We start from the raw sequence: 144,179 nt of genomic DNA, 5'->3' as shown, positions 1-144,179 counted from the left end.
TAATGGGCCTCTGTACGCCTATATAGATATTCCATAAAAAATCTGCCGTTTCCAGCTACAATAGCCATTTACAACATTAACAATGTCTGCACTGTATTTCTGATCAATTTAATGTAATTTTAATGAACAAAAAATGGCTTTTCTTTCAAAAACAAGGACATTTCTAAATGACCCCAAACTTTTGAACGGTAGTGTAAGTATTCCCACCCCTTTGCTGTGAAACTCGAAATTCTAGAATGCACAGTGGTCTCCATCATTGGGAAATGGAAAAATATGGAATTACCCAGCCTGGAGTTGGCCATCCGACCAAACTGAAGGCCAACTCTAGGCTGGGCAAGAAGAACCTTGGTCAGGGAGGTGACCAAGAACCCAACAACCACTCTGACATAACTACAGAGTTCCTTGGCTAAGATGGGAGAACCTGCCAGAAAAACAACAGTCTCTACAGCAGAGTTTTCCAACCTTTTGTTTTTGCACATTTTGGTTTTTGCCCTAGCACTACACTGCTGATTCAAATAACCAACTCAAGCTTTGATTATTTGAATCAGCTGTGTGAAGGGGAGGGTCGCTGCACAAGACTTGTAAACTGCTGTTTCGCCATGCTCCCCAACACCTTGACAGAGCTTAAAGAATGTTTAAATAAATAATTGGCAAATATTGCAAAGCTCTTACGATACTTACCCAAGAAGACTCACAGCTGTAATCGCTGCCAAATGTGTTTCTAACATGTATTGAATCCTTATCTAGTCAAGGTATATTAGTATTTGGATTTTTCATTCATCTTTATTTTTTTGTTCATCAAAGGTGTCTTCCAGTTTGAGATTACAGAGTATTTTGTGTAGATCGTTGACAAAAAAAGACAATTAAAACTTCTTCAGGAGTTGGTTCCTGTAATGAGCGGAAATTCCAGAGCGCCAACTAATTGTACTCATTAAAACTCAAACTTTCATTAAAATTCACATGCAGGATACTCAATTCAAGCCACACTCGTTGTGAATATAGCCAACATGTCAGATTTGTAAAATGCTTTTCGGCGAAAGCATGACAAGCTATTATCTGCCCCCAGATACACACAAAGGGGACGTAAACAAAAAAATTAGCGTAGCCGGCGCTACCCAAAACGCAGAAATAAAATATAAAACATTCATTACCTTTGACGAGATTCTTTGTTGGCACTCCTATATCAAATCAAATCAAATCGAATTTTATTTGTCACATACACATGGTTAGCAGATGTTAATGCGAGTGTAGCGAAATGTCCCATAAACATCACAATTGGGTCTTTTTTTCAATTAAATCGGTCCATATATACCCAAAATGTCCATTTATGAACACCGTGAAATCCATGGAAAATGCACGTTTCCCAACGCAACGTAATTTTTTAAAATTCATAAAGTTGCCTATAAACTTTAACAAAACACTTCAACCTACTTCTGTAATCCAAGTTGAGGTATTAGTAAACGTTAATAAACGATCAAATTGATCATGGATCATTCTGTATTCAATAACTAGAAGTTTAGAAAACAAAGTGCAATTTCTAGCCAAGATATTTTTTGGGTGCACATCTGAAGACCGGATGTGGTATTCAATGATTAGACCAAGAATAACTGGGCCTGGAAATCACAACACTGGCTACATCGTGTGGAATCTGTAGGAATTGCAAACACAGTTCCATCATTTATGGAAAGCCATAGACAATACAAACACTTGGCGGAATGATTTTTTCTTCTTTGATTTAGTGACCAGGTTTTCTTGCGATTTTGACAACGGAACTCGTTCTGTTATAGTCACAGACACCATTGAACCAGTTCTAGAAACTTCAGAGTGTTTTCTATGCACACATACTAATCATATGCATATACTATATTCCTGGCATGAGTAGCAGGACTTTGAAATGTTGCGCGATTTTTAACAGAATGTTGAAAAAAGTAGCTCGATCTCAAATTAAATCAGTTTTAATCCCACATTGTAATAATAAAATGAGGAAACATTGTCGAACTGATGACCAAAGTCAGCTTGCAGGCCCCTGCCCGCCACAAGGAGTCGCTAGAGCACGGTGAGACAAGGACATTCCGGCTGGCCAAACCCTCCCCTAACCCAGACAACACTGGGCCAATTGTGTGCCGCCTCATGAGTCTCCCGGGCGCAGCCCTGGGATCAAACCCAGGGCTGCGCGCCTTTGCACTCGCTGTTGAATTTGCGATCTCCAACTTGTTGTGTATTGTTTATGTCCAATGGCCGATGAGCACTGATACGTTTTATCTACAGTTTCTCTTCATATGACAAGGATTGAAAAGGATTTGTCAGTAGATTGCGGACTTGATGCATGATGATGACTGCTTGTCTAGCTTGCTAGCTAAGATTTTGAAAGTATGATGTTGATATGATCTGTCGAATCACAGCTACTGTAGATATAATGTGATTTGATGTAATTTCATCTGTGGCCAATGATCTTTAGCCTTCTTGGATGGGCACTTCTAATGTAAGTCTGTGGCAGCAACCAAGGGGCTTGAATTTTCGAGCTCTCCATGTTGATTTTGTGGTGAAGTACTCCTACGCTCTGTATTTTTTGCTGGCTGCCCAACCACCACAGAAAGCACTGAGCTAGGCTGAAACACCTGTATTTTGGAGGTGCCTTACTCAAGAAAACAAAAAAGAGACCATGTTTGTATGCTGCTTTATTAACACAATGATTTTTCTACATTGTTTGCAAACTGATATGTGATACGTATTAATGCCAAAAAAACATGCAAAACAGAAGATAAATAAATTAAAAAATTTAAATATATATATATATATATATATATATACAGTACCAGTCAAAAGTTTGGACACACCTACTCATTCAAGGGTTTTTCTTTATTTTTACTATTTTCATTGTAAAATAATAGTGAAGACATCAAGATTATGAAATCACACATATGGAATTATGTAGTAACCAAAAAAGTGTAATATATAACAAAATATATGTGTGAGTGTGCAAAGCTGTCATCAAGGCAAAGGGTGGCTACTTTGATTCCATATGTGTTTTTTTTGTTTTGTATATAGCTAAACAGGTGGGGCCCAAACCAGGTGGGGTATGCATGGTTGATAAATAAACCTTGCACATGTACAAAATAGACCCAAAATAGACCCAATGACAAATGTTCATACACCATTTTACACGCAAAAGTTGGAATTTATCAAAACTGAACTTAATTTGAGTCTCACAGTTTCTAGTGGTTGAAGTTTTGCATTGCAAGAAGGTAAAATCAGCCTAGTAGCCTTGTGCAAAAGGGGAATATATGATGACACTAATATTTCATTTATAAACATTATACATATAAGCCTTTAACCATTGCCGAATAAATTCCTCACCTTTTCTGGGCATGATGAGTTCATATTCCCAAAGTAGCCATACAACAAACTACCATGCATCTCTTATTTAATTGAGCCTATTAGATGGACTATTATAATTTCTAGTTTTTACTCTATGCATCCGAAAGGGAGCGCGGTTTATAAAATACAGTAGAATTGAACAGATGAACAGACATTTGATATTTTGCATTGAAGTGTGTAGCTGACCACTGTAAGTAGGCCTACTGTAGTTTCATTTCTTTCTGAGTAGACAATGTATCAGTACTCGCGGGCAGTCTAACATAATTGAATTCTGTTTACAGGTCCACAACGATTCAGAAACAATCAGATACAGCTAACGTCACTGCAAAATGAAACATTCTGCCAACACCTCCAATGACATTTGACCAAGTTCGACATTGCTATTTCCTTTAGATACGGTCTAGGCCTAATTCCAATAATTCCAAACTACAAAGCAAATAAGGGCGTTATTGTCACCATAAAAGGTGAAGGATGGGAATTTTATAATGCTCATTCACGTGAGCACCATTTTTCGATAGGTCTGATTTATAACAGTGTTTTATTTAAAAAAATATATTTAACCTTATTTCACCTTTATTTAACCAGGTTAAACCAGGTATGGCGTGCGGCAAATTGATGAATCTCTATAATTTTGTACATGGCCAGGTTTTTCAGGAAATGGCTCAAGCAGATATTAGTGTTAAATTTACCCAATGGTTATGAATGAGGCCCCTGAACTGCCACAATCGTCCTATGGTGATCAAGGGGAGACACACTCCTTTGACGATCCAGGACGGCCACAGTCATGACAATCCAAGACCGCCACGGTCTTATGACGGTTCAGGACCGCCACATTTATATGATGATCCAGCATCAACAGTCATTTAATGATCCAGGACTTCCACAGTCGACCATCCACATTAGGAGAAAATCCGATTCAGGGAAGATTTGCCTCAATGCGTTGATTTCGCACATACTGTAACTTTGTCAACCATGAAACATCTATAAATACAGCACAAGGATGAAGTGGGTTCGTTGCATATAGTACAATCCAGTGAAATACCCTAAAAACACACTTGGCTGGCCATTGCTTTGGAGTTACTTGTCACGGCCGTCAAAAGAAGTGGACCAAAGTACAGCGTTGTGAGCGTACATTTTATTTTATTTTAAAATGTCGCCAACAAAACAATAAACAAAACAAACAACCGTGAAGCTTACAAGGCTATGATGCCTCGAACAAAGTTAACTACCCACACTGAAGGAGGGAAAAAGGGCTACCTAAGTATGATTCCCAATCAGAGACAACGATAGACAGCTGTCCCTGATTGAGAACCATACCCCGCTAAAACATAGAAATAAAGAAACATAGAAAACAAAACATAGAATGCCCATCCCACATCACACCCTGACCTAACCAAATAGAGAAATAAAACGTCTCTTTAAGGTCAGGGCGTGACATTACTAGTTTCGGAATGGCATGCTCAACTCAATCATTCTAAAGTCTTTGGGTGCAGGGTTAAATGAAGATGTAGCCTATAAAGAGGAACATTCCACACTCCCCTTTGTCAGTGTTGTCAACATTACTAAATTGGAAACTATACTGCTATCAAATGTATATTACTGTAAAACGACTTGAAACAACCACTACAGTAGGAACTAAATAGTGGAAAAATAATTCAAATGACTGCAGGTTGTTTGCTTCTTACAAAGTTTTGGAATGAACATAACATTACGAATTAGAAAATTATGTTATTAAATGGTGGGATAGGAAACAATGGACGTAGTTTGTGCAGTGCTAGTTCAAGAGTCTCTTGTTTTTCATTACTTGTTATAATGTATACCTCAGGAATTTAATGTCCATAATAACTTCTTACTGCCAATGTAAAAAGTAGAAGGAGTACTGGTTGACAGAGTGGGTGGCATTGCCACGTTGATATAAATGATTCGGGAGACAGACATAGGAATGCATAATATTGTTTATATTGTACCCAATTTATGGCATGCCGCGAGGAATACCTCGAATAAATAACACAAGTGCATAATGATTAACACACGGGACGAGACTCGTAAACATTTGCGCAATCCACAATGGCACGAAAGCCAAAACACAGCACAGCTACTCACACAAACCAACGGACATTGTAACAATAATCGACAGCCCAATAGAAACCAAAGGGCACACTTATACAAATATTAATCAGTGGGAATAGGGGGCAGGTGTGCGTAATGAAAGTTCCGGAGGGATCTGTGACAGTACAAGCCCCCCCACCCGACGTGCTACATTAGCAGCAAAGGCAGGCCTTTCTAATCGACCTGACCGGGGTATCCAGGAAGGATATTGATCTCATCCCGTCAGTAGAGGATGCCTGGATATTTTTTTAAATGCCTTCCTAACCATCTTAAATAAACATGCACCATTCAAGAAATTTAAAACCAGGAACAGATATAGCCCTTGGTTCTCCCCAGACCTGACTGCCCGTAACCAACACAAAAACATCCTATGGCGTTCTGCATTAGCATCGAACAGCCCCCGTGATATGCAGCTGTTCAGGGAAGCTAGAAACCATTATACACAGGCATTAGAAAAGCCAAGGCTAGCTTTTTCAAGCAGAAATTTGCTTCCTGCAACACTAACTCAAAAAAGTTCTGGGACACTGTAAAGTCCATGGAGAATAAGAACACCTCCTCCCAGCTGCCCACTGCGCTGAAGATAGGAAACACTGTCACCACTGATAAATCCACCATAATTGAGAATTTCAATAAGCATTTTTCTACGGCTGGCCATGCTTTCCACCTGGCTACTCCTACCCCGGTCAACAGCACTGCACCCCCCACAGCAACTCGCACAAGCCTTCCCCATTTCTCCTTCTCCCAAATCCATTCAGCTGATGTTCTGAAAGAGCTGCAAAATCTGGACCCCTACAAATCAGCCAGGCTAGACAATCTGGACCCTTTCTTTCTAAAATTATCTGCCGAAATTGTTGCCACCCCTATTACTAGCCTGTTCAACCTCTCTTTCGTGTCGTCTGAGATTCCCAAAGATTGGAAAGCAGCTGCGGTCATCCCCCTCTTCAAAGGGGGGGACACTCTTGACCCAAACTGCTACAGACCTATATCTATCCTACCATGCCTTTCTAAGGTCTTCGAAGCCAAGTCAACAAACAGATTACCAACCATTTTGAATCTCACCATACCTTCTCTGCTATGCAATCTGGTTTCAAAGCTGGTCATGGGTGCACCTCAGCCACGCTCAAGGTCCTAAACGATATCTTAACCGTCATCGATAAGAAACATTACTGTGCAGCCGTATTCATTGATCTGGCCAAGGCTTTCGACTCTGTCAATCACCACATCCTCATCGGCAGACTCGACAGCCTTGGTTTCTCAAATGATTGCCTCGCCTGGTTCACCAACTACTTCTCTGATAGAGTTCAGTGTGTCAAATCGGAGGGTCTGCTGTCCGGACCTCTGGCAGTCTCTATGGGGGTGCCACAGGGTTCAATTCTTGGACCGACTCTCTTCTCTGTATACATCAATGAGGTCGCTCTTGCTGCTGGTGAGTCTCTGATCCACCTCTACGCAGACGACACCATTCTGTATACTTCTGGCCCTTCTTTGGACACTGTGTTAACAACCCTCCAGGCAAGCTTCAATGCCATACAACTCTCCTTCCGTGGCCCCCAATTGCTCTTAAATACAAGTAAAACTAAATGCATGCTCTTCAACCGATCGCTACCTGCACCTACCCGCCTGTCCAACATCACTACTCTGGACGGCTCTGACTTAGAATATGTGGACAACTACAAATACTTAGGTGTCTGGTTAGACTGTAAACTCTCCTTCCAGACCCATATCAAACATCTCCAATCCAAAGTTAAATCTATAATTGGCTTCCTATTTCGCAACAAAGCATCCTTCACTCATGCTGCCAAACATATCCTCGTAAAACTGACAATCCTACCAATCCTTGACTTTGGCGATGTCATTTACAAAATAGCCTCCAATACCCTACTCAACAAATTGGATGCAGTCTATTACAGTGCAATCTGTTTTGTCACCAAAGCACCATATACTACCCACCATTGCAACCTGTACGCTCTCGTTGGCTGGCCCTCGCTTCATACTCGTCGCCAAACCCACTGGCTCCATGTCATCTACAAGACCCTGCTAGGTAAAGTCCCCCCTTATCTCAGCTCGCTGGTCACCATAGCATCTCCCACCTGTAGCACACGCTCCAGCAGGTATATCTCTCTAGTCACCCCCAAAACCAATTCTTTCTTTGGCCGCCTCTCCTTCCAGTTCTCTGCTGCCAATGGCTGGAACGAACTACAAAAATCTCTGAAACTGGAAACACTTATCTCCCTCACTAGCTTTAAGCACCAACTGTCAGAGCAGCTCACAGATTACTGCACCTGTACATAGCCCACCTATAATTTAGCCCAAACAACTACCTCTTTCCCTACTGTATTTAATTTATTTATTTATTTTGCTCCTTTGCACCCCATTATTTTTATTTCAACTTTGCACATTCTTCCATTGCAAATATACCATTCCAGTGTTTTACTTGCTATATTGTATTTACTTTGCCACCATGGCCTTTTTTTGCCTTTACCTCCCTTATCTCACCTCATTTGCTCACATCGTATATAGACTTGTTTATACTGTATTATTGACTGTATGTTTGTTTTACTCCATGTGTAACTCTGTGTCGTTGTATGTGTCGAACTGCTTTGCTTTATCTTGGCCACGTCGCAATTGTAAATGAGAACTTGTTCTCAACTTGCCTACCTGGTTAAATAAAGGTGAAAAAAAGCTTAGCTGGGCAGCGACACTGGCCTCGAGAACAATCACAGGAACTCAGTGCGGGTCGATCAGGACCCAATGCAGCTGCCAAAGTTGCGTCTTCATCGCACGGGCCAGTTGCCGCTGCCAAAGTTGCGGGGGCGTTGGACAGACCAGTAGCAGTGGCAGGCTGACGGACCGGTTGTGGCGGCGTCGGACGGGCCAGTTGTGGATGCTGAAGTTGCGTCGTCAGACAGACCCATTGTGGCGACTTCGGACGACCCAGTTGCAACTGCCGAAGTTGCGGAGGCGCCAGACGGACAAGTCACAGCATCGTTGGATGGGCCATTCCCTCTGTCAACCTTAATGGTTGATTATTCTGTCACGTTGGTAACAATTTATATTTTTATTGTACCCAAATTACGGCACGCAATCGTTGATCATCCAGGACTGCCACAGTCATGTGATGATCCAGAACCGCCACAGTTTTATGAAGATCCAGGACATACATAGTGATATGACCATCCAGAACAGCCACACTCATAATCCAGGCTAATAAGAAGCATGGGATGGCACTTTAGTAATAGTTAGCTAAATGCTAGCAAGTTCACTTTTTGAAATTCATTACTCTTAGCAGGATAGCTCGATGCTAAGCAGTGGTCTATAACACGGCTGTGGTCTTACAAGAAGGCTAAAAAAAGAAAAATGTTTAGTAACATCGTACTTGTAATGTTTTGACTTGAGGTTCATGGTAAAGGAAAATGTACCTCTTATGTTGAATAGCAGTGCAGATTTTGGAGCAGCGCACAGCTGGTCAGTCAGATCCACTATAATTATTTTATTTTGGCAGAGACAAGGGGGGCGTTACATATCTTGCGCATGTTGATGAAGTCATAAGTCTGATTGGTTGTTGGACTTGTTGGTCCAGGGACAACTTAATAAAGACGATACAGGAACGTGTCCTGCTTGGTGAAATCATGACGTGCGGCATGCACCAAAACTCACAATTTGCTCAAGCCTGCCATTAATGCATTGATGTCAAACGTTACTATAGCAATTCATGATGGCGCTACCCATACCTCTAATGAACATTGTTCAATACCAAATCCTAAAAATAGAGATGTTTCTATGTTAAATGCACATTTTAGTATTAGTGGTTGGAATACATCTCTTTGCTTAGCTTTGCATCATAAAGTGTTTCCATTCCCCTTTAAGATATCTTTACTTTTATTCAAGTATGACAATTGAGTACTTTTTTAACCACTGGAGATATGATGATTTTTTTATTTTTTATTTCACCTTTATTTAACCTGGTAGGCCATTTGAGAACAAGTTCCCATTTACAACTGCAACCTGGCCAAGATAAAGCAAAGCAGTACGACACAAACAACAACACAGAGTTACACATGGGATAAACAAACGTACTGTCAATAACACAATAGAAACATCTGTATACAGTGTGTGCAAATGCAGTAAGGAGGTAAGGCAATAAATAGGCCAATAGTGGTGAAGTAATTACAATTTAGCAATTTAGACTGGAGTGATATATATGCAGATGAGGATGTGTAAGTACAAATACTGGTGTGCAAAAGAGGAGAAAAGCCAAAACAAATATGGGGATGGGGTAGGTAGTTGGTTGGATGGACTATGTAGAGATGGGCTGTGTATCTGCAGCGTTCAGTAAGCTGTTCTGACAACTGACGCTTATTAAAGTTAGTGAGGGAGATATAAGTCTTGGCGTTGAAGCTCGTTTGGAGGTTTGTTAACACAGTGTCCAAAGAAGGGCCAGATGTATACAGAATTGTGTCATCTGCGTAGAGGTGGATCAATGAATCACCCTGCATGAGCCTTTAGATGTTACTTAATCTGATTATTTGGTGTTACTTAAACTGATTATTATCTGAGTAAATCTGTTGAGTATCTAAATGAGGGAATCAAGCAGCTCATCTTGAAGACTTGTATGGTTGTTCTGTGGGTACAGGTTCCCAGGTTCCCCTGACTCCATTTAATGGCCCAGAATGATTGTCGGAGTATACAATTCTCTTTTTTTCTGCCTGCTGATGGCTGTGGGAAGGGGGTTGGACAGTGTGACAAAGGCCTGATCTCCCCCATACAGACCCCATGCTGGGACTATGCTTCCCACACATGCGTACACACACGTACGCCTGCGAACAAACAAACACACACATCACACACACACACACTCATTGAGTATAGTCAGCTTTAAAGTGCCCGCTTACCCCCAGTAGTAGCTTGAAAGAGGAGCCAGTGATCTACAGAGGAAGGGAATCACAGCGGCTTTCAGTGGGCTATTAGAGCTAACACCGTGTGGATCAATAAGGATCCGTACTACCACTGAGGTCTGACTAATAGGCTTCTGCAGGCTTGCATATAATGACAGCATTAGCACAGATGCCAAGATGTATAGCACGTTGGGAGAGAATGATGAACCAGAGACAGATGGAGACAGAGAGAGGGAGATACTGAGAGGGGAAATAGGTTACTCATATTAGTTGACGTAAGTGTTCTGAAAATAATGTTTTTACAGGAAAAATACCCTTTAGCGTTAAATGATCATATTGGTATAATCATTTACATCATGTTCCTTTAGCTGACATTTTTAGGGAACGGTTCTGGCTCAAGCTACAGAGGAAGTAAGTAGTCCCTTTAAATAAAAAAAGCAGACATCATGTGGTTATAAGAACATAGCAAATTCACCACAGTGTGTTTTTGCATGAGGAGAAAAATCTGGACTCATATTGTGATGTATCTATCCACCAGGCTGATCCTCCTGCTTCAATAATAAATCATGTTGAGTTTGCCTTGTGACCACCTGACACCCATTAGTAATACGCCCAGCTGAGGGGCTGGAGTTGGGGGAGCAGCAGCATCTATCTTCTTTCTCTACATATGCACCATTTTTAATACAGGCTCATGTTGTTGGGAATCTGCAGCCTCAAGTACCAGGATGTTGGCTTGGGTTTCATTTAATTACTGTCTCAATGTATCTTCCTCATTCTCTCCAAGTCACTGCTCGCTTGTCTGACTGTGTCCAACAATATTAATGTAAAAAACATATTTTTATTCTGTAGAGGTACATGCTATTGTATGCTCTGAAATGTAGAGGGGATCTGGCTGTTTTACTTGCTACTCATGATCATATGGCCCTTGAATTAAGTACATGTTTTCCTTCCTGTTTTCTTTTAAAGGCACCACTGAGAAATAGCTTTTAAAAAACGAGGTCATTTCCACATATGAAAAAAGGACCAGGAAAGCACTTTCAGTTCTGTGCCAAAGCGTTAGTAAAGAACACATAGTGTTAGAGTAACCAAGCAATGCAGCTGGGGATGCACAACTATGCAACTTATAGGCAGTCTTTAAATCAAGATGCAAGCAGGGCCTCTACCCCATACGAAAGGTTACACACACAGAGAGAGAGAGAGAGAGAGAGAGAGAGAGAGAGAGATAACTACTACAACTGGGTTCCTCATGTTAAAATGTCCACACTATGGTCCCATCTCCTCAGAACGGCCTGAAACCATGAAAACTTGGCAAACACATGCCGTTGTTTACAAAAAAAATGTCTCCTTTAAATGAGAGAAAAATATGTTCATATTTGATGCAGTGTTTTTTTCTCCAGTTACATAACTATTGGGTTTGGAAGATTTATTTCGCCTCCTTTGAGCAAATATTCAAAAAAGGTTAGCTAGGGGAGCAGGGGAAGTTTTAAACCTCTTGGTCACAATGGAGTTTTTAGAGGTGATATTGACAATAGAGTTGGTCTGTTTTTGTGGAGAAAAACACAACTTTGAATAATGCAAAACCAACCAAACCCTGTTGCTTGTCAAGCTTACTTTAATCTCACTGATGATCTTTTGATTGAAGTGTAAGGGGGATTTAGATCATAATAATTTACAGGATGTTTTCTGAGATAAATATTTTATCCTATTTTCATATACACTGTAACCCATTGGCACAGAACACTTCAGAGGGGAGAGAGAAAACAACCCAGCGTGTCCATCCGCCCAACCCCCCAGCTCTCAAGAACATTCCTTTCATAAATCTTAGTATTCTTGAAGAAACCGGAGCAAGAACTCAGGGTTGATATGTAGAGGAGTTCATTATGGTGCCGATGGAAGATGCTTGGGAACCTTTCATATCTCCATCGAATCTTCTCTCCGATTTTGACCCACGTCTATAAATACTGTGTGAGATTCCATATATAGTACATATGCAATAGACACTCATGAACACACACACAAAAATGTGCATCCACAAACACATACCATTTAACTCTCTTGTGCTAATGCATGTGCTTTGGCACCTACATGATAGATACCCTCTCGCCTCTTTTAAGATGTAGGTGCAAGCACCATGCTCAGGAGCATTCCGCAAGGGCCGATGAAGTAGGTGTCAAAACCTGTATTTCCTCACTGCTAGTGAAATTCTACTGCCGTTTCATCCTTCTCTTCCAACCTCTCCATTCACCTGCCCAATTTCATCCCCTGAAACAATATAAAATGTCTCAAGCCAAAAGAGAGATTAGCTCATTTGTAATGGTTCTGTTCTCCTCTGTATTGCGTCAGAGCTCTTCCTTTCATCCCAGACCCTCATCCCCCACTCACCCCTGCCCACCCCCTTGAAAGTCCCTTCCTCCTCCAAGAATGCACACCCCTCCCCCAACCCCCCTCACAATTTCAATCTCTGAAATGTGGGGAGTGTGTGCTGCCCACAGAAATAGAATGAATATAGCAGGAATCCCCATTCAAGTCATTGATGGCATAATGGGTGGACTGGCAGCCATTTTGAGTGTACCCATGCCAGGAAGTAAAAGCAGGAAGTGTACCCTTGAAACTGTGCTGTGATTTGTTGAGTCAACTCACTGACATTACAAAAAATACAGTATATTGTATTAGCTACATCAGTTAGCATAATTTGAATGAACATTCTACATCACCATGGCAATCCAGCATCAGTTGACAGAACATTCCAAATTACCATGGAAATGATTGTATCACAATACCAGACAGCCATTGAGAGTGTACTCACGAGTTTACCAGTCAAATGAATGCAATAAAGAGGTCAATGGAACACATACAGTAGGGGTTAGAATAAGGATGCAGGATTGCCGCACACTCAACAAATCTGATATAACAAAGTAGATATTCATCAAATCCATCATGATTGATGTATTGTAACAGGCCCACAATATGGTTACTAAAGTCCAATTTGGATATATTTGGCTGTTTTTGCTGCATAACATTTAGAAGCTGTTCCTTTTCCAGTTTAGAAGAAGTGACTCCTAAATGCTAACTCCCATTCGCATAAGCTGGTAGCATAGCTAGCATACAGAAATCGGTGGTGTTAGTCAACGTCATTTTTTAACTGCAATGCTGTTGATTGGTGACATTGTCCCCAAAAATATTTGGGGTTGACATCTATACAAACATTATATTCAGATTTTTACCTCAACCTTGTGTGAAATACACATATAAACAATAGCCTAAATGCAGGAAAATTTTCCTCTGGGGCAATGAGTAGATTTGGGATTGTTCCCCGACAGCATATTTCCCCCATGTGTTTCCATGGCATTTCCATTGACCTCTTTACTGCATCATTTGCCAAGGTTAGAGCTTCCAAGCCCTCTCTATTTATTATATTTCTATGGTGCTGCCTGCCTATCACAGCTTGAAGTTCCAGTGAGATGGGTTTTTATGATGTAAGAGGTAGAGGAAGAGATGACCTATGAAATTATCCCTTTCTGCATGCATTAACATTGTCATATTTTTCAAAGAAACGCACATGCAAGCCAAGCTCCACCAAAGAAAATATTTGCAAGGCCGAAGACCTTAGGGACGTTGTTCTAAAGGTAATACAATCAGGTGACCCCTAACCCAAAAGAAACCTGGTCTGTACGTAACTGTAGAAGTTTGAAATGAATGATGTTCTGTAGATACTGTCTCCTACTGCTGATACTGGTGCACTCAATTGATCAGCCAACAACAATAAAGAAATGGACTGATTTCAGTTTTAAAAGATGTCCATTTTTTGCACCTAGGGTTTACTAAGGGTTACTTATTATGGTCAATCATAAAGGTGTCTTAAAATACGGTTGAAATAATTGTAACATGTTAAAATTGACTAAAATGACCCGTCATTATACAATAAGGCCCTATGTCAAATGACTTTTGCCTAATTGATATAGAAGAACAAAAGAACAACCAGGTATAACAGTCTTTTTTTATTCTCCAAGCCATCAATGAACATTCCTCAATGTTTGCACCACTATAAAAGGCCAAAACTTTTCATCCATTATTTTTTCATATAGTTAAGGAAAGGATATGTGAAAGTCTAAATTAGATCACTATTGAATGCTATTCCAAAAAAAACATTTTTAATATTCATCAGCCTCACACACAAAGACAAGACTATTCATTCCATTCAACATTTCCAATGTCACGTTTCTTTGCTCTGTTGTCCAGTTTTCCAATACTCATCCCTCAAATTTCGCTGGCTTTCATCTCACCACAAATGCTGCAAACACAGGCTGCCCCTCTACAATGACATGTGGGGCACAAAGACTCAGTGGGGCACACTGCATCCATGTCTCACATCTCTTCCTACATGTATCTCACTCCCCCTCTCTACACTTGAGTGGTTGTATTTCCTTTTAGTTAATCGGAAACTCGTTTGCCACAACAGACATTTTTATATTTATCTTCAGAAGCTTGTGTTGGAGGTTTTTTCGGATCATTAGGTACATCACATTTATATTAGCTTCAGACCAAGTCTACAGCCTGACTTATTGCCTCACCAATTGCCTCAGGAATCTGGATGTCGCCAGGCAGGTTCAAGTTCTTTTTTAATTCGCAGTAACTTTGCACCTCAACGGCATCCTCTGGCTTGTCAATGCCGTTGACACATTCCTTTTGCTGTGGCTCCGGGGCAGACACGGCAGCCGGCTCGACCGCCTGCTCCTGACACTCCCCATTGACCTCAGGGGCAGAAGGCTCAGCAGTAGCCTCCACTGAGGAAACAACTTCCTTGTTGTCCAGCACAGCCTCCTCTTGCTCAGCGCTGGCCTCCTCTGCAGCAGCAGGTGCAGCAGATTCTGAAATGATGATCTCCGGGATGGGTTCTGCGATGTCGGCAGTGTCTGGCTCTGCTACTTCAGTTACTGCATCAGCAGCTTCAGATTCAAGCTCTGCTACAGATTCTTCTACAGGTAGGGGGAGCTCTTCAGCGGCTGGTTGTGGGATGGAATCTGCCTCTGGCTCTGCGGCTGCCTCTGTGGCTGACTCTGACACGGCTTCTGCAACTGATGCAGGCTCCTCCTCCGGGGCGGGTGAAGCTGCTTCTGCCACTACTGGTGCCTCGACCACAGCCTCAGTTTCTGGGGCCTTCCCTGTAACAGACTCTGTTTCAGGCTCTGGAGCGGCAGGCTCTGGTTCTGTAGTGTCTGTAATCTCAGCTGTCACCTCTGTGGCTTGTTCTGTAGCCTCAGAAGCCTTTTCTGGTGCTGCAGCTAGCTCCACAGAGGCTGCCACAGGCTCTTCTGGTGCAGGCTCTTTTGGTGCTGCCTCAGGCTCCTCTGGTGCAGTCTCTTTTGGTGCTGCCGCAGGCTCTTCTGATGGAGGCTCTTCCACTGCAGGCTCTTTTGGTGCTGCTGCAGGCTCTTCTGGTGCAGGTTGTTTTTGGGCTGCTGCAGGCTCTTCTGGTGCAGGTTCTTTTGGTGCTGTTGCAGGCTCTTCTGGTACAGGCGTTTCTGGTACAGGCTCTTCCACTGCAGGCTCTTTTGGTGCAGCCGCTGGTTCCTTTAGTGCCGCTGGTTCTTCCGGTGCCTCTGTTTTATCTGTTGCTGCTGCAGGTTCCTCTGGTGCTGCCGCAAGTTCCTCTGGTGCTGCCGCAAGTTCCTCTGGTGCTGCCGCTGGTTCCTCTGGTGCTGCCGCTGGTTCCTCTGGTGATGCCGCTGGTTCTTCTGGTGATGCTGCCGGTTCCTCTGGTGATGCAGGTTCTTCCGGTGCTGCCACGGGCTCTTCTGGAGCTGCAAGCTCTTCTGTAGCTGCGGCTGGTTCCTCTGCTACTGCTGCAGGTTCTTCCGGTGCTGCCACTGGCTCTTCTGTGGCTGCAGGTTCTTCTGGTGCTGCAGCTGGTTCTCTTGAAGCCACCGGTTCTTCTGCTGCTGGCGCAGGTTCTTCCTGTGCCGCCACTGGCTTTTCTGGGGCTGCAGGTTCTTCTGGTGCTGCAGCTGGTGCTGGGTCCTCTGGTGCTGTGGCTGGTTCTTCTGAAGCCACTGGTTCTTCTACTGCTGGCGCTGGTTCTGCCGGTGCTGCCACGGATTCATCTGGTACAGCCGCTGGCTCTGCGGTGGCCCCCTTGGCCACGGCCTCTATAGCTGACAGTGCCTCTTCTGTCGCTTCTGTGATGGCTACCACTGTCGACTCCACTGCTTCCTCCACCGCAGCAGACACCTTAGGAGCAGTCTTCGCTGCCAACTCAGCGACCGGAGCTGGTGCTTTGCTCTCCACAACATGGGTCACGGCCTCAACGGCACTCACAGCAGCCACAGTAATCTCCTCCTTCTTGTCCTTTGGGTCGCTGACATCGTACCCCTTCTTCCGCTTGCTTAGCTTGCCTCCCATGGTGTCTCCTAAAAGTGAATAATAAAATCAGAATGACTTAACAAGTGGGATAGGTTGTTGCGTTTGAAAATATATGTATAGCATATATTCATTTCATTTAATTACCCACCACAAACCTCAATACCAAGTTAAAGCTAAAGAAAATGCAGGGCATTGCAATCCTGCCTATATCTCCGAGAAATCACAGTCAGGCTTTAAAGGGGGAAGGCATTTCAATCTGGAAACCATACTTTGCCAAATACTATTGGCTAAAAGACAAATGACCATTGCATGGGAACTACTCCAAGTTCTAAACTATCCAGTGCTCTTGTATAAACCACAGGACAAGAGACCCTCTCTGGGGTCTTAGGTTATGTTATTATGTGCCAAGTGAGCCTCCCATTCTACTGTTGCCCTATAATCGTCTGTTTTAGTTATACACTTATTCCCACTGGTATACTTTTAGAATAGCAGGTTAGAGGCACAGTTAGAGGAGGAAGGGGGACTTGAGTTCACAGAAGAAAGAAAAAAACACAAATGCTTTTAGCTATAGGTTTTGGGAGCCTATTGAGCACTTGTTGTCAGGACATCTAAAATGACTGCAAGCAAACCAAAAGAAACAGAGGGAGGGAGAGTAGGAGAGGGGGGTGTATAACTATCTAGTGCACTGTAAATAAGTAAGGGATAATCAACGAGGGGTTATTCATTCTGTGGAAAGTAATGAACGACGTGGAATGCCCTTCAAGCCAATCAGGAACGACTATTGAACAATGCCATGGTATTTTGAAAACTGCAGGTTGGTGATACATTTTTTGGGGCTATGGTCTGGATTTGGTCTATCATTTAGTGCAAGGGTTAGATAAGATTCAGGCCAGGGTACATGGATAAGATAACATATTATTTTACAGACCACAAACTCGTGTTCTGCACACTCCTGTTACTTGCAACCACTAAAGCGTGGGAATTAAGTAAGGGATAATCAACGAGTGGCTATGCGTTCTATGTAAAATAATGAATGATGTGGAAGGTGTGTTCCACAACGTGCCAACGGAGTGGAACTGACCTTCCACAGAGATGCATTCTTTTCCAGAGTATGCATAGAACCCCGAGTTGATTATCCCTTTTATACCATGCCTTTTATATCATGGCTATACCATGCTACTAGAAAAGTGTTAATTTGCAAGTACAAATGTGTTCAACATCACTGAAGTAGCTAGCTAGCAAGTTTACTAGATAGCTACAGTATGTTGCCATGATTAAACCATCAGCTAAACCATCAGATCTAGCTTGCTATTATGAAAATCAAATTCAACAATACCAATACTATTTTAAATGTGACTTTTGCATTCAAAGGCAGCCCAAACTAAACATGTCAAAAATGCATGATAGCCATTGAAGTCTACCATGCAAAAATACCTGTGTGTTATTTAAGCGATAATGACTGAGGGGGTGTGGTATATGTCCAATATACCATGATAAGATCTGTTCCTTTACACAACACAACGCATTGTGCCTGGATACAGCCCTTAGCCATGGTATATTGGCCATGTATCACAAACCCAGAGGTGCCTTACTGCTATTATAAACTGGTCACCAACATTATTGGAACAGTAAAAATACATGTTTTGTCATACCAGTGGTATACAGTCTGATATACCACGGATGTCAGCCAATCAGCATTCAGGGCTCAAACCACCCAGTTTCTAAAGGGAAAAAATGCATGCTCTCGAATGCCCTTCAAGCAAATCACAAAGGACTATTCACCAATGCCATGGTATAATACTGAGTAGTAGTATTCCGAGTTAGTACCATGCATCATCCACTAATGACAAAAACATATAGCTAAACTATTTGCTTAAGTATGTGTGTAGGGTTAATGTTATCACATTGGTCTCACTCACAAAATAGTGTTTATCTTATTCTATTGCCATGCTTGTAAGTGGAAGAGCTGATTTCAACATACCTCAACTTCCCTTCCCTCTATCAGAAAACCAAGAACTGGGAATTAAATGTTATCTGAGAGATATGTTTGGTGATAATAGTACTAAATTAATCCTTAAAATAATAGTAGGCAGGCTGTCTGTCACAGAAATTAATATTTACCATTGGAATGGATATACTAAACAGGCATTATAGGTTACAGGTTCTTCTGCCTGACATACAGTATCAAGTGAAGCCAAAAGGTGGAAAATGCTCAACATGCAGTCGGTTCTCAAAAAAGACTATTATTTGAGGCAAAACTAAGTACGAACGTAGCAATAGACTATGACATTTTCCGCAAGTACTTCTTTTGACAATATCCAAAATGTCACAAACATAGTTGAATCTAATTAGGCTTTTTCGTCAGATGGGTGAGAGAGCGACTGCCATATAGCATATTTATTTTAACTGCAGCACACACGGGCGTGATCATAATAGGAGCTGTCCATAGTACTGCATTGGGACAATCAAGAAGGGATGCAGACAGAGGGAGCCATGCGCCAGGCCAGCGCCGGTAGGCTAAACAGCTAAATCCATGCTGATATCAGAGCAGCGATTTGTTCCCCCCCCACTAAACTATCGGATAAACAGGCTTTCATATTCCCCCCAATCACTGTCCATATTTGAGGGTCGCTATAGCATGCGAATTAAATTAATTTCGGGGTTATTTCATGTGTTTGACTCAATTAATTAAATCGGTTTAAATTACATTTGCCTATACACACACATTGAAAGAAAAACCTTCAGACATTTCAATATACATCTGCCAAAAGCACATGACAATTGTCACATATTGGGGAAGTACATGGGGCTTATCGGCGAGGGGATGAAACAGTACCAGTTTAGGGGTGTGAGGGATAAACCAATTACAGCAATATGATCACACACAGATTACTGCCATGCGTTATTTTGTCTTAAAACTCAAATCTGACTAAAGACACTTTAATTACGACGAAGGAAAATGCGCAGAGAATTGTACAACTCCTGTTGCCATAGCAAGGCACTGAGAGACGTGCATCCTAGCCTGCTACAGAATGAAGTTAACTGTGAAACCCACCTGATTGTAAAAAGTATAACTTTTATCGTTTGGATGGATGGCAGTCTTTGATGTGTCATTATAGAACAAATATAAGTCATTATTTTAAACGATATATTATCCACAGTGAAGGCACAAGCGCAGTGACTCCATCCCCCCAACCACATTACACACCGCTACTCCACTCCATCTACCCTGTTCGTTAATGTAGCCATACCGTCTAGTGGGGCTCCACAGGCGTGTAGAGGCACGATGGAAAATATGTTTGTATTTTTTATATTAAGCTTGAATCTTGATTTGTCATCTTATTCTGCACCTTAAAAAAAAGTATTACATAAATTGATTTGGGCACACAGCCCTGTCACCCTGATGCTTCTGGATATTTTTTTTCTACGCCTCATAGCGCAGACAAATTGTTAAAATCCCAGCCAGGAGTCCTTGGAACATCCACATAATAAAACGCAAAACATGGCTCGAAGATGTTGAATCTGAAAATCTAGCACGCACCGGTAGGAATGCAAATACATGAACAAAAGAGAACAAAGGATAGCTTATCCAACTCTTTCTCCATTCCCTATTCTGCATTCTCCAATTTACCACAACAGCATGCTCTATATGTTCTCTTATTTTCTCCAGAATAAAAACAATAACATACAAAAGCTGAAAAACATAGATACAAAGTTCACCAACCTGTATTTCTGCCTTAAACCCAAACGGCAAGGAGAGTCGAGGAGCTGATGTATTCCCTTGCAAGACGGAGCACGGACTGATAATACAAAGAATCTTGCGACTGAAAGCTGCGCCAAAGTCCTCCTCGTTCCCTGAGGTGCAATCGAGGACTGTGCTTTTTTGAAGAGTGCCCCTATAGGTTTGCCAGACATCATTCGCTATCACAATCTATCCCACCCATTGCGTGCAATCTAGGGGAAAGTGGGGTAAATTTAGCCATTTTTTTTTACATTTAGCATCACTCTGTCAAGGGAAATATAATAATCTTTCTAACAAAGATATCTAGGCTACATATATTTCATGATGTATCCCTGGAAATTCAGAATTCATGTAAACGTTACAGTTTGGAAAACATAGCTTGTTTTCTCTTAGCACAATTTACCGCTGGTATTGGGTAAATTGAGCCGCAGGACAGGGTAAATTAAGCCACCTACAAATTTAAAGCCATGTCTATCTCAGAGGAGTCCGGAGGGAGGAGCTATAGGAGGATGGACTAATTGTAATGGCTGTAATGGAACCAATGTCAAACATGCAGTTTCCATATGTTTAATACTGTTCCATTTATACCATTCCAGCTTTCACAATGACCCTTCCTCCTATAGCTCCTCCCACCAGCCTCCACTGGTCTATCATTATTTCCCAAACACAATTCAACACAATCACAATCACTTTTTTGTCTTTTAATAATTTTAAGCATCTTTTAACACACGCTTAACACCTAACAAACAATGTACTTTAAAAAAACACTTTTAACATAGGCCAGGCACTGTTGTTACCTTATATCCCAGCGACAATGAAACACTACTAGCGCACACCGCTAACTAGCTGGCCATTTCCCACTGGTTCTACTCACCTCCCTTTGACCTCCTCCTTCTCTGCAGCAACCAGTGATCCGGGTCAACAGCATCAATATAACAGTGTTGCTTCCGTCCCTCTCCTTGCCCCAACCTGTGCTCGAACCAAGACCCTCTGAACACATCGATAACAGTCTCCCTTAAAGCATTGTTACCTATCCCTCCACAAAAGCCTAGCATAGCAAGGAAATCATCTACTTCAAGGTCTCAGAGTAAGTGACTTCACCGATTGAAATGCTGCTAGCCTGCCATTTCACACCAGCTACACAAATATGCACTTTCACACTAGGTTTAGGACCTCAAATAGAAGCTAATAGAGACCCCAACTGATGTATAGAATAATCTTAAAATGATCTACTTTGGTGTAGATACAAGCATCATGAAACCTCTTAACACAAAAAAATAATTTCACTTGATGAAAATACATTTTTTGGACCTAACTTGCTTACCACTTTTTCCATGTGGTTTCATCCTTCACAGACTCCATAAAACGATGACCTCAATATTTGGTCAAACTATAAATGTTGTGCATGGTTTCCTAGAAACAAGGGTGGCTCAACTTACTCCTTTGCTCAACTTAGCCCCTCTCTTCTATACTCTAGTGCATACTTCTGTAGATTAGATGGGGTTTACACATTTGAATGCACACTCTTATTTCAAGTCATAAGTGATCGCTATCACAATGGTCTTTCTTGGACTTAAGTTTGTATTATACTTATGTAGTCTTATTTAGTCTTTATCTGTGTGAGTGAGTGGTGACAAAGAGGGCAATAACACTCCCCTTCCTCCCCCAATCAATGTCAGAAACGGACTATATTAAGGACCTTATTCTAAGGTGGTTCCTGGTGGAATGTTGAAATTACAATATTATGTTTTTTTTATTTCACCTTAATTTAACCAGGTAGGCTAGTTGAGAACAAATCTCATGCATCGGTTCAACTAGAATATATCTATTGCACCACAGTTTCCCTACAAAGAATTGTTGGTAAATTGAATTCTACAGAATGGAAATGCATTCTTTCCGCTATTGTGTTGGATGATGAAATATTTTGCAGTATTATGTAACTCAGTACCTTTACTCCAGGACCTGTGTAAGTCAATTTAACCACGTGACATCAGGGCCGTAGCTACAGTACATATGAGCAGGGTAGGTGAGTAAAGGATTACATGTCATCTGTTACATGTGTAAGGTTCTGTATTTATTTTCTTAGTCAACCCTGTGTTCTGTTTCGTTGTGTTCTTGAACAAAACCCTGTTTCCTTGTGTTCTTGAACGTAGCCCTGTCTTTCATTTTTGTTCATTGATATCACCTGTGTTAGTTACTCACCTGGTTTCATCAGCTCCTTATTTAGATCAGTTCATTCTGTTTGTGCCTTTGTGAGGTATTGTTTGTTTTGACTAAGCCTGTTCTTAGCTTGTTTGTGAGAACCAGTTATAGCCTTCAGTCCTAGTTTTGATTCACCTGCCTGTTTGCCTACATATGACCATGATTCCTGCTTTCTGCGAAGGCAAAATAATCCTGCTGCGCTCTGTGCATGAATCTACACCTTGTTCTCCCAGAGTATTCATTACAGAATACCTCACCTAATAACGGAATGGCTTCAGTGGAGCTACAGCAGTGCCTAACGAAGCAAGAGGAGCATATGGAGGAAATCTGCCATCTCCTCCGCCAACCTATCCCTACTCCTCTGATGCCAGGTATCGTAACCCATAGTCCTTCATTCATATCCATGCCTGGACAATATGACGGTTCACCTGGGAAATGTCAGGGATTTCTGACGCAATGCAGCAAATACATTGAGCACAACCCCACTAACTTTGCCACCAACAAGAGCAGGGTGGATTTTGTTGCCTCTACTCACAGGCAAAGCCCTGGATTGGGCCACTGCCATATGGACTTGATCCGAGACCCTTTTCAAAAAGGCATTCGATCCCTCTCCTTCCGGTCGTCCTATAGGAGACCTCCTCATAGAACTTCAACAAGGACACAATTCAGCTACCCAGTATGCCCGACGCGGGCCCAACAGAACTTCAGGCGGAGCTGGCCTGTGGAGGTGACCTTCAGGATTTAAATCAATACATTCGTATTTCACTCTCCATCGACCTCGTCGCCGCCCGCTGAAGAACTCTGCCACCCAGGAATCCGAAACCTTCTCTTTCCATGACTCCGTCATCCCGTCCGAGTCTTCCAGAGCCCATGCAGTTGGGCCATGCTCCACTCCTGTGTATCGACCGTCAAAGAAGAATCCAAGAAGGGCTCTGCCTATACTGTAGATCATCTACTCAGCCCTGTTCGCCCCCCATGGCGAGATGGGGGGGCGAACATGCAGGTAAGCGTGTTATTTCTAAATGTCTCCCAGAAGCAATTCTCCATCCCAGTATTGATAACCGTGAAGGGGGTTAGTAAGTACGTAGAGGGCTTGATAGATTCGGGAGGAGCAGGTCATTTTATCGGTCATCAGCTAGTACAAGAGCTTGACATTGGTCTAACACCTGTCACCCCTTCCTCAAGGATTAACACCCTGGATGGGCAGCCATTGGTCACAGGCTTCATTATACACCTGACAGAGTGTCACCCTCCAGATTGGAGTCTCCCACACCGAAACCATTCAACTCATGGAACTCTCATCCCCCGAACAGCCACTCATCCTCGGACACCCCTGGCTTTGTCGTCACGACCCTGCCACCTCGTGGCAACAAGATTAACTACTCTCCTTGTCTTCTACCTGCTTCACCAGTTGTCTCAGCCTACCCTGCAGAGCCACCACCATTGAGGCCATTGCAGTGCAGAGGTGCTATAACAAGCGATTGAAAATGCAAACTTTGAAAGGTTAGCCCACGCACCCTGTGGGACTCGGAATCATGAAATTGTGTCCATAGGTTCCTCTCCTCACAAGGAAAAAAACTTTCCTTGAGAAACCATAAAGTCCGCAATTATAGATTTTCCACCATTTACAAATTTGTGAAAATCCCTTAACGTTTTTCCTCTAGCACGGATTGACCGATCTGCACAAAACCTGACATGTGGCATGTACAGTGGGGCAAAAAAGTATTTAGTCAGCCACCAATTGTGCAAGTTCTCCCACTTAAAAAGATGAGAGGCCTGTAATTTTCATCATAGGTACACTTCAACTATGACAGACAAAATGAGAAGAAAAATGTATTTGCAAATTATGGTGGAAAATAAGTATTTGGTCAATAACAAAAGTTTCTCTCAATACTTTGTTAGATACCCTTTGTTGGCAATGACAGAGGTCAAACGTTTTCTGTAAGTTTTCAAGGTTTTCACACACTGTTGCTGGTATTTTGGCCCATTCCTCCATGCAGATCTCCTCTAGAACAGTGATGTTTCGGGGCTGGTGCTGGGCAACACGGACTTTCAACTCCCTCCAAAGATTTTCTATGGGGTTGAGATCTGGAGATTGGCTAGGCCACTCCCGGATCTTGAAATGCTTCTTACGAAGCCACTCCTTCGTTGCCCGAGCGGTGTGTTTGGGATCATTGTCATGCTGAAAGACCCAGCCACGTTTCATCTTCAATGCCCTTGCTGATGGAAGGAGGTTTTCACTCAAAATCTCACGATACATGGCCCCATTCTTTCCTTTACACGGATCAGTCGTCCTGGTCCCTTTGCAGAAAAATAGCCCCAAAGCATGATGTTTTCACCCCCATGCTTCACAGTAGGTATGGTGTTCTTTGGATGCAACTCAGCATTCTTTGTCCTCCAAATACGACGAGTTGAGTTTTTACCAAAAAGTTATATTTTGGTTTCATCTGACCATATGACATTCTCCCAATCTTCTTCTGGATCATCCAAATGCTCTCTAGCAAACTTGCTTAAGCAGGGGGACACGTCTGGCACTGCAGGATTTGAGTCCCTGGCGGCGTAGTGTGTTACTGATGGTATGCTTTGTTACTTTGGTCCCAGCTCTCTGCAGGTCATTCACTAGGTCCCCCCGTGTGGTTCTGGGATTTTTGCTCACCGTTCTTGTGATCATTTTGACCCCACGGGGTGAGATCTTGCGTGTAGCCCCAGACCGAGGGAAATTATCAGTGGTCTTGTATGTCTGCCATTTCCTAATAATTGCTCCCACAGTTGATTTCTTCAAACCAAGCTGCTTACCTATTGCAGATTCAGTCTTCCCAGTCTGGTGCAGGTCTACAATTTTGTTTCTGGTGTCCTTTGACAGCTCTTTGGTCTTGGCCATAGTGGAGTTTGGAGTGTGACTGTTTGAGATTGTGGACAGGTGTCTTTTATACTGATAACAAGTTCAAACAGATGCCATTAATACAGGTAACGAGTGGATGACAGAGGAGCCTCTTAAAAAATAAGTTACGGTCTGTGAGAGCCAGAAATCTTGCTTGTTTGTAGGTGACCAAATACTTATTTTCCACCATAATTTGCAAATAAATTCATTCAAAATCCTACCATGTGATTTTTCTGGATTTTTTTTCCTTCTCATTTTGTCTGTCATAGTTGAAGTGTACCTCTGATGAAAATTACAGGCCTTTTTAAGTGGGAGAACTTGCTCAATTGGTGGCTAACTAAATACTTTTTTGCCCCACTGTATGGACCAAGGTCTCTCTTTTTATTTTTGTTGAATTTTACCCCTTTTTCTCCCCAATTTTGTGGTATCCAATTGTTAGTAGCTACTATCTTGTCTCATCGCTACAACTCCCGTACAGGCTCGGGAGAGACGAAGGTTGAAAGTCATGTGTCCTCCGATACACAACCCAACCAAGCCGCACTGCTTCTTAACACAGCGCGCATCCAACCCGGAAGCCAGCCGCACCAATGTGTCGGAGGAAGCACCTGGCAACCTTGGTTAGCGTGCACTGAGCCCGGCCCGCCACAGGAGTCGCTGGTGCTCGATGAGACAAGGATATCCCTACCGGCCAAGCCCTCCCTAACCCGGACGACGCTAGGCCAATTGTGCGTCGCTGCCGGTTACGACAGAGCCTGGGCGCAAACCCGGAGTCTATGGTGGTACAGCTGGCGCTGCAGTACAGCGCCCTTAACCACTGGGCCACCCGGGAGGCCCCAGACCAAGGTCTCTCAACACAACCATTTCCAGACGAGTATCAAAAACACACTGCTTTTGACCAATAAACAGTCACGTGGGTGTGGTCTCGCACATGAATGCATACAAATCAGACAAGGATCTTCTTATTGTGACGACAAATTGGTACACATGTTCCAAACACTGTCAAGACTCAACATATCTACGCACATTTAGATAAACCACACAGTGGCACTATAATGGGCACATGTCTATATGAAATTTGGCATACACGCTTAAGAAGGTGAGTCAAGCCAACCTGTGGATTATGGTTGAGTTTGGCCGCATGGTGGCGCTGCTGGACAGGGAAAAAACATTAATGCAAGCTCATTGGTTCGTATCAGCCATGTTGTTTTAGATAGACTCTTGGGAAATGTGTTTAAAGACGTGCATCCATAGATGCTACATACAAAATTTGGTTCAGGAGAAGAAGACATTTAAAGTAATCAATATCATTAGAAATAGTCAACAATACAGTACCAGTCAAGTTTGGACACAACTTCTCATTCAAGAGTTTTACTGTACTCTTTTCTACATTGTAGAATAATGGCGAAGACATCAAAAATGTAAAATAACACATGGAATCATGTAGTAACCAAAAAGGTGTTAAACAAATCAAAATATATTATATATTTGGGTCACCACCCTTTGCCTTGATGACAGCTTTGCACACTCTTGGCATTCTCTCAAGCAGCTTCATGAGGTAGTCACCTGCAATGCATTTAAATTAACAGGTGTGCCTTGTTAAAAGTTAATTTGTGGAATTTCTTTCCTTAATGTGTTTGAACCAATAAGTTGTGTTGTGACAAGGTAGGGGTGGTATACAGAAGATAGCCCTATTTGGTAAAAGACCAAGTCCATATGTCAAGAACTGCTCAAATAAGCAAAGAGAAACAGCAGTCCATCTTTACTTTAAGGCATGAAGGTCATTCAAACTGGAAAATTTCAAGAACTTTGAAAGTTTCTTCAAGTGCAGTCGCAAAAACCATCAAGTGCTATGATGAAACTGGCTCTCATGAGGACCACCACAGGAAAGGAAGACCCAGCGTTACCTCTGCTGCAGAGGACAAGTTCATTAGAGTTAGCTGCACCACAGATTGCAGCCCAAATAAATGCTTCACAGAGTTCAAGTAACAGACACATCTCAACATCAACTGTTCAGAGGAGACTGCCTGAATCAGGCCTTCGTGGTTGAATTGCTGCAAAGAAACCACTGCTAAAGGACACCAATAAGAAGTGACTTGCTTGGGGCAACACACACGAGCAATGGACATTAGACCGGTGGAAATCTGTCCATTGGTCTGATGAGTACAAATTTGAGATGTTTGGTTCTAACTGCTGCGTCTTTGTGAGATGCAGAGTAGTTGAACGGATGATCTGCGAATGTGTGGTTCCCACCGTGAAGCACGGATGAGGAGGTGTGATTGTGCTTTGCTGGTGACACTGTCTGTGATCTATTTAGAATTCAAGGCACACTAAACCAGCAGGTCTACCACAGCATTCTGCAGTGATACGCCATCCCATCTGGCTTGCGCTTAATGGGACTATAATATGTTTTTCAACAGGACAATGACCCAAATCACACCTCCAGACTGTGTAAGCACTATCTGACCAAGAAATAGAGTGTTGGTGCTGCATCAGATGACCTGGCCTCCACAACCACCCAACCTCAACCAAATTGAGATGGTTTGGGATGAGTTGGACCGCAGAGTGAAGGAAAAGCAGCCAACAAGTGCTCAGCATATGTGGGAGGTCTTTCAAGACTGTTGGAAAAGCATTCCTCATGAAGCTGGTTGAGAGAATGCCAAGAGTGTGCAAAGCTGTCATCAAGGCAAAGGGTGGCTACTTTGAAGAATCTAAAATCTAAAATATATTTTGATTTGTTTAACACTTTTTTTGGTTACTACATGATTCTATGTATTATTTTATAGTTTTAATGTCTTCACTTTTATTCTACAATGTAGAAAACAGTACAAATAAAGAAAACCCCTTGAATCGGTAGGTGTGTCCAAACTTTTGACCGGTACTGTATATCAAAAGTATTTAGAATGATCTGGTTGATTTTTAGTTCTGATATTTGCCATGCGTGGTAAGGAGTACAGACATAGCTCATCCCTTGGCGATGTGTCCAATTTGTCCTGATGGTGGCACAGTGGGCCCACAGCATGAACCCCGCTAATGTTGCTTGCAGCTTAAATTTTTGCTTATTTTTGCTGTTCTCCAAATAGCATTTTAGAGTTTTGAAATTTTATAGAAATGCAGTAAATGAGCTTCAACTTTCCGGTCCTCATTAAAACTCAGACCCCGCACACTGGGCACAGATGTCAGTTCAATGTCTAGGTTTGATTTACATTTGGTTGAGTTGTCAACTAACGTGAATTCAACAACAAATTTCACCATGTCATTGGATTTAGGTTAGAAGTGCGCAAAAAAAATTAAACTCCCAGTGCCTTAGACAGAGTGGCTCAGTTTTCCACTTGGGTGGCTACGGCCCTTTGTGCCATAAACCCTCAGGAACATGGTGTCTGATTCCCGTAGGTTCAACATAATGTTCTTCATGTTAGTTATTGTTCGTATCGGTGACAGCGGGCCAGGTCACTCACTCTCAATATTACTTTTCCATTTTAAGTTTCCTGACATATGGCACCTTTGTGCTATTTGCCTTCTATGTGTTAATGGGCCCAATATTACGAGTGAGGTTTAATGAAATTCTACAACTTGCTCTTTTTTTGTGCGTACAGTTCACCTGAGCGATGACACAGTTCTTCATGTACAGTAGGTCTTGTCTTGTTATCATCTGCATCGTTGAAAGACAGGGAACAGGCAAATAGTAATCAGGACATGTTGAAACAGTAAACGGCAGAGTATTCCATTTTGTTCTCAAGACAGGAAACATGTGGAGTTTGTGTTCTTGCCCAGGAGTGGATTTTGTTTTGATGGACAGACGGAAAGGGTCTTTGCAAGTGTAAATCAAAGAAAGAGAGGAATAGGAAAGGAGGAATAGCATGCGTTTGTATTCTTTCAGCTGTAATTGTATATGGAAATTGTTTAGAAACCACAATGGAAAGATACTACATAATGTGCCTTTAACTTCAAGCATTTGTAATAGCCTACTAGGCTAGACTACAGTCTTTGACCAACCACTACTGAACCAGATATTACATGTTTAATAATGTATTAACACATTAAGGACGTTCTGGATTCCACCTTACAAAACAAGCGAGTGAGACCTGTTATTCTGTCTCTCCTAAGAGTGGACTGAACCAGCTTTAACTTGATCACTCTCATTGGGCAGGAGCCATCAGAGATTAGATCACACAACTCATCAATGAGGAGGAGGCCTCTCATCTTTATGGTGTGGAATGCAATCAAACAAGTATCGAAAAAAGTGCATTCATGAAATTAATATGCTAATGAATAGGGAGAGGTGTGGTAGCAGGGTTACATATTTTCTTACTGCATACAGATGCAGTACCTACATTTGGGCCAGTCTCCTACAGCATGGAAAAAATTCTGCAGCAACAGGAAATCTGAAGTATAATGTGGACTATAGTTAATGCACAGCGGTTGATACATATTTCGTAAGGGAAAATCAAGTCTGAAATTTCTAAATGGAAATGACAAACTTTAGGAGCCTTGTCACGCCCTGACCATAGAGAGCCCTTGGTTCTCTATGGTGTAGTAGGTCAGGGCGTGACTAGGGGTTGTTCTAGTATGTCTATTTCTATGTTGGTACTAATATGGTTCCCAATTAGAGGCAGCTGTTTATCATTGCCTGATTGGGGATCATATTTAGGTAGCCATTTCACCACCTGTGTTTTGTGGGATATTGTTTGTGTGCACTTCATGACTTCACGTTTTGTTTCTTTATTATTTTGTTTGTTTCACTGAGATTAAAAATATGTGGAACTATACTCACGCTGTGCCTTGGTCTGCTCATTACGACGATTGTGACAAGCCTTTTAAACCTCAAATACTCTAGGAGTTTTAAATGTCCGAGGGTAAATTTACAGGGTGATCAAATTCAGATCTTACATCTGTATGATTGCCAAGCTTCCTGCCATCCTGGACCTCTATACCAGGCGGTGTCAGAGGAAGGCCCCAAAAATTCCCAAGGACTCCAGCCACCCTAGTCATAAAATGTTCTCTCTGCTACCGCATGGCAAGCAGTACCAGAGCGGAACGTCTAGGTCAAAAAGGCCTATTAACAACTTCTACCATAAGACTCTTGAACAGTTAATCAAATGGACTATTTGCATTGTCCACACCCCATCTCCCATTTTTACGCTGCTGCTACTCTCTGTTTATTATCCATGCATAGCCACTTTACCTGTACCAACATGTACATATTACCTTAATTACCTCGACTAACCAGTGCCCCCACACATTGACTCTGTACCAGAACCCCTGTATATAGCCTCCCTACTGTTATTTTATTGCTGCTCCTTAATTATTTGTTATATATATATTTTTAAATTTTGTATTTAAAAAAAATACATTGTTGGTTATGGGCTTGTAAGTGATCATTTCACTGTAAGGTCTACAACTGTTGAATTCGGCGCATGTGACAAATTCAATTGGATTTGATTGGCACTTAAAAGGGAATTAACTTTTCCAAGACATGAGAACATTAATTTCCATTCAATTATGTAGTCAGTAAACTCACTTGTCACAAGCTCATCCGCGATGTTCATGTGCCTTAGGGAATAAGCAACCTATTTGTCAGCCTTACTATACCAAAGTTCTTTCCCATGCAGGCAGTGTTAAGCGGCATGAAACATGAGAAAATGCTTCCCTTATCACCACTACCAGTCGATTGTTCATTTGTTAGATTTACTTTGGCTGAGGGTAAGTTTATAGACTTCCTATACACCTCAAGTATAACGTTGTATGGTTTGTGTGCTCAGTTCCATTTACTAGGCTCTACAAAGCACATCATATGCATTCAATCGCAAGGGTTTTGAAGAACCAAGTTCTGGAAGGCAATATTACTATGAGAACAGTGTCACCTTCTGTCTCTACTATGAAATTACATCGACTGTTTGCTATGAGAGTATCTTTCATGGTAATGTGAACTCATAGCTTACTGTTTGGTAGTAAGCGTTTATTAGTTTAAAGGACACACTATCCAATCTATACTTTTTGTTTGGAATGCTAGGTCTTGTATCAGAACTCATGCCAGATGTATGAGGGGTGCATAAAACCTCTTAGGAATTGCTGAGAAGGTAGCCTAATTGTGTGTGAAAAAAATATATAAGGACACTGAGCATGCTGGAATGACAAGTTCAATAAATGTAATATATTGTATTGCAGTGTAGCAAAATTAGTGTAATTGAGCAGAAAAGCAGAACAAGGGCTTGTTTCCCTCAAGCCAAGATTCTGACAAAAACCTGTTCCTAATACAATTGGTAAAAGTATATGATTTCCTCAATCGTTAACACTTTAAAGCTTTTACTTTGAAATCCGCTAGCATACCGCTAGCAAAATTTATTCACTCACTACTTTAAATCGCCCTGGATAAGAGTGTCTGTTAAATGGCTATAATTTCAAACGTAAAGGTATCCATCTTCTTGCAGCCCCGCTACGCACACACCGTCTCTGTTCATTAATTCAATCTTGTGGAAGACCTAAGAAAATTGAATTCAAGCAAGTCGAAATGATTATATGATTAGTTGTTTAAATTCAGACATTGATTGAGCAAACCGTACACGGATCGGATAGTCTAGAAACATACCTGTTTGGTATGTTAGCTAACTTTAGTCTTTAGTACAATGCTTGGTGGCTTTTAGCATAAACTCCCTGTCTTGTCTGTCAGTAAAGCCAGTGACGCCAAGCATTGAAGGAAGGCAGCTAGCAAGTTAGCTAGCTAACTAACTAAAGTTACATTTCGCTACACCCTCAATAACATCTGCTAAATATGTGTATGTGACCAATACAATTTGATTGATTAAGTATGCAAGTGAATACTGTACCAGCGTGTATTTTATCATAAGTATAAATATAGATAAATGAAAGGCTAAAATACAATATTTTCTCTTCCATCACTCAGTCGCGGGCAGTACCAGAGCATCATGGCAAAAATGGAAAGACTCGCCAATATAACTTCTACCCCCAGACCGTCAGGTTGTGAATAGCCACCCAATTAGCTACCCCCTCTTGAAGCTCAGAGTTTAAGATTTTCACTGTACCTTGCATTTACAACTGCAACCATGTGCATGTGACTAATACACTCGCTACATCTAAATCTACATCTAACTTCTACAGATGCACAATAGAGAGCATCCTGGCGGGCTGTATCACCGCCTGGTACGGCAACTGCTCCGCCCACAACCGTAAGGCTCTCCAGAGGGTAGTGAGGTCTGCACAACGCATCACCGGGGGCAAACTACCTGCCCTCCAGGACACCTACACCACCCGATGTTACAGGAAGACCATAAAGATCATCAAGGACAACAACCACCCAAGCCACTGCCTGTTCACCCCGCTAGCATCCAGAAGGCGAGGTCAGTACAGGTGCATCAAAGCTGGGACCGAGAGACTGAAAAACAGCTTCTATCTCAAGGCCATCAGACTGTTAAACAGCCACCACTAACATTGAGTGGCTGCTGCCAACACACTGACTCAACTCCAGCCACTTTAATAATGGGAATTGATGGGAAATGATGTAAAATATATCACTAGCCACTTTAAACAATGCTACCTAATATAATGTTTACATACCCTACATTATTCATCTCATATGTATACGTATATACTGTACTCTATATCATCTACTGCATCTTTATGTAATACATGTATCACTAGCCACTGTAACTATGCCACTTTGTTTACATACTCATCTCATATTTATCTTGCCTATGCTGCTCTGTACCATCACTCATTCATATATCTTTATGTACATATTCTTTATTCCCTTTCACTTGTGTGTATAAGACAGTAGTTTTGGAATTGTTAGTTAGATTACTTGTTGGTTATTACTGCATTGTCGGAACTAGAAGCACAAGCATTTCGCTACACTCGCATTAACATCTGCTAACCATGTGTATGTGACAAATAAAATTTGATTTGATGTTGGCTTCTTATGATTCCACGAGGTGGCATCACTTTACTTGTCTGGTATACGGTCGACTGTCTACTGCTCTATGGTATGTTCTGTTGCTCCAGTTAATTTTCTTTGGTCTTGCAACTGATGCGCAGTCAGCTCTTTCCACCCCAAACTTACCCAAATGCATTATGGCCTAGCTGCACAACTGATCCTGGACCGGTTATTAAGTGTACAATGCCAATATTCAAAAAAAGAAGCCTTGCAGGATGACATCATGCAAGCCAACGCGTACTGAGCTCTCTGTTATTATGCCTGATCACAATTAGCCTACACAACACTTTCATGGCAACTTGTTATTTTACTTTGTCTTTTTTTTCCCCTTTCATGAATACAGTAAATAATTGATTAAATCATCATGATGATATAATCAGATGTAGTTTTTGGGAGGAGGCTGTCTGAAACCTACAGTTAAGTAGATGCACTCGGTTTAGTATGCGCACAATATTGTACACTTAGCCCACTAGATTTTTTGATTGGTCCACAGAAAAAGGAGTGAGCTATTATCACCATAAATTATCATCAGCTTTGACCCATTGTCTGTATAGGGTGCTTGATTGATAGCAAAATGTGGTAGGTATCCTACTTCTCCGTGTTGTTAAACTTTTGATTTTGCACCATCAAAGATGAGCCGCGTTCCGGGATTTGTTGCGGTGTAAATCGCGTGCACACATTTTTAACAAGGTTCTAGGGCGCCCAAGTCGCGCCTCTCTCTTTGTGGCTGCAGAAAGAAGATGGCTCCCGTTCTGGAGAAGAAGCTCCTGGGCGCAGCCGGGGCAGGCGACAATATGGAAAATAGCAACGAAGACGAGGAAGGACAAAACCTATGGCAAGTTCAAGTACTCGTGATTTACAATGTGCTATTTTCTGTAACGGAGAAGCTTTTTACTAACTTGTTTAATGTGCTTTGTCACTGCCGGGTGCCCTCATCAACGGTCCCGGATGCCTTCAAAACAGTTAACTTGCTAACTCGTAGTTACAATAGCAAACGTAAGCTAGGCTACAACAACTTCGCTTTAGCTAGTTAGTGTAGCTACATAACTAACCAGTTACAATAACAAACGAGCAAAACGTATAGATAACTAGGCAGGCTAACCAATATTCACACCATATCAATCCTACTAACAGGCGCGTTATAGTAACTAGCTAATTAGCCAAGTTATTGTCGTCTGATTGTGCAGGACCAAATAATGTACAGTAGCTAGCTAACGTTAACTCGCGTACTTTCCAGCTGGACCCGAAGCCACATAATAGTTGTTGGTCCTTGATAGTTACGGCTACACCTGCATAACTAGCTATGTTTTAATATTGCCAAGCCAGTCTAACTTATTTTATAAAATATACAAAATTAAGAAACGATCTAGCTAGCTATGCTCAGTGACAGCTGACTCACATTACCTGGGTGACTTGACATCTTGCAAGTTGATGCTGACACTCAAAAGCTCATTTGACAAGGTAGGCTAATTATCATAACCAGTGTTAGCTAGCTAACGGTCTTGGTGGGCAGACAGACACCTACCAGTAGGCTATGTGTTAGGCCTAGGCTACTTAATTTCATCATGTGATAACTAGCAAGCAAACTCATTTCATTGTTATTCCCTTCAGGACTTCAATTCTCAGTGAGGTTTCAACACGTTCAAGTTCTAAGTTGCCATCTGGGAAGAACATATTGGTGTTTGGTAAGTGTACATCCATGGTGTTTAACTTTTAAATCACCGAAAGGGAGAAGTAACATATTTTCAGGAGAGGTTGCATATAATGTTATACAAATAATAATACATGTTTTCAGTCGAATAAACCAAATCATAAAAATAACATGATAATAACATTTCCATTTCTGCGGAAATGTTTCAGGTGAGGATGGGTCAGGAAAGACAACGATTATGGCAAAACTCCAAGGAGCAGAGCACAATAAGAAAGGAAGAGGCCTGGAGTATCTGTATCTGAATGTCCACGATGAGGACATAGATGGTATGTTCCCTGTTTCAGTGGCAAAAAATACAAGTGTACATGGGTTAGGCTACATGTTCCCAGTTGTAAATGAGAACTTCTCAACTGGAGTACCTGGTTAAATAAAGGTGAAAAAAAAAAAGAATTTATTTTTTGCATGACTGTACATCTCTGCATTTTTTCAGACCTTACACGCTGTAACGTGTGGATCCTGGATGGGGATTTATATCACAAAGGCCTGCTAAAGTTTGCAGTGACAGCAGAGTCGCTGAACGACAGCTTGGCAGTGTTTGTGGCAGACATGTCAAGACCCTGGACCATCATGGAGTCGCTCCAGAAGTGGGCCAGCGTGCTGCGTGATCATGTGGATAAGCTCAAGATCCCGCCGGAGGAGATGAGAGAGATGGAGCAGAGGAGTAAGTAGTGCTGAATCATCTACTTCACCTTGGCTGCTGCAACAAAGTGTCTGTGGGGTTGATTGTCCAAGGCCAGTCCTAATATTGAACTGTGTTTGTTTGGCAGTCAGACAGTATAGGTGATGATAATTGCTGTCTTTTATGTTGTGAGATGCTTGTGGAGCTGATGACATGGTTTTGTTTGGCAAGTGTCTGCAGCATAGTGAACATCCCAGACAGAGCCAATGAGATGGATGCTTACACAACAGATTTAGGCTACAGTTGGATGCTGGCTGGTTTTTTCATTTAAACTAAAGGGAACAGCAATAGAAATCTCAGACACTGAAGTATAAAATTACAAATGGTCATGGTAGTTTCTAGGTCATCAGAAAGGCCCATGATTATCAGCTGTGTTCAGTCATGATGACCAAAGCCTACTCTCTTGATCACTGTCTTATACTGAGTGCTCCCTCCTGATAATTTTAGATATGATCATGAAGTGCTCTTTTGTGCTCTGAAGTTACAGGCTCTTACAAGAGCCTGGGGATATCTAAGGTTCTCTTGAGAAGGCTGGGAAAAAAAGTTACTGTACTTGGAGATGCTTTCGAGACTGGTTTGATTTTGCAATCAAAACTAAACCAATGCCATGCTTAATGTGCACATATAGACCTAGTAGATAGGTTCACCATTGTTTTTGTCATCAATCCACCGTAGGCCTATGACCTTTCTGGATTTAAGTGTCAGTTTTGTGACTGGAGAACCACTAGGCCTAACTGTTGACAAACTGAAATGTGTGGAAGGGGAAGTGGCAAAAGGATGATGTTTCTGAAGGCAAAAAAAACTTTCAGGTAAGGTAGCACATTACTGCATTCTATGGCAAATATTGTAAACATTTTGCATAACCTGAATGCTTCTACTGGACCAATCTGTGATTAGCTGAATCTATACTGGAGGCTAAATTATATTATTTTCGTAGATGAAGACTTGGTTTGCCTTTCTCAATATAGGGAGGAAAGCATTTGCATAGTCGTCGAGCCTTTTTTTCTCCATTGTGGATTGTGTTGTACTAGTAAATAAATGTAACTTTGTTCAATAGTGTAGGCCTAATTTTGGCGAATGGTGTTTGCTGATATCCAACACAGGTAGCCAGGCTGGCATATGCTCCCTGTCAAACTCTTTTGTTGAATACATGCCCACCCACAAGCAGTTCCAGCTTTCTAACCTAGCAGAGTAGCATATCATCCAGACAGTGCTCATCTTTCAGGATGTCAGTAATGATGTCATCACTGCACATGCCAGACTAGTCCGACATATCCAAAGGGAGGAGGGATGGCCGGTGTCCAGGCGCTCTTACAGCAGTGTTGCATCATGGTTTCTTCTGACACCAGAGGGAGTCTAAGCATGGAAGGGATATCGAGTGGGCAGGACGTTCTGGCTCATTTGAAACTGGAGCAGCTTGATGGTGTTCTGTAGCAGAACCATTCCTTGCTGTATCATGCACTGAAATAACACAGATCAACAGTTGTTCTATTCACAACTGTCATTATCAGAATTCAGTAATATCTCTCTTATGTTTCTGCATTACAGGCAATTAAGCTGAAGGGCCGTGCAGGAAAAAGGGAGTTATGCTTCACATTGTTCATAAAGTTTTATCAAGGCTAATGCTTACTGTAAAGCAATTTGGCCCCACCTATGTTTGTACTAGAATGGTTAAGTGGGCAAAGTCGAACGATGGATGAGTCATGCTCTTGTCTCTATCTGTCCTTCTGATTTAAAGTGGTGTCTGATTTATAACTGTGCAGATGAAGGCTAGAAGTGTGACCACTGCACCTTTCTGACAGGCACTTTACTGTTTTTTACCTCAGTAAAGACGTTTTGCCGCTCAGCCGGGTTATGTAAGAAATGTAGGCCATAACTATGTATGTCACTCCCACCAAGACGGTCTACCAAAATATCCAAGGACAAAAAACATGGCTCAATGGCTGAGAAGTGCCTGCCTAAGAATGTTATTCAAGGAAAACCATGTGAGGGGGGCATTTTTGATGTTGTACAACCAGTTATTTGAGTTCTTTGGAGACAATTGTTTGTCCAATAGTCTAAATGCCATAGTGTTACACTAGAGAAATTGCACATTTGTATCTTTTGGTTTGTCTTTGTTAGTTGAGACTGTTGTGTCCAGGCTCTGCTGGCCCCCTGCAGCTTTAGCTGGCACAGATCAGCGCCTGAACAGGCAGTCTGATCCCATCCCTGCTCCCAATCAGCTGGAGTTTACATCACAGGGCCGAGGCCAGGCAGCCCAGCACCCTAAGGGTTGTTCTGTTTTGTTCCTGGTGTAGGACAGTCCTGTAGCAACACTGGCTCTCAGGGTCAGCCGTAACCACATTCCTCAGGTTCCTGAGGAAGGGGAACAGCCTTCCCAGACCACTACTCAGTGCTGCTGTGCTGGGATTCATACAGGGGACAGACTGCCAACACAGCTGCCTGCAGCAGTGCCCCATTGGGAATTATTCTTCTGCTTTATACAAAAATAGACCTTGTGAAAATAGTCCTAGCCTGTAGCAATATATGCATCCATCATTATCTTACTAATCATGTTACAAAAGCTCTTTGGAGTGTAAATATATTAGCAAGTTATACTAAAAGCTTTTGCACTTGTTTACATATCTACAGACTACAGTCTCTAGGGTTGCGTCCTGTAGCAAGTCTAGGAGAAGCTAATGATAATTTTGATATTGAGGTGGAGTCGACAGCACATAGGGGCATGAATATATATAAATGATGGATGGGTTGTTGTCTGCTTGACTACAGCAAGCAGACGGTTAGTTATTTGTGTGTAAAACACAGTGGGAGTTATTTTCCAGTCTGGTAGTGGAGCAGGCAGGAGAGGAATTGCTGTCCAATAAGCTCACATCTCTACAGACCTGGTGCAGCGAGTTCTGTAGTTCAGTGAGAATGGTTGGGTCTGGAGAACAGGGAGTGTGAGGGGCTGAGTGCCTTGATAGTCAAGGGTAAGACCCCAGTCCTTCACTACATAGCCTACAGGACAGGAAAGAAGAAACTCAACATCATCTGTTAAGAATGGGGACTACATTTTTTTTTTTTCTCAATTTCTTGTAACTTGGTCTTTAAAAACTCAGGGCCCTAGTTATGGGGTACCCATTTGTGATGCTGTCCTGCATGCTTTATTTCAATCAGAAGAAAATATATGCTCTCTATACCACCTGTGTTTAAATCTTGTAAATATTATTGATCCTCCAAATGAAGAAGGTTCATTGCGACTGGCCTAACCAATGCGGCCGTCCCCTGTCTGCCCCACAGTGGTGAAGGCCTTCCAGGAGTACACAGAGCCGGAGGGAGCCGACCCAGCCTCTCCCCAGAGACGGGCTCCCCCTGCAGGGGGGGAAGACGAGGGCGTGGTGCTACCACTCGGGGAAAACGTACTCACACACAACTTGGGCATTCCAGTGCTAATAGTTTGCACAAAGGTAAGTTGAGGCTGGTTGAATACAGGTACCTGAAAGAAGTAGCCTTCCATTTTTAGGCACCAGTATTGAAATTAATAGCCAATGTTTGTACTAAAAGATTTTAAATTACACTGAGCCTCAGATATCCCCACGCGCCCACTACTAACTAGTACACCGTTGACTCTCCACTCTGGCAGTCCATTTCATGGTTGGTGCCTGATCATCCCCTGTCTTGAGTTTCTGGTTTTTAGTGTTGCCAGTGAGGCAGCATCTTCAGCCCATGAAAGCACCACATTATTCCATGTCCTTCTGGCCAATGGCTGCTTTAAAAGAACACACTGTTGTCAGTCATCAGTACTTCACATGCTAGTTATGACGAGGACTAGTGAATGTTATTTTCACTGCTCACTGTTTTTCTGTTTCTCTTCTACCTTTAGGGAGAAAATGGTTATTTCACTCCTGGGGAATTAATCTTGGTCTTTAGTACAGTTTGTTGAATATACTCAGAGCATTAGTGATGTGTCCTCTCTCAGGTGCTATACATAGGGAATTTGTGGATTTGAAGTGTGCTATGTCTTCGAAGAAACTGCTGTCATTTGGTGTTCCCTATTTTCAGACTATTTGCTGTATTTTCTTTTGATTACATTTTTAGTATTTGTTATTTTACACCCTTTTTATCCCCAATTTTATAATATTACGATCTTGTCTCATCCCTGTAACTCCTTAACGGGCTCAGGAGAGATGAAGGTCGAGACATGCGTGCTCCTAAACATGACCCGTCAAACCGCGCTTCTTAACACCCGCTTGTTTAACCCAGAAGCTAGCCTCACCAACGTGTCGGAGGAAACGATGTTCAACTGATGACCGAAGTCAGCCTGCTGGTGCCTGGCCTGCCACAAGGAGTCGCTGTAGTGCGATGAGCCAAGTAAATCCCCTCCTGGCCAAACCTTTTTTGTTGTTGAATTTTACCCCTTTTTCTCCCCAATTTTGTGGTATCCAATTGTTTAGTAGCTACTATCTTGTCTCAAACGGGCTCGGGAGAGACGAAGGTTGAAAGTCATGCGTCCTCCGATATACAACCCAACCAAGCCGCACTGCTTCTTAACACAGCGCGCATCCAACCCGGAAGCTAGCCGCGTGTCGGAGGAAACACCGTGCACCTGACAACCTTGGTTAGCGCGCACTGCACCCGGCCCGCCACAGGAGTCGCTGGTACGCGATGAGACAAGGATATCCCTACCGGCGTAACCCGGACGACGCTAGGCCAATTGTGCGTCGCCCCACGGACCTCCTCGACAGACCCTGGGCGTGAACCCAGAGTCTCTGTTGGCACAGCTGGCGCTGCAGTACAGTGCCCTTAACCACTGCGCCACCCGGGAGGCCCCAAACCTTCTTCTAACCCGGACGACACTGGGCCAATTATGCACCGCCCTATGGGGCTCCCGGTCATGGCTGGTTTTGACACAGATTGGGATCAAACCTCAGGCATTAGTGACGCTGCAATACTGCGATGCAGTGCCTTAGACCGCTGTGCCATTTGGGAGGCCATTTGCTGCTTTTTCTAAATCCATTATGTCATTGATTTTGATTGACAGATTGAGTGCAATGTATAGTTCTCACTAACTGCTGCAGTTTACAGAGCTATAAGGAATGTGAATGCCAGTTTACTCGGTGACACAGATATACAGGTTACGTTAAGCATGCTTGCAGATACCATAGACTTTCAGTCATTGTGCTAATGCTAGTTAGCATTGGCTTGCAAAACTAACTCAAACTTCCTTCATACTGGACACAGAGACATAAAAATGGTATCCACAAGTTCATCTGACTCTGGGGAAGTAGATAAAGAACATCATTGCTAAAATTGCAAAATATCCCTATAAGTCCCAATGATTGTTGCAGTTGGGTATGCATATTTAACCAGGCCTGCTGTCTTTACTACTGCCATTTTCTTTTTCTTTTTTTTTCAGGAAGTAGCTAGCCTGGCATTCCCTGAGTCATGCTCAGCCTGTTAGCCCTGTTGTTGTCAAGGTTACCATCTTGTGGTCACTGTGGGGAGGTTTATCTGTGTGTGAGAGACAGGGTGGTGCCTGCCTGCAGGATTTTACTGCTCCTTCCTAGAGGGAGGGAGGAGGGGAACTTGCAAGCGAGTGGAGGGGAGGAGAGTGGAAGTGAGGGAGGGTCGTGGCTGAGACTGAAAGGGAGGCATGGCAAAGTGAGCAAAGTCATTTTTATGTTCTGCAGGAGGGTATGGTTTTCTTGCTCCAGTTGTTCCTGTGTACTTCGCTCTTTCTCGCTATCTCTCTTTCAGTTTAATTCAAAGGGATTTATTGGCATGGGAAACATATGTTTACATTTGCTGACGCAAGTGAAATAGACAAAGTGGAATAAAAAATAAACAGTAAACATTTCACTCAAAAGTTTCAAAGGAATAGAGACATTTCAAATATAATTATGGCAATGTACAGTGTTATAACAATGTCTCTCTCCACAGTGTGATGCAGTCAGTGTTTTAGAGAAGGAGCACGACTTCAGAGAGGAGCACTTCGACTTCATCCAGTCCCACATCCGAAGATTCTGCTTACAGTGTATCCTTTCTACTCAAACACAACACTCACCCTTTGAATGACCGGCCCCACCATGGATATACAATTTTATGTGTTCCATTTAATTTTGTGCCCTATCATGTCTCTGCATGTTCCTTAACCCCACCTGACAGATGGAGCTGCCTTGATTTACACATCCGTCAAAGAGGAGAAGAACCTGGACCACCTCTATAAATACATAGTGCACAAAATATACGACTTCCATTTCACCACGCCTGCCTTAGTGGTGGAGAAGGATGCTATTTTAATGTAAGTGAATGCTTTGTTAGGTGCCCACATATCGAGGTGACAAGACTATATGAAATCATAAATTTCCGTCTTGTGATTTGCCCTTTCATTTCCTCAAAAATAACATTTTTTAAAATTTGTCATGTAGCATAGGGGTTTCCAGCATTGGGGAACACCTTGCGCACCCAATGTCTATATGGTCACAAGCACTGTTTATGACACAAACATTCCACACCCCTCTTGCTGGTGGAGAAAAGAAAATGTTGTAGGTTCAAAGCTTATTTCCTGCAGTTCTACACATTTTTTTTTTATGTGGTGCAAAGAACATTTTGCTGTTTTTAAAGCAATTTTTTTTGCAATTCTATACATTTTGCCAATGTAATGTGTATTTGTGATATTTGAGTGACAAAAAAATTACAACCATCTTTGGGATAAAAACAAAAACAAATTAAAAGAATGTTGGCTGACATGGGCTAGTTGATCTGGACATTTCTGACAATTATAAATTATAAATATCTCTAAGATATGCAATAACTAACATGACAAGAGGAACTGATAATGTACTACCCAATTGAAATTCACCTTGTGCATTCTACTATTACAACTTTCAAGACTAAGCTTAAAGCTGGACTGAGTTCAAACATTTATAAATGTTTTTTTTAAATGGGGTGGGGGGGGGGCATTCCGTCCCCCCCTCCTGCCAACCCCTAGCACCCCTCCACAGTTTGGGAACCACTGATTTAGCAGACACGCTTATCTAGAGTGAGTTACAGTAGCAATTAGGGTTAAGTGCTTTGCTCAAGGGCACATCGACCGATTTTTCACCTAGTTGGCTCAGAGATTCGAACCAGCTAACTTTCAGTTACTGGCCCAATGCCATTAAAAGCTAGGCTTTTAACTGGTGGACAGTTCTGAAGTTATATGAATGTGTACTGTATTGCCTTTGAAAGTTATTGTAACAAACTATTGGTCATTGCTCGAGTACCAAACAAAACTGTTTTCTTTTCCTAGTCCATCTGGATGGGACAATGAGAAGAAGATTGCAATTTTGCATGAAAATTTCACAACGGTGAGACCTGAAGACCCCTTTGAAGACTTCATCATGAAGCCTCCAGTACGGAAGGTATGATCATGAGACTTCTACAGATTACATGTCTTGGACTTTTGGAATTTTACTAATGTTCCTTATGCATCTCCCTTGGTTTGACATTCATGTCTTCTCTTTCCAGCTGGTTCATGATAAGGAGGTAAACGCAGAGGACGAGCAGGTTTTCCTTATGAAGCAACAGGTATGTGTGTTTGTTTACATTCTAGATCACACAGTTCTGGAATTCCTTTCATGTTTGCAATTCCATGTTATCTCCTCTTCTAAGGATGCACACTAGATGGTAGTGAGTTGAGAGAGAAATAATTGGTTTTGTTCAAAGCTGGGATTGTGGATAGTGGAGCCAGTTTAATTTTATTAGTCTTTCCCAGGCTTCCTATTCTGCACTTCCTCACGGGCCAATCAGATGCCTGAACTCCCAGTGCTTTAGCATAATTGGTTGAAAGGGTGTTGTTTCTGAGAGATCATGTGGTTGCCTCAGGGCGAAGTGCGCTTCCTCTTTGTAGTGGGCTTCAGTCAGTCCCTGTAAGGTCCAGCTACCTGTATCCATCCATACAATGTTTGTTTCTACTATGCCCATAATCTGTGATGTAAAAAAGTGTTTCTGGGAATGTTATGGGGGTTGGAAAATATAAGATACAAATGCAGAATTTTATGGGCCAAATTATTTCAGGAAAAATGTGAAAATAAAATATTGTCTCACCATTTTTATTTTTGTCTGTTCTTAAGTCTTTGCTGGCCAAGCAGCCGGCCACACCAACAAGAGGAGCAACAGTAAGTGTGATAACATCAACCACTTTTTTTCTTTTCATTGCCACATTTTCTTAACATGCGTGTTGGATGACAATTATTTCATCACTAGGAGCCGTGATTAATTTTAATTGCCTCACTACTCCGCTCTTTGTCTTCTGTCTGTGTTTCAGGAATCTCCTGGACGGACTGCTTCTGGCTCTCCTCGACCCACTGGCCGTACAGGCTGTACCAATGTGGCCAGCGTCTCGCCAATGACCGCGGTCAAGAAACCTGACCCCAACATGAAGGGTAAGTTGGACCACTGGAACTTACTGCACACCCTTTATTTGTGTTTTTACAGATTGTCATTGAAACTGTTGTATGAGAACTGGCAGTCATTTGGGCAACACTTCTTTTGGGTGTTGGAAGTGTGTGACTGCTGTCTAACCACTGCCCCCCTGAGGTAGCTATTGAAATAATTCCATTAACAATAGATTCCTGCACACCTCCTTCCGCTGGCCTTGCTTGGGGAGAAATATTGACATTTTCTCCATTAAGCTCAGTGGTGGAACTGTGCATGCCAGTGTGAATAGATCTGCTTAAATTAAACCAAATTTATTTGAGACCTGCAACCCCCACCCTGTTGTTGGTTGCTGTTGGTAAGGCCATGTGGAGAGGAAAGGATTTGGATACACTATACAAACGGACAGTTAATCCTCTAAGAATGCATGTGCATTGAATTATGTAAATGGTGTTCCAGTTAAAGTATGATGCTGTATGTGCACTAATGTTTTTTTATGACGAAATTATGAATATCATGATCATACAGTAATAACTGTTACGTGTCTGAATTGTATGGAAGAGAGATCTCATTTAAATATCATGGTTCTGCTTGTCTCATGTGTTTGTGTCTCAGGAGCAGCAGCAAATGAGGGAGTGCTGGCCAACTTCTTTAACAGCCTTTTGAGTAAAAAGACTGGGTCCCCTGGGAGTCCAGGCACCGGAGCTGCAGGAGCAGGATCTCCAGGATCTGTCAAGAAAACAGGTATGGCCTCCTCTGGCCTGGCCCTCCAGGCTGTCACTGGCTTCTCTCTGGTTTAACTGCCTCTTTTTGCCTTTGGGCCATGCTGTTGTCTGGAGGTTTACCCCTAGAGCCTGAAAGAGAGGGACTTCTTGGCAGGTCCTAGAGGAGAGAAAGAGTTCCACTAAACTCCTCTGCCACTGGAGGAACTAGTGAAAGGCCTGTATGCATGGGACACCACAGCTGTTACCAATGTGTCATTCTCTGGCTGCAAAATGTCTCACAACCACCCCAAATGACACCAAGCACATACCACGGCTCACTGCTTATTTCTCTCGTTTTTGTTTGTTCATTCAGTATGAAGTTGTATTAACCCATTATCTCAGCATATTTGCATGGCCTTGTGTCCTAATGGCCTTGTGCAGCTAATGACAACTGAAAGAATATGCATGGAATGTGTTTTAATGTCTCAGGATTGGTTTTGCATGTGTGCGTGCACCTGTTACGTGATGCAACTGAAGTCATTTAGCATGGGACCACATCTCGTCAGTTTTCATCCGCTTGCTGGCCTGGCCATAACAGTCAATTTCTAGTACAGGCACAGAAGCTACAGGAGATTACTTTCTGTTCTCTCTTTTATTTTCCAAGGGCAGAAGCCGGTTTTGACTGACGTCCAGGCAGAGTTGGATAGAATGACTCGCAAACCGGACTCCATGGTTACAGCTAACAACACACCAACAGAGAATGAAGTGTGAACGCAACAACAGCATTGTCCACTGCAAATACTGGAAAACCAACACACAAGCATAAAAAAACTAAGACCAAATTCCCAATGTGTATATCAGTCAGCAGACAGTAGTTTTGCCAAATGAGTTTGAGATGCTATCAGATATATTGGTTGTTTTGGTAAAATGGAGAAAGAACGAAAGGTGGAGGTTTGGAGAAGGAAGTTGAAGACTTGGCTGTATCTATCCTTATTACTTCAATTGTAATGTTTTTTTTGCAAGGGATGTCGGGTTAAGTAATGCGTGCACACTCCTTGGGAGGCAGCAAATCCCCTGGTCTGCGAGCCCTCAGTTAGCTAGGGGATACACCATCTCTCACAAGCTTAGAGTGGAAAAGTGCTGTGGCCTCTTGTTCAGCTAATATTATGGAAGGAAAGCAGTTGTGATAAGAACAATTAAACCCTAAATATATTCATTAAAAAAATGAAATACTTGCAAGTGTATGTAGTATGTAAAAAAAGGTTAGATATGATACTGATGTATTTATATATAAAAAATCATTATTTTATTTTTTTCTGCACTGTTTGTGATTAGAAAGGGTTTAGATAGCTATATCTCATAACATGTTAAACTCCACTGACGTCATGACACTAATGTGACATACAGATAGCTGAAAGCAAACAGTGGCATCTGCCCACAAAATGACAGGTCCAACTCGTCATCTTTAAGGATTCTGTAAATATCAGCGAAATTGCAATTCAAGCTTTGGTTTTATTTTGTACAAAATGCAATTATTTTACAAAATTATGAAGAAATGTCTGGGATAAATTGAGCACTGTTGGGATTGGCAAGTGTAGAGTTTTCAAGGAATGCTCTTTTGCCTAGAGGTGTTTTGGGGGCAGCATCTTTCCTACTATAACTCCCAAGTGCCTGGCTCAGTAACTGTTTGTGTCATAGAGCTGCTTGTCTACTTAAAGAGGAAATGCACTGTAGCACCAACGGTAAAATGTTGTCCAGTTCGGTCATTCAAGTAATTCATTTTTTTTGTATAACAAGTCTGGTCTTTGCATAAGGTTTCAAAAGAAATGTAGCTTACTTCTGTGGCCTAGATGGCATTGTTCACTTGAGCAATAATGAGAATGCCTTTCATTTTATAAACTGTAAAGGTATCTAGATGCACATTTTTAGAAGTAACCACAAGTTTAGAGTTTGTGTCCCCCAGATGAACACTTGTGTGGTTTAAACCACTCACTTGTGCGGCCAAAGCATTTGGAAATCAATTACTACGGATTTAATAAAATGGGTTATCCTTAAAAAGGAAATTTAGCTCTGTTACTTTTCAGTTTCAAATGTTTTATACAAGCTATATGGCAGGTCAGGTTAAACATTCCCGATTTCTACATGATGTAGAAATCGTGGCCCAGTAGGAAATTGCATTGTCCACAGATCTTTTGTGTGATCTTCAGTGCCCATTTACAATGTTGGCTTTTTGCCTTCAGTGTGTATACACAGTTCACAATTTGTCCATCTGTGCACCCTGCCTTCACTCAGTGTAGATCTTAGTCAATATTATTAGCCTTTGCTTGTGTCCTTGTAGGTTTTTAAATTGTCCTAGTTCTGCCAATGTTTTTTGTAAACTTTTGAACAATTACATCCAATCTAATACTGTACCATATCAAATTATTTGTAAAAATCGTACGATTATTTGATCGCAATGAAATAACTAAATGATCACCTTCAAATCTACATACAGTCTAGCTATGGTTAATTTGCAGATCAGCAATTGTAACATGGATTTAATAAACTGTAAGAGCAGCTACTTGGCTTTTAAAACAACAGAAACTACATAGAATTGGAACCTGGAACCAAAGATGCCGTAATTGGTGTGTGTAAATAGTCTCATTTGATTTCCAGGTGACCATCCTCGCCTGGCCCTGCATAGAACACCCATCATTCCAAAGTACATTCTAAGGTGGTCCGTGTACATAATCCCTACTTGAGTTGCCAGGCGAACACGTTTTTCTTTTGCTCTGGGGGGGGGGGGGGGAAATCACAAGACTAAGAGGTGTGCAGTCTACTTTATTTTGCATGAACCAATCTGTAGTAAGAATAAGATGAGAATGGGCTGGATTTTGATTGTATCAAAATTAAGTGCTTATATTCATTGGGCAGAAATTTGCATCTTAAGTTCAGTTTCTGAAATTCAAGCACAATATTGGGACACCCAGGAGTATTTCCTTATGTTGAAATAAGCACTTTCATTTAGAGAGCTGAAATGAACCCCCAGATGTTATTGTTTAAACTAGAGAATGCATACTCTTCTTCCTGCCGGCTTAGAACGTGTATTGATGAATTACAAGTATGACGCACTTAATATTGCATTAATATGTTGGGGATTAGCAGTATAACGAACATGGCCCTGGCAGTCAAATCTGCTCCAGACTTTTAAACCTCAACCTTTATGGAGGTTTTTAAGAAATCCACATCTAAAATGCATGTCAATGCTCTTTAGTTTTTCAGGTGTATTTCTGTCACACCTGCTCATTGCAGAGCGTCTCAGTATTATTCTGTTCTATTTTTTTTTCTGCACAACAATGGTTTCTGTTTGCAAGCCTTACTTTGCTTAAATTATGTAGGATATATGTCTTTTAGGGTGGTAACAGCCTAGAAATTCATGAACTCGTTCACTTCTCTGATGTTTGTCTCCACATAGTTACTAAACATCAGCATTAGCCAAACAGAAATCTATGTTTGGCTAGTACATCAAGGAAAAGTACTCACTCTGCTTGATTTCCAAATTGAAAGTTTTTGATGATTGGATATCCCCAAGATTGAATGAAAAACAGATCTTGTAACATTTTTCAAGCTTAAGTTAAAAGCGATTGCTCTATACATCATCTTTAGTGCTATGCCTTCAGCCCTTGAAAATATACACCTATAGGAGATTTTTAAGCTTTTGCTTACAGTCCATTTTATTCAGGATATTAACACCTTTTAACCACATGGAGTACTGTGTTTGTGTCCTGGACATATTCAAATGAGTGTGATTGTATGCTTTAACATGATGCAGTATGCAGCCATGTGGTATCTCGCTTTTTGTGCCGACAAAGATAAGGAAAAGTGTCTGTCAGCTCTGGCTTCAATAAAACAAAGAATCCAGACTACTTTTGTATCCCTTTGTCTCAAATCATGATACTGTGTGTAGGTGGCAAGTAAAATCCACATTGATATTGCTCTGTTTCACTGTTTAATTTACTGGTATTCAGTGTGGATTCTAGAAGTGACACCATTGGGTACATATTGGGTAGTCATTTTATCAAACCCCTCAACCTACCAGTTGTCACTTAGTAGCATGTGAATGGCCTATAAGTGGAAGTGAAATAAGAATATCACCCTATTTACTTGTCCCTTGTGAACAAGTGATTGTCAGGGTCAGTACTCTGAAGTACTTAGGATTTGTCATGACCTTGACCATGAGATGGCAGTGCAGTGTTTTTCCAGACACAAGGACAGTAGGACACTTAAGTGCGATTTATTTGTCCTTGCTCTACAACTGAACCCACCCAAAGTAAACTTTGGAGCTGAACAGATGATAGTGATCAGTCTTTATTTTGTATGTTTAAATGTCTGTCATCACTTTTAGTAGACATTACTTAGCTGATGGTCAGAGTAAGTAATGTAGCCTATAGTTATTTTATGAATTATGCCTTTTTGAAAAGTCTCTTGGTGAATATTTGTTTTGCTTGTTCTGTGTCATATGTGTTGATTGGCCCTATTCGGCGATATGTAGCCTAGTGGTATCTATTGTCTACTGCATAGTCGATTAACATAATACTGTAATGTGTTACAGTAATCGGGGTACTATTGCAAACACCATACCGTAGGCCTAGCCATAGAGATGATGGGCCTACCTGCCAAAGCGTCATCAGTGTACACCTGTGTACACGTCACGATTATAGACCACCACTCTCCGCGCCCTGCATGGCAGGGGAAAACCTACGCAGTATCTATCAACGAACGATGTTACACACATCCGGAAAGTCCTTCAGTATTTACAATTAAATCAACGGGATAATAAAGATTGCCTCCTGGACCTAGGCTACCAGAAGTTACTATATCCAATGGGCGTCTTCAAGATTTTAAATACTTTTGAACGCGTTTGCATACAGGAATGTGCAGTTTTTTGGGCGAAGACTTTACATTTACAGTAACCGTAATATAATTTGAATTCCAGCTCAAAACTTTTGGCTACAAAAGCCATGGTGTAAAAACGGCATGCCTCGTTTCTTCTGGCCATGATGGATGTTTTTGTTATTTACATACAAGTATCACAAAGGAGCGGAATGTAGCTCGCCTGTTTCTCCAACTCCCTGAATAGGTGTTTTCGGTGCGTGCAGAACAAACCAGAATAGTCCCCTTACATTGGTGCGCAACTGTAACGCAATTTGTATCACATTCTTTTTGGAAGCAGCATTTGATCAACGAGGAATATTCGCGGAATAAGCATTGTTACCCCCCTTTTTTTTTAAATCGCCACAACAAATAGCTTGTTGTGCGATCGTCGCATCAAAAGTGATCCGTTTTTATTTGGTCCCTTTCGCTTATTGCAAACAAGTGTTTTTTGTTTTGTTTTCAAAGCTACACGGTGAGTATTCCACCACGCTACTCTAATAAAGTGCCCGTGCGTGTAGGAGTGTACAGTCAAATCATCATGAGGAACACCGAGGAGGCGGAGGGGTTTGATGGCGAGGCCTCCAACACTTCCATGATCTCGGGAGCAAGTAGCCCATACCAGCCCACCACCGAGCCCGTACACTCAAGGAATGTTTTGGGTGGCATTAGGTGTGACTTCGAGTACCTGAAGTCACACTTTGGCATATTAAAGGCCGTTGAAGTGGTGAGTTAAATCATTCAAGAGACTGCTTGACTAGGCAACTGAAGAACTGTAAAGATGTGCATATGAAAACGCTTAATTGAATGATGTGTAGCTTCATTTGTATGTGTGTAGCTGTACTTGTCTGTTTTTGATAGATGGCCTGCTTCTTTAGGCACAGTGACATAGTAGTAGCCCATTTTGCATGTTGGTCACCCACAGTCCACTCTGCTACACTTAAAAAAAAAATCTAATCAAATTTACTCTCACATGCGCCGAATACAACTGGTTTAAGATTGTACCGTGCAATGCTTGCTGACGAGCCCTTCCCAACAATGCAGAGTTTAAAAATATAATACACAAGAATGGGGTTATATACAGGGAGTAACAGTACCATATCAATGTGCAGAGAGGTACCTGAAGGTAGTACGCGGTTTTGCAATGGAAGTAGCCCAAATAATGACAAATTCCTCTACTAGAAATAATTCCTTATCAACCAGTTCCTTACTGTTCAAAAGTTTGGGATCACTTAGAAATGTCCTTGTTTTTGAAAGAATAGCAACAACAACAAAAAAGGTGTCCATTAAAATAACAACATTGATCAGAAATACAGTGTAGGCATTGTTATAGTAATAAATGACTATTGTAGCTGGAAACTGCAGATTTTTTAAATGGAATATCTACAAAGGCGTACAGAGACCCATTATCAGCAACCATCACTCCTGTGTTCCAATGGCATGTTGTGTTAGCTAATACAAGTTGATCATTTTAAAAGCCTAATTGATCATTAGAAAACCATTCTGCAATTATGTTAGCACAGCTGAAAACTGTTGTCCTGGTTAAAGAAGCAATAAAACTGTCCTCCTTTAGACTAGTTGAGTATCTGGAGCGTCAACATTTGATTACAGGCTCAAAATGGCCAGAAACAAAGATCTTTCTTCTGAAAATCCTCAATCTATTCTTGTTCTGAGAAATGAAGGCTTTTCCATGCGAGAAATTGCCAAGAAACTGAAGATCTTGCACAACGATGTGTACTACTCCCTTCACAGAACAGCGCAAACTGTCTCTAACCAGAATAGAAAGAGGAGTGGGAGGCCCCGGTGCACAACTGAGCCAGAGGACAAGTACATTAATTAGTGTCTAGTTTGAGAAACAGAGGCCTCACAAGTATGGCAGCTTAATTAAATAGTACCCACAAAACACCAGTCTCAACGTCAACAGTGAAGAGGCGACTCTGGGATGCTGGCTTTCTAGGCAGAGTTTCAAAGAAAAATACATATCTCAGACTGGCCAATAAAAAGAAAAGATAAAGATAGGCAAAAGAACACAGACACTGGACAGAGGAACTCTGACAATAAAAATGATAAACATGGATTAGCTAACACAACGTGCCATTGGAACACAGGAGTGATGGTTGCTGATAATGGGCCTATGTTGATATTCCATTAAAAATCAGTCCAGCTACAATAGTCATTTACAACATTAACAATGTCTACACTGTATTTCTGATCAGTTTTATGTTATTTTAATGGACAAAAAATGCTTTTCTTTCAAAAACAAGGACATTTCTAAGTGACCCCAAACTTTTGAACGTTAGTGTATAACAATTGTATGACTGTTTATTTTCAAGAAATCAGCAACATTTCTCTCAGCAGTTTACAGGAAGGGGAAACAGCATAGTTTAATGTGGGGCTTGAGCCGGTACACCTAAAACCAGATGTCTAGGAGGGAGAAAACACAACAACAAAGGAAGATGATGCCTCCCAAAGCTATGATAATTCAGTTGCAGAGGAAACGACTCGGCCAGAGTTTTGTCCCCTCTTTTGGTGCCAAACCGCTCAGTCAAAGATTGTGCTCTCACATAGCCTACAGATGAAGCACTGTATCCACAGTGCGGGAAAACCAGTGGAACTAAGGAAGTAATTAAGTGCATACAGTGCCTAGGGAAACAACCTGAGCCCCTTACTCAGAAGATGCCATGTTTGAATATTGCTTCGTTTGAATATTGCTTCATTAGCAATTAGCATTCTGTTGTGCTGTACAGAGGTCAAAACACACACCCTCTTGACTCTTTAAGTGAACTCATTGTACAAAGAGTTTTGATGTTCAGAGAATTCACCAGATTCAAAGCCCGAAAAGACACAGTACCCGTGTGACAAGGAGAACGGTAGGAGAGATGTACCCGGAGAATCACACACACCGGAGATATTTGTCTTTGAGAAAGACATCTGTAGCCTGTGTGTAAAGTCTGTGCTGAGAGCAACTCTCTGTGCCCAGGTGGACATTCACTGCTTGGTCAGATGAGACTGACGACAAGCATGTGATAACACTGTCATAGTGGGAGAAAGCTGATCAACTAGAGGTTACATAAAAACAAACAAAACACTGAGGTCAAACAGGAAGTCATGTCTTTCATTACAGTTACCCAGGGTAAATTGTTGTGGAAACACCACAACTCCCAAGGACATTACAGGTGTGAATGCGACAGGTCTTTCCAGTCTTTCCTGGTCATGCCAGTCTAATTCAATAACTGCACTGGGCATGATGTCTGAATGTCGTTATCTCACCTTATCTCACCTTTACCATGTCTGCCAACCAAGCGGTGTTGGCGTTATGGACCTAGTCACTGTATTACTTTATTAGCCTTGCTTGCTTTTCTTCCTCTGTAAGGGGGTTTCATTTGAACGATAGTACAGAGGAGTTGATAACACATTCCTTACGTTTACTCATGGCAGCTCATTCAGGAAATATGCTCAAGGTTGACCATAATAGTTTTACAGTCACAGAGCTCCCATATGTAGGCTTGGTTTGACTGTCAGTTGACCTTGGAGTGCATGTATGCCACAGCCTTTCCCACTGCCACTGGACAATGATTGGCTGGCTTGAAGGGCCACACAGGGAACTGCTGAGGCCTGGTGTTTTACTATTTCATCCCCCGAACACCGTTCATTGTAACTCATCTGCAAATGTGCCCAGTTTTTCCCTGAACAAGAGCACTCTCAATGTAAATGGATCATCGCAGTTCAATCCACATTAGTTTCTGATTGATATTGTTGAACTAAATGAAACTAGTGATAATGGACTAAAGTCTAGTTTAAAGGGAGAGTTTATGATAAGTTATCCTTCCCTAATAGGCTACTCATTATTCAGTTACATAAAATCACATACGATTTCAGCTATAAATCAAAAAGCATACTTTGTGGGCAAGTAAAGTTGAATGTTCGGCGCTAACCTTGCTGGTCAAATCGGGATGGTTTTGTGTGTAGTACAGTATATGTCACATTAGTTAAGTTGAGGTGAAACTCTCCTCCCGTTAGCACGTTTACCTCTCCTAATGACTTTACTATGGGAACTGTTCCTACCGCCACACCCACTTGGTCTCTGGTCCCATAGAGGTTGTTGTAACATAAACACTGAAGGTCTGAGGTTGACCTGGTGTTACTGGGAGAAGCAGTAGCCCCAGGATACTGGTGCTATCACCTTCAGAGAACCTTTCTTTGTGTCAGTCTCTGGTAACTTTACATGGGTGTGAAAAGTCTCGGGACAACAGGCTTTTGTGGATCTCATCTCCTCTCAGCATTTCTACATAGCTCAAGTCATTTTACCCAATCAGCTCTAACCCAATCAGCTCTTACCAATCAGGTTTTGACAGTCCCTCCTTTTTGTACTGTTTATAATGTAATTTACACGGTGGCCTTTATAATACCAAAATAAAGCTCCCGTTTCATCTCATTTGTAGAGTGTTGCCTTTTGGATTAAGTTGTTACATAGCTATTCAGTTGTCAATGGACCTTGTAATGTTGATCTTTTTTTGGATGCTTTAGCAAGGGAAAAGTTTAATATTATTGAAGGCCCTTTTTGTAGGCTGTGTATGGAGCTAAATGAATTTACCAGACGCTGCTCCATGTCAGCTTGCACTTCCCATTCTGGAGAGACTGTGTATTCTGTTCTAATGTTTCTCTCTGACTGGTCTTCAACAAACACACATGATAGGTGGAATTTCTGACTCTACAGACATCTCTGGGATCAAGAAACAGGAGAGGGAAAAAAACATATTTTTGCACAGATTACAATGAGCCATTTGGGCCAGGAACGAAATACACAGGACACCACTGATCAAAGGTCGTTGGAGTGCAGTCTGTGTTTTGATGCCTACCTCCCATTCATTTTCTGGGAAGGGTTGCTTTTATCACGACTCAGCGACGACTTCATCCACACTGCATCCACCCCCAGTCTGGACACGTCCATGTTGTAATGTCACGCCGTGTGCACCCAGACAAACACCCTTCTAATGGGGTTTCTATTGGCTGCCACAGAGGAAGACATGGGCTCGAAGAATCCCTCACTGAGGTACCTACTGCAAGTGTGGGGTTGACAAAGATTTTCCAGTCTGAAATAATAATACGTTTGTGTGTGTGTGCGCGTGACTGTGAACGTGCCTGTGTGTCTGCGTGAGAAACCGTGTGTTGCGAAGTGTTTGGGCTTCGCAAGGCTGTAATTGCAGCAGATGTGTGAAAGGTGGTGAGCCAGACAGCCTGTCAGGAGTGTAGCCTAAGCGCTCTCCCGCCTCAACAACTCTATGTGTCAGAAATAGAAGAGTGTTGTGATGAGGAGCCCTGTTGCAGTCCCCTGTTCTGTTCATTAACCGGGCTGACAGGTTTAAGAAAAAGCCCGGGGCTAGGGAGGAGAGGAGGGGAGCTGGTCAGAAGGAACACGACCAGCTGCCTCCCTGCTGCTCCCATCACCATCTGGTTCAATATACTCGTTGATTTACTCACTGCACTTATCATGTCAGTTGTCTCCTATGTCAGCCAACTAAGATGCCAGTTTTACAGCAAATTCTGACTTTGACAATATTGATCTATGCCATAGAAAACTGTTGTTGTCAGATGGATGACCATCTCATCCTCAAGGTATCAAAAACTTGTTCTTCAGGATAATATATGACTGAGATGGAGAGGAAAGAGTGGCTACTGATCTGCATTGTGTCTGACCCAGAACAAGACAGGATGGATTGGGCCTCGACACTGCGCCAACATATTTTATGGAAAATGTGTTTTGTTTTTATGAGGAAAAAAATTATATTACAGATGGATTGGTCTTTTTTCCAACTTTATTATGGTAATTCTTTACACATAAATCATAGGCTTCATATAGTCTCCAACGCTATTACAGGTAATTGTACAGAGGTGAGTGGTTTTTCTCTGTCTAAAGATAACATCATGGCTAAAAAGGAGGTGAATCTGCTAATTCAAGTCCCACTGTTGCCATGGAAAGCGTTGTCTGTCAATCACCCTTTCCATTTAACTAGTACAAAACAGGAGTTGGCTCTTCACAGAGAGGCCTCGCTCAATCTGCGTTTCAGAAGAGCATGGAAAACAGACAAGAAATCTGAGCAGGTCATACATTATAGAAACAGCATGAAGTGTACGTATATGCAAATCTGTGTCTCCTTTCATGGCTTCTTGATAAGGTTTGTTAGTGATGGATTCTCATGGTTAAATCCCAGACTTGGTATTGGTACTTTTAAAGTTGTGGCCGTGAGCAGATCCTCAGACGCTTGGCTGTACATGTCCCATGTGGGGAGCTGTAGACTGTCAAGAAGTCATGTGAATTCCTCATCAAAGCTGTGAAACCAAGCGTCTGCTTAAGACATCTGAAGGCTCCCCTTAGGAGGGGGATTTTTGAAAAGTGGTGGGAGGAGAGGGAGGGAAAGAAAGGAAAGGGATTCCATACGAGTGTGATGTCACTTTTGATGATGATACCAACATAGTGTTCTCTCTCACTCTCACGCTCTCACTGTGTGATGTGACTAGGGAATATTCCATTAGTCACCTTTTTAGCTTTATCAAGGTGGTGTGAATGTATACAGTGCACGGGTGCATTAGCATGCTTGTAATTCTCAGACTTCCTATCACAGAGCTCATACATTTTTCATGATAAAAGCTGGACTGGGCCCTTTATCCCAGATGGAACAAATTCTTTATTGAGATCTGTCAGGCAACTCGATCTGGTCTGAGCCGGCCCAGATGGGACAAAGCCTGGAATATGTATGCGTGGTGATGGCGGTGGTTCCGTCTCCCTCAGGCTCGCGCGGACCAACCTGTAATCTGCTGGTCTGAAGTTTGTGGAGAGTCGGGCTGATTGCATCGGAAGCCCTAAATAACACATTAACCTCCCGAGTTCTCCCCCATCACTGTGGTGGAGTAATGATTGGGAGGGAAAATATATCAATTAACTGTTCACAATGAGGTTGTGGGCTCCTCTCACTCACTTCCCAAGGCAATGCCACTCCATCAGCACCAGTCACCTCAGTCTCATCAAAGATTTGGAGTAAGGTGAAAGAAACGTGGATCGTGTCACTAGTTGATATATCATTACTAAATGGCTAACCCCTGGCATGCCTCTCATGATTAATTAACCATATAAATACGTAATTTGTGGTTTTCACGTTGGTCATACTCCGTCTGACTGAATGAGTTTGTTTGGGGTGATGTGGGTAGTATCATAACTACCTTATTTTAAGGCTGTCCTTGACCTGTCCCTCTTCCTCCTCCCTCTCTGCAGGCCCTGGCCCTTATAGCCTTCATCTGCATAGAGACCATCATGCTGTGCCTACCCTGCGGAGGGGTCTACTTCTTTGAGTTTGTCAGCTGCAGTGCCTTTGTAATCACCGGCGTCCTCCTCCTCATCTTCAGCCTCAGTCTGCACACCAAAGTGCACCACGTCAACTGGAGCCTGACGGTGTGTATACAACCCACACGCACTGGCCAATCACATCCTCTTATACTGGAGGCAAGAGTCTGGTTCAGATGTCGATAAGCCAATAGACACTTCTTCTGGAGGACTTAAAGAGTTGTTCTCTTTGCTTTGAGACTAAAGTTGTGACTAGTTTATATACAGTGTTATTACGTAGGTATAAGAGCAACTTCACATGACGTATTAACATATGTGATTGAATAAAAGTTGATTGGTTGAACTGAAGGGTAAACTGAATTTGCTGACTGTGCACTTGCCTATACAATGTGGGTGAGAATTAGTTTTTTTTTAAATGGAGTCATAGCAAATGTTAGTGGTGGATATTCTCCAATCCAACATGGCCCCTTTGACTATTTGCCTACAAACACACATCGTTAGAGCGTTGGGCTCCGGTACAGGATGTGTTACAGATGGAAATGGAAACGCTGAACACACTGCATACCAGAAAGAGAAATGGATGGTGAGTTAAAGTGGTTTAAATCCAACCATAACTATCGTATTGCATGGTATAGTTAGTACTATGTGTTTTTACCTCAAACAGGCATACGGGGGTGTGCCTTTGGCTTTTACTGTTGGCCAAGTGAAGCAAAATGAAGCAGGGCTTTTATATATTGTTTTAAATAGGCTTTGTGTGTTTTTCTCCTAAGGCCCACTGGTTTTGGGCTATGCAGGACCCTTCAAAGAGATGGAAACACTGCACCATGTCCACACAACATATTGCGGTCTTTGTATCTCTATAATTCAGTACTTCCATATGAAAAATATCAAATGTCTGTGAATGTGATGTCATAACATATTTGGGGGGTTTTATCGTCTTATGCACACCATTTGTGTGAAGAAACAAAAGTAATTTAGTGTGTTTATGCCGTCGGGCCTTTTGGGGTGGGCAGTTGAAAGGTCTGTAATCTGTATTTATTTGAGTCAGTTAGAGGCTGTTGCGTTGTGTGCATATGTGTGTTTGGTTGTGGCTTAAAGAGAGCTGTTGCCACCTCCAGGGCTCTTATTGGCTCTAGATTGGAGTAGCGGACTTGGCCTCGGCATAGTGGCCCATTTTCCCTTCATTGTATTTATATCTGTGACATTCAAACCTTCTCCAATGTGAGTGGGCTCCAGGAATTTTGACATTACACAGCAGTTTTGACTGAGTGTAAACCGAGAAAGTAATTCTCCAAACACTCCAGGGACACTGAAATGACCCCCTTGTGGAGCTGACTTATAAATGTGGAAAACGTCTGAGGGTCTGTTCTTCCAATTATGTGCTATTTGATACTGTCATGTCAAACCCGTGCTTGATTATATGTTTGGTAATGGTCTATTGCTGTCTTGGGAATACACGGGAGCTATTCCCTCACCTAAGAAAATGAGACCAGCCATGGGCTTTATCATAAAGCTCTCTGAGGTAACTTTTACAAAAAGTTGTTGAGTGAAAGCTCCTGGAAATATCACATTTGGTTAGAGGTCATTTGGTTATTCAGATACATTGTTGGCGTGAGCTAAGGGGAGTGAGCTAAGGGGAGTGAGCTAAGGGGAGTGAGCTAAGGGGAGTGAGCTAAGGGGAGTGAGCTAAGGGGAGTGAGCTAAGGGGAGTGAGCTAAGGGGAGTGAGCTAAGGGGAGTGAGCTAAGGGGAGTGAGCTAAGGGGAGTGAGCTAAGGGGAGTGAGCTAAGGGGAGTGAGTTCAGTATTATGAGTGTTCTTTTTCTTTCCCTGTCCCTGGTGAACTGTGTGATCCCGTGTCTCTGGGTTTGGGTGGCAATGTGCCGTTGGTCTGTCTTGTGCTGGCAGAGACTGACTCTCTTTTTGTGGCGTGGCCACAACGATCAGACATTGTCTCAGAGCTGACTGTCTCTCTTGTCTCTCCACACAAAGGCTTTCAAATTACCAACTGCCATGCCAGGGAGTGCCAGCACAGAGAAGGGTGACCACGCACACAGACACTGCCAGTTTTAAATGTGGGCGACTGCTGGCCCAGTCAATGCTGGGAAAGTTCTTGCTCACAAATGAGGAGGCTGGGAACATAAATCTCACTACATGCTTGACTGGAATGGCAGGCGGTGGAGGACCTGAAGTGGCCTCTAGACTGGATCTTTGACAATGTGCCAGGTAGTCTCCCCTCTGAGTGATAGCATATGCTGATCTGGTTTGCAGGTTATCCCCTCTCACTTTACTGCAGATCCTGCTATGCCAGCTCCTTATCCTTTCTGAACATGGAAATCAGGCAGTGTATTGGCTTGAATGGAGCGAAGGTTTCTGTTTTGATAGATGAACCTGTGGCAAATCACAAGCAACATCTTATTTATTTACTTTGCTGACTAATGATTAAACATGCGATACAGTGCATTCCTCTTGCAGATGTATCGGTGTGGTTTATTTTCTTTTGGATCTTGGCATCTGTTGAAATAGTGTGCAATGCCATCCTGTTTGTGTATGCATTACTAGCTTCTGCTGTTTGTTCCAAAGCAGGTCTCTGTCAGACCCCATGCTGTTTTACCTAGCAGGGTCTATTCCCTCCCCCTACACGTTTAATCCACCTTCAAATTATGGCTTGCTATTGTGATTCATCTGTTGTGCTCGCAGAGCCCTCGTCTCTTACATTCTATTCATTTTCACTCAGTTATTTCAGAGGGGAGTCCAGGAAACGTTTTTCACTGCAGTTTTTTAAGCCCTGTATTTTGCCACCCAAGCAGAAGACATGCAGTAATTATGCTTCTCTTTTTATCAATTTCATCCCCCCCCAAAAAGATTGTTGAACTGAATGTTTTCTGCAATGTGATGTCTACTCGCACTTCAGAGAGTTTGTCTGGATGTGCATGTGTCCTGTTGCCTTGATCCTTTTCTAAATCAGCATAAACACGCAGCTGAAAACATTTGGTAGAACCATTTTGAAGGGGATGTAGCTTCTGGAGCCTCGACAGCCCTCCTCGGTGAAAGGCCACTCCTAACGCACTCAAACTTTCTGGCTTCCAGAGAGCCCCTGGCTGCTCTGCCAAATGCTGAGCTTGCTGACATCTCCATCCCTCCCAGAGAAGCCAGTAAGTCTAAGCGGCCTGCCTGCCTCTCTGCCTGGGGGCTCAGGGTGAAGAAGGGGTTGGAGAAGTGTGTCACTCTGCAGAAAGAGCGAGAGTGAGGCAGCGGTTTGACTGGGGTATTTAAAGGCAGGCGCTCCATCTTTTGCTACTGCTTTACAAACCGCAGCTGTGCATGTGGTAATGGTTTCTCCCAGAGAGTAATGTGCTGGGGTGAGCTGGACCTGGGGTGAGCTGGACCTGGGGTGAGCTGGACCTGGGGTGAGCTGGACCTGGGGTGAGCTGGACCTGGGGTGAGCTGGACCTGGGGTGAGCTGGATCTGGGGTGAGCTGGATCTGGGGTGAGCTGGATCTAGGGTGAGCTGGATCTAGGGTGAGCTGGATCTAGGGTGAGCTGGATCTAGGGTGAGCTGGATCTGGGCTGCGTAGTAGAGGGAGTGTGGCAGTATTGACGCTGAGAAATTAGTCCAGTAACACCAGTTGGACCAGTGTATGCTGTGCTGTTACTAAGGTTGTTGGTGATGGTGTGTTCAGTGGGAGATCCAGCTCTAAAAGATAGCCTCGCGCTGCTGTAGGAATGCTTCCATTAAACACATCAGACAGATTAAACCCCAGGATAAACAGCACCTTTCACAGTTTTACATCCCACTGAGCACCGTTTGCCTTCTCTTCACACATCTTGCCAAACAGATCACACACAGACACGCTCTCTATACCTGCCAAACATAGACTGCAAATACAGGGAGTGAGGCATTAGAGTTTATTTGCCTTACATTTGAAGCCAAGTGTGAGACTCAGGCTTGATTAGTTTCTGATTGACTCCAGCATTTGTGTGGTTTGGTGGTCTGAGCTGTACATGTGTGTTGGTGCAAAAAGGGGAGACTTGAGTCTGGTTTGGCCAGTGTTCGTTTTGAGGGTCTCGCTTGGCTAGTGTTCAGTCTTGAGTCTAGTTTTGCCAGTGAGTCTGTGGGGGATAGTTGGTGTCATGTGAGATGATGTGGGTTATGACTACCATTATGCAGCTATTCACATAGGGGGGCATTGCCCCAGTCATGCTGAAACATTTATTAAGCTTACACTGAAGGATTGGTCAGGCAGAACAACACATCCTTAACATCCACAAACAATTCCAAAAATTCAGATTAGAGGTTGACCGGTTAATGGCCGATTAATTAGAGCCGATTTCAAGTTTTCTGGACAATCGGAAATTGGTATTTTTGGATGCCGATTTTGCAGAATAAATGTATTTTATTTATTTTTACAACTTTATTTACCGAGGCAAGTCAGTTAAGAACACATTTTTATTTTAAATGACGGATGGCCTAGGAACGGTGGGTTAACTGCCTTGTTCAGGAGCAAAATGACAGATTTTTACCTTGTCAGCTCAGGGATTCAATCTTGCAACCTTACGGTTAACTAGTCCAACGCTCTAACCACCTGCCTCACGAGGAGCCTGCCTGTTATGCGAATGCAGTAAGAAGCCAAGGTAAGTTGCTAGCTAGCATTAAACTTATCTTATAAAAGAAAATCAATCAATCAATCATAATCACCAGTTAACTACACATGGTTGATAATATTACTAGTTTATCTAGCGTGTCCTGCGTTGCATATAATCGATGCGGCGCAGATTCGCGAAAAAAGACTGTCGTTGCTCCAATGTGTACCTAACCATAAACATCAATGCCTTTCTTAAAATCAATACACAGAAGTATATATTTTTAAACCTGCATATTTAGCTAAAAGAAAGGTTAGCAGGCAATATTAACCAGGTGAAATTGTCACTTCTCTTGCATTCAAGAGAAGTGTATATGCAACAGTTTGGGTCGCCTGGCTCATTGCGAACTCATTTTCCAGAATTTTACGTAATTATGACATAACATTGAAGGTTGTGCAATGTAACAACAATATTTAGACTTAGGGATGCCATCCGTTAGATAAAATATGTGACGGTTCCGTACTTCACTGAAATAATAAACATTTTGTTTTCGAAATGATAGTTTCCGGATTCGACCATATTAATGACCTAAGGCTCATATTTCTGTGTGTTATTATGTTATAATTAAGTCTATGATTTGATAGAGCAGTCTGACTGAGTGATGGTAGGCACCAGCAGGCTCGTAAGCATTCAATCAAACAGCGCTTTTGTGCGTATTGCCAGCAGCTCTTCGCAATGCTTCAAGCATTGCGCTGTTTATGACTTCAAGCCTATCAACTCCCGAGATTAGGCTGGTGTAACCAATGTGAAATGGCTAGCTAGTTAGCGGGGTGCGCGCTAATAGCGTTTCAAATGTCACTCGCTCTGAGACTTGGAGGAGTTGTTCCCCTTGCTCTGCATGGGTAATGCTGCTTCGAGGGTGGCTGTTGTCGATGTGTTCCTGGTTCGAGCCCAGGTAGTGGCGAGGAGAGGGATGGAAGCTATACTGTTACACTGGCAATACTAAAGTGCCTATAAGAACATCCAATAGTCAAAGGTATAGGAAATACAAATCGTATAGAGAAATAGTCCTATAATAACTACAACCTAAAACCTCTTACCTGGGAATATTGAAGACTCATGTTAAAAGGAACCACGAGCTTTCATATGTTCTCATGTTCTGAGCAAGAAACATTCTTACATGGCACATATTGCACTTTTACTTTCTTCTCCAACAATTTTTTTTGAGACTAAATTGATTTTTATTGATGTATTATATTAAGTTAAATTAAGTGTTCATTCAGTATTGTTGTAATTGTCATTATTACAAATACATTTAAAAAATTGTCCGATTAATCGGTATCGGCATTTTTTGGTCCTCCAATAATCGGTATCGGCATTGAAAAATCATAATCGGTCGATCTCTAATTCAGATAGCTGAAGGATTGACAAGTATGACAATGATGTTGGTTACAGAGACTCTAAATATGCAACTTTAATATGACAGAAACTCAAATTCTACAGAAACTCTAAATATTTTACTTAAATATTACAATTCTGAAATACAGCATGAGCATACAGTACCAGTCAAATGTTTGGACATACCTACTCATTTAAGGGTTTTTCCTTTATTTTTAATATTTTCTACATTGTAGAATAATAATGAAGACATCACATCTATGAAATAACACATATGGAATCATGTACTAACCAACAAAGTGTTATTTTATATTCTAAAAAAAAAGTAGCCACCCTTTGCCTTGATGACAGCTTTGCACACTCCTGACAAACATTACTCAACAGTGTCTCTGTTCAACATGGTGCGAGAAGCTTGTACTAACTCCTGGCTACTTACAATATGTACAGTAACTATCAGTCTAAACATGACCTGTTAATTAACATGCATGGTCTGTCTGTCTGTCCCTACAGGACCTGGTCAACACTGCAGCCAGCACCTTCTTCTTCTTCCTGGCTTCTGTGGTCCTGGCTGCTCTCAACCACAAGTCTGGAGCCGAGATCGCAGCAGTGGTGAGTTCCCCCGACCCGCCCCACTGCATCCTCATCCTGGTCACTCCCCGTGACCCCTGACCTGAGCCTTCTCAGAGTGACCACCCTGTTTATTAGTCTGTCTCAGATGTACACCACTAAAACATGGGCTGAGGTCTGGTCTTTCTCCATCCACCCCCTCATCCTCCCTTCCCTACTCCCCTCTCATTGTGAAAGGGTTCTTTGATCCATTATTGTGCTACGCAATGAACAGTGGCTGGTGTTGCATGACCCACTAGATTTATGTTGTTTGAAGAGTAGCATATATGCATCTAAAATATACATCAGAGACATTTACTGCAAAATGTTCAGAGATATGTTCAATAATCAAATCGAATCCAAGACATTTAGCTATTAATTAACTTACAAGCCTCCCTGAAGTTTTTCTGTTGAATTTCTGTTTATCAGATTCTTTGTCTTTCCACATTATACTGTATTTCCTGTTAACTGCTGCCTCCCTGTGGAAGATAGCCTGAACTGCATTTCACCAAGTCAATATGGCATTTTGTCCCCACCAATAGTATAATAAAACCAAAATAGAATTGCTGCCACATCAAGCTGTCTGACGGTGTGAGAGGTTTGAGGATCAGTTGGCCAGACAGTAATTGGCCAGCTCAGAGGCGAAGTGTTCATGATCAGGGTGTGCTGAGAGCTTGATGATGTGTGAGCAGAGCCACAGTGAATGTTCATGGCTCCATTGGCCACCCTGCTGCTGCCACATCCACACCATTTACTGACTCAGTCCCTCCCTGGAGGTTATGAGCTGATTTCTGATGTCAGCTCTGAGCCGTGACATGGACGTTTACTCTGGAGTTCAGCTCTAATTCCCTCGTTGGAGAGAGAGAGAGAGAGAGAGAGGTAACACCTCATTGGTTTCTCTCTCTCTCTCTCTCTGTGTTTCGCTTTCTCTTTGACTATCAACCCTCTTTGTAACCCTCAACCTAATTTTGATGTCTCTCCCTCTCGTTCTTTGTACCGCTTGCTCCATGATCTCTTGCAGATTGTATGCATTTGTCTGGCAAAGCTTGCTTGTTTCCTTACACATAAGAAAGAATGCACGCCCTCGCACAAACTGCTGCTCCTTTAATTCCTGTGGTTGTGCATGAGGCTGGATCAGCAGAACTGTGTACTACAGGCGCCCGGTCGGTGGCCTGAGGATTTGTGCTTAGTCGTTTATGGTACAGATGTTCTCAGCAGGAAGTTTCAAATAAACATCCTGGGCTTTTCAAGCCTGAAGGGGGCCAGTTAAATCCCTGGGCTCTCATTCTGGGGAGGGATGGAGGGAGTCGTGGGAGGGGTGTATTTGTTGAATTCCACTCTGTCTATTTCTTTAGGGGCGTATACTGTATAAAAGGCTACGATTTGGAGACAGATTAGACACTTTGTGTGTTACTGTTTAATCAGATAAATGTCTTGCTGTAATTATACAGTAGTCCCTGCTTGAAATGTATTTACTACTGGGACTATTAGGAAGGACTGGACGGAGGTGTCATTTCCTCCTGTACTACTTAGAAACCCACATTTATTTTAAGTTCATAGTAACAGATATTCTGTTGTGTTAAATCATGTTTCTGTAACTTCCTGTGCAGATATTTGGCTTCCTGGTGACGTGTGTGTATGCTGTGAACACCTTCCTGGCTGTGAAGAGGTGGCGTATGGGTGACGGGCGCTCAGTGGCGGTCCAGACCAGTGAGTACATGCGAGCCCGCACTGCCTCCCGGGGAGAGATGGAGGCACGGCCTGACCTGGCCTGATGGAGGTGATATTCTGAGACCAAGACTGACATTTAGGGCTTCTATCTTACCATACCCTCTCTCCCACTACCCACTAGTGACATAACCAATCCCCGTACCCACTCCATGGATGAGCACTGCAGCCTCTTTACTTGGGGGTCTCCTTTGGTGAGAGTCCCTCAAGGCCTGGACCCAGAGCCCAAGCCCCCTGAGAGTACCAATACACAGACTGGGACTTGGTATCTATGGCCGCCAGCACGTACTGTACAGGGTTACTTGCAATACGTACAGGTAGCACTGTCTGTTTAGATATGGAATGTTTTTTTTTTAATGCTACAGATCGGACACAATGAGAACAACAATTTAATGAATTCAGTTGATATATATATATATATATTTTATTATTTTTTTAACATGAAATTGAAAATAAAGGACCAAAAGCTTAGGCCTATTCATTAAGGCAGGTCAACCGGTTATTAAGGTCATGAACTCAGATACTCTTGAAACACATTCCCAACACAGTTCAGTTCCATAATGTCATTACATTTCAGTTGTCTCCCTCTGTAGAAGACGTAAAGTAACCATCCTCAGTGTATCTCACTAATACACAACACCGAACCACATGAACTTTTGAAGGAAAATTGAAGGTATTCGTTTTTGACTCTTTTTATTGAAGGACTTGATTTAGTTTCTTCAGAAAGTATTCATACCCCTTGACTCATTCCACATTTTGTTGTTCCAGCCTGAATTCAAAATATTTCTTTCTCACCCATCTACACAAAATAGCCCCTAATGACAAAGTGAATACATGTTTTTAGAAATGGTTGATACTTTATTGAAATTCAGGCTGTAACATAACTAAATGTGGAAAAAGTCGAGGGGTGTGAATAATTTCTGAAGGCAATGTAGTTGGTATGGGTGCTATTTGTAAATGGCTAAAGAGTATAAATGTGACGTTTGTAGGTGTTGTACCTATAGTATATCTGGCCTAGTGAGTGACAGACAAATTGCACAGTGGTACGTTACTAACATGGTGGTACGTTTGGTAATTTAACTTAATACTGATTAACAGGTGCAGGTCGAGGTCAGCGTCCATAGCACATCTCAGGTATTGGCTGATTCATCATTTATTTTTGAAACTTAAATGTGGCATCACATACATTTGTCAAAAGATGTTGCCTTCTTAATAATTGGGTCCATGGCATACTCATTCAGAGAATGGCGCACCAATGGGGTTTTACTTTTTGCCATGAATGTATTTAGTTGAATGTGTGATCTTATTAACCTTATACAGCAAACATTATCACATACCTTATTTCAGAAAACACCCTCGCAACTTCCTGTATTTTTTTTTTGTTGAGATCACATTTATGGAGATGTAGCCTAAGTCTGTTCATATGTGCAAGTTTGTACTGAGTGTGTCTAGGATGAAGGACTTTTAGTTGACTTGTGTTCTGGTCATTGGATTTTCTGTTCTAAATAGTATTGTGCGTTTACATCTACACAACATTGTGATTCCAGGTGTTCTGTATTCCACAGACCCTGCTGGTAATACTGTATGTATATGTGGATTATGGTAAGGACACCATCAGAGGAACTGCTCATGGTGGATGCTTTATATAAAGTGCACCTTGTGGGACATCTTACAAATGTTTTAAAAGATGCCGTCTTTGTCAAAATGATCATATTTTGTGTTTAAGAGTTGATGAACCAATATTCTTTGTGAGAACAATCTTAAAGCCTAACTAAATGAATGACTTTTAGGCGAGGGCGGGAACATTGCAAATCTCAAATTAATTTGACTGAATTGACCGTAATAACTGTTGATTATGATTGAAACGTGTGCGAGGGTGGGTTTGTGTGAAGAATGGACAATCAAAATGTTTCTATTTATGTCTCTCTATTCAACGAAGGACTGATTGTTTTAAGTGGTGTATTATGCGTCAACTTCACAATAGTGGATCCATCTCCTTTATCTAGCAATACATTATTCTCTAACATGCAGTAATAGACCATGTGAGTGCATATGTAATCCTTGCTTTAACTAGTAGTGAAATGATGTGACTATAGTGGAACAATACGAGTTAATGCTTCATGAAGGCCTTAACAATCCAGAGCACTTTGTAAATATAACCTAAGATTTTGAACGGGGTGTATTTATATTACAATATCTTTTAACATACTTAAAACAACTCCACCAGTGCTTCATGCATAAGTTATGACTTGTGTCAAGGTTTTGAACCACTCACTATCCGAAATGGCTTATCTTAAAATGAAGACTTAACTGCTCTTATCTTTTTAAAGTTTCACCTTGATTTTCTTAAATGCTCTGTAATTGATACAGGTACTTGTACTCGAGGAGGCAGTCATAAAATCTGTATTGTTGTATTTAAAGAATTTTCTGTAGATTTAACAAAACTATCGTTTATGGTGACAACTTTGTTTCAAAATAAACGGGTTTGGAAATGTTGTCTTAATATTTTATTAAACAAAGTAAAGCTTACACTGGCTGAAAATCAACTGATTCCTTTTTCTTCTTTTCTTTACATGACCTGCAAAATTGATAAATGTTTGATGTACAAACCTGGTAAGAAAACCTTAATAGGAACCATTTTAAATAGGAAAACATTTTGGTGTACCATTTATCAATGAATGCAGTCCTACCACATTTGCAGTTTACTTTTCAAAACACAATCACAAAAGTCTCAGTGCTTTTCCATTATCAAAAGTTTTTGGAATTGGTAGAAAAGAAAACATTCCGCGGACAAATCCAAATTCAAACAGGAAGTGGCCATTTGGGCAGTCCGGTAAGAGTTGCTAAGTGCCATGCACAGTAAGTCTTTTCAGCTCGGTGAACATGGATCTGTCACAAAATGATTGTTATGCAAGGATATCACATCAGATATAGGAACATTTTCAATAAAGGTTACCAGAAATGGAAAAATCAAGCAAAGCCAGTATGATGATTGGACAGATGGTGTAACCAGCCAACCAGCTGCCAATCTTTTCAATTATGTAAACCTCATAAAAACAGGGAATTTCTCCAGATTCTTCCATTTAAATGTAGTGTCATCTGCCTTTGTTCCCCATGCTCCTCTTGGCATTATGGAGGCTGAGCAACTGTAAACCAATAGCCATCACCAAAACTACCACATTCCCAACTTCAGAAATGTATTTCAGAGTTTGGGAAATTTTAGCGCATTTGGAAAATAATACTGTTACTGTAATTGATCATTGTATGTGTCAGCATTCCAAAGCGCTAAAGACAGATTGGAAACCTGTTTTCACATCAGTTTCAAATTAAATGTGAATCCTTCAGGAAAACGTTGATGTCTGCAGTATGGCTGTCTTCCTGCCAGGCATGGTAGATTGGACACACACACACCGTCCCTGGGGTAGAATCTCTTCAGTCTGAGTCAGAGTCTGAGTCGTTGTACTCTATAACACAAAAACAGAAGAAAAAACTTTTACAGTTATGTTATGAGCTGTGCCTGTCTGTGTATGACACATCCCCCTGCCTATCCTTTCCAAAGAGGGAAGTGAAGTGAATGCCTTGTCTTGCTGAGTCCTGATAGCTCTGACCTCCTGCAATGATCAGGAATTAGAAAGGATGATAACGCCTATATAATCCTACAAGCTAATCATGATAGGTAGAAACACATTTGCGATCACCATGTGGACAGCATCGATGATTAAAGAGCTAATATAAATGTTAATAACATAGTAAAAACTAGGTTGTGCTGAGATATTTTCAGGGCAAATGAGAAATCAGAATTCAGATGTAACCATGTTTTGTTTATTGAATAGATTAGCTACTCCGCATGGTCAGAACCAAGCCAACAATCTGCACAGATTCTCACAGACGATGGGCTGACTCCACAAACACACTCCATGAGTATTCGATCCCCACTGACCTATGTGACCCTTGGCTGAGTAAACTTGAGCCATGTGGTCCACAATGTGGCTAATGATTTCTACTACGCGCTATCAGCAAACTGCAAGTTTGTTGTTTTCCTAAACTGTCCAAACACATTTCCTTAGAACTGACAGAAACTAAAAACCCTGAACGGAGAGTCAGCACCAAGTTTTAATTTCTATATTTCCTGTGTCCATTTTGGGAGAAGAAAAGGAAAGACGGAATGTTTCTGAGGGGCACTGTAGCAGCTACAGTGTGTAGCATTAGGGACAAAATGTAGATTACGTTAATTAGATCATACTATATACTAGACAGGATTTGAAAGAAAGCATTACCTGAGGTTCTTGGTGGGTCGTCACCCGAGTCCCCTCCTTGTTTGAGAAAATTAGCCAGGTCATTAAAGATGAAGTAGAAATCGAGCGCAAAAACAATGGTGGCAATGAACCCGAACACCTGAAGGGGGTGGAGGTGAAGAAAACCTTTGATATCAATGTGAAACTGCTAGTGAATCCAAAAGGGGGTGAAGTGTCTGACAGAAGCTAGCTTATAATATGATATCCAAACACAATGAAGTAATGCAGCGGAATAATCAGACACGACTTCTGAGTTAAATGTTAACTTCAGAGTTCAATGTGTATACAGTCACCTAGGTGGGGATCAAAGTAATTCCACGGAGAGCCTAGTGTCTGCCGGTTTTTGTTTTTTCCTTTCAATTAAGTGGAGTTCCTTACTAATTAGTGACCTTAATTCATCCATCAAGGACAAGGGAGGAGCGAAATCCCGCAGACACTCGGCCCTCCGTGGAATGAGTTTGACACCTGCGCTGCAAATGACGAGAGGACACAGCTCTGATAGTGGCATAGGCAAGATTAGAGATGTGTGGATAGTGTCAAGGAGCATTTCTTACCCCTGCTGCTTTAGAGGCCCCGTCGGTGAACTTGGAAACTGATATTATGGAGATGATAAAAAAGATGATGGACGCACTGACACAGCGCAGAAAATCCTAAAAGAGAGAAATAATACAAATTAAAAAGTAGTTTTGACATTTGTTTTATAATTGTCAGCAGTGGCTACCATCCCTACTGTACCCAAGTGGACTATAAATATACTGAGTGGACAAAACCTTATGAACACCTGTTCTTTCCATGACAGACTGACCAGGTGAAAGATATGATCCCTTATTGAAGACACTCGTTAAATCCACTTCAATCAGTGTAGATAAAGAGAAGGAGACAGGTTAAAGAAGGATTTTTAAGCCTTGAGACAATTGAGACATTGATTGTGTATGTGTGCCATTCAGAGTGTGAATGGGTAAGAAGAAATATTTAAGTGCATTTGAACAGGGTATAGTAGTAAGTGTGTATCAAGATTGGTCCATCACCCAAAAGACATTCAGCCAACTTGACACAACTGTGGGAAACAGTTGTAAGAACATCTTGGGAAGGTGTATATACTCACCATGAGGGGAAAGTGGAATCCCTTAAATCGCTCATTGAATTTGGTGGAATAGGCAAAAAGGAGGAAGAGGGCAGCCAAGAACTCAATCAGGGGTGCTGTGACAAAGGCTGCTGCCGTGGACGCAACAAAACAGATGAACGCGATGAGGGACAGAGCCTGGCGGAGAAGACAGAGGGAGGGAGAGATGGAGAAATTGACCAATAGAATGCAGTAAAGGCATACTAAAGTTATTTTGGTCCAAAATCTCCCTTTCAAGAAATGTTGCAGTGCCCCGAAACTATTACATTTCCTGTCTCAAGCTGTAAGGAGATGTAGCTGTTGAATGACAATTAATATACACAGACACTCACAGATACACTACAAGCCTATACTGTACATGACTTTTTGCTTGTTTATACACAATTGTGTTAACGTAATTGTTCACTTTCGCTAATCATGAAACATGTTTGTCTGGTTGAGCACGAATCCTGAAAGATGCAACTGCCTTTGTGATTTCAAAGATCGGAATAAGTCTTTGTTATCAGCATGCAGTCTCTCGACGAATCACAAGTTTGTGTTGACTTTGTACAGCATTTCTGGTGATAGTGCTTGTTTTCCTACACCCCCTTGTCCTGAGTTCCCCCGGCCAACATCATTGGACAAGACAAGCCCAGGCACTGTCATTCTACACAGAGAGCCATCTTGTCTTTGTTACACTGGGTCATCAAAACCACAGACATGGTTCGACTTGGGTAGGGAACTCCCCCAAATGCAACACAGACTGCTACTACAGCTTTCATAGATACAACCCTGAACACACTGTTCACCTATCTTACACTTAGAATGTGTTTCGTCATCGAATGACATTGAATATCTTCACGAGGCACAGCAGAACTATGCTTCTGCTTATCAGACATTTTGTCTGACCTTGACATGACTAACGTTTCTCATCTCAGACACCCACTGCTATGTTTCTGCATAGCAGGAACAGTTCTTACCAAATATGTCCTTGAATAGATAGTAAAGCAACCAGGTCAATTCTCCAGGAATCTTGGAATCTAACATTTGCTTCTGAGAATTCTGGCACGACACATTTCTTGTAAATTGAATGCCACAAGCGACAAACTAAATTACTGAAGCAGCATTATTGTCATTCCAGCTATTACCATCAGGGAAATCTCTGCATATGTTTTCCAGCTGTCTTGAGCCACTACTAAAACCAGCATATTTCATTTTTTATAGTGAGTGTTTCCATCCATTTCCAATGGTTAAAGTCATAGTAGCACCCGTGTGGTTTCTAGGACAACAAGGAGAGAGGATCATATTCTAAGTGTGTGTAAAGAGGCTGCATTGTTCTTGGAGACTGATTTCTTTACCTTATAGTGCCAGTCAGCCAGAGCCCTCTATTCCATACAGTATGGCTGTTGCAGAGTCAGTTAAGTAGAGACTCAGAGGGTTGATCATTGCTTTCTGCAGCACATCCATGAACTGAATCTCACATGCCAGACATAGGAGGGTCCATGATAATAACATATTTTTGAGTTCATTCGGTTCAAATCCTCGGTGATGACCCCTTTTTACAGTAAAGATATCTAAGCAGACGCACTCTTTGCTTCACTTCCTGATATCTGAGGTTTGAAATAATCCATCCCCATTGAATTATCAAGAATGAATGCAGTTCATGTATTTGCAACCCTTTGTAATTTGAGCAAACTCTCTCTTTGAAATGTATTTTTACCATGGTCATTTTTGTTTAATTGCATGTGCAAACGTGGCCCTACAATGGGCTACTGCACATCATGTCAAAACCTATTAGTAGATATCCACTATTACAGTAATACACGCAAAAGTGCGACAGTAGACTGACCACATGAAGTATAGAATACATTACAGTTGTATGTAAGGTATATTGCTTGCTTGTGTGAACATGAATTAGCCTACACAATGCTACATGAATATGAATGATTGTTTCGAGGCTATATGTCTCGAAAATGATTAATATGCATTGTCTTTCGTATAACTGGTATACATCTCACCTGAACGAAAAGGTAATCAGTCGTAAACTTAAAACCTTCCAAAGTAAAAAAAAAAGTGTGGCTAACTCTAATTCATAAATCTTTTTTTAGCGCCTTTGACGAAAACAAGATGAGAACCGTGTGATGGACACACTGATCTCAATAGAAATGAGCAGAATTCAATGGTTGTGTTTTCCATAGAGTTTACCCAAACAGCTGGTATACAATAGCATAAATTAATCCTAAAAAAAACCATATTTTTCAGCATTCAAATGTGTAACACTGAATAGCACAAACCCGTTAAATCGAGTGCACCCCGCCCCCGTCATCTAAACTTCTACGCATCTGCTTGTCTTGGCAGCGTTGAAGAAAAGTATTCGGAAGAAGCAATGGAAATAATGACACTAATATCTTCTTTGAAATGCTACGTTACCACTTCTGCAATAAGAAGTTGTCCTTTCCTTGAAGATGCGAATTCTTTGGCGATTGGGAGAATAGTTTGAAGGACACTTTGGCTCGGTCCAGTCGTATCCGGAGCTTCGATGTCCCCCATTGCAAAGATAAAGTTTGAGTTCAGTAATGGTTACAGATCCAGCGGGCTGGAAGAGTTGAGAGAGTGGAAAATGAGAAGCCTCGAAAAAGCGTGTTGCTTCTTGGAAGTGGAAACGGAAATAATGACAGTGCGAAAACGTAGTTCACAAAAGCTCAACATCTTCATTCTAGAGATGTTGGACCCTTATGTTGGGCAGACTGGGCTATGTGCATGCTAATATGCGTCAAAACTAAAATACTGTAATGTATTTGTTAAAAGTGTTGTGCTGTATCCCTCGAGTTTTATAAATAATATGTTTTAACTTTATGGGAACGTCATAAACAGGTCAAAATGCAATAGAAACATTACTTTAGAATAAAGCAGAAATAGACTAGGTAGGCCTACATGTAACCTGACATTGTTCAAAACATTATACAGGCCTAGGTTTCAAAGGTGTACTTATTTTATATACATGATAATTGTGTTGTTGCATGGATGAAGCTATACAAACAAAGGGGCAATCTGCAATTGATATATCCATTTTTTGATATAGAAATGAATGATGTACACATATATAAATGCCTCATGAGCTTAGTTCAACTGTCATACACCATCAGAACCCAAAATATAAGCTTGTTTTACTCTAATAATTGTAAACAAACAAAATGTAAACAAACAGTATATAGCCTCGGAACATGGTTAAAACTATCATGTTGATAACATTGATGGTCAGTCCTTGCATACATTGCTCTGCCTATGAATTTGAGAGTGGTTACATTTCTCCATCCACATATCCTTCAGGTTTTTACCAAAACGGGCCGGGGCCAAGCTTTGTTATTGTTTCAACTGCTGATTGCCCCTTTAAATGTTGTAAATATATCACTAGCCACTTTAAACAATGCTACCTTATATAATGTTACTTACCCTACATTATTCATCTCATATGCATACCTATATACTGTACTCTATATCATCGACTGCATCCTTATGTAATACATGTATCACTAGCCACTTTAACTATGCCACTTTGTTTACATACTCATCTCACATGTATATACTGTACTCGATACCATCTACTGTATCTTGCCTATGCTGCTCTGTACCATCACTCATTCATATATCCTTATGTACATATTCTTTATCCCCTTACACTGTGTATAAGACAGTAGATTAGGAATTGTTAGTTAGATTACTTGTTGGTTATTACTGCATTGTCGGAACTAGAAGCACAAGCATTTTGCTACACTCGCATTAACATCTGCTAACCATGTGTATGTGACAAATAAAATTTGATTTGATTTGATTTTAAACCTACGTATAAATGGAAGGACTGACATAAGAGAGTGAGCATGGGAGGAGACAATTGTGGTGTCTTCACTTCACAGTGCCAGTTGCTGCTGTTCTTGGTTGATTGAATGTGACCCTCTTGAAAAGCATGTAACCATCCACACACCACAGGCCTGTTGCTATGAAACCCACTATCTGGATAGGGAAAATATACAAGACTTAGTGTTAATATCAGATATAGTCTACAAGATAGAATTGTAGCTGACATTTCTGTAATAGTTCATTAATTAGTTGTACTGGGTGCCAAATGTGGGATTACAGTATAGATGAATGTTAGTGGAAATGTTCACAAGGATTGTAATGCCCTTGGGCAGTTTATTATTGTCAGGAGGGTGTGTAAGATGAGGCTTCACCCAGAAACCCAGCTCTATAAGGCCACCAATTTGAAGGTCAACAAGGAATACATTTGTTTTTATCTCACCCCTCCACCCAGGGTCCCTGTCACTGTGTAAGTGGACACTGCTATCAGACTCAGGATAAGTATGAAGACTGCTGCAAACAGTGAGTTGAACAAATCCCGAAGAAGAAAAGACAATGGAAGTTACTCAAGAAGCTTGACTGTCTGACATTTTCACAGCAGTTAATCAATGTAAAAAGACCTACTGTAAACTATGTACTGTAATTAAATAGGTTCCTTACAACGAGAGGCCAGAAGAACAGAGTCAGCTTCTTGTTCAACTTCAGCGTGTACAGCAGAAGCAGGGAGAATGTGATCACAAACTCCATGCATGTAGCTGCAATGTATTTGGGCCTGGATGCTACCGCAAAACACACAAATGCTACAAACATAGTCCCCTGAAACAGAGAGCATTGGCATTTAGGAAATTATAGGAAATGCTATTTGATTGTTTCCATTAAAAAATATTTAGGAATAGTCTAATCCTACAAATTGAAATGGTTGTTTCCACACTAAAAGCTGTGAAAATGATGGTAGTTTTCATTTATTCAAATGTAATGTCTACTAGAGGGCATGCAGTATCTTGTTTAACATCATCACCAACTACTGGGTTTAACGTTTGAACAGTTCACAGAAACTATAGCTCTGATATTCACTTCCACTTCTGTTTTCTCATAGACAACATATTTAGGAAATAATGTATGTCAATATAATCTCTCTGTAACAGTCAGCAAGTGTAATATCCTATAATAATACTGTGCAATACATTCTTGCTGTTTTTATCAAGTTTACACCAGATATATGGCTTTATCTGTGGTGATAAGCCTTTCCAAAACCCAGCGGTTTATCAAAGTATGAAAGATGCATATGAAAAATGTCTCACCATCTCTACTAATTTAAAGACACTCCTCAAGGATCGGAGAAAAGCAGTATCAACCTCCATGGTTAACGAAGGGATGTTACTGGTTGTTTTGGAACAGTCGTCTGTCATGTTGTTAAATTTCAAAGAACCAGCTAAGAGTTTGTGCTTCCTGAAAAAGCAATTTCCTTTCAGTTGCAGGATATTACAGTCCGTTGCTCAGAATGTGTGCAGTGTTTTCACACCCATCACTGTTAAACACACTAGGCCTTTTCATCCTGCTTGCATGCCACTAAACAAATCAAATTATATTGTTCACATACACATGGTTAGCAGATGTTAATGTGAGTGTAGCGAAATGCTTGTGCTTCTAGTTCCAACTATGCAGTAAAATCTAACAAGTAATCTAACAAATTCACAACAACTACCTTATACACACAAATGTAAAGGGGTGAATGTGTACATATAAATATATGGATGAGCGACGGCGTGCAGCATAGGCAAGATGCAGTAAATGGCGTAGAATACAGTATATACATATGAGATGAGTAATGTAGGATATGTAAACATTATTAAAGTGGCGCATTTAAAGTGACCAGTGATACCTTTATTAAGTCCGTTTATTTAAGTGACCAGTGATACCTCTATGTGAACATTATTAAAGCGGCGTTATTTAAAGTGACAAGTGATACCTTTATTAAGTCTGTTTATTTAAGTGGCCAGAGATTTGAGCCTGTATGTTAGCAGCAGCCTCTCTATGTTAGTGATGGCTGTTTAACAGTCTGATGGCCTTGAGATAGAAGCTGTTTTTCAGCCTCTCGGTCCCAGCTTTGATGCACCTGTACTGACCTCGCCTTCTGGATGATAGCGGGATGAACAGGCAGTGGCTCGGGTGATTGTTGTCCTTGATGATCTTTTTGGCGTTACTGTGACATCGGTTGCTGTAGGCGTCCTGGAGGGCAGGTAGTTTGCCCCCGGTGATGTGTTGTGGGGTCGATTGCACTACCCTCTGGAGAGACTTACGGTTGAGGGCGGTGCAATTGCCGTACCAGGCGGTGATACACCCCGACAGGATGCTCTCGAGTGTGCATCTGTAACCAGAACCTGGTAAGTTCTGGGTCCCATTTGTGTGTGTACGGTCCCTCTTGTCCATTTCCCTCCTCTTCTGTAGTCTCGCACCATCACTTCTGGGTCCCGTTTGTGTGTGTACGGTCCCTCTTGTCCATATCCCATCCTCGTCGCCATTGTAGTGTCTTAACACTTAGTACTTATTTATATAATAAGAAAGACTCTGAAGACAAGCAATTGAACTGGAGCTTTACATTTACTCAAACAAGTTAGTACCAGAATAACATAGAACAACACTGCGCATGACCAAGGGTGCTCCATCTTTAAAAGGGACATCAGTAATTAACAGAACATAACAAAAAGTTTGTGAGTGTTTTAGATGACACGACACATTTCTTCAGCCTCCTGAGGTTGAAGAGGCGCTGTTGTGCCTTCTTCACCACGCTGTCTGTGTGGGTGGACCATTTCAGTTTGTCCGTGATGTGTACGCCGAAGAATTTAAAACGTTCCACCTTCTCCACTACTGTCCCGTCTATGTGGATGGGGGAGGGGTGCTCCCTCTGCTGTTTCCTTAAGTCCACGATCATCTCCTTTGTTTTGTTGACTTTGAATGAGAGGATATTTTCCTGACACCACACTGACACCACACTCTTAGGGCCCTCACCTCCTCCCTGTAGGCCGTCTCGTCATTGTTGGTAACCAGGCCTACCACTGTAGTGTCATCTGCAAACTTGATGGTGTAGTTGGAAGCGTACATGGCCACGCAGTCATGGGTGAACAGGGAGTACAGGATAGGGCTGAGAACGCACCTTTGCGGGGCCCCAGTGTTGAGGATCAGCAAAGTGGAGATGTTGTTTTCTACCTTCACCACCTGGGGGCGGCCCGTCAGAAAGTCCAGTTCCACAGGGCGTGGTCAGACCCAAGGTCGTGAGTTTAATGACGAGGGTTCTATGGTGTTAAATGCTGAGCTATAGCTGTAGTCAATGAACAGCATTCTTACATAGGTATTCCTCTTGTCCAAATTAATCATGATCTGAAAATGTCAATCAATCTTCAAAGAATATTACAATTAGAAAATATTTGATTGACTTTCTCATATAGGCCTATGCATTTTAATGATCCTCATCATTACTGTACTGATAATCTAGCATAAAAAACGATAACAGTAGTTATCTATACATGAGTCTCTCACTGAACGAGGATCAGTTTCTATCTTTTTTTTGCCCTCAATGGTGACGGTGGTTGGTGGAGGGAACGCAGGTCTCAGAACAAATAAAGCGATTCAACCAATAGAAAAAATAGAACAATCTCGATATCACGAACCAGGAAGAGGTTATTTGATACACGGAACTGGAATGCCACGTGACAGTCGAGCCCTGTGTGTTTCAGATGATTATGCGAGATGTCGTTTAACTCTCTTTGTATGAACAATTTGTGGAGATCTGCTTTACGACTATCTTCTAACGCTGCGGTCACGTCAACGCGATTAGTGGCTATTCGCTGCAAAAGATTTGGTGATAAGCTCGGTGAGCTCTGCCAGACGAGAGCCCATAGTAACAATACACAGCACGTCTCAAGTAGGTGCCCATTCATAAAGTATATTTATTCGCTGGCCTGAAACATTGTTTCAACACAGCGCGGTAGAATGATACACGTTGTAGACTAATGTTACAATGTCATGTTACAAATGATGTGTTACAATGTTGCATCAGAACAACAGAATATAGTAACAACATAGGCCTACTCATTCTTTTACAACTTGAATAGCCTAGTTTACAATCTAATGTGACAAATGTTGTTTAGAAACAATACACTTATATTATGAGCTCACTTTTACTACCACCAGTACATGCTGTAAATATATATTTTTAATGCAACATTTCTAAAAATGCAGATTAGACATGCCCATTCCTGTCGAACCATCCACGAGCAGTGCTATTATCTACCACTACTGTCAGTGAGGCTACATGCTCATCAATTTGTTCGAACCAAACCTGGGAAGAAAAGCACCCCTGCTTGCATCACCTATATTAACATCCTTATCTGTTTTGCTTTACCATAGCTACTGACTGAAGGTGAAACCAAGAAGTCAGGTTATCTCACAATATTCTCTTACTTCTCCCAAGGAAAGCTGGTGCGGAATGGGAAGGAGAAGAAGTTAGTGGTATGTACTGATACGTTGTCATTTTAAATCCATGAAAATCTTTGAAATTGATATTAAGACATTTGCTGCCTATATACTTGAGGGAGAAGTCAACACATGTATCTTGTTCTTTTTCTTTAGGTCTTTATAGAGGGGAATATTGCTAGTGGGAAGACAACATGCCTAGAGTATTTCAGCAAAACCAGTAACATTGAGGTAAAAAAAAAAAAACATGCAACACGCTTGTTCAAAATGTAGCAATCATTAATTTTTCTTTTATCCTTATACTGCAATGTGTGTAAAATGAAATCACAATTTTACTTTTGATTTCTCAGGTGCTGACTGAGCCAGTTTCCAAATGGAGGAATGTTCGAGGGCACAACCCCCTGGTACGTGTCCATTATAAAAAAAGATGGTTCATTTTGATAAATGACATATTGTATGCTGATGTTAGCTCCTCCCCTCCTGCAGGGGTTGATGTACCAGGACCCTACTCGATGGGGCATCACTCTACAGACCTATGTTCAGCTAACCATGCTGGACCGACACCTCTCAACAATGGTAGGTACTCTAAAACGTTGCACTGATATCCTACTGTTTCACTACTGTTGCATGTGTTCTATCAATAGTACAGATTTCTCTTTCACCAAGTACAAAGACGTGTATTTTACATTGCATAATTAACATGGTCTGTTTTGTGTTTGTTGATTCCAGTCCGCCCCAGTGAGAATGATGGAAAGGTCCATCTACAGTGCCAAGTACATCTTTGTGGAAAATCTTTTCAGAAGGTAATGCACATGGTATATTTCACACCACTTTATAGCTGGTTTTCATTTGTGTCCAATCTAGTTCATTTTATGTACTATTTTGCCCTCTGCAGTGGGAAGATGCCCGAGGTGGACTTTGCTGTTCTTAGTGAGTGGTTTGAGTGGATCACACAGAACATTGCCATTCCTGTGGATCTTATTGGTAAGCTGTGTTGAAACACAAGCTTTCTACTTTATTCTGACGATGTTGGGTCATTGGTAGAACCTTGTTCACTTAGTTCCTCCTCTGTTTCAGTTTACCTCCAGTCGTCTCCACAGACCTGCCATGAGAGGCTGAAAGAGCGATGCAGGGAGGAGGAGAAGATCATTCCTTTGGTGAGGGTAGAAGAATGACAAACTCTCTATGCTGTTCTTGGTCTCACTTCAGAGGAGTTGTAAGACTCGTCTCTTGCCCCAATCTCTCATCCTACTATCCTTCTCGCTTTTTTATTTATTTTTAAAGGAATATTTAGAGGCAATCCATCAGCTGTATGAAGACTGGCTGATAAAGAAGACGTCCTTCAATGTTCCTGCTCCAGTCCTTGTGAGTGATCAATCATTTTCATACGTGCGTTTGGGTGACAATGGTCAATTAATGAACATTGTTTATACGTTCTATTGTCTCCTGTGATAAGCACCAGAGTATTGGTCATCAGTGTTAAGGACTCCTTGTTTTTCATTGTTGGGAAATAGTCAGTTGTTGAATAGAAAGGCAGGTATGCAGGTAAGTGATTGTTAAACAGCTCTGTTTTTGTTCACATTACTATAATCTGTTAAGGCAGTTTCACAACATTTTAATGAGTATACACACTGAGTATACAAAACACTTGACGTGACAGACTGTAACGTGTACGCTGGGAGTCGGGAAGCAAGTTCAGGGAGTGACTTTTAATAATAAATAACAAGGAACAAGCGAGAGGGAGCTCTGCCGAGCCGGCCGAGGCATCCCCGGTTGCTCCGGTAGCTGCACCCGGACCCAACGTCACCTACACTCACAAAAAAAATAAAAACTCACTGATGCTCCCCTTTGGTGAGGCGTTATTTTGTAACGTGTACGTTGGTAGTCGGGAAGCAAGTTCAGGGAGTAACTTTTTAAATAATAAATAACACAGGGAACGAAACACGAGTAGCGTACAAACATGAAACAACAACGCCTAGGGAAAGAACCAAAGGGAGTGATATATATATTAGGGAAGGTAATCAGGTAGGTGATTGAGTGATGATGGTGACAAGTGTGCTTAATAATGAGCAGCCTGACCACCTTGAGCGCCGGAGAAGGAGTATACGTGACACAGACTGACCAGGTGAAAGTTATGATCTCTTATTGATGTAACTTGTTAAATCCACTTCAGTGTAGATGAAGGAGAGGAGACGGGTAAAGGAGGATTTTTAAGTCTTGAGAATTGAGACATGGATTGTGTATGTGTGCCATTCAGAGGGTGAATGGGCAAGACAAAACATTGAAGTGCCTTTGAACAGGGTATGGTAGGAGGTGCAAGGTGCACCGGGTTGTGTCAAGAACTGCAATGCTGCTGTGTTTTTCACGCTCAACAGTTCCCCGTGTGTATCAAGAATGGTCCACCACCCAAAGAACATCCAGCCAACTTGACACAATTGTGGGAAGCATTGGAGTCAACATTGGCCGGCATCCCTGTGGAATGCTTTCAACACCTTGAAGAGTCCATGTGTTGACAAATTGAGGCTGTTCTGAGGGCAAAGGGGGAGGGGTGCAACTCAATATTAGGAAGGTGTTCATAATGTTTGGAATACTAAGTGTATTTCAATATTTTCAGGTAATTCCAGCAGACGAAGACTTGCAGAAGATGCTCCACCAGTACGAGGAGAACAGAGAGAAGATTTTAGCAGGGAGCAATGTGTGAGTGAAGTACACAGTATTCAGACCCCTTGACTTTTTCCACATGTTGTTAGGTTGCAGCCTTATTCTAAAATGTATTTAATTGCCCCCCCTGTCATTCGACTCACAATACCCCATAATGACAAAGCAAAAACAGGTTTTTAGAAATGTTTTCAAATGTATAAAAAATAAAACTGATATCGCATTTTACATAAGTATTCAGAACCTTTACTCAGTACTTTGTTGAAGCATCTTAGGCAGTGATTACAGCCTTAAGTATCTTTGGGTATGACGCTACAAGCTTTGCACACCTGTATTTGGAGAGTTCATCCCATTCTTCTCTGCAGGTCCTCTCAAGCTCTGTTAGGTTGGATGGGGAGCGTTGCTGCACAGCTATTTTCAGGTCTCTCTAGAGATGTTGGATCAGGTTAAAGTCCGGGCTCCAGCTGGGCCACTAAAGGACATTCAAAGACTTGTCCCAAAGCCACTCCTGCATTGTCTTGGCCATGTGCGTAGGGTCGTTGTCCTGTTGGAAGGGGAACCTTCGACCCAGTCTGAGGTCTTGAGTGCTCTGGAGCAGGTTTTCATCAAGGATCTCTCTGTACTTTGCTTTGTTAATTTTTCCCTCAAACCTGACTAGTCCCTGTTCCTGCCACTAAAAAACATCCCATAGCATAATGAAACAGTATTGGTTTCATCAGACCAGAGTCTTGTTTCTCATGGTCTGAGTCTTTAGTTGCCTTTTGGCAAACTCCAGGCGTGCTGTCATGTGCCTTTTACTGAGGAGTGGCCTCCGTCTGGCCACTCTACCATAAAGGCCTGATTGGTGGAGTGCTGCAGAGATGGTTGTCCTTCTGGAATGTTCTCCCATCTCCACAGAAGAACTTGAGAGCTCTGTCAGAGCGAGGATTAGGTTCTTGGTCACCTCCCTGACCAAGACCCTTCTCCCCCGATTGCTCAGTTTGGCTGGGTGGCCAGCTCTAGGAAGAGTATTGGTGGTTCCAAACTTCTTCCATTTACGAATGATGGAGGCCACTGTGTTCTTGGGGACCTTTCAATGCTGCATAAATGTTTTGGTACCCCTCGACACAATCCTGTCTCTGCGCTCTACGGACAATTCCTTCGTCCTCATGCCTTGGTTTTTGCTCTGACATGCACTGTCAACTGTGGGACCTTATATAGGCAGGAGTGTGCCTTTCCAAATCTTGTCCAATCAATTGAATTTACCACAGGTGGACTCCAATCAAGTTGTAGAAACATCTCAAGTATGATCAATGGAAACAGGATGCACCTGAGCTCAATTTCGAGTCTCATAGCAGAAGGTCTGAATACTTATGTAAATAAGGTATTTGTTATTTTGTATACATTTGCAAACATTTCTTAACCTGTTTTTTTCACTTTGTCATTATGGGGTATTGTGTGAAGGTTGCTGAGGATTTGTATTTATTTAATTCATTTTAGGATAAGGCTGTAACTTAACAAAATGTGGAAAAAGTCAAAGGGTATGAATACTTTCCGAAGGCACTGTATATATGCTGCACCAATAATGGCAGTAGATATGTTTCTTGTGTGTAAAGCAGGTTATTATAGTCCAAGAGAGAACACCAGAACCAGCTAGTGGAGTTTCTTAACCACTGTTACACACTGTCTTAGAACAACTCTCTGACCGGTACATTTTCAGACCGCAAGTATTCCATACTGTATATTTACTGCTACAAGTCACTTTCCAACATATGTTACATATGCACTTGGTCATTTTTGTTTGTTTCACTGACCATGATGGATTCTCTCTATACGGGAACATGATGCATTGTTGGTTTCGTAATGTTGATCACGTGGTGACAGCCCTACAATAATACCTACATTTTACAACTGCTGGGACATAGCGGTACCATCGCTGTAATACAAAGCATATATTTTAAGGGGCTGCTGACTAACATAGCTATGTGTTTTGTTCTTATTTTATTTACTGCTAATATATAGAGGAGCATGTTGTCAGGCTGGAATTGCACTTAGTTGTAAACAGTTATCGGGTTTAAATATTGTACTTTCTTCGCTGAGTTTGTTTTAATAAATGCCTAAAAGTGATTTTTGTACAATAACATGTAAATTTATGCAATATTGCTGAATAAAGTTAGTGTAACTGTCTTTTGTATGATCCACTTGAACTTCTGAAGACCATGAAAGTTTTTCACATTTTTATGAGTTAAAAAAGGTCATAACATTCTGAATACAATTGGACTAACATTTTCATAAACATTACAAAGCATTCAGTAGTCTCAATGACAATGAGCAAGGAAAGTAAGTGCAGGATTGGCATAGAATACATTTCTGTAAGGCACTGTCACTGTAAGAGGACACAGTGGAAACATTACTTCCACCTCATAAATTAGGTCAAGCATAATTAACATTGTATTAAAAGTCTATCACCTGAGAAAAAGTACAAAGCAAATGTCAGAAAATACAGAAGACGCATTAAATTCAACGAGGTCATTCTTGTCACCTTCATACATTGAATCCACAGGAGGTTGGTTGCACCTTAATTGGAAGATGACGGGCTTGTGGTAATGGCTGGAGCAGAAAGATTGGAATGGTATCAAAACATGGATTGATGCCATTCCATTTACTCAATTCCAGACATTTATGAGCCATTCTCCCCTCAGCAGCCTCCACTGATTGAATCGCCCCAGTCCAAAACAACTTGGCAAGTGATGTTTCAGACCTGTCAATCAATTTCCCTCTGTGTTCTGATCATGACCTTACTTCCTCTAAGGCCCGTCCACCATGACATAGGTTTGAAGCAGCTCGTCCTCTGTGGTTTGAGGGATGGGGCCCTCCATGTCCTGGTGCTGAGGGCCTGTGGAGGGCTGGTGGTCAGCAGCAGTAGGGTCAAACACTGAGGGGTCCAGGTGGCTGGTTGGGACATAGATGGAGTGAGGTGGCTCTTTGATGGTGTCCCTACTAAGAATGTGTTTGTGGGGACCGTCTGCTACTTCACAGGTGCTACAGCCTGGGATGTTACAAACCGGCACCAGAGAGGGATGGCACATTAGGGGCTGGCTCTGGTCCCCTGCAGAATCCTGTTGAGGGGACCCATCATGGTCATTGCAACTGGCATGTGGTGGTGCTGTCTCTTCTACAGGGTATTTCAGGTTCTCCTTCACCTTGTTGTCCTCCATCTTGTGCTCATGGACATGCAGTTGGCCAATCCTCTCAGCCAGCTTGGTCAGCTCATCTGCATCATCGGCCTCCTGACCCTCTTTGGTCACTTCTACCTGTGGAGGAGTTGGTCCATGGAACGTGGCAGTAGTCTTGTAGGCCTTATCTTCTGGAGGCTGGAGTTTTGGGACTGCTTCTGTGAGATGGGGTTTTGGGACTGCTTCTGTGAGATGGGGTTTTGGGACTGCTTCTGTGAGATGGGGTTTTGGGACTGCTTCTGTGAGATGGGGTTTTGGGACTGCTTCTGTGAGATGGGGTTTTGGTGCTGCTGTGGTGTGAATGGAGATGGACTGGGGACCACTTACATCACTGCCAGCTAAATTGGCTGCACTGCCACCTTCCTCAGGTGTGTTCTCTTTAATAAGTCGCCTTCGCGATACAGGAAGTCCACCCAGTGGCTTACTGAATATTGGCTTCTGCCTGATGGCAAGGTCTGGGTAATTCTGCTGAATCTCCAGGATAGATCTGTCATCGTTCAAGAATGCCCTGGGTGGTCTGATTCCTGGAGAATGTGTTGTCTCAATGGACTGAACCTCCAGGTTGAGGGGTATCTGTCCATCATCCTGTTGCCTGCCTGGTGTGCTAGCGCTGACACGGTTCTCCTCAGTTAAGTCTCCCTCATCTGTCTCCACTGGTCCTGGGTCTACCAGGGAACAACCATTTGATAGACCCTTATCCTCGTTCTCCTCTTCTTTCTGCATTTGTAAGGGCTCTGTTTCAGACTCCTTTGCTGTCTCCTCGGCAGCCCTCTGGGTGTGAGGTAGTCGTGCAGCTCTCCTCTGTAGAATTTCCAGACACTCATGCTGTGACCGCTGACCCATGAGCTCCAACAGGTACTCACACTCTGTTCGCGCCAGGAAAAGCTCAAAACCCATTTTCATGGCTGTTTCAGGGTCTGCATTGTTTGTGAGTCGGTACTCTGTGTCAGTTTCCAGATGATATCCTATCGTTTCAAGGATACTTTTCGTGGCACTCTTTGTCAGGACCGGCTGGATGCAGTAGACAAAGGGGCCAGTGAAAGTCTGAGCGGGAGATAAGTGTTAATTATCACATAATTTCACAAGCCTGGCAAATAATATAGCCTCATACAGTTTACTTTCACTTCCTGATATGTGACAGCTGCACCTTTGAATATGTGGCTTGTGATTAGAGATGGCATTTCAATGTAAAATCATAGTCATATATTATCCCTCTAATTACTTCTTACTCTGATAATAATATTTTGTGCATGTGCATTAGGCTAGCCTATGTCTAGACATCTCTGCACCCCATTTTCTTGGGTGCATTGCGCAAGACAAAATAAGCCTAATTGTCGAAATATGAATACCATACTATTTATATTTTTACCTTGACAATCTTGATTTCCTTCTTCCACGGGTAAAGAAACAGATTTACACAGAACATCTCCAACACCTCTGTGGCTTTAATGAGCGCGCTGAAGAATGTTCGACAATCTTTAAAGCCTTGTTTTACGCATTCGGATGCAGTAAAGTAGAAGTCAAAATGAGAAAATCTTTCTCCGGGGTCTGTTTCTAACAGCAAAAATCGTCTAGCTTCCACGGTAACCTGTTTCTCTTGGCATAGTTTCAGGTTACCCTTACTCCAAATCTGATCATAGTAATTTAGGTAGTCGTCGAAAGCCTCTTTACGTGCTATATGCGTTTGGTCACCGTCACCACCCTGCATATTTGTTGTTGAAAAATACTGTTTAGTTAGGCTACACGCTTCTTATCTGATGTAGAAATAACATAGGAACAAGGAAGTATGACGAGTGAAAGAGGCAGCACACTATTGATCTGAAAGGCTAGTCAAATAGGTAAAAAAATGACAATATGCGGAAGCATGACTGTTTCGCTACAATTATGGTAACATTAGATTTGCCCATGTATCAATTAAGTTTCTTCTCCAGTATCGGTTTTGTGCTGCATAGTACGACTGACATCTAGAGGATAAAATATAACATCCGTTATTGACTGAAGACGTGCGTCTTCCAACAGATGGTGCTACAGGAAAGAAAAATATATAATATTCTAGTCATGCCACAAACCTGAGATGATGCTGAAAAGGCTGTATCAGTTCTTCTCTGTAATGCTAATTAATCAACTTCCAGTGTATCTCTCTCCATCGGGTTGTTTTTCTGTGTTTCTACAGGTGATAGATGTTACATGTCCTACCAAAAACAATGAGATAAAGAATGATGATAAACCCTTGAAATATGAATGCATAGTGGCATCTCCTCCCTACCTTGGAGCTTGATTTAGAGAATATTTCAGTTGAATAGTGATAATGTCAAAACTATTTTGCAATGGCATGGTGATTGTTCAGGCATTTGGATGATTGGGTACCTTGGAGGCATCGTTGTAAGACACATCAATGAGGTTCTATCACAGATGATGTCTGCCTGACCAATAGTAACCTCCCTCACCTCTAACTCACTACAGAGACCAGAGCTGCTCCAGAGAGCTCTCTTCTGCTTCGTCAGTCTCGCCAGGAAGGAAAACACAGTTTAAATGATTCCCCTCCTAAGTCAATAAGATCCGGGTGAGTGCAGTATTCACAAAGCCCCATAATGGACGCTGTGGACTTATTATCTCGAGTGCAGTGGCACTAGATGAAATTAGCTTTCTGCTGGCACGCCCTAATAAGAGCCTTGCACTGGGCAACGAGGGTAATTAGGAGCAGAGCAATTGCACAGACCATCTGCTCAGTCGGATTTACATTAGCTAGCTAGCCCACCACCCAAACACAACAGTCAGAGCAGATCAGAGGGGAACGAATGGCTGTCAACAGACAGGATGTCACAACATATTCCCATGCGTTATACATAGCAGGATTCGATTTGGAAAAACGTTTAGGGAAACATTTTGCCAATGTAGATAATTGCGCTACACTGTTTCTGCACTTTTGGATGCCATACAAACACTCATCCCCAGATCCCTACTCTATCATCCCTATGATTATTAATAGTAATGCTCCTCCTCCTATTTATATTACAGCTACTCCTCGGTGTAACCTACACGTAAATCAGGAAGGCGATTTCAATGCCCAGAGTCGCAAAACCAGTACGAACAGTCACACCGACTCATCATAGAGGTCAAATTTATTTACTTTCCCCAATATAAGAAATTAATAAAAGCTCTAATACAAAACATGGATTTACGTTGATGACTGTGATTATAGGAAACAAGAATCTTTGTCACACAGGACAGTTGTGCACAACAGTGGGACTTATAGGGAAACTATACATTGGAAGTGTACATGTACAGTATTACACATTATTTCACATTTATGTTGAACATGTACTTATTGTGCTACCAAAAGGAAGTAAACAACAAAGACAAAAGAGCATGTAAGACCAGAGTGAACCGCATTGCAGTTTTACCTCAACAGGTATTGGACTAGGTCTTCCAACACAGTTACAGAGCATTTCTACTGACTTGTAAAGGCAGGTAAAGTTGCATTTCTAGATACCTCTGTGTGTGTCACAATGCACACAATCTAATACATTGTACTATTCACTGCATTGCACTTTTAGATTTCAGTTGGTGAAACACAAGCCCATCATTATTATTGTATAGCATCTCTAGATTTGCAGTAGCTACATAATAATAAGCACAAATGCTCATTGTCAAGTTATTAACACATCATTTTTAGCCCAAACATTGCTTTATTTATAGGGCTTGACATGACAATTCTGACCACAAATAGACTATGTATATACACGTGCCGAGAACAGCATTTGGTTTTAAAAGCCATTTAACAAACTCTCTCAAAGTCAAATCCACTCGATGATGATTGGCACAAGTATGTAACGCCAGAAAAATAACCTGTTGATCTTTAATCTTTAGACATTTTTGTCTAGTGCGAAGCATCTGTGTTGTAGTACATCTACATTCTGGTGAATCTCACAACAACTATTTAATAGTAGTCTTTCCACAGTTATACACATTATTGTTAAAGCTATTCTAAATAAATACTCATCTCTTTATAACTTTTATCCACAATGCCGACAATGCAATCATGCGACTAAATCATATATAAAATATTCTTTAAGGGTTCATCAGTGAGGATATCACTTCACAATAAGGGATTTGGTAAGATAAACGAGGGAGACTATGAGAAAGAGTTGGCTGGAACAGAGATACCAAGTTCTGGGGCCAAATGCAAAGGTGACAGGGGGTCACTGACTCCACAAATACGGTTGTATTCACAAAACATGGACATTATGTCACATTTTCCGCTGTGTGCTTTTTCTGGGGTTTCAATGATGGACATAGACTTATTTGAATAACAACAAAGTAACACAAGCCTTGAGAAATAGCAAGCTATTTGGAAAAGGAAAGCTCTTGATGTGTTAATCAGTTGCAAGTTATTGTGGCTACAATGTTAAGCAGTCTAACAGTCTTAGACGTAGTGCTTGGCAGGCACAGACATTTCTATACCATTTATACATGGATGACAGACATGCAAAAACATTTCAACTGAAGAGAGTTTATCTGTACAATGAATACTCACAACCAAAAACAACATATTGAATAATAATTTGGAAGCATTAAAAATATTCCAGCATATTGAAAAATACAATGTGTTTAGGCTGGATAATATTTTGAAAAACAAATGGATTATTTATTATAATATCAAAGATGTCAGTACTAAAGTATAGTTAATCCCTCATCACAGTAAACTGTGCACAAATCTAATTTTTCCTTCCCACCAATTGTCAAATACCATTGTATCTCTGCCACAAGCTATATTGTACTTTGATGTTAGCTGGCGAATGGGTCACGTTCATAGTAATTTCACTTGTGAACTCCCAAAAAAGCTCTTCACAAAAAGAGGAGTAGTGAGAGAGAGAAGAGGAATGTGTGGCAGTGCACGTTCGGAGACTGAAACAGAGCAGTTGGGATCTAAATGGACCTCAGCCCCCAGAGGGGAAACCTAATTATGGAGAATAGACAGTATTTCCAGCTCATATGAATGTGTTTATATCTAGAAACCATATAAAACCGTATAGCACAAAAATAATTTATTTAAAAAATACCAACACTCTTAGAAAAAAGGGTTCCAAAAGGTTTCTTTGGTTGTCCCCATAGACAAATCCTTCTTGGTTCTAGGTAGAACCCTTTTGGGTTCCAGGTAGAACCCTCTGTGGAAAGGGTCCGACATGGAACCAAAAGTGTTCTACCTGGAACCAAAAAGGGTTCTTCAAATGGTTCTCCTATGGAGACAGCCAAAAGAAACGTTTAGGTTCTAGATAGCACATTTTTTTCTAAGAGTGTATAACACTGGGGTATATTTATCAGTTAAAATGACTGGACATTTTACAGACTGTGGGAGTCCTACAGTCAGCTAAATATAAATCAAATATTATTTTCATATAGAAAATATGAATAAAACCATATGGATATGTGATGGAATGTGAAATTAGTCTATTGTGTTTTTTATCAAGAGCAATTCCATTACAACATAACAAAATCCAACAGTACATACAAAATATCTATGTGAAACCACTTCAGGTTACCTCTAGTGTTTTTTGTGCTAAAAACAGACTTTGATAATGCTTCCTAAATGCTTGAATGCCTCCTAACCTGAGACCAATTTACAGTATGAAGTGAATTCCCTCTGGACAGAAAGACAATACTCCCCCAGCCCCAGTTTACCAGTAGTAGCCCTGTGATTTCATGGCAGTGCCCCAGTAGTAAAGGGAGATAGAGTGAGGAGTGGTGCGGGTAACATCTTAGAGTTTGGGGACACAGCTTATCCAAGAGGTAGGGGAAGGAGAGGAAGGCGCAGACTGAGTTTAGGTTCAACCCAAACTTTCAGCTTCGGTCCAGAAAGTAATTCTCTTTTGATACCGCCTGTCATGCACAAAGGGACACTGGAAGAAGCAGAAGAGAGTTAGGCTGGGAGGTGTGTGTGTGTGTGTGTGTATGTGTGTGTGGCTGTCTGCACAAAGAGCATTGGAGAGGACTAGCCCAGTCAGCTCTACAGGATCCTGTGTGCGACAGCCCGGGCTCTCTGGGGACTATGGCTGTCTTCTGATGGGTGTTTGAGCAGGTCCATGGGCATCAGAGGAATGGGCTGGTTCTGCCTGCTCACCACCACCTCGTACGGGGGCGCTTCCTCCAGGGGGAATGCTGACAGGGAGATGGAGGATATTGGCTGCTGCCTGAGCTCGTGCAGTCCGATTGGGTAGTGGGAGGCGGCGGCGCTGCTGGCGGACACCCAAGAGGCTCCAGCTCCAGCAGACGGCTCCTCCATCTCCAGGCTGGTGTAGGTGGCCTGCTGGTGGCCCCGCTGACAGGGGTCTGTGAGGGAATACGGAGGGGGGTCGTCTGTGGGGACGTATATCTGTGTTGCACCTGGTCCGACACATTCATCATAGCTGGAATAAAGAAGAGTATATCAGGTAAATAGGTATAACATTTTAAAAGAGGATATCTCCAGCCTTCAAACAATGTTAGGCCAAGTGTTCATTTAGCCTATGCTGATGGACCTGGATTCTATGTTTGTAGTTAGCAACATGAACACAAATGAAATGTTTAGCATAAGAAGACTAAACATAATATAAATCTGAATGGTGAAACAGGCCTGTTAGAGTAGACTCTTGTCATCTACTGTGAGCTCTTTTCCTGTGTGGCGGCTGCTCGTCTTGGTTTGGTGCTTTCCATGGCAGAGCCTGCCAATGGACAATTGTTTCAGCTCTCACATAACCCACAATCCCACAGTGCACTGGAAGTCTGTCTAGCACATACAACCACTCTACTAGAGCTGCTGGGCTTTATAGAGACCTGGCCCTGTGATACCAGGACAGCAACCTCTCCCTCAATGTGATCAAGACAAATGTGATGATTGTGGACTACAGGAAAATTCTCATTGACGGGGCTGCAGAGGAGCAGGTTGAGAGCTTCAAATTCCTTGGTGTCTACATCACCAACAAACTATCATGGTCCAAACACTAAGACAGTCGTGAAGAGGCGACGACCAAGCCTTTCCCCCCTCAGTAGACTGAAAAAATTTGGCATGGGTCCTCAGATCCTCAAAAGATTCTACAGCTGCACCATCGAGAGCATACTGACTGGTTGCATCACTGCCTGGTATGGCAACTGCTCAGTCTCCGACTGCAAGCCACTACAGAGGGTAGTGCATACGGCCCAGTACATCACTGGGGCCAAGCTTCCTGCCATCCAGTACCTCTATGGCAGGCAGTGTCAAAGGAAGGCCCTGAAAATTGTCAAAGACTCCAGACACCCTAGTGATGGACTGTTCTCTCTGCTACGGCACGGCAAGCGGTACAGGAGCGCCAAGTCTAGGTCCAAATGGTTTCTTAGCTGCTTCTACCCCTAAGCCATAAGACTCCGAACAGCTAATCAAAGGGCTACCCAGACCCCTCTTTTACGCTGCTTCTACTCTCTGTTTATTATCTATGCATAGTCACTTTAACTCTACCTACGTGTACATATTACCTCAATTACCTCGACCCCACAGGTGCTCCCGCACATTGACTGTGTACCGGTGCCCCCTGTATATGGCCTCGCTATTGTTATTTTACTGCTGCTGTTTAATTCTCTGTTACTTTTATTTTATATTTTTATTCATCTATTTTTTACTCAACACTTTTTTTCCCGTAACTTCTTAAAGCATTGTTGGTTAAGGGCTTGTAAGTAAGCATTTCACAGTAAGGTCTACAACGGTTGTATTTGGCGCATGTGACAAATAACATTTGATTTGATAAGCGGAGAGAGAAAGAGAGAAAGAGGCGAACATGTTGTCAGTCAGGCCGACTGGCTTGGATAACATTATGTGAGATACCTTTGCCACGGCCTATCATCATATGTGTAAACCAACCGCTAAATCGCTCTCTACCAACCCAACACTGACCCCAGGGGATATCTGGGAATAGAGAAAATACAGCGGGATAATTCAATCTGTGGAATTGTGAACAGTATCACCCTCGCAGAGTGCGGGTGTGGGGAAGCAAGGCAAATGGCACTGTGGCTGTGGATTACTTAAGCCTGTCACCTCCGGGTTGGGCCGGGTGATACACAGAGATTTAATGATGAGAGGAGGTATTGGGAGCCGGAGTAAATGAGATCTTTATTAATGATAGACGGGATGAGAGTTCTACTTCCTCTACACAGGGCTTCCAGTAAAAAGTTTAGCTAAGCTGAACAGTAGGAACATTCACAATTGACCTCAAATCAGTCCAGCTATAAAGTGTATTAGTGTACAAAACATTAGGAATAACAGCTCTTTCCAACACAGACATAGACTGACCATAGACTGACCAGGTGACCTGCGGGCTCTCCTTCACTGTAGCCAACGTGAGTAAAACATTCATACAGTCAGGTATCTGCTCCTCATAGAGACATACAGTCAGGTATCTGCTCCTCATAGAAACCCATACAGAGTCAGGTAGCGGGTCCTCTCCTCTGCTGGTGCTCTGTGCTCAGTGGGACAGTAAAAGGTGTTGTCCAGGAACCTCAGTAATGACTGCTTGATTTCAAATGAGTCGCGGAGCTGACTAACTCCCTGGCCACTGCTCCCTCCACCCTCCATCACTGTGCTGCAGAGTGCTGCCTGTCTGCCTGCGTGCAGAGCTATTTTAGACTCTGGCTGCGCTCCGGCTCACTCAGACAGACTTAATGTCCCCAGAACACAGCAGGACAGAAACATTTGACATGATCCGGGGTTACAGACAAAAACAGGACTTGCCATTAGCCGGTGCTGTAGTACAAAAATGGTTCATAAGGCCATTTTCTATGCAAGACTACAGTGGGCCATTAATTTGCCATATAGCAGTACAAATCCAGAGTGAAACCTGACGGACAACATTGACTTTATTCGAAAACTTTTCACCTTTTTTTCCTATTCTACTTGGATAGAGACATTGAAAGAGACTGGTTAACGATTTTGAGTAAAAAGGTGAGAGTGATCTTAAGATACTTTGTAAAAAAAAGGTGAGAGCTTTTGAGATACTTTGTGACTGTGTAACCAAAGCAACAACAAAACATCCTCCTCCTGGTTCTGCATGTGTAACATGCTCTGTTATGTAATGACTGCATAACACAACAACGTTAAAGCAGTGGGCACAGAAACGCCAACTTACTATTGAGAGGCGAAGACACAAATGGCAATCTGTGGTGATGCATACAGTATCTCTCAATTACTTTATTATCTCAAATACTTTCTTCTAAGAGTTGAAGAGGAGGATGATGCCCTACTTCTTATTAGTAAATATTACATTATCTTATTAGTTCAAATTCTCTCTGGTAACTTTCTGTTATTGAGTAGATTGTATTCCATACTCTTATGCATCATTGGGTGCAGACAGCTGGGCAGTATCAGAACAAACTGACCAGGGGTCATCTGGCTACTTGGAGTAGCCTGATGTTGTGGGTAGAGAAGGATTTGTTTTTGCTAGTAATCACTGTCGAGCACTGGGGCCCTTCAAAAGCACTAAATCAGGAGTTCCCCAACATTTTGGGGCCGCGACACCACCATGTAAAAAAAGTGATGGAATCAACAGCCAATGTTTACCTTTTTAATTAGGACTATGACAGTCTATTACAAATCAGTCTGACACTATTTATGACAGTATTTCAATCTGAAGGAAGTATGGTTTGAAGTGACATCAAAAACGTATTGAGAAGTTCAGAAGATCATCAGGCAATAATGTTGTTTGATCTTCTGTGTAGAAAATAACAATCATTGATAATGTTTTTCCCATCCCTGTCTGATTTAGTGCCTGGTCTTGTCCACTCGGTCCTATTGAGACCAGCGTAGCTTGTTGGCATGGTAGAGGTGATGGGGTGGGGTCATAATATTTTGTAGTTTAAACCGTTCTAAAGATAGAACGACATTTGTAGGAAGAAAACAGAAACCGCTCCCATATAACGGCTACCCCCCCCCAGTTAATCTCGCAACCCCATTTTCAAATCAGGTGACCCCACATGAGGCTGCGACCCCTAGTTTGGGAAACGCTGCACTAAATACTGTACATAATACTCACATACCTCTTAACTTTTCTAACCCATATTGTTAGTCAGCTCTCGTCAGAAGGATTGTAAAGTTATCAGCTGTTGCCCTGGATACTTTCAGCTGGGTTTTTTCCTACTCGTTTTATGAATAAATTATGATCATGCTGATCCAGGAAAGAGGGTGAGAGTCTCAGCTTGCAGAAGTGTGTGTATGTGTGTGTTTGTTTACGTGTGTCTGATATTCATCACACAGCTCAGCAATGTTATTAATCCCTTCAGGGTGCAATAAACTACCAGCACCACAAAAACATTGAAAATAGGGCTTTTTCGCTCTAAATAAACACGCTGATACAGACGTTTGTCGAGAGTCACTCCAGAATTTCTTTGCCAGGTATGGTAGTGCTGTGGACACCAGAGGGCCTAGCTGTTTTCATGCCAGGGTTTCATGAGTGTTACACCAAGCTGAGAATCCCCTCTCTGACTCGGGTGAGAATACTTTGCACGTTGCAGTCACCCCCCTTATGGGAACCATGAGTCCCCTAGGATGCTAGCACAAGGTGTTGCATCCTAAAAAATAATTAATGATTAGCTAGCAAAATCAGATATAACACTGCTACAGCCTAGCCCTGTTTAGATAGTCCAATCAATCCTGCCTGCAGTCTACTGCTGTTTTCAATCATCTACATGCTGTATGGGGTGGTAGGTAGTCTAGCGGTTATGAGCATTGGCCCAGTAATCGAAAGGTTACTGGTTTGAATCCCTGAGCTGACTAGGTGAAAATCTGTTGATGTGTCTTTCAGCAAGGTACCTAATCCTAATTGCTCCTTTAAGTCGCTCTGCTAAATTAGGTAAAGGTATGTTTGCATACACATTAATTTCCCTGAGCACAGTTGTATAATTGAGCATAATTTGTCATAGGATGAAACTACAGTATGGAGAACCATGGGACTTCTCCAGAAACACCTGTGGCGCATATGACACAGAATGTGTTACATTCCAACGCCGAGAGAGGCGTTCACAACTATGATACATGAATGCAGGTGCGTTAGGCTGTCACAAAGTTGGACTTAAAGGGCTATATACATCTTTATAGGTATACAATGTACTCCAAAGCCCAAGGAGAGGTGTGGGTCACTAGAGGAGGACCTCTGGCTTCCGGCCTATAGCTCTAGAGAGATGACCGCACTGACTGGAGCATATGGCCCAGGCTGTCCACTGCGCTGCAGGGCTGGCACAGGGAGCTCACTCTTTCAGCTCCCTGGCTCTGTCAGAGGCCCATGCCTGTAGAGCTACGTAGAAGAGCAACAGTGTGTGGTTATGAATGTGCTGTGCATACCTTATTGTGCATATACCTGTAGATGTTAGTGTGAGTTTTTGCATGTGTGTGAACGCATGCGTGTGTGTTTAAATTAGAATACACTCAGTGTACAAAACATTAAGAACACCTGCTCTTTCCATGACATAGACTGACCAGGTGAAAGCTATGATCCCTTATTGATGTCACTTGTTAAATCCACTTCAATCAGTGTAGATGAAGGGGAGGAGACAGGTTAAAGAAGGATTTTTAAGCCTTGAGACAATTGAGACATGGATTGTGTATGTGTGCCATTCAGAGGGTGAATGGGCCAGACAAAATATTTAAGAACCTTTCAACGGGGTATGGTAGTAGGTGCACCGGTTTGTGCCAAGAACTTCAACGCTGCTGTTTTCACTCTCAACAGTTTCCCATGTGAATCAAGAATGGTCCACCATCCAAAGGACATCCAGCCAACTTGACACAACTGTGGGAAGCATTCGAGTCAACATCCGCCAGCATCCCTATGGAATGCTTTCAACACCTCGTAGAGTCTATGCTCTGACGAATTGAAGCTGTGTTCTTAATGTTTTATACACTCAGTGTATACAGTACCAGTCCAAAGTTTGGACACACCTACTCATTCAAGGGGTTTTCTTTATTTCTACTATTTTCTACATTGTAGAATAATAGTGAAGACATCAAAACTATGAATTAACACATGGAATCATGTAGTAACCAAAAAAGTGATTTATATTTGAGATTCTTCAAAGTAGCCACCCTTTGCCTTGATGACAGCTTTGCACACTCTTGGCATTCTCTCAACCAGCTTCACCTGGAATGCTTTTCCAACAGTCTTGAAGGGGTTCCCACATATGCTGAGCACTTGTTGGCTGCTTTTCCTTCACTCTGCCGTCCAACTCATCCCAAACCATCTCAATTGGGTTGAGGTCAGGTGATTGTGGAGCCCAGGTCATCTGATGCAGCACTCCATCACTCTCCTTCGCGGTCAAATAGCCCTTACACAGCTTGGAGTTTTTTTTTTGGTTATTGTCCTGTTGAAAAAGCCATGCTGGTTAAGCATGCCTTGAATACTAAATAAATCACTAACAGTGTCACCAGCAAAGCACCCAGAAACATCACACCTCCTCCTCCATGCTTCACAGTGGGAACCACACATGTGGAGATCATCCGCTCACCTACTCTGTGTCTCACAAAGACTGCGGTTGGACCCTAAAATCTCATATTTGGACACATCAGACCAAAGGACAGATTTCCACCGGTCTTATGTCCATTGTTCGTATTTCTTGGCCCAAGCAAGTCTCTTCTTATTATTGGGGTCCTTTAGCAGTGGTTTCTTTGCAGCAATTTGACCATGAAGGACTGAGTTCTTTAAATTTTCCGTATTGACTGACCTTCATGTCTTACAGTAATGATGGATTGTATTTCTCTTTGCTTATTTTAGCTGTTCTTGCCATAATATGGACTTGGTCTTTTACCAAATAGGACTATCTTCTGTATACCAACCCAACACAACTGATTGGCTCAAATATATTAAGATGGAAAGGCATTCCACAAATGAACCTTTAACAAGGCTCACCTGTTAATTGAAATGCATTCCAGGTGACTACCTCAGGAAGCTTGTTGAGAGAATGCCAAGAGTGTGCAAAGCTGTCATCAAGGCAAAGGGTGGCTACTTTGAAGAATCTCAAATATAAAATATATTTTGATTTGTTTCACACTTTTTTGGTTACTACTTGATTCCATGTGTTATTTCATTGTTTTTTATTTTTTTTCTACAATATAGAAAATAGTAAAAATAAAGAAAAACCCTGGAATGAGTAGGTGTGTCCAAACCTTTGACTGTTACTGTATGTAAATAATATAACAGTGTGGTGTGCGTCTGTATTTGTGCTGGGATGTGCCCAGTTCTCTCTCTGCGGAAGCAAGTTCCTTCACAGGCTCCACAGGTGAGCTGCTGATCTAGGTGGTGTAAGCTCTGTAGTTTCCCTCAGCCATCTGTGGCAATGGCAGCACTGCCCAGCATCACATGCCTGTCCCTTCATCCATCCACTCCACCTCGCTGCCTCCTCTCCCTGACTATGCACACAATGTACACTACAAAATACACTCTCTCTTTTATCCTCTCCAATGCACTGGTCCTCAGCCAACATATTTAGATATTTCTATTTTGCACTGGATATTCTTCATGATCTAAATCTACCTCAATCTTTGCCACATCTTAGCCTAAATTCAGGCATAAGAAAACATTCCTGTGGTGTGGTTGATGTTTTCCACGTTAATTGGAACAGCAATGAAGAATACGTAGCTTGAGAAGACGTAGTTTGGGAGTGATAAAAGCACATTAGGCCTCAGACAGGAATCATGCCTCTGTTAATATGAGGAGTGATTTCCCTCCCTCCCTCCACAGCATAGCAGAGATGGATGGAGGCTATGAGAGGCAGAGACATTGACAGAGTGGCTTGTTCAGCATCAACAATCAAGTCCACCACCACCACTAAACCCACCTGACAGTGGAGCCTAACATCCAAACCAATAATAACACAAGCTCTCTAAAGGCTTGAAAGCACTACTTGACAATTTGCCAATAAGAAACTAGTAATCCTGTCTGGTCTTATCATCAAATACGTTGTGTTAGCATAGGACTTCCTTAGATGTAGCTGTGACACTGCAAAGTTCAACACCGTTTTTGACAATCTGTTGATCATTAGCATATCTGTCTCATTAAAGGACAAGCTATCATCAACAAGGTGTTGGCATATAGCGCAGAACAAAGACTTGTGTTTTTCATGTGAAGAGACACGATTCGCTAAACCTCCTTTTCCACTTCCTCTCACTCCGTGCCCACTCAATCTCTCTCTTGTAAGCCTTGTTTATACCTGGCGCCAACATGCATCCTGTGTCTTGTCCACATTCTGACTGTGCCCACATTTTCAGATATACATCTACACAGATATACATCTACACATCTACACATTTAAATGTCTCTTATCCATCCACTGTGTCCAAATTCTGACCAGATTTCTTGGTCCCTCCCTGTATGCAAATTATTTGACAGATGTTATTAAAAAAATATATATATATATGTATTTATTGATTTTAAGACACATTGATATCATCAGTCAATGTTGCCACCTGACTGATGATTTTAGAAGGCAGGATAATGGTGATTTAAATGATTTCACTGTCCAGATCCGTCTACACTAAGATATCAAGACACAATGCGTGCCTGACTATCTCCGGAGTTGGTCAGGAAGACCTGATCACAATCCGTCTTTTAATCTTCTACACCTGTCTAAAAATGTGGGCACAATCAGAATGTGGACAAGATCAGGACAAAAGACGAATGTTAGAACCAGTTATAAATGGGGCTTTAGCCTAAGTTTACATACTGTATGTAACCTACAGGTTTATCTGATGGAAAAGGCCAGTGAATAAATGAGGCAGGACATTACTATCTATACAGAAATTGAGCAGATTGATATAACGCCAAACTGACTTACACACTATTCAGTGACATTAATAGCCCTGTCTATGGCATGTTATATTCCATATTTTTCATAATTTGTTGTTGAACAGGAAAGGGCCTGATGTTTCAGATGGCTCCTCTGGAGGGAGAGGTAATTTCACCCTCTTTAGAGGCCCCTCACAGGGCCGTACACAGGGGCCGCCACACTAATAGAACTGTCATATAAATGCAAATAACATTGTGACTCTGTGAAACAAACCTTGAAGGGCAAGCAGGCAGAATTGAGCCGGATAAACAAACCATGCACACATGCACGCACGCGCACGCGCGCGCGCACACACACACACACACACACACACACACACACACACACACACACACACACACACACACACACACACACACCTGGAGTCCTGGGCGGCAGGTAGCCTAGCATTTAGGAGTGTTGGGCCAGTAGCCGACAAGGTAAAAAATCTATCTATGTGTCCTTGAGCAAGGCACTTAACCCTAATTGTTTCAGGGTCAAACATTGAAGCTGAAATGGGGATTCTATTTTAGGAATAAAGCCTGTTTTTCTTTTGAAGCCAGGAGGCTAGTATCAGCTACATTTATGCCTTTGCTAGACTATAGGGATATTTTATATATGAATGCTTCCGCATTCTGCAGTGTTTGAGATCATGACACCCTATTGACACCCTTTACCATGGCAATTTATTTTAAACTGCAAAACCCTTACGCGCCACTACACTTTGTATACCAGGGTTGGCTGGCCTTCTCTAGTCACTCGTAGGCTCAGGCACTGGTATACTTTTACTTACAAAGCCATTTTGGGTTTACTACCTTTTTATTTGGGCATTTTTATTGTTCAGAAATGTGGTGGGTATTCTCTTCGTTCGCTGGACTTTATCCTGCTAACTGTTCCAAATGTCCGAACTGAATTTGGTAAAAGGGCTTTTATATACTCTGCGCAATCGTCTTGGAACGCCTTACAAAATACTTTTAAACTGGAAGAACTTGTCCCGATTAGTGTTTTTAAATCACTGATGAATGATCTTGAGACTGATTCCCTGACCTGTCAATGTTTTTAATTTGCTGTTTTTGATTTTGTTATACTCTTGTGAATTCTATGGTTTTTACTAGATTACTAGTAAAAACCATGTTGTTTGTCTGTAATTTTTGTAATGACTTGGTGCTGCCTATCTTGGCCAGGACACTCTTGAAAAATATATTTAAAATCTCAATGAGCCCTTCCTGGTTAAATAAAAAAATAAAAAATAAGGGTTCCGGTCAATAATGACTGACCTGTGCTCTGACCCCACACTCCAAGGGTGTTTAAGTGTGATATGCAACAAATGTATTTCCAATTCACATGTGTGAAATAGGACAAAAGTAAGCACCCACCTAATGACCTGATCTCATCCTTATACCTGAGGGAGGTGAGGGAAAGGTGGGTGGCTTCAAACCAAACCCACAGAGTAGTCTGTCCATCTACAATAGTTACAGAAAGGTTGCATTTCCTCTCATGTTTGTTTTCTATCTTCATCCTGAAATACATGGGGTCATTCCAAGATAGTGAAATCATCAGGAGCAGTTTAGGATGTAATCACAGCCCAGTAGTCAGTAAGCAGGTGTCGTCAGCCAGGGATCAGAGTGGAGATGATGTGGTGGAGGCTGGCAGGATGTTTAGACCTGTAGATTGAGCCTGTGGAGGTTTAGAGGACTGCCAGGATTAAGCCTCCTCCTCCTCCTATGTAATCCAACCACAGTGAGGAAAGAGTACATTAACTAGACTCTAGCACACTGAACCTAAACAGGGAATAAAGAACTGCTTCGTAGCCTACCCTCTCTCTGCGAGGAAACAACCTTTTGTTTATTTTATTAGTTATTTTATCTTTATTTGATCAGGGAGTCATACTGAGACCAAGGTCTCTTTTACAAATGAGCCCTGAATTACAGAAATGACAGAAAATACACACATCAAAATATAAATCCAATATGCAAGTAGAAAGAAAAACACATTAATCAGTAGTACGGTCCTCAATCAGCTTTCTGAATTGCCCTAGAGGCACCAAAACATAAAATTTAAGAACATTTGGTAGATTGTTCTACCTATAAGGTGCAAGAAAACTAAAAGCTGATTTATCTAACTCAATGGAGACCAAAGGAATTTCCAGAATTAGCCATCCCTGAGACCGGGGGTCTAAAGTAGGTAGGTTAGGTACAGTGGGAGATTTTGTAAAAGGGCTTTATATATGAAAACATAGCAATGTATCAACCTACAGGACATCAAAGAGCCAACCAACTTTCTGGTTAGAGAATGCAGTGATGAGTACTAAAACTGTACATGGTTGCAAAGGGCATCAGTGTCTTAACAGCGCGATTTGCCAAGACAGGATATTCTGAGAAATCTGGCAGTGGCTTCTGATGAAATTCAATTTTCACAGAACCGCTTGTTGCAATTTCGATGAGACTCATTTGTTCAGATATCGGTAAGTGGACTGGAGGCAGGGCATGAAAAGGATAACGAATCCAGTTGTTTGTGTCATCCGTTTCGGGAAAGTACTTGCGTAATTGCGCACCCAACTCACTGAGGTGCTTTGCTATATCACATTTGACATTGTCCGTAAGCTTGAGCTCACATGCACAAAAAAATCATACAATGACGGAAAGACCTGTGAGTTGTCCTTGTTAATACAGATAGAGAAGAGCTCCAACTTCTTAATCATTGTCATGTCTTGTTATGTCTGTTCCTGTCCTTTCTCTTCATTCTCTCTCTCTGCTGGTCTTTTTAGGTTACCTTCTCTGTCTCTCATCCTTCAGCTGTTCTACATTTCCCCTAACTAGCTCATTCTCTCTTTCCCCACCTGTTCTCTCTTCCCCCTCTGATTAGGTCTCTATTTCTTTCTCTGTTCCTGCTACTTTCAGTGTCTGATTCTTGTTTGTGTTTTTTGATGCCAGAAGCAAGCTGTCGTCTCGTTTGCTTCCACCTTGTCCTGTCCTGTCGGAGTCTGCCTGGCAGGAGTATCCTGCACTATACTAACGTTCTTTTGTTCCGCTGACAACGTTGGAAGAGGATTTATGCCATTCCTGTATTTTCATTGAAGAACTCTGTTTTCTGTTAAAACCGCTTTTGGGTCTTCACTCAAGTTCATAACAGAAGAATCAGACCAAGAATGGACCCAGCGGCTCCGGACCCTTTTCACTCCGCCGTCGAGATCCAGGGAGCGATGCTAGGCAGACACGAGGAGGAATTGTCTGCTGCTCAACATGCCGTTGAGACCCTGGCCGTCCAAGTCTCCGACCTCACAAGACAGGTTCACCAACTCCTCCTCGATCCACCGCCCACTTCCAGGGTTTCCGAGTCTCCGGAAGGATCAACAACCCGCCGTGTTACTCTGGGAGCCCACTGAGTGCCGCTCATTCCTCACTCAGTGTGATGTGGTGTTCTCTCTCCAGCCCAACACTTACTCCAGGAGCGCAGCCCGCATCGCCTACGTCATTTCTCTCCTTAACGGGCGCGTGAGTGGGGCACGGCAGTCTGGGAGGCGAGGGCTGAGTGTATTAACCAGTATCAGGACTTTAAGGAGGAGATGATACGGGTTTTTGTCCGTTCTGTTTTTGGCGAGGAGGCTTCCAGGGCCCTGTCTTCCCTATGTCAGGGGAATAGATCCATAACGGATTATTCTATTGAGTTTCGCACTCTCGCCGCCTCTAGTGACTGGAACAGAGCCGGCTTTGCTCGCTCGTTTTCTGGAGGGTCTCCACGTCGAGGTTAAGGATGAGATCCTCTCCCGGGAGGTTCCTTCCAGTCTGGACTCCTTAATAGCTCTCGCTATTCGCATGAGCGACGGTTTGATCTTCAGCTCGTGGAAAGGAGCTCACGTTCTCCGTTGCTCCCCTCTCCTCATCACTGCCACCTGCCGCATCACTGCCACCCTCCTCCGCCGGCTCGGATGCTGAGCCTATGCAGCTGGGGGTATTAATCTCGGCCAAGGAGAGGGAACGGAGAATCACCAATCGCCTCTGTCTCTACTGCGGCTCCGCTGGTCATTTTGTCACCTCATGTCCAGTAAAAGCCAGAGCTCATCAGTAAGAGGAGGGCTACTGGTGAGCGCAACTACTCAGGCCTCTCCTTCTGGATCACGCACTACCTTTCCGGTCCATCTCCGCTGGCCCGGTTCATCTGCTTCCTGCAGTGCCTTGATAGACTCTGGGGCGGAGGGCTGTTTTATGGACGAGACCTGGGCTCGGGAACATGACATTCCTCTCAGACAGTTAGGGGAGCCCAGGGCCTTGTTCGCTTTAGATGGTAGTTCTCTCCCCAAGATTCAGCGTGAGACGCTGCCTTTAACCCTCACTGTCTCTGGTAATCATAGCGAAACCATTTCTTTTTTAATTTTTCGTTCACCTTTTACACCTGTTGTTTTGGGTCATCCCTGGCTAGTGCGCCATAACCCTTCTATTAATTGGTCTAGTAATACTATCCTATCCTGGAATGTTTCTTGTCATGTAACCTGTTTAATGTCTGCTATCCCTCCTGTTTCCTCTGTCTCTTCTTCACAGGAGGAGCCTGGCGATTTGACAGGGGTGCCGGAGGAGTATCACGATCTGCGCACGGTGTTCAGTCGTTCCAAGGCCACTTCTCTCCCTCCACACCGGTCGTATGACTGTAGTATTGATCTCCTTCCGGGAACTACTCCCTCCCGGGGTAGATTATACTCTCTGTCGGCTCCCGAACGTAAGGCTCTCGAGGATTATTTGTCGGTTTCGCTCGACGCCGGTACCATAGTCTCCTCCTCCTCCCCGCCGGAGCTGGGGTTTTTTTGTTCAGAAGAAGGACGGGTCCCTGCGCCCATGCGTGGATTATCGAGGGCTGAATGACATAACAGTTAAGAATCGTTATCCGCTTCCTCTTATGTCTTCAGCCTTCGAGATCCTGCAGGGAGCCAGGTTTTTCACCAAATTGGACCTTCGTAACGCCTACCATCTCGTGCGCATCAGGGAAGGGGACGAGTGGAAGACGGCGTTTAACACTCCGTTAGGGCACTTTGAATACCGGGTTCTTCCTTTCGGCCTCGTTAACGCTCCAGCTGTCTTTCAGGCACTAGTTAACGACGTCCTGAGAGACATGCTGAACATTTTTGTTTTCGTTTACATGGATGATATCCTGATTTTTTCTCCGTCTCTCTCGATTCATGTTCAGCACGTGCGACGCGTCCTCCAGCGCCTTTTGGAGAACTGTCTTTATGTGAAGGCTGAGAAGTGCATTTTTCATGCCGCCTCTGTCCCTTTTCTCGGTTCCGTTATTTCCGCTGAGGGCATTAAGATGGATCCCGCTAAGGTCCAGGCAGTCATTGATTGGCCCGTTCCTAAGTCACGCGTCGAGCTGCAGCGCTTTCTGGGCTTCGCTAATTTCTACCGTCGTTTCATCCGTAATTTCGGTCAGGTGGCAGCTCCTCTCACAGCCCTTACTTCTGTTAAGACGTGCTTTAAGTGGTCCGTTTCCGCCCAGGGAGCTTTTGATCTTCTTAAGAATCGTTTTACATCCGCACCTATTCTTGTTACACCTGACATCTCTAGACAGTTTGTTGTTGAGGTTGACGCGTCAGAGGTGGGCGTGGGAGCCATTCTTTCTCAGCGCTCTCTCTCTGACGGCAAGGTCCATCCTTGCGCGTTTTTCTCTCATCGCTTATCGCCGTCAGAACGTAACTATGATGTTGGTAATCGCGAACTGCTCGCCATCCACTTAGCCCTAGGCGAATGGCGACAGTGGTTGGAGGGGCGACCGTTCCTTTTGTCGTTTGGACTGACCATAGGAACCTTGAGTACATCCGTTCAGCCAAACGACTCAATGCGCGTCAGGCTCGTTGGGCTCTGTTTTTCGCTCGTTTCGAGTTTGTTATTTCTTATCGTCCGGGCTCAAAAAACACCAAACCTGATGCTTTATCTCGTCTCTTCAGTTCTTCTGAGGTCTCCACCGACCCCGATGGGATTCTCCCTGAGGGGCGCGTTGTCGGGTTGACTGTCTGGGGAATTGAGAGGCAGGTAAAGCAAGCACTCGCTCACACTCCGTCGCCGCGAGCTTGTCCTAGGAACCTTCTGTTCGTTCCCGTTCCTACTCGTCCGGCCGTTCTTCAGTGGGCCCACTCTGCCAAGTTAGCCGGCCACCCCGGCGTTCGGGGTACGCTCGCTTCCATTCGCCAGCGTTTCTGGTGGCCCACTCGGGAACGTGACGCGCGTCGATTTGTCGCCGCTTGTTCGGTCTGCGCGCAGACTAAATCTGGGAACTCTCCTCCTGCCGGCCGTCTCAGACCGCTTCCCATTCCCTCTCGACCGTGGTCTCACATCGCTTTAGATTTTATCACCGGACTGCCTTCATCAGCGGGGAAGACAGTTATTCTTACGGTTGTCGATAGATTCTCTAAGGCGGCTCATTTCATTCCTCTCGATAAGCTCCCTTCTGCTAAGGAGACGGCTCAGATCATTATCGAGAATGTTTTCCGAATTCATGGCCTTCCGTCTGAAGGCCCGCAGTTCACGTCTCAATTTTGGAGGGAGTTTTGCCGTTTGATTGGGGCTTCCGTCAGTCTCTCGTCCGGCTTTCATCCCCAGTCTAACGGTCAAGCCGAACGGGCCAATCAGACTGTTGGTCGCATTTTACGCAGTCTTTCTTTTCGTAACCCTGCGTCTTGGTCAGAACAGCTCCCCTGGGCAGAGTACGCCCACAACTCGCTTCCCTCGTCTGCTACCGGTCTATCCCCTTTTCAGTGTAGCCTCGGGTACCAGCCTCCGCTGTTCTCAGCTCGCCGAGTCCTGCGTCCCCTCCGCTCAGGCTTTTGTCCAGCGTTGCGAGCGCACCTGGAAGGGGGTCAGGTCGGCACTTTGCCGTAATAGGGCGCAGACTGTGAGGGCCGCTAATAAGCGTAGGACCAAGAGTCCTAGATATTGTTGCGGTCAGAGAGTATGGCTCTCCACTCAGAACCTTCCCCTTAAGACAGCTTCTCGCAAGTTGGCCCCGTGGTTCATTGGTCCGTTCCGTATTTCCCAGGTCATTAATCCTGTCGCAGTGCGACTTCTTCTCCCGCGCTATCTTCGTCGCGTTCACCCGGTCTTCCATGTCTCCTGTGTTAAGCCCGTTCTTCGCGCCCCGCTCGTCCCTCCCCCCATCCTTGTCGAGGGCGCACCCATCTACAAGGTTCGTAAGATTTTGGACATGCGCCCTCGGGGCCGTGGTCATCAGTACCTAGTGGATTGGGAGGGGTACGGTCCTGAGGAGAGGAGTTGGGTTCCCTCTCGGGACGTGCTGGACCGTTCGCTGATCGATGATTTCCTCCGTTGCCGCCAGGTTTCCTCCTCGAGTGCGCCAGGAGGCGCTCGGTGAGTGGGGGGGGGTACTGTCATGTCTTGTTATGTCTGTTCCTGTCCTTTCTCTTCATTCTCTCTCTCTGCTGGTCTTTTTAGGTTACCTTCTCTGTCTCTCATCCTTCAGCTGTTCTACATTTCCCCTAACTAGCTCATTCTCTCTTTCCCCACCTGTTCTCTCTTCCCCCTCTGATTAGGTCTCTATTTCTTTCTCTGTTCCTGCTACTTTCAGTGTCTGATTCTTGTTTGTGTTTTTTGATGCCAGAAGCAAGCTGTCGTCTCGTTTGCTTCCACCTTGTCCTGTCCTGTCGGAGTCTGCCTGGCAGGAGTATCCTGCACTATACTAACGTTCTTTTGTTCCGCTGACAACGTTGGAAGAGGATTTATGCCATTCCTGTATTTTCATTAAAGAACTCTGTTTTCTGTTAAAACCGCTTTTGGGTCTTCACTCAAGTTCATAACAATCATAGCCTCAATTTTGTCCTGCACATTGAATATAGTTGAAAAAGCCCATCTTTATTCTCAGTTTCTTAACTAAGTCATCAATATACTTTTAAAAGACAGCTTTTCATCTATTAAAATGCCCAGATATTTGTAAGCAGGGACACGATCAACATGGACACCATCCAAAGTACATATATTTAAATCATCAGAATTGTTTTTATGCACCCTTGAGAACAACATTTACTTAGTTTTACCTGCATTCAATACTCATTTCATAAAGTTATTGTAATACAATGAAGGTAGACTGTAGTTCAGATAGAGCCTGGTCAACCGTGGGGCAATAGCATACACAACAGTATCATTGGCCTACAAGTGCAAGTTACAATGTTTTACAGACAAGTCAATATTATTAATGTAAACAGAAAAAGTACAGGACCCAGAATTCATCCCTGCGGGACACCTTTCGTATGTCCAGAAAACCTGATTTAACACCATCAGTACCCCCGACACATTGAGTTCTATCTGTCAAGTAATATTTAAACCAACTGTCAAGACTGGTTCTCAGGTTGAGCTTGCTTCCATTTGGTTACACTAACCTAAGGCGATCCTCTCCTCTCATTGAGAGAGGTAGTGAGAAACAGTGTTTATTGTGCCATGTATTACAATCAATGTATTCTAGACTCTCATTTCTTTAACCTTTTATCAGCTGGCATCATCACAAGTGTCTTTTGAAAGGATGGCAGACCAAACTGCAAGCGAGAGGAATACGGCTGAATTATTAAAGACGCCAATTAGCTGGGCTGTCATTTAGATCAAACACACCGGGTGTCTTTCACCGCAAAGCAGTGGCATTTACCAGCAGCACCAGAAGCTTGTTCAGGGAGCGAAGCAGGCTGTGCGCCGGGCGGTGAGTTTAGAGTTGAGGCGGAGCACCCAGCCATGAAAGAGTTGAGCTGTGCAACAGTGCTCTAATGAACGACTTGACACAACAGCATGGTTCAACTCAACCTCAGAGAGGTTACCGAGGCCTGACCTAACTCATCAAGCATGCAGGAGAACTGAATTCTAAGGCTGGTGTGTAAATGGAGTCTTCTTTTCCCTCTCTTTCTCTTCCTCTCTTTTGCATATCTCTCCTACTCTTTCTGTCTTTCTTACTGTATGTCTTCAAAGACCACACTAGAAGGGTAGAGGACAGCCATCTTGGCAAATTGAAACTAAAAAGGCTTTCAAAAGCATAATCCCTAGTCCCCACAACTGTTTCCTGCTGATAAGGTGAGCATGGCTTACAGCAGTTATGATATATACATTATCATTTAGCAGTCATGCGAGCATACATTTTACATACGGATGGTCCAAGGAATTGAACCCACTATCCTGGCATTGCAAGCACTGTGCTCTACTAATTGAGCTAGGGAACCACAGTTATCGCATGGAAACTGGAATGCAAATGAAATACATATTTTATATATTCCAAAAACCTTTACATTTCAATCATATAACCATAAGAGAGCACTAGGTACAGAAAGCCCATCATAGCAACTATGGCTCTCCACTATGGTGGATGATAATGTGATCTTCAGATTGATTAGAGAGCTCTTAACAACTTCTCACATCTACTCCTTACTACAGCTCTCCATTCCTCAGCCCATCCCTTCATTCCATTACCTTGTCCCTTCACAATGGTCCTGCTTCATTATCATAGTCAGATCCTAACACACACGCACACACACGCACCCTGGGGATCACCCAGAGGTAACCCTCCATAGTGGTGATTATGATCATTACTCATCCATCATTTTTTCACAACGTATAAAGATAACAGCAAATACACCATCCCAAAAAATCCCTTTATCTAGGCATAATGGTGACCAAAGGAATGAATAGGATCGTAATGCCATTTGGGTGGTAATACAGTAGAGTTAAATGACTTACTGAGGCGGGGAGTCTGGATACATCACATTGACTTGTGATAGAGTCTCCACGTAGGAGTCAAAGTCAAACGCTGGAGGGAACTCCTCGACACACGTCGACCTCAGCTCCCGGATGGAGCCGCCGTACGAAAAGCCATCCGGAGCTGTGGAGAGGCAAGGCAGTCTAATACAACACTAACGAACACAATAGCTTTTTCTTCTCAGTGAACTATAGCAGAGTCAGGATTGTAAATATACTCTGTGCTCAGTTCAACTGAATTATATATCTCATGGTTTAGGGATCCTACATTGAACTGAATAAGCAGATCGACAGTAAATATGTATTTTTTGCAGTCTATCTGCACTGTTATTACACTGGAGCAGTCGGAATCTGTTATGAAACATAAGGCTAAGGGCATGTGGCTCCTTGAAGATGGAGGGGCTGTGATTGAAGCCAGTGTGATATAATCTGGGTATATCAGCCTTTGGCCAGGCAGAGGGAGAATGGGGCGGCGTCCTAACACAAAGGATGCTCTTTGAGCTTTTTGTGCCGTCTCTGTGTGGACTGACAATGGGACCCAGTCCATTGGGCCAAGTGGCCTTCCACAGACATGGCTTTGGCTGTGTGTGTGTGTGCGATTCAGTTTGGTGCAATATTTTGTTATTTTCCCATTCCGTTATCAACCCCACAGGCAGAGTGTGGTCCCTTTAGATGAGGTTTCAGGAGAAGAGCACTGGTTGGTTTAAATGCCAGCTCTGGAGAATGCCAAATGTGGCATATTAATGCCATGAGGGTGAAATGTGTTCATTGGAAGACTGAACTGGATATCTTCTACTGATTCAGCTCTGGGAAAAGTAGCATAAAACATTCATGGCCATACATTTTGTCCCAGGGATTTGTAAATAAGACCTATGAAACCACTTGCAACTGAAAACGGATAAGCTAAATCTTATAAATGAACGGGCCTCTAACACACCTGCTGGCCTCATCGATGTACAACTCTCCTTAACTCACCATAGCTGGCCCGCAGGTGGGGGTTGCGCAGACGGCTGTCTTTGCGCAGGCTGCCCACGATGATGGTAACGCAGGACAGGAAGAGCACCAGGCCGATGACAATGCCAGCCACCACCAGCGGTGACACCAGCAGGCTGGCCTCGCTGCCCCCATCACGGCAGTCTGGGTACTCATGGGCACTGCTCTGGTTCGAGCTCACTGCACAGTTCACAGACCACAGGTGGGGCCCAGCCACAGAAAAGAGAAAGCAGGGAAGAATGGAACAAAAGAGGGACAGTGTGAAGAGAAGGAAGAGGGAGGTGATAGAGAGAAGAGAGTGGTGAGAGAATTAGAGAAAGTAGAGGGGAAAAAAACACATTCAAAGCCTTTGTGGCAATGTCAATGTGAGACGTTGCCTCCATGACCCTATGGAGAGAAACATGTAAGCTGATATTTCTCATCACACACATACCTCTCTGTGGACCGCAGGACAGGAACACTCCCAAGATTTTCATTCCTCAGCGGAGGAATAGATTCTCAAGTCTGCAGTGTTTAATATTTAATCCTCAACCCGTTAGAATTTTTAAATACACGGGGTGGAACTCTTTCATGTCAGCTCAGGAGGCAGAAACTTCAGCCATTAGTGGCTCATCTCAAATCCCCTTCACCCTTTTCAACAGAACTAGAGGGAAACCAAAATAAGCGCACACAACATAAATCAGATGTACTCAAATAACACCACACATATAGTCACACAGACAGATTCAATATCCAAGTGCAGGCCGAGATAATACAAGCTGCCGTGTTATCTTTGCCACATTAGGCATCTGAAAATCATTTTGGGGGCCATCAACAGGAGACAAGAAATCTAATCAATTTATTTATGAGGAGGCCGTTGTCTAAATGCTAATCGTATTAGTCTCTATTCTTCTCTTCCCTGCTGAGGAATTCCTGCCATAATTGAGGTTATAAAATATTTGTGTTGATCACAATCAATGTTAATCTTTTAATCCACAGTGAGCATTGTGTGTTGATTTGAAGATCTGGCAGAGTAGTCTACTGCGACACGCTGTTTATGTGTTGGCATACAGTGCCTTCGGAGAGTATTCAGATACGTTGACCTTTTTCCACATTTGTTAGGTTACAGCCTTATTCTAAAATGTATTCAATTGTTTTTTTTCCCCTCATCAATCTACACACAATATCCCATAATAACAAAGCAAAAACAGTTGTTTTTTTTGCTCATTTATAAAAATAAAAAAAATGAAATATTACATTTACATAAGTATTCAGACCCTTTACTCAGTACTTTGCTTAAGCACCTTTGGCAGCGATTACAGCCTTGAGTCTTCTTGGGTATGACACTACAAGCTTGGCACACCTGTATTTGTCGAGTTTGTCCCATTCTTCTCTGCAGATCCTCTCAAGATCCTCTCAGGTTGGATGGGGAGAGTTGCTGCTCAGCTATTTTCAGGTCCCTTCAGAGATGTTCAATCGGGTTCAAGTTTGGGCTCTGACTGCGCCACTCAAGGTCATTCAGAGACTTGTCCCAAAGCCACTCCTGCGTTGTCTTGGCTGTGTGCTTAGGGTCGTTGTCCTGATGGAAGGTGAACCATCGCCCCAGTCTGAGGTTCTGAGCGCTCTGGAGCAGGTTTTCATCAAGGATCTCTCTGTATTTTGCTTCGTTCATCTTTGCCTCGATCCTGACTAGTCTCCCAGTCCCTGCCGCTGAAAAACCTCTGCACAGCATGATGCTGCCACCACCATGCTTCACCGTAGGGATGGTGCCAGGTTTCTTCCAAACGTGACGCTTACATTCAGGCCAAAGAGTTCAATCTGGATTTCATCAGACCAGAGAATCTTGTTTCTCATGGTCTGAGTCTTTGGGTGTCTTCTGGCAAACTCTAAGCGGGCTGTCATGTGCCTTTTCTGAGGAGTGTCGTCCGTATGGCCGTTAGGCCACTCTACCATAAAGGCCTGATTGGTAGAGTGCTGCAGAGATCTGCAGAGATGGTTGTACGTCTGGAGGGTTCTCCCATCTCCACAGAGGAACTCTAGAGCTCTGTCAGAGTGACCATTTGGGTTCTTAGTCACCTCCCTGACCAAGGCCCTTCTCCTCTGACTGCTCAGTTTGGGTAGGTGGCCAGCCTTAGGAAGACTCTTGGTGGTTCCAAACTTCTTCCATTTAAAAATGATGGAGGCCACTGTGTTCCTGGGGATCTTCAATGCTGCAGACATTTTTTGGTACCCTTCCCCATATCTGTGCCTTGAGACAAGCCTGTTTCGGGGCTCTACGGACAATTCCTTCGAACTCATGGCTTGGTTTTTGCTCTGGCATGCACTGTCAAGTGTGGGACCTTATACAGATGTGTGTCTTTCCAAATCATGTTCAATCAAATGAATTTACCACAGGTGGACTCAAGGATGATCAATGGAAACAGGATGCACCTGAGCTCAATTTCGAGTCTGATATCAAAGGGTCTGAATACTTATGTAAATAAGGCATTTTTGTTTTTGCTTTGTCAGTATTGGGTATGGTGTGTAGATTGCTGAGGATTTTAATTTTATTTAATCCATTTTCCCTCTTGAAGCATGTGGGAACAGCAGACTGGGGTAAGGATTAATTGAATATGTCTGTAAACACACCAGCCAGCTGGCCTGCGCATGCTCTGAGGAAGTGGCTGGGGATGCCGTCTGGGCCTGCAGCCTTGCAAGGGTTAACACGTTTAAATGTTTTACTCACGCCGGCTGCAGTGAAGGAGAGTCCGCAGGTTTTAGTAGCGGGCCGTGTCAGTGGCCCGCTGTATTGTCCTCAAAGCGAGCAAAGAAGTTGTTTAGTCTGTCTGGGAGCAAGACATCCTGGTCCGCGGCGGGGCTGGCTTTCTTTTTGTAATCCGTGATTGACTGTAGACCCTGCCACATACCTCTTGTGTCTGAGCCGTTGAATTGCAACTCTACTTTGTGTCTATACTGACGCTTAGCTTGTTGGATTGCCTTGCGGAGGGAATAGCTACACTGTTTGTATTAGGTCATGTTTCCGGTCACCTTGCCCTGGTTAAAAGCAGTGGTTCGCGCTTTCAGTTTTGCGTGAATGCTGCCATCAATCCACGGTTTCTGGTTTGGGAATGTTCTAACAGTTGCTGTGGGTACGACATCGCCGATGCACTTGCTAATAAACTCGCTCACCGAATCAGCGTATTCGTCAATGTTGTTGTTTGTTGCAATGCGGAACATATCCCAATCCACGTGATCGAAGCAATCTTGAAGCGTGGAATCAGATTGATCGGACCAGCATTGAACAGACCTGAGCGCGGGAGCTTCCTGTTTTAGTTTCTGTCTATAGGCAGGGAGCAACAAAATGGAGTTGTGGTCAGCTTTTCTGAAAGGAGGGCGGGGGAGGGCCTTATATGCATTGCAGAAGTTAGAATAACAATGATCCAGGGTTTTACCAGCCCTTGTAGCACAATCAATATGCTGATAGAATTTAGGGGGTCTTGATGTGGGGGACTGTGAGTTGTTGGCTGTGGTTACCACTGAGGAAGTACAGTTCCCGCTAAGCCCAGTCAAAACTGTTCGTTGCTCTGGCCCCCCAATGGTGGAACAAACTCCCTCACGACGCCAGGACAGCGGAGTCAATCACCACCTTCCGGAGACACCTGAAACCCCACCTCTTTAAGGAATACCTAGGATAGGATAAAGTAATCCTTCTCACCCCCCCCCCTTAAATGATTTAGATGCACTATTGTAAAGTGGCTGTTCCACTGGATGTCATAAGGTGAATTCACCAATTTGTAAGTCGCTCTGGATAAGAGCGTCTGCCAAATGACTTAAATGTAATGTAAATGTAAAGCGTTGAAGGCATAGAAACATTGGCTTGAGGGGGCTAAACACCCTTTCCTCATCTGGACTGACCACCGCAACCTGGAGTACATCCGGGCAGCGAGGAGACTGAATCCTCGTCAGGCAAGGTGGGCCATGTTCTTTACCCGTTTTGTGTTTACCCTGTCCTACAGACCAGGTTCCCAGAGTAAGAAGGCAGACGCACTGTGAGTAAACAGGGCTTCTGCAGTCTGTTGTGCCGTAGGAAGACTAGGCAGTCCATGCCTATGACACAGAGGAGCGGCCCATGGATCAGACTCCCATACTCCCGGCCTCCTGCCTGGTAGCGCCGGTCGTGTGGGGGCCCACACATCTCCCTCCTCTGGTCATCCGGTGATCGGTTGGACGGTGCACTGTTTGACTGGGATGTACTGGCAGCCCACCTTGGCAAAGGCCGTGAGGGTTTATGTTTCCTCCTGCTCGGTGTGTGCCCAGTGTAAGGCTCCGAGGCACCTGCCCAGAGGTAAGCTACATCCCTTACCCGTTCCACAACGACCTTGGTCACACCTGTCGGTGGATTCTCTAACCGATCTTCCTCTTTCACAGGGAAACACTACGATCGTGGTCGTTGTGGATCGTTTCTCTAAGTCATGTCGTCTCCTCCCTCTGCCCAGTCTTCCTACGGCCCTACAGACTGCAGAAGCCCTGTTTACTCACATCCTCCAGCACTACGGGGTGCCTGAGGATATAGTGTCGGATCGGGGTCCCCAGTTCACGTCAAGAGTTTGGACGGTGTTCATGGAACATCTGGAGGTCTCGATCAGCCTTACCTCAGGTTTTCACGCCGAGAGTAACGGGCAGGTAGAGAGAGTCAACCAGGATGTGGGCAGGTTCTGCTCTGGGAGTGAACTAGCTATGCAAATATAATGATTCCACAGGCTGTGTCTTACACTATAGAACCATAAATGAAGAGATTTCTTAAATTGATTAATACATTGATAGATTGATTTGGAGGAAATTCCATCCTGAGGGTTTCTCCTCCTGATTGAAAGGAGAGGTGAAGTTATCCCACTGGTAATATATATACAGTGTCTGTGGTGTGTCAAAATAAAGTCCAGTCTTCCATTAATACTGATCTGGAACAAGTCTGAGGTCAGTGTTAATGCAGAGAAAGGTCTGAGGGCAATAAAGGGCGATATCACAGTGTAGGTTAATTGGATTATTCTACAGGGCAACTCATTATGGTTATATATGATTCACAGGACTGCTTACACAATGCTTTCTCAGGACTCTTTTCCCCGAGCTGATGGTTTATAAAGATTGGTTTAATCTAAAAGACAGCAGCCGGGAAAATAAATGAGCAGAGAGTAGAGACATCAAAATCAATCACTAGATCAGTGATGCATTGAAATCACACACTATTGAATAATAACTGTATTATTTGATATGATATCTGATTGAGAGAGAGAGGGTGAGAGATACATATATATACAGCCTGATATTTCTAAAGGCATCAAGTCAAAGCCTCACCCTGAAAAAAAGGCAACTCTCGTTGTGTATCAAGCATCTGGGCATGGTTAGCATTTTTCTTAATTTAGTGTGATTCTTCTCTGCCCAAAACTGTGATGCTAATTAGCCTTTGCTCTGTCATTAAGAGGCCTTTTAGAAACATAATTTGAGCAAACTTCCGCTGTTGCTCTTCATGAATCTCACATACTGGAGAGGGCCATGACTGCGCCAAATAGTTAAAAAGAGTCGGATTATAGTTTGTTGTTTAAGTAATTCACCTGCTAAACTCCTAGTTGACACCATGTACCTACCAATTGGTAGTAGTGATTGGTAGTCCTGATACAGTATGTGCTGAATTCAGCAGTATGGGTTCAGTCCTACTATCCAGTAAGTGATGCATTTTGTAGTGCTGTGCCTGTAAAGACATCTCTGAGAGCAACAGCATCAGCAGAGTGCCACATGGCCATGTTTCCAGGGCCCAGTGCTGTAGCCAATGCACCATGGATGCCTTGGGTCATCCAGCTGGCTGTGCTTCACATTGGGAGACACATGTCTGGGACGTCATATTGCCCATGTGCATGATACAGGATGTACTGTGGAGGATTCTCCAGAGAATGTCTTAGGTGAAGCTGGGTTTGTTTGTATGTGTGTGTGAGAGTGAGTGAGTGAGAGAGTGAGAGCAAGACAGAAAGAGAAAGAAAGAGAGCAAATGTGTACGTACGTGCGTGTGTCTACTGTTGAGCTGAGTGAATGGCATATTGTCAGGGCCTGGGTCTATGGAGCACTTTGATTGTATTTGATTTCTGCTCCTCCATGCAGCAGTACGTCTTGTTGACCTTCTCCAAACCTGCCCTTGGGCCCCTGACACAGGACCTCACAGAGAGCACACAGCCAGCCCGCTCGACGCAGAGGGTCACACCAGTCCAGAACACCAGGACTACGTACCATATATAATCAATGTACCCTCTCTCCCTCACTCTCTTAATCTTTCTCAATTTATTTTTTTATTTTTATGAAAGAACATATCCTCCCCTTTTCTCGATCACTCCCGTTTCAATCCTTATTTCTTCAACTTTGCATTGGTGTTGAACACACAATTCCATGTCCATTCGCTTTCTCATCGACCCTCCCTTTCTCCCACAGGACTCATTCCAGTTTTGTACCACAGATTACAATAATTATAGCCCACATTTAGCCCAAATGTCCTTTCCTCATGCTCAGATAATGCTGCTAACAGTGGTAGTCTGTCCCCTTGTGCCTTTGTGTTTATATGACAGCTGTGTACTCCCTGGTCAAGATTCATAAGATGAGAAAGCATTTCTCACTGTCTTTATGTTTGCTCCCATAAGACTCCACTCCTATCCTGCCAACCCTGCCCTGTCTTTCTGTTGAACATTAAACCGACCCATCGATAAAGCTCCCTGTGATTTAAATTCACAATATCATTCCGTTCCTCCTCAAGTGCTTTGTAATCCAGACAGAGCCAAGTAGTACACCCACACACTATATATTTCTCATAGGACTTTGGTGTTCTCAAACAGTGGAACTGTCTACTGTACGATGGTATCAACCTCAATATGATAACTCCGGGAATATGAACGGTAGTGCGTGAGTGTGATTGTGCGAGAGAGAGGAACAGACAGAGAGAAAAAGAGAGAGCAAGAGAGAGAGAGAGAGAGAACGAGAGAGTGCATGTGTGTGAGGACAGGCACAGGGAGCGAGAGAGAGCGGGAGAGGTGATTGTTATAAATTGTGTCTGTGTGATGTTTGTGCGCCCTGTGGGGTTAGCAGGCCTGGCCCCAGCTGCAGAGAGAGTGGGAGAAGAAAACCGAGCGAGGGCATCTTTCCTGGCACATTATTCTGGTTAGACAGAGGAACTCAGAGGCTTTACTCTCAGGAGATGCTAGAATAAAGAAGTGTTGAACAGCATCACTGCTATAGGAGTGTAATATAAAACAGTGGGATACGAACCGAACATTATTAAATGACACATAACCAGCATCTCTATCTCTCTCAGAAGAGAGATCGGATAACACAAACAAACAAGTCTATAGAATCTTAAGAAGTTCATTTTCCCCCCTCGAATGACAGATTTAAGATATGATAACCACAACTTCAGTGTGAATTCAGTGTGATTTTTAAAATGTTTTAACACAGAAGATGAACCATAGCTAATTAACACATCTTCAGCACCAACCCAAGCAGGTGCTGATCATGTTTTAACACATGGCAATTGGTCAATTCTTTATACGCCAATTCACACTTTACCGGGTAGCCATTTTAACATATTTATCACATATCACATTGGTATGTACAACCTTGTGAGAAGAAGTCCACTGCAGTTCCTCGTGTTCAATATGTTGACACTATAGGCTGATTCAGTGGGACATGACAAACATACAGTACCGCAGTAGCAGCGGAAGTTATTCCGTACACACAGCAAGTTCCTGTATGACCTCAATACAAGACAATCACTCTAATGCCTGTGTTGTCCTGACATGTACAGTACATACCAAGGCCACATCTAGTGCATCGGTTGGCCACATGCTTGTTTACCCATGTGAAACCTTGTTGGATCTAAGGTGACTATTACGATTCGGATAGATGATGACAGGGTCTGCTTTAAATAGTCTATAGACTCTATACAAGCTAGAGGGACCATGCCATTGAGACGACAGTCTGATCCTAAGAGGATGTCTGGATGTGTTTTGGTAACTTGTTTTGGTAACTTGTTTTGGTAACTTGTTTTGGTAAAGGTTAAAAACATTTTTTTTTAAATATATATAAAATTGTACTGAAGATGGCTGCACTATGAATATGTTTAAGGGACATCCATCGCTGAGTACATTGTGCAGGTTACAACCTGTGTAATCTATGGTGATGGTCACTGGGCCAGTAGGGAATGCAGAGTGAGGAGAAGATGAAGGCTGTCGTAGTACATGTGTATTACCCAGTATGAGAGGTACATGGTTATGTGGAGAGAGAGTAAAACACATTGATATGGCCCTATAGAATGAGGGGTGATAAGGACTCCTCTCCCTGCATTCAACCATAACAGTCCTCCCTGACGTTGTGGGCATTCTCTCAAGGTGACGAGGAAAACAAATGTCACCTTGCATGCCTCTAGAAGAGGAACCTATTGTGTGCCAGAGAAGAGCATAGATATTTTGCAGATGCCTGATTTCTGCTCTGACCTCAAGGACATCTATATTTATTTATTTCAATTCTGAAATATAACAACATTAAAAAGAAGAAAATATTTAGCTCCACATCCACCTTTAGCAATATGTATTGGTATTATGAATGAAAAGGACTATTTTTAAGAGTATTCTTGACATAAATCAGCAATCCCCATAGGCTTCAATAACAGCAAAATCCCAACTTCAACTCCAAAGACGAAGGTATACTCTGAGCAGGAAATAAATAACTCTGGGACTGGAAGACAGACTGATATCCCAGGGCAGAACAATGACTACCACTAGGTGGCAGTTCCGTGTTTTACGTCACACAAGCCTTGCTACAACCTACAAGCAACACATGATCCACCATGGGACTTCCAGTCACACATATTTGTCACTTGATTTAATAGGTGACACAACTCTTTTGCTTATTTCCCTGAGTGTGTCCCGTGTGGCACGGGTAGCGTTGCGTAGTTTACCAAAGCTACCAGAATCTTCAGTAATTTCGGTAATTAACAGAAAATCTATGACAATCTATCGTAACTTTGGTAATTTATAGTTCAATCACTTAAAAAATGTTTTTATTCATATTTAGTATACATTTTTTTTGTTCCATATTGTCCATGAGTTTCTAGTTGATAGACCACATGGTCCAAGAGAAAATAGCGAGAAAATAACTAATGAAAAAAAGCATTGAATCAACAATGGCATTATTTTCAATTAACTCTGCAACTCTTCCAACTGTTGACGCAACTGCCACCAGTTTGAAGGCAAAACAGTGACAACAAACTGACATAGTAAAATAAATAAAAGTGTGTGAAAAAAATATAAAGGATATTTCATGCTGAAACCCTCATCTTTAACACCAATTATATTTACTAAGGTGATAGTTTATATTTAGGATAATGTTTAACATCCCCCCCCCCCCCAAAAAAAAAGTATTTCATACATTTTGCAGGTGATAAGGCCACACAGAGGGCCAAAGATAATTACAGACACCTGTACAAATCTGAAGTACCAAAAAGGGCCACTAGATGTCTCGCGATAGATTACATAAAATCCTTGAAAGATAACACAATTCTGGTAGTTTACTTGTAATATTAGAAAGTTTGCAGTAATATAACTTCCCGTTGCAACCCTCAGTAAGGGGATAACAGAAGCGACAGGCAGGGACACACACACAAAATTTCCCTCTTCGATTACCAAGAAAACATGTCAGATGTCCACAGCGTTTACCAAAAGACTGCAACATATGAGAAGAATAAGAGGAGAAAAAAAGAGAGGCAAATAAAGAAGAGTGAGAGAAGACGAGAGGACTGCGGAGGGGACGAGTGAAAGGACTGCCCTGTCTCTGCCGGGTGACAGCTTTTCTCCTCTCATCACAAATGTGTTCCTTCAATGCCATGAGGGGGTGAGCGGAAGTCTTATGAGGACAGACACGGGGAAGAAATGGCCGTCTATGACGAGTCTGGGGGATGGACAGCACTGCGTGGAAAAGCACCACAGACTGTTAGACATGCTTTCCCCGCAATCCATTCTTCTAATGTAAGGTAGAGCCTGCTTCATTGAGCAGAAATCGATCTTAGCCACACTACAAAGCACACACTGCAGTAGTTCGCGCTTCAAAAAGCCAACGTGTAGTCTACTTACAAAACAACCAATAGTAAAGGGAGTGCCACTGGTACACCTTGAAGTGTTGCTAAGTGGCACCGGGGATAATTGGAAACACAATACAGGTGTACTAGTAACATTCCATGCCCTTTTTTGAAAAGTACAAACTAGACCAAAGACATAGCAGTTAACTCATGGTGCATTTCCAAAAAGGTTTTACCCCAATGTTTTACACAAAAAAAGGCTCAGACTTCTCTGTTTCCATCTATGTGGCCCGGCACCCGTGTCTCACTGGGCCATGGCTCCGGCAGACCTGCTCTCACCTGGGGCCAAAGCCAGGCCACTGGTACTTTTCTGCTGGCATTTGCTTAACAATGGCCAACTGTGAACTTTAACACCTTCTCACAAAGCAACTGTTTGGTTTATGCAGAGGTTGTTGATTCAGCTCTTCCTACTGTCAGCCCTAGCTATGGAAACACAATGTCCCTAGTATAACATAATAGGGCTGCTATTGCCAGGGACCTCACGATACGATATTGTCACGATACTTAAGTGCTGATACGATATTTGTTGCAATACTGTGATTTTATTGCGATTCGATACTGTCATTTTATTGCGATTCGATTTTCCAAACATATTGCTCACCATATATATGTCTGCTGCAGACGGACAAGAGAGAGACATGAGAAAACAAGTTTTGATCAGTCATGGAGTGTTGAAAACAAATTGGCTCCCTATTTAAAAAGAAGATGAAGAACAAGCTCTGAAGGAGAAATACTAGAGTTTTCGTGCAGCCAGCTAGGGCAAAAATAATATTGCGATATTGTCAAAAAGATACGATATGATATATCTTAAAAAATAATATCTCCAAACATGTAACTGTGCAGATTATTTTCCCCCCATCACTATAACATAAGGGTGTATGACTAATGTAACATTGGGTTTACAGTCGAAAAGCAGAAACATTGGCTCCCAAGTGGCTCGCGGTCTAAGGCACTGCATCTCGGTGCTTGAGGCGTCACTACACACATCCTGGTTTGATTCCAGGCTGTATCACAACTGGATGTGATTGGGAGTCCCATAGGGTGGTGCACAATTGTCCCAGCGTCGTCTGGATTTAGCTAGTGTAGGCCATCATTGTAAATAAGAATTTGATCTTAACTGACTTACCTAGTTAAATAAAGGTAAATATATAAAATGAAGGGAACAAATGTTGGCTGCTTCTCCCCAGAAAGTGTTTTTCTTCAGGATGTGGTTCTGTTGATGACAAAGGAAGGGCTGTCTGTACGTGTAGTACTGTCTCTGTCTCTCTGGTCTGTTTGTGAGTTAGCAGCAGCAGATCAGTTCAGTCGGCAGGCGCTAAGTAGAGCGGCTTCCGGTTGTATTGAGCAAACGTCAGGTCTGATTCCGGGCCCTTGGTTGAGGTAGTCATTAAGCAGTCATGTCAAATCACCAATGGAGTGAGGGAGGATGTCCGGATCCCAGGCCTGACACGAAGCCTCTCGCTCCTCTACCGCTCACCTACTGCCAGACCAGGCAGCCAGGAGGTGGGTATGATACTCACACAGGGGCTCATGGGTCATTTATGAGCAGGGCACTGCAGGCTTTGACACATGAAAGCAGGAATTCAGGAGCCTTTTCTCAATTTACATCAACATCATAGCTCAGGCAGTAGGAGTTTTTATCATAAAATGTATATGCAGATGATACAGTCTTATACTCAGCTGGCCCCTCCCCGGATTTTGTGTTAAACGCTCTACAACAAAGCTTTCTTAGAGTCCAGCAAGCTTTCTCTGCCCTAAACCTTGTTCGGAACACCTCCAAAACAAAGGTCATGTGGTTTGGTAAGAAGAATGCCCCTCTCCCCACAGGTGCGAGAGGGGCATTCTTCTTACCAAACCACAAACCTCTGAGGGTTTAGAGCTCATACAAGTACTTGGGAGTATGGCTTGATGGTACACTGTCCTTCTCTCAGCAAATATCAAAGCTGCAGGCTAAGGTTCAAATCTGTTTTCCTCTATTGTAATTGCTCCTCTTTTACCCCAGCTGCCAAGCTAACCCTGATTCAGATGACCATCCTACCCATGCTAGATTTTGGAGACGTAATTTATAGATCGGCTAGATGTTCTTTACCATTCGGCCAACAGATTTGCAACTAATGCTCCTTGTAGGACACATCACTGCACTCTATACTCCTCTGTAAACTGGTCATCTCTGTATACCCGTCGCAAGACCCACTGGTTGATGCTTATTTATAAAACCCTCTTAGACCTCACTCCCCCCTATCTGAGATATCTACTGCAGCCCTCATCCTCCACATACAACACCCGTTCTGCCAGTCACTTTCTTTAAGGTCCCCAAAGCACACACATCCCTGGGTCGCTCCTCTTTTCAGTTTGCTGCAGCTAGCGACTGGAACAAGCTGCAACAAACACTCAAACTGGAAAGTTTTATCTCCATCTCTTCATTCAAAGACTCAATCATGGACACTCTTACTGACGGTTGAGGCTGCTTCGTGTGATGTATTGTTGTCTCTACCTTCTTGCCCTTGTGCTGTTGTCTGTGTCCAGTAATGTTTGTACCATGTTTTGTGCTGCTACCATGTTGTGGTGCTGCCATATTGTTGCCATGTTGTGTTTCTACCATGCTGTGTTGTCATGTGTTGCTGCCATGCTATGTTGTTGTATTAGGTCTCTCTTTACTGTATGTAGTGTAGTGGTGTCTATCTTGCCGTGATGTGTGTCTTGTCCTATAATCATATTTTATATTTTATTTTGTCCCCGCAGGAGGCCTTTTGCCTTTTGGTAGGCCGTCATTGTAAAAAAAGAATTTGCTCTTAACTGACTAGATTTTTTATTTATTTTTAAATGCTTCTTACCAGATACTGTATCTACAGTGGAAAGCACACTCACAGTTTAGTTCACAAAAGCTTATTGTGATTCAATGTTCCAAACATATTGCTCCAAAAACAATAATAAAGAAAGTCGCATACTCCCTGTAACTCTCATATTCACAGAGATGTTGGATCTTAATTTGACCAGTTTCGCCGCAGGAGTAAAATTATCCTGCAGGAGGATTTGATTATTCTCAAAAAAGTTAAACGTTCTAACATTCTATTTTCATAGGCTACTTTAGGCTATAGTTTAGGTGCAGCCTACAGCTGCATTTTGGATACACTTTTATGTCGTAGACCAATATCTATCTTGTGTTATTATTAAGTTACACTGAACAAAAATATGAACGCAACATGTAAAGTGTTTGTTCTATGTTTCATGAGCTGAAATAAAACATACCAGAATTGTTCCAGTCACACAAAAAGCTTATTTCTCTCAAATTCTGTGCACAAATTTGCTTACGTCCCTGTTAGTGAGCATTTCTCCTTTGCCAAGATAATCCATTCACCTGACAGGTGTGGCATATCAAGAGCCTGATTAAACAGCATGATCATAACACAGGTGCATTTGTGCTGGGGACAATAAAAGGCCACTCTAAAATGTCTGAAGTTTTGAATGTCTGAAATTTTGAGGGTGTGGGCAATTGGCATGCTGACTGCAGGAATGTCCCCCAGAGCTGTTGCCAGATAATTGAATGTTCATTTCTCTACTATAAGCCGCCTCCAACGTCGTTTTAGAGAATTTGACAGTACGTCCAACTGGCCTCGCAACCGCAGACCACGTGTATGGCGTCGTGTGGGCGAGCGGTTTGCTGATGTCAACGTTGTGAACAGAGTGCCCTATGGTGGCGGTGGGGTTATGGTATGGGCAGGCCTAAGCTACAGACAACGAACACAATTTCATTTTATCGATGGCAATTTGAATGCACAGAGATGCCGTGACAAGATCCTGAGGCCCATTGTTGTGGCATTCATCTGCTGCCATCACCTCAAGTTTCAGCATGATAATGAACGGCCCCATGTCAGAAGGATCTGTACACAATTCCTGGAAGCTGAAAATGCCCCAGTTCTTCCATTGCCTGCATACTCACCAGACATGTCACCCACTGAGCAAGTTTGGGATGCTCTGGATTGACGTGTGCAACTGCGTGTTCCAGATCCTGCCAATATCCAGCAACTTCGCAGAGCCATTGAAGAGGAGTGGGACAACATTCTGGTCACACCAGATACAGTACTGGCTGGTTTTCTGATCCAAGACCCCAACTTTTTTTTAAGGTATCTGTGACCAACAGATATGCATCTGTATTCACAGTCATGTGAAATCCATAGATTACGTCCTAATTAATTTATTTCAATTGACTGATTTCCTTATATGAGCTCAGGAAAATCAATGAAATTGTTGTATGTTGCGTCATTTTGTTCAGGATATATAAAACTATGGTTGTTGATGTACTGTATATGGCTGAATTTCAGATACATTGTTGTACATTTGAATGTCGCAGTAGCAGGACCTACAGTAGTAGAGCATTTATTCTGTCTGGTGCGTTTGAGCGAGTGAGAAAGAAAGAGAACTGCTGGTTTTCTGCGAATGTATTTATCACGAGGCTCATTTGAATTTCCTGAGGTGCAGGAAAACACTCAGCCACAACAGAGTGATCAAATTAAGATACTATATCTTTACTACACCTGTTTATACAGAGCATACCACACATACTAGCCAAGCCATGCCAGGTCCATATAACAGCTTCTGTGTGTGATAATATCTTATAATTTCACCCGTTGGCTGCATGTTACTAGCGGGTGGTAGGAAGTATTTCGCACACCCTGTGGTAGACAGACTCAGTTGGCTGGCTGGCTGGTTGATGGATGGGTTATAATGGATCTGATAGTCGCAGTGATGTTCCCTCCTTTCACATTCAGTGTTAAAAGGAGCCTCCAGGGCTGAGATGTCACTGTTGCTCCCTGACTGTGACTTGGGATGGGACTGCTGTTACTGGGCAGTCTGTCAGCCATGCAGCTATCTCCACAGCAACCCTCCCAAATCAATTTAGCATGAGACTGATTCAGCGGCTCAAGGTCATCCTGCAGCACAGCCATCAGAATCAGGCTTGAGTCTGGATGACACGACAGCTGCTGACCAGGCCAGAGCACACTGTGACTGCACAGAGCAACAGCTCCAGGGGGACAAATACTGACACACTCCCTCTCCCTATCCCCCTCCTTTACACTCTCTTTCTCATCTCTCCCTTCCCCATCTCGCTCTCTCTTTCATCTCTCTTTCTCATCTCTCTCCCTTCCCCATCTCTCTCTCTTTCTCCCCCTCTCTTTTTCATCTCTCTCTCTCTCTCTCTCTCTCTCTCTCTCTCTCTCTCTCTCTCTCTCTCTAATTTTCTCTCGCTCACACACAAACTCAATCAAATACGACCCAGAGACAAATTAACAGTACACAAAAACAGACCTATGAAGAAATAGGAACAAACACACGTGTACCCAGCTCTGTTATCGTCAGCCCCTGTATTCAATGTGACAAAGACAGCAAACCACAGTGTGCTCTATGTTTTACACAATACATGGTGTGACCCATTTCCTGCCTACAGCATGGTCTTGGCTGGTTTTCTGGCTGTAAGACAAAGCATCAGAGATCGGATTCTAAAACCCAGAGGCTGGTGTAAAAATGAGAGCAAGCAATCCACAGAACAGCAAAAACCCAATAGACATCAGTCTCTTCCACTCCGGCCCTGTCACACCTTCAATCATACGATATCACAACCACAGGAGGCCGGTGGAACCTTAATTGGATAGGATGGGCTCAGAGTAATGGCTGGAACGGAATCAATGGAATGGTATTGAACATATCAGACACGTGGTTTCCATGTGTTGGATACCATTCCATTCACTCCATTCCAGCCATTATTATGAGTCGTCCTCCCCTCAGCAGCCTCCTGTGATCCCAACTGATATGCATGAAAGAGATAGATAGCAGTGGCCCCTATTTTGCAAAGACACATGAACTATTCAGTTTATTCTATTGAAACAGTTCAATGAGATTACAGGTGATACAAAACAGTAACATCTGCATGGAACAACAAATGAACTGTATCTGTCTCAGAGATGTGACCTAATACTGTATCTGGGCACAATGCCCTTTATAAGACAGCCTCCTTCACAGCGTAACACCATACACAATATTATACATGAAGGGAAGTTGGATATGACTGGATGTGGGTCACAGAGCCATGGAGTGGGAATGAATATCTGGGTCAAACTGGATCATAGAGGCTTAAGTCTCTGTGCATTCTAGCTCACCTATTAATACACCACAGAAGGGTTGGCACAGATGATCACTATTATACCAGTGTTCTGCCACATCCAACCCTACTCCTTTACCAGGAGGTCCGTGGTTGTTGTGTACGGTGTGCGTGCGTATGTGTGTGATGTCGCGGCATCACCATAGTTCACTATTCTAGATCCATTAACCCAATCCGATCAGTCAACATCAACGCAGCAGAATTAGAGTCAGAGAAATTAGGTCTTTGCATATTTCACATTAGATACATGATGAATCCTAAAATAGATATTTTTGCTCATCTGCCTGGCAGCAGTTGGAAATTACTCAAAATCCCTACCCTATTTCTGCTGGACTGGACACTTTTCAGAAGCATAGTGTTTGAAAAGGGGAAAATCCCCTTTAACAGGCAATAATACATAGAGCCATCACAGATACATGTTGAGCACTGGGCCATTGAAACAGTGGAGCCCTGTAGATCTGCCATTGATTCGACAATTCAGACATTAACGGTGTGGAAAACAAAGCGTCTGACCATTCCCTTGAGGCTGCCATGGTGAAAACAAGAAAATGAAATGTGATTTGTTTGTCTCCCATTGAGGTGGAGGTGTGACAATGCTCCTATCTCAGAAGTCCAGACACCATCAGTCTAAAGTGGCTTAATGGGGTTAGGTATGAATGAGTCATTTCCTGTACAAATCTAGGGCCAAACCTGGCTGGAACTGTCTGTCCCTCTTGCAACAGTAACATCATAGGAGCAGCAGCATGACACAACAGCTACAGGAAATGATTCTAACTCAAAGTAGAGGAAGAGCTAGGTCATGTCATAAAATGGAAGACTTCAATTCAGAACAAATTGTTATCATTACAAGTGGGTTATCTAACAGTGGCAGGTATTGGCTCACCAAAACACAGCGACCAGGGAAGAACTTGCAGAATGAAAGTTGATGCCTTTTGATTCTATTAATTCAATAGAAGATTATGAGATTAAATCATTGACTGGCTGTGCCTCCCTCCAGCGTGCCTGGCTTTACAAGAACAAGGGGATATTGAAGAAGAAAATGCACTGTCCTCTTGAGTTTGGTTAGCCTCTGACTTTATTTCCATTCATATTGTGGATTATTCAGCCTCTGTGGATTTAGGCAAAGGAAGCTGCTTCACTCCAAGCTGTTGTGGAAACTGTCAGAAAGATATGAAATGGTGAAAAGTGCATAAGTCTGTCAAAACTGACATCCGCTACGCCATAATTGGCTGAGACTTAGAGGTGTCTGAGAGCACAGGCATCTTGTCCTTATCCAGCTCTGCCAGAGGCTCCAGCCGGTGGGAAACTTCATACGGAGATCCTTCTAAGGGGGATCCATGGAAAGACGAATTAGACAACCGAACCCCGAAAGGGAGTGAGTGAATAATTGAGCTGCACTCATTCTGGATCAAACCAGTTTGGATTGCCCGTGGCGGCCAGCAAGCTACACATCTACAGAGTTCCTCAGGGGACCAGGTTTACTGTGATGACATGCTAGAGACAGAAAGGGGCGGGGGACAGGTTTTGGTTATCATGATTATCCATGTGATTCAAGTGAGCTCTGAAGAACAGTTGATTACTCCAGGCACACAAAGCCTCTTTGAAAGGTTTTCAGAGTGAATGACCTCCAGCGGTAGTGCTCAAGGTCATACGACATTCAACATTGCATTAGCCGATTAGATACAACATCGCTTCTTGATCAGGACTACAGTATATTTTAAATTCACTGTTATTAAAGTATGTGTGTATAGTCAGCTTTTTCCAAAATTCGACAACCACGGTCCTAAAACACTGTCAATGACAGTAAACAGCCCATGACTTCACTGCACTTTATCCCTCTAAGATAATTATACACTTTGGGAGGAGGGGCCGGCCATTTAAAGAGAGCTCTCCCCAAGTCAGTTAACCCAGATTAGAGGAGTACTAGGGATAAACCTGCATGTATGGGCCATGTCTGCTGGCCCTCCCAAACAAACAGACAGCCAGGGTATGGGGCGGCAGGTAGACTAGTGGTTAGAGCATTGTAACCCAAAGGCTGCTAGATTGAATCCCTGATCTGACAAGGTAAACATCTGACGTTCTGCCCCTGAACAAGGCAGCTAACCCACTGTTCCCAGGCCGTCATTGTAAATAAGAATATGTTCTTAACTGACTTGCCTAGTTAAACAAAGGTTACATATAAATAAATAAATGAGGCCTGGCCCTGCATTATCCAGACCTCTGAGTTTAGTGGGTCAGGAGGGCCCATTTCAGTGGGATTTGGCTGTTTTGATTCCACTCACTGTCATGGCTGGCACACTGAGCCCACGGGATGAAGCTACACTGCAGCCTCTTAATTTGGTTAAAGCGGCTCCAATAACCCCAGCTTCCAGTTGATGTAATAACCCCTGATCCCTCCGACTGTATCTGCCCTGACTTTTCAACTGACGGGAAGACGGATGTCCATACCTAACCTACTGCACACTACAGGCCTTCATCTGAAACCCTGGGAAGGTTAAAACATACATGGGTGACACAATACAAGGGTAAATTATAACCTGGGCCCTAGGGTACAGCTGGGTATAGGGAGAAGCAGGCTTGCCATAGGGCACTACTGACCTTTGCGTATTGTATCCACAGCTGTGAATTGGGTATGGCATGTGTAAGCACATTTCCCGCTTTGAGAAATCCCATTGCTTTTGCAATGTGTGGAGGAACAGATGCTTGGGGTGTTAGACCAGAACACAATAATGTTTCTTCTGCCGACAGTGTTCTGGAGCCATTTTCCAGCCATCGTATTCACAGACACATTCGTTCTCATCATGTTTGCTGTAAATGGTGAGGCCGAGACAAAGTGATAGATTAAAGGAATATGTCTAAAGCAAGTAATGTGAATAGAGGCACTCATAAAGGACAAATTGTCTCCATCCTCCTCCTGTCTCACTCACTCCACCCCACAGCAGTTTGCCATTGCAATTATTAGATGCTATTAAGAAATCTTGGCCACTAATTGCAAAGAAAATAGCTTTCTTCCAAAAGGCACAGGGAGAATTCACCTGACATCTGCCACCACTATCTGGCCACCTGCAATGCCTTTAATAGTTGTTTTTTTCTACTGTGACAAGGGAACTGAAGCAGAACCATCTTGGTATTTTATCCCCACCCTCAATATTCTAAAATCTTACCACATCTCCTAATATGCATATAGATGGTCATACCTGGACCAAGTGAAAATGCAACAGAAATGTGCAAATGTGCCAATTTCTGACATTTTCATAATTCATAAAATATGGGGTTCTTTCTGATGGATAAGCAAAGGATCATGGGGTACCATTGTACTCGTAGATCATGTGCACTGAACTGGAACAGACCGTTTAAAATCCGGTCCCGTTTTTTACTGACACGAGTGCTTTTTTCTGAGGACTTGATTTGCTAGGATAAACAATCATACTTATTAAGATGCAAAGGGTGCAAAAGGATTGGCTCTTTGATCAAAAGATAAAAAGGAAATACAGTATATCAAATATTTGTTGAGCGTGAAAAACCCAGCAGCGTTGCAGGTCTTGACACCTACTACCATACCCCGTTCAAAGGCACTTACTTTTTGTTTTGCCAATTCACCCTCTGAATGACACACCTACACAATCCTTGTCTCAACTGTCTCAATACTTAAAAATCCTTATTAACCTGTCTCCTCTCCTTCATCTACACTGATTGAAGTGGATTTAACAGGTGACATCAATAAGGGATCATAGCTTTCACCTGGATTCACCTGGTCAGTGTGTCATGGAAAGAGCAGGTGTTCTTAATATTTTGTACACTCAGTGTACATCATTGAATACATTCTGACGTACAGATAATTGAAAGTGTTTAAGGAGAGAACAACTCAAGTGGCCATAGATCTCCCTATAAAATATGAAGGCACCGAAATAAGGTTTGGAAAGACGACGTGCCTCAACTTTTGTCTGTGAAAAGGCTTCATAATAGGTGTTGCTCAAATGTATGTTTACATAGCATTACATCCTGTGGGCAAACACATTGTAATTACAGTGTAGGATATGATTGGTGTGATTGCACATTGACGCTTGGGTGTTGTACGTTGACATTTATATGCATTGTATGTATATCCAAACAAACTCAAACTGATTGTGTTGAAACCTCCCCTCAGCATAGAATCATCATCCCAGCTTGCACATCTCTGAAACTGTACAAGTTGCAAACAGGTATTCACAACACAAACAAATGACAGTACAAACAGACCAGATAACACAGATTACAAGATCTGGTGTTTTCCTTTTAGAGAGGAGCGGCGGTTTTTGTAGATGTTGAGGAACCGTACATTACAAGTGGTGATGGATGTGGTCTGGGGAGTGCAGCCACAGCGTAGAGCCTGTCTGTTCCTGTATGTCCCTACTCTGACAGACAGCCAGCAGGGCATGAGCAGGGTGAGCTGGATCACTCCAGGGGGATCCAGAGCCACCGTCACAGTCCCTAGGTCTGCCTTGGCAGCGGTGAGGAGAAGGTCAAATCAGGAAAGGGGCATGATGGCAAAGTGGCAGCATTAGTCAGCCACTTGCTACTCTTTACATTATTTATTTACCCACTCAGCAGATGCCCTGATCCACCGGGAGATGGATAGATTTACATATTATCCACTTCTACAGCTGGATATTTAGAAAAACAATTTGGGCTAAGTGTCCTTCTCAAGGATAGAGCCCCGATGTCCCATCTGTATCCTTTATCCTTCAGCGAGCTATCCTTCACTGAAGCCCCTTTTCTCAATCAGAATGCTGAAATAAAAGACCAACTTAATACATTGTCGCTGCCACACTAGTATGGGGTGAAGATACTTCTTGGAAGTGAATGACTATGACAAAGAATATACAGAACAAAGTGAAGAGGTTAGTGCTGTATCCATGAAAACCACTCCACTATTTAATTTGACATGGGAGCACAGAGCCAGTGCTTTCATTTGAGAGCTGAAGCAGATATCTGCACTGTGACTAATGGGAGGTTAACAGGAGATTCAGGATGCTGGAGGTTATCTATTCACTGCAAACAATGCAAATAGTATGCTTGGGCATACAGTATGAAGCAGGTAATATCTGAATTAATATATTATACAATTAATACACATATATTTGATCAAGATGAGAGGATTCATCCATTGAATGTATTGAAGTGTATTCATTTAATCAAATTGTATTATTAACACGTGTATTATATTATAGGTCCTCAAAAGGAAAGGCATTAAGAAATAAAGATTGCTTAGATAGTATCTGCTATGATGACATTCAGATTACAAAGACATTTTTAAGATGGCAAATTAATTTCTCGAAGACATTCTCAGTGATCTGTTTGTGGAAAGTGAAGTTCTACACCCAACACTGAGGTACTGAAATAGTAGCAACACACTTGGCCAGTCACATGTTGATGGGTGATCCCCAACAAAATATCAAAGAAAGTCCTCAGCTACAGTGTCAACATAGAGGACTGTGCTGGGCATAGTGGCATGTCCATAGAGGAACCTAAAAAAAGATCCTGCCTTTCCATTCTCTTTATCTATTTATTTTCTCTATTCATTTTTTACAGCTTGCCCGAGAGCGGGGAGTCTGTCCGCCGAAAGTCATTCCACAGCCTAGGGGGCTGGTGACATTTCAGGTGTGAGGGGGATGAGCTGTGAATTATAGATTAGAAGGAGAGCAGGGATTGGTGAGTATTACTTTGAGAGGCGCTATGATTGTCAGAGCAGCCAGCAAGGCTGTATAGGTTTAGCCACCCTTCATCACTGGGAAAACTCCCATTACAGCTTAGTTTATTGATTCCAACACAACAGTCTGTGTGCAGTCTAAACATGCAAATACTTTGAAGAGAGTTTAAACATTTCCTCTCATCTTGATATTACTTAATTCAGATTTCAATGGTTATGTATGTAGAATACGGATGCCATAAAATCACACAAGGGCCAGCTTTAACGGGAACAATTTCCTCCCTGATCACAGCCCTCTCCAAATAGTCAGCCAGGAGATAGATGTTGTGGCTGGTTGAGGAGCCCTCGGTGGCTCATTAGAGCTCTTCTGAAGAGTGCCAGGGACCACATGACGTATCGAGGTTCCACTGACTGACTGCAGCCGTTTGTGGGCACAATTTTCTCTCTCTGCAAACAGTTTAGTGAAAGGTCAGGCTGCATTAGTGGCGGGTGTAAACACACCGTGGCCGAGGGGACAAGCTGTTCACTGGAAAGGTACTTATAAAGGACCGAGGCTACCTAGCAGCCAATAGATCATATTTCAGAGATGGTGTTATACAAAAGGCAAAATGGCAAAGTCTGAGGCCGATTTGTAACACAAAAAGGCAACACGAGGTCACCACTGATGTACAAACCATGTTTGTGTCACTGTATTAGGACTGGAACATCACATTTTGAGGATGGATGACAACCCGTGTTGGTAATATCAATTTATTTTTTTAAGCAGGAACCGGCATTTTGTGTAATTTTGACAGCATGGGATGTGTATTCCCATAACGCTGTACGTACAGTGATATAATAAAATCATGATAATCAACACTGCTAACACTAACGGCTACCACCTCAGGAAGTCAATATAGATTTGAGACACCTGAGGTCGTTATTTAAGTGGTTCAGTTCTCTGGACATTGGCCTTGGGGTCTGCATTTCTGTCAGGGAAATTGATCTGAAGAGGAGTGCCAGAGGCAGCTTACAACTACACTATTTAATCAACTAAAGACAGAAACAGATGTTCTCAATCACATCCCAGACATATGTTGCCATGGTTATTATTATCTCTCTAAAGAGGCAGAGTTACATGTTCTTAGTCATTACAGATATAATACTTTGTGGATAATCAGTCTAGTATACACCGTGACAAGTACCATTAAGAAAATTCCCATAAAACATTTGCAGTAAACATGTAAGGATATGTCCCTTACCTGAGCATATTAGTTTCATCAACATGTACTCCCTTCCACAGTCCTTCTTATAGTAACATTTCAGCCGGTTAATGAGGCAGGTGCCGAACTTGAGCTCCTCTCTTCTGCACAGAAGGGCGATGTCCTCATCTGCAAGGGCAGGCAGAAGGGAGGGAGATTGTGAGGGGGGGAGGGAGACAGGGAGAAAGAGAAAGAGAGAGAGAAAGAGAGAGAGAGAGAGAGAGAGGGGGGTTGATGTGAGTGACAGGCTCCCTGTTGTTTATAGAGCCTGAGGCACATGCATGTGTGTGCGTGTGTATTTGTGTGTAGTGTGCAGCCAAGGGGCCACCCACACTGCCCTGTGTTCATTAGTTTTTCCTGTACATGACCACAGGGTCTGAGGTATTCGATCAATACCAGGACCCCTCTACATGCAATATTAAAGGAATACTTCAGGATTTTGGCAGTGAATCTATCTACTTCCCCAGAGTCCGATGAACTCGTGGATACCATTTTTATGTCTCTGCGTGCAGTTTGAAGGAAGTTACTAACTAGAGCTAGCGCAATTGCTAACTAGTGTGTAGCAGATACCCATAGACTTCCAGTCATTGCGCTAATGCTAATTAGCATTGGCTCACAAAATGACCTCTAACTTTCCTCATACTAGAGACAGAGGCATTAAAAATGGTATCCACGACGCCAGGACAGCGGAGTCAATCACCACCTTCCGGAGACACCTGAAACCCCACCTCTTCAAGGAATACCTAGGATAGGATAAGTAATCCTTCTCACCCCCCCCCCCCTCCCCCTTAATGATTTAGATGCACTATTGTAAAGTGGCTGTTCCACTGGATGTCAGAAGGTGAATTCACCAATTTGTAAGTCGCTCTGGATAAGAGCGTCTGCTAAATGACTTAAATGTAAATGTAAACGTAATGAGTTCATCTGACTCTGGGGAAGTAGAAAAATGGCCTCATTGACAAAATCCCAAAGTATCCCGTTAAGGCGTTTGGAGATTGGATTTGTAACTTGGTGGAAATTATTAACACTGAAATCTGCTTCAGATTGGTTATCTTGAAATGCACGTTGTCATTTTCTTGTTTAGAATAAATCAAAACGTAAATGAATCAAGCACTGTATTATACGTGTGTTATTACTTTTGTGTATTGTGCATGTGTGTGTTTATTATTTAAATGAGGTGAGTCATATATGAAGACGTTTACTCTGTGCACACTGTATGAAGGATGACTGTACTGCCTGCCATCACAAAGCCCTGCCATTCATGTCCTGTTTAAAGCAGAGTGTATAATGTCACGCTAACCAAAGGTGCATAGTGCTCTTACATAACACTGCATCTTCCAGGCAACAGCTAAAATCTCTTAAGATTCTAGTACACTCCATTCACGGACCATGAGTCCTGTGTTATACATTAGACACACCATACATTCATATACCAATACTCATGTATGATATAAACTGTGCATTCCTTGTATAAGAAGCCATGGTTAAATACTGTACTGAGCATTGGAACATCATGTAAAACACAGAGAAAACTCACAGGCTTTGGAGTAGTTCCTGACAACTTCAATGGCGTTTGAGGTGCCACAGACAAGGGGAGTGTGCAGTGCTAGAGCTGTCGAGGTACAGGGCAAAAATGAAACAGAAAGAGAGGAAGCATTAATCTCATTTTGTAGTCCTGTCAACTTTGTTTTATGGTGACTGAGGTGTTATTCTCTCTTGGCTGACTCTGACATCACATCATGCCTCTTTGGCATTTCTCCCGAGGCCCGGTGATTCTAATGCAGAGCTTGGACAAGCCATGGCTTGGCTTGGTATTTCAGGTCCAAAGGAGAATGTGGGACAAAGCCAGTAATGCATATTGGCTTTGGTCAACAAGCTGCCATGACCATTACTGTCTGAGGCAAAACTACATCAGAGCTGACTACAGATCAGATATTTAGACAGTCATGCCAGTTATCTCACAACATCAAAGCCCAACCTTTATGGTGATGTGACAGTATTATTGACAAGCTAAAATGTGAAGATCAAGATAAGACTTTAATATCCCCCGTAGAAAAATCTATAGTTCTTTATTCATTCATTTTGCACTGTCAGCCTTGTCTTTTTTTGTATTTGTCAAAGGCAGAAAATAAGTTCATTAGTTGTGTAACCAACCCGGTATCAGACAGTTTCTGGATACCCAGATCAATATGTTGAAAAAGAACCCAAAAAAAGGAATATGGAAATGATGACAATCAATGGAATTGTAATAACTTCTCATGAACATTATGTAACATAGTCAGTGGGTTGGCATCTTCCTCTACATCTACTAATAGAGCACTAGGATAGATACTTAGATTTGATATGAAACCAGATGGGCCTCTAAACTAGCTGTCCTACTGTACAGTAACATGGACATATCAAATGCAAATAGTCCCTTTAAATTGGACAAGTATAGTTCCATGCAGAGCTCTGTTTCCATGTACTGTACCATATATATTCTGGGGATGTTTGGAAGATAAATGCAATGCTCTCTAGCTAGATTCTACATACTCCTCAGGGGTAGGTGCATAGCACTAGGTGCCTGTATACACTATGTTCATCAATTTTGGGCTAGCCCTATGTGACAGCCCAATTTGGCCTATTTTGGGTCAGTCATCAATTCATGGCCTTCCTTGGACAAGAACCAAACTAATAACGCAATAATGAGAAAATATGAATGACTTCAATACATTTTTTGGGAAACATTCTATGAAAGCCCAAGCATGGCGCATGGATGCCATGATCTCAATGGTGAAACATCTTTAAAGGTGTACTCACAACACAGCATAACTAAAAAAGCAACTGCTCAACCTGGAATACTCTACGCAGATCACAGGTCTATAAACTAAAAATGCAACAGTTTATCGGACAAGAGGAAAGAGTGATACAGTACTTACCCACCGACCAGTATAAAAATCTCCCCATGTGATGCAGGTGTTTTCTTGTCGTTCGATTTCGGATAGCCTACCTACCCAATGCCAGCAGAAATATGACTTGTTTAATTCGAAGAAAACATCGTGATTAAAAGGGTTACAATATCTTACGGTGCCACATAATATCTGGTGTGAAAACCCTCAGAACACCTTCCCTGGTCCAAATTCCAACTCAAACACGCGTGCCGTAGACCGGAGACGTTGCCCACCTGGCCAAAATAGCATGTATATCACTCATTAAACTTCTGTTAGATACTCGATAATACTAGTTTTTTCTAAAATTCACAGTGTAACCATCGAGCATGTAAACCAAATGCCTTCAAAAGCCGTCAAATCAAACACTCTGCAGCAAGAAGCATCTTCTATGTCCCGCCATGGCTGCGAACGTAGTAGCTCGTTTGCAGCGCTCAGTTATCCAACATACAGTATTATAATGCCATGATATTTAATTTAGATGACAAGCGGGTAGCGACAGTCATGTGCCAACACTGGCGATTGTTTACAAATGACATAAGGGTAGTTGGATGGATACCATATTGCAGATTACTGGGCAAATACAATATGAATGTCCCAGGATGTAAGAGCACCACATTTTTCTGTTTTAATGTTAAGTTTACAGTATTTGTATTAATTTTATTTCTTCCGTTTTCTCAAGCAGACAAAGGCTATTATGTTGTGAACTATCTTCTGACATCCACACATTTCGACTGTTATCCACTTTATTCACTGTTTATTCATGTATTACTACATATGAGAATACTGAAAAAGAGGAGATTGGGGTCAATACCACTTCAATTGAATCAATTAGGGAAATTCCAATTCAAGAATTTAAGAATTTTCATTGAATATAATGGACATTTTTAATTTTTAGCTTAAATAATAATTTCAGAAAAGACACTAGACCTACACTTCGTATACAAAACATCAAGAGCACCTGCTCTTTCCATGACATAGACTGACCAAGTGAACCCAGGTGAAATCTATGATCCTTTATTGATGTCACTTATTAAATCCACTTCAATGGGTGTAGATGAAGGGGAGGAGACACGTTAAATAAGGATTTTTAAGCCTTGAGACAATTGAGACATGGGATTGTGTATGTGTGCCATTCAGAGGGTGAATGGGCAAGACAAAAAATATTAGGAATGTGTTACATTTTTGAGTGGTACAGCGGTCTAAGGCACTACATCTCGGTGGTAGAGGTGTCACTACAGATCCTGGTTCGATTCCAGGCTGTATCACAACCGGCCGTGAGATCCATAGGGCGGTGCACAATTGGCCCAGCGTCGTCCGGATTAGGGGAAGGCCGGGGAAGGCTGTCATTCTAAATAAGAATTTGTTCTTAACTGACTTGCCTAATTAAATAAATGTTAAATGTAAAAATAATTTGAAAAAAACAATTCATCAAGTTGATGTGTGGTATTACAAATATTCCATGATAGGTGTGTTGGCCACCCCTACTGGTGATACAATGCATTGCCAGAAAGGTTTGCTGATGATGTATATTATGATACGTTCTTCCCATTATGTGTGTCTGCTGAAGGAAATTGTAATTATGTGTACATCATAAGAACAATGTATCCATACCCATAAACTTGATAGCATTTGGATTTGTAAATTAATGCACTGTAAACACAAAGACATTTTTAACTCAAATATTTATAGTAAGCAGAACTCAGTCAATGAAAATGTGGCATTGACTCAAAAGTAAATGAGAAGTCACATATATATATATATATATATATTTTAATGATATGATAACAAATTAACTTTTTTCCCAGCATGCTTTACTGCTCTCTTTAGAATTGTTTTGAATATCTCTGTTTTTGTGGGTATATTGATTCGTCCAATAATTTAGTTTGATTTTTTTGCACTTGTTACTGAAATGGTTGTTCCAGATTAGATAGCTTAGGTCTCCTCACACTGTTTCTGACCCTGGCAGTTATTATGAATGCAGTTTGTGGGTGAATAAAAATGCCAACTGTTGGATATAACTGTGGCTGGATTCAAATAGGAATTACACATCACTTTGCAAGCCAGCATAATATGACTTGCAAGCAGGGTTGCAAAATTCCAGAAAACTTCCCAGGTTTTCCATAAATCCCAGTTGGAAGATTCCTGGAAATCTTTCAACCAGGATTTTAAAAAACTGAATCTGTGATTTTTGGGAAAGTTTGTGCCAAGCGTGTGCAAAGCTGTCATCACGGCAAATGGTGGCTATTTGACAAATCTCAAGTACAAAACACATTTTGATTTGTTTAACACTTCTTTTGGTTTTTACATGATTAAAGATGTGTTATTCCATAGTTTTGATGTCTTCACTATTATTATACAATGTAGGAAATTTTAAAAAATAAAGAAAAACCCTTGAATGAGTAGGTGTTCTAAAACACTACCTTCCTAAAGAAAATAATGTACCTTTCACTCCAAACATTTTCCCTGACACCCAAAAGTACTGGTTACATTTTGAATGCTTAGCAGGACAGGAAAATGGTGCAATTCATAATGAATGTGAAATGATTTAAACTTTTACTTTTGATACTTAAGTATATTTTATGAATTAAATTTACTTTACATACTTATATAAGTATATTTAAAACCAATACTTTTTTAAAGTAGTATTTTACTGGGTGACTTTCACTTTTACAAGTCTTCTATTGCGGTATCTGTACTGTCACTCAAGTATGACAATTGGGTACTTTTTCACAACTGGGCAGAGGTAGTCTGATAGAGGAGAACATATCCGTTGTGTTACCATATAACGGGATCTACCAGTTCAGTTAGGAGGGTTCGAGAACACAGAGAAGCCAGAGAATACAAATATGGTGCAAATACAGCCAGTTTCAGTTAGAGTGCAGCCCGGTGATGATAGGTCAAGTGCAAAAAGTGATTTACCAAAATGTTCAATGATATTTACAAGAAGCTAAATACAATACAAACCAATCTACTGAACTCAAAAAGGCAAAATGCTTAATAGCCTTAAACAGGCCTGCCACTCACTCACCTGAGCAATGAGTATAACAAGCGTTCTAGCAGTTCAGAGCATTGGGTCAGTAACCAAAAGGGCGCTGATTTGAATCCCCAAGCCAACTAGGTGAACTATCTGTCGAAGTGCCTCTTCGAAGTGCCTCTTCGAAGTCGAAGTCACTCTGGATAAGAGCAACTGCTAAATGAGTAAAATGTAAACAATGACTAGAGGATGGTGTATAGCCTGAAAAGACAAATAAAATCAAATCAAATTGTATTTGTCACATACATATGGTTAGCAGATGTTAATGCGATTGTAGAGAAACACTTGTGCTTCTAGTTCGGACAATGCAGTAATAACCATCGAGTAATCTAACCTAACAATTCCACAACAACTACCTTATACACACAAGTGTAAAGGGATGAAGAATATGTACATACAATTATATGAATGAGTGATGGTACAGAACGGCATAGGCAAGATGCAGTAGATGGTATAGAGTACAGTATATACATATGAGATGAGTAATGTAGGGTATGTAAACATAAAGGTGGCATTGTTTGACTGTAGACCCTGCCACATACCTCTTGTGTCTGAGCCGTTGAATTACGACTCTACTTTGTGTCTATACTGACGCTTAGCTTGTTTGATTGCCTTGGGGAGGGACTAGCTACACTGTTTGTATTCGGTCATGTTTCTGGTCACCTTGCCCTGGTTAAAAGCAGTGGTTCGGTCACCTCGCCCTGGTTAAAAGCAGACACTCCCAAAACGGGCTAAACCATAAACACAGAAAGAGTTAGGTTTTTCAAAGACGGTCAAAATGGGCACAATAAAGAAGCCTAAAAAAAACAGGCTGGTAAACTTTCCAAATGTAGACAGAACAAAATATGCTAGACAAGGTGGGATCTTTTCGTGTCTGTAAAATTAATTATGCAAGAAATGGTAGTGGAAACACCTTTATGCGAAAGTACTGATATGATAACAATCATATCTAAGTAAACTAGGAGTCACGCAATGATATGTTGTCCTCCCGCAGTTTATTTGAGATGGGTGAAACTGGGGCTCCCAAGTGGCACAGCAGTATATTTATTTAGGCAAGTAAATTCAGGACAAATTCTTATTTACATTGACAGCCTACCTCAGCAACACTTGGCCAATTGTGCACCACCTAATCACAGCCAGATGTGATGCAGCCTGGATTTGAACCAGTGTCTTAAAACAACTAAGATAATACTTTTATTTCCTTTTTGACTGACATTCAAAAGTGTCACACATGTATGAAGATGTCATGCTCAAGGGGGAGAGGAGGAGAAGTGGCGGTGTTCATGAAGGAACCAATGCTCAAGAGAAGGCGTTCCTGCAGATGCAGTCATGCCCACATGCAGAAACGCCCCGAGTTGTGGGCTGCAGTTGCTAGATATTGGTTTATTACGCTATAGATGAAATCAATTATGAGGAACTTCACAGGGTGGTGAAAGTACACCTGATAAGCTTGATGTTCCTTTCCAATTCCTATCGAAGGTCTTATTCTGGTGACATGATGATCAATGCTTGGTTTTGACAAATAAAAATGATATCACTTTTATATCCATAATAATCTCATAATAAAGGTGGCATACCCACTACACTGTATCTGCGAGTTGTTGGCCAGAACGCACATGCCAAGACCAGAATGGGCACATTCTCTTCTTTTTTTTGGTACATGGGAATTTAACCACAAAGTTACATTATTTTTATGTGTACTATGTCATCCCTCACAGCCTTGTGTCCGCAACAAGTCAATTTGATGGAAACACATTTCTGGTGGGAAAATGTGCATATTGTTTTTATGCGGATTTTAGAATATTCGCATGAAAATCTGTCACCAATTGGATAGAAACCTAACATCTGACAAAGAAACATTTACACATCCGACATGAATAATAATTACTGCGGTCACTGTCGTATGTAGAAATTAATTACTTGTAATGTAACATCATTCCTTCATAACGAAATAATTACCGACGTCACTGACGTGATAGCCTATAGGCCAATGATGAAGTGATCAAATGTTGCGCGCACCCTATAAAAAGCGCGCCAATACCGGAGATGGCAATCATCAAACACAGGTTGGAAATAAAATGGAACTTTTAGATTATACAGTAAATCGTTTCAATGTTCCAATAAGTCGTTTTTTGTGTAGATGTAATGTCACTGGTAGCATAAACAATACTATGCGTGCTCTCTGTGAGCCTTACAAATTTGTTGAAGAGTTTCATGTTTGAGTGGTGGAGTCTAAGGCTAGGCCAGTGGTTCCAAACGTTTTTCGGTTACTGTAGCCTACCACCAACTGAATTTTGCTCTACCCATGCTGACATGCAAAACATTTTGGGACAATATCAAAAATGGGATAATGAAACAATAACAAAATATAGTTTTGGGTGGAGTTTTCCTTTAAAGTGATAGATAACCTATGCCTCTTTCCCTCACCTCCTGAGATGTGTTCAGCAGTGGAGGCTGCTGAGGGGAGGATAGCTCATAGTAATGTCTGGAATGGTGTTGATGGGATGGCTTCAAACACATAGAAACCAAACCATGTGTTTAATGTGTTTAATACCGTTCAACTGATTCCACTCCAGCCATTGCCATGAGACCGTCCTCCCCAATGAAGGTGCCACAATCTCCTGTGGTGTTCAGGTAATGGTCTGACGTTTTTGTGTTGGATGTCACAGTGTCACAGCCTGGACAAGCTTTAATTAACACTGACACATTCTGAGCAGAGGGATAGGATCAATGGTGGAGGTCAAGGTAATGATCTCGCATTTAGTTGGTGACTACTGTCACCTTGTTCAGTGTTTTGGCTGTGACAGACAGGCAGTAGCCTATACAGCGGACTGTGATAAGGGAATTGTAAGGCGGTGACTGGGGGCTTGATGGGCATGCCGCTCAGTCATTCCTAGTACTTTTTCATCTTCACAGCAGCATCAGCAAGCACACACAGCTATAAATATTTCAGCCTGTAAAACTACTGCTGGCGCCCGGAAGAGTCTCCCTACTTAGCACTGAAAGGATACCTTCACCAAAGCATGCTATTGTAAAGGCAAAAAAGGTGCACTATGTTTACTTGGCATTTAAAAATGTCATCATGGATTATGTCGTTGTAGATTTGAAAAGTAAGGAGAACAGAGGTATACTGTAAGTGGAAGAAGGAGTGAGGGTATTTAAAAAAAGAAGAAAAAAAAGGAATAGGCCTACTGTATTTTCAGATGCATCCCATAGGCCTATGTCTCTGTGGTGACATAGAAATGTGATAATTGTGTAGTTAGTTGTTTATGTCAACTGGCCCGTCTGTGGTTTTAAAGTCTATTTTCTGTCCTTTATTCTTCTTCGGCAGAAAAAGACGAGTGTATGACTCTTTGCTTCACGTCAACAATGAACGTTCACACCGATGGGGAGATAGAACAAAACAGATACCCAGATGGTGTGTTGCTGTAGATGTGAGCAGGCAGACATTACTTACGGAGGTGTCAGGCAGGGATATATACGTAAACAAAAGCTATTGCTTTAACAACAATTCACCAGGTCCCTTTAAATCAGACAAAGTGAAGGATTAGTCAGATTTCAGCGCCATAAACTCAGATGCCTGTTCTCTGACAGAGTCATATCAGGACATTGTTATTCCCTTAGCCAGGACAGCGGAATAACCTATAGCATACAGTCTTCATATTTATTAATCCCACTATGAAGGCTATGTTCTACAGGGACCATGGGACCTTTCCACGACTGCAGTTTACATAACACAGAAAGATTTGGATTTAGCTTTTGGACTCAGACACACTCTCTCTTTCCTCCCCAGAGACTCAGAGCTGGGGCCATATGGTCAGAGGAGTATGGCTAGCGATGACATGCCCTGCCCTCCCTGGAGCTGGACTGCTGCTGATGTGGACAGACGCCATATGGAGTGACACGTGAGAGAGACAGGTAGGACACAGACCGCTCAGGGCACACACAGGCCATCTGATCTGTAATCTCTGTTCAGTCAAGACATCACATTGTTAACTTTGTATGGATTAAGTATGTGTGGAAAATTATACAAAGTACAGGAGGGATTTTACTGTGTGTGTGAGAGGGAGAATAAATAAAAATTTTGAGGCAAAGGATTTATTTCTTAGTAGTAATATGGGAGATTTAGATTTGGATGACAGAGTATGTGTGTCTTAGCACTGTATGTGTACACTATTTGAGAGAGTGTTGAAAGTTTATGTTACACTCACTCCCATGTAGGACTGCCATCCAATATGGAAAAGCTCTATCGTCATTTGAAAGACGGCATGTAGCCTACTGATTAAAGCGTTGGACTAGGGA

At 42.4% G+C, this 144,179-nt stretch overlaps 7 protein-coding genes and 1 pseudogene across 10 annotated transcripts; 3 read left to right on the top strand and 5 right to left on the bottom strand.

Moving 5' to 3' along the window:
- Positions 1 to 14,365: 14,365 nt before the first annotated feature.
- Positions 14,366 to 20,597, bottom strand: LOC135547650 (fibrous sheath CABYR-binding protein-like). The gene is made up of 2 exons (XM_064976841.1): positions 20,467 to 20,597; positions 14,366 to 16,789 (listed from the first exon to the last, which is right to left on the bottom strand). The coding sequence occupies exon 2, from the start codon at positions 16,779 to 16,781 to the stop codon at positions 14,919 to 14,921; it is 1,863 nt and encodes a 620-aa protein (XP_064832913.1). The 5' UTR covers positions 16,782 to 16,789; positions 20,467 to 20,597; the 3' UTR covers positions 14,366 to 14,918.
- A 13,624-nt stretch (positions 20,598 to 34,221) lies between these two features.
- Positions 34,222 to 47,563, top strand: LOC135547639 (cytoplasmic dynein 1 light intermediate chain 2-like). Of its 2 annotated transcripts, none has more exons than XM_064976829.1 (13): positions 34,222 to 34,350; positions 35,127 to 35,200; positions 35,376 to 35,492; positions 35,657 to 35,887; positions 39,185 to 39,351; positions 41,825 to 41,918; positions 42,050 to 42,185; positions 43,176 to 43,287; positions 43,394 to 43,453; positions 43,999 to 44,043; positions 44,193 to 44,310; positions 44,918 to 45,046; positions 45,676 to 47,563. In XM_064976829.1, the coding sequence occupies exons 1-13, from the start codon at positions 34,256 to 34,258 to the stop codon at positions 45,690 to 45,692; spliced, it is 1,395 nt and encodes a 464-aa protein (XP_064832901.1). In that variant the 5' UTR covers positions 34,222 to 34,255; the 3' UTR covers positions 45,693 to 47,563. The 2 variants fall into 2 exon arrangements, with proteins under 2 accessions (XP_064832901.1, XP_064832892.1); XM_064976820.1 differs by having other exon boundaries at positions 34,223 to 34,350; positions 45,671 to 47,563.
- A 2,140-nt stretch (positions 47,564 to 49,703) lies between these two features.
- On the top strand, positions 49,704 to 68,112 carry LOC135547619 (CKLF-like MARVEL transmembrane domain-containing protein 4). The gene is made up of 4 exons (XM_064976782.1): positions 49,704 to 50,644; positions 57,188 to 57,364; positions 63,747 to 63,845; positions 65,453 to 68,112. Exons 1-4 carry the CDS (start codon positions 50,459 to 50,461, stop codon positions 65,615 to 65,617), a joined length of 627 nt encoding a protein of 208 aa, XP_064832854.1. The 5' UTR covers positions 49,704 to 50,458; the 3' UTR covers positions 65,618 to 68,112.
- Positions 68,063 to 74,025, bottom strand: LOC135547624 (CKLF-like MARVEL transmembrane domain-containing protein 3). Its single transcript, XM_064976795.1, has 5 exons — positions 73,398 to 74,025; positions 70,971 to 71,126; positions 70,420 to 70,515; positions 69,848 to 69,965; positions 68,063 to 69,034 (listed from the first exon to the last, which is right to left on the bottom strand). Exons 1-5 carry the CDS (start codon positions 73,515 to 73,517, stop codon positions 69,003 to 69,005), a joined length of 522 nt encoding a protein of 173 aa, XP_064832867.1. The 5' UTR covers positions 73,518 to 74,025; the 3' UTR covers positions 68,063 to 69,002.
- A 91-nt stretch (positions 74,026 to 74,116) lies between these two features.
- On the bottom strand, positions 74,117 to 76,288 carry LOC135547633 (chemokine-like factor; annotated as a pseudogene).
- Positions 76,289 to 78,497: 2,209 nt separating this feature from the next.
- On the top strand, positions 78,498 to 82,078 carry LOC135547608 (thymidine kinase 2, mitochondrial-like). Of its 2 annotated transcripts, XM_064976759.1 has the most exons (10): positions 78,498 to 78,744; positions 79,294 to 79,331; positions 79,452 to 79,526; positions 79,646 to 79,699; positions 79,782 to 79,871; positions 80,025 to 80,098; positions 80,191 to 80,279; positions 80,373 to 80,452; positions 80,580 to 80,660; positions 81,910 to 82,078. In XM_064976759.1, exons 1-10 carry the CDS (start codon positions 78,570 to 78,572, stop codon positions 81,994 to 81,996), a joined length of 843 nt encoding a protein of 280 aa, XP_064832831.1. In that variant the 5' UTR covers positions 78,498 to 78,569; the 3' UTR covers positions 81,997 to 82,078. The 2 variants fall into 2 exon arrangements, with proteins under 2 accessions (XP_064832831.1, XP_064832840.1); XM_064976768.1 differs by lacking the exon at positions 78,498 to 78,744 and having other exon boundaries at positions 79,306 to 79,324.
- A 2,076-nt stretch (positions 82,079 to 84,154) lies between these two features.
- LOC135547598 (uncharacterized) lies at positions 84,155 to 87,118 on the bottom strand. The gene is made up of 2 exons (XM_064976747.1): positions 86,538 to 87,118; positions 84,155 to 86,212 (listed from the first exon to the last, which is right to left on the bottom strand). The coding sequence occupies exons 1-2, from the start codon at positions 86,874 to 86,876 to the stop codon at positions 84,740 to 84,742; spliced, it is 1,812 nt and encodes a 603-aa protein (XP_064832819.1). The 5' UTR covers positions 86,877 to 87,118; the 3' UTR covers positions 84,155 to 84,739.
- Positions 87,119 to 88,272: 1,154 nt separating this feature from the next.
- On the bottom strand, positions 88,273 to 137,348 carry LOC135547587 (protein BEAN1-like). 2 transcript variants are annotated; one of them, XM_064976726.1, is made up of 6 exons: positions 136,832 to 137,348; positions 135,451 to 135,525; positions 133,914 to 134,042; positions 110,686 to 110,883; positions 109,693 to 109,834; positions 88,273 to 91,575 (listed from the first exon to the last, which is right to left on the bottom strand). In XM_064976726.1, exons 1-6 carry the CDS (start codon positions 136,857 to 136,859, stop codon positions 91,176 to 91,178), a joined length of 972 nt encoding a protein of 323 aa, XP_064832798.1. In that variant the 5' UTR covers positions 136,860 to 137,348; the 3' UTR covers positions 88,273 to 91,175. The 2 variants fall into 2 exon arrangements, with proteins under 2 accessions (XP_064832798.1, XP_064832806.1); XM_064976734.1 differs by lacking the exons at positions 135,451 to 135,525; positions 136,832 to 137,348 and adding an exon at positions 111,137 to 111,346 and having other exon boundaries at positions 133,914 to 134,001.
- Positions 137,349 to 144,179: the final 6,831 nt, after the last annotated feature.

The sequence above is a fragment of the Oncorhynchus masou genome, chromosome 1 (genome assembly GCF_036934945.1).
Source record: "Oncorhynchus masou masou isolate Uvic2021 chromosome 1, UVic_Omas_1.1, whole genome shotgun sequence".
Taxonomy (NCBI): Eukaryota; Metazoa; Chordata; class Actinopteri; order Salmoniformes; family Salmonidae; genus Oncorhynchus; species Oncorhynchus masou.
Note: the sequence above shows the minus strand (reverse complement) of the source record. Positions and strands in the feature narration are given on the sequence as shown.

Coding starts and splice junctions, on each gene's coding strand:
- LOC135547650 (XM_064976841.1), bottom strand. CDS start 16,781: ATGGGAGGCAAGCTAAGCAAGCGGAAGAAGGGGTACGATGTCAGCGAC.
- LOC135547639 (XM_064976820.1), top strand. CDS start 34,256: ATGGCTCCCGTTCTGGAGAAGAAGCTCCTGGGCGCAGCCGGGGCAGGC. Junction 35,201..35,375: donor GAAGAACATATTGGTGTTTG/GTAAGTGTACAT, acceptor GAAATGTTTCAG/GTGAGGATGGGTCAGGAAAG. Junction 45,047..45,670: donor AGGATCTGTCAAGAAAACAG/GTATGGCCTCCT, acceptor TTATTTTCCAAG/GGCAGAAGCCGGTTTTGACT.
- LOC135547619 (XM_064976782.1), top strand. CDS start 50,459: ATGAGGAACACCGAGGAGGCGGAGGGGTTTGATGGCGAGGCCTCCAAC. Junction 50,645..57,187: donor TATTAAAGGCCGTTGAAGTG/GTGAGTTAAATC, acceptor CCCTCTCTGCAG/GCCCTGGCCCTTATAGCCTT. Junction 57,365..63,746: donor ACGTCAACTGGAGCCTGACG/GTGTGTATACAA, acceptor CTGTCCCTACAG/GACCTGGTCAACACTGCAGC.
- LOC135547624 (XM_064976795.1), bottom strand. CDS start 73,517: ATGGGGGACATCGAAGCTCCGGATACGACTGGACCGAGCCAAAGTGTC. Junction 71,127..73,397: donor AACTTCTTATTGCAGAAGTG/GTAACGTAGCAT, acceptor CTTCTCCGCCAG/GCTCTGTCCCTCATCGCGTT. Junction 70,516..70,970: donor GATTCCACTTTCCCCTCATG/GTGAGTATATAC, acceptor TCTCTCTTTTAG/GATTTTCTGCGCTGTGTCAG.
- LOC135547608 (XM_064976759.1), top strand. CDS start 78,570: ATGTCGTTTAACTCTCTTTGTATGAACAATTTGTGGAGATCTGCTTTA. Junction 80,453..80,579: donor AGGAGAAGATCATTCCTTTG/GTGAGGGTAGAA, acceptor TTATTTTTAAAG/GAATATTTAGAGGCAATCCA. Junction 80,661..81,909: donor ATGTTCCTGCTCCAGTCCTT/GTGAGTGATCAA, acceptor CAATATTTTCAG/GTAATTCCAGCAGACGAAGA.
- LOC135547598 (XM_064976747.1), bottom strand. CDS start 86,876: ATGCAGGGTGGTGACGGTGACCAAACGCATATAGCACGTAAAGAGGCT. Junction 86,213..86,537: donor AGGAAATCAAGATTGTCAAG/GTAAAAATATAA, acceptor TCTCCCGCTCAG/ACTTTCACTGGCCCCTTTGT.
- LOC135547587 (XM_064976726.1), bottom strand. CDS start 136,859: ATGGGGAGATTTTTATACTGGTCGGTGG. Junction 135,526..136,831: donor ATTTTTATACTGGTCGGTGG/GTAAGTACTGTA, acceptor GTACCTCGACAG/CTCTAGCACTGCACACTCCC. Junction 134,043..135,450: donor CAGGAACTACTCCAAAGCCT/GTGAGTTTTCTC, acceptor CTGCCCTTGCAG/ATGAGGACATCGCCCTTCTG.